The sequence below is a fragment of the Macrotis lagotis genome, chromosome 8 (genome assembly GCF_037893015.1).
Source record: "Macrotis lagotis isolate mMagLag1 chromosome 8, bilby.v1.9.chrom.fasta, whole genome shotgun sequence".
In the NCBI taxonomy this organism is placed as follows: Eukaryota; Metazoa; Chordata; class Mammalia; order Peramelemorphia; family Peramelidae; genus Macrotis; species Macrotis lagotis.
This window is the reverse complement of record NC_133665.1, coordinates 54,131,962-54,276,140: the sequence shown is the minus strand read 5'-3', so window position 1 is coordinate 54,276,140 and position 144,179 is coordinate 54,131,962. Positions and strand designations below refer to the sequence as shown.

The 144,179-nt window shown below is 36.4% G+C and overlaps 1 protein-coding gene, 1 long non-coding RNA gene and 1 pseudogene across 8 annotated transcripts; 2 read left to right on the top strand and 1 right to left on the bottom strand.

Annotated features, from left to right (window-relative positions):
* The first annotated feature begins 10,264 nt into the window (after positions 1-10,264).
* Positions 10,265-39,272, top strand: LOC141496459 (actin, cytoplasmic 2-like; annotated as a pseudogene).
* A 44,146-nt stretch (positions 39,273-83,418) lies between these two features.
* On the top strand, positions 83,419-141,979 carry LOC141495596 (uncharacterized). 7 transcript variants are annotated; one of them, XM_074197118.1, is made up of 21 exons: positions 83,419-83,509; positions 86,035-86,120; positions 101,526-101,639; positions 102,437-102,566; positions 104,825-104,918; positions 107,489-107,639; positions 107,787-107,946; positions 109,926-110,051; positions 114,222-114,284; positions 115,889-116,011; positions 117,825-117,980; positions 123,106-123,159; positions 123,367-123,587; positions 124,481-124,557; positions 125,360-125,470; positions 129,105-129,191; positions 130,410-130,517; positions 135,712-135,833; positions 137,867-137,989; positions 139,454-139,493; positions 140,841-141,979. In XM_074197118.1, exons 3-21 carry the CDS (start codon positions 101,531-101,533, stop codon positions 140,916-140,918), a joined length of 2,133 nt encoding a protein of 710 aa, XP_074053219.1. In that variant the 5' UTR covers positions 83,419-83,509; positions 86,035-86,120; positions 101,526-101,530; the 3' UTR covers positions 140,919-141,979. The 7 variants fall into 7 exon arrangements, with proteins under 7 accessions (XP_074053219.1, XP_074053222.1, XP_074053220.1 ...); XM_074197119.1 differs by lacking the exons at positions 83,419-83,509; positions 86,035-86,120 and adding exons at positions 97,646-97,884; positions 100,609-100,679; XM_074197122.1 differs by lacking the exons at positions 83,419-83,509; positions 86,035-86,120 and adding exons at positions 97,646-97,884; positions 98,524-98,699.
* LOC141495597 (uncharacterized) lies at positions 127,273-143,826 on the bottom strand. Its single transcript, XR_012470813.1, has 3 exons — positions 143,459-143,826; positions 137,657-137,784; positions 127,273-128,792 (listed from the first exon to the last, which is right to left on the bottom strand). It is a non-coding gene; the product is annotated as an uncharacterized LOC141495597 (long non-coding RNA).
* Between the last annotated feature and the right edge of the window lie 353 nt (positions 143,827-144,179).

Genomic DNA, 144,179 nt, shown 5'->3' with positions numbered 1-144,179 from the left:
GATTCCAAAGAGCTAGCATGGCTTCATCAAGAACAGCTCATGCCAGACAAATGTTTATTTGTTGCAGTTGTTGTTTTAACAGAGTGACTATACTAGTAGATCAGGATACTGGAACTATACTGTTAGCAAAAAATATATATAAAGTCTCATACTTTTTGTGGGCAAAATGAAAATAGAGATGTGACAAAGCAACTCATTATCCTTCCCACCAAATTCTTACCCTCTTCTGAAGTTCCCTAGTACTGATCAGTACTTCACTGTCTTCTCTTCTCAGTCACCCAGACTTCAAACCTTACTATCAGTCTGACTACTCGCACACAGCCAGCCCACATAGCCAATCAGCTGCCACATCTTACCATTTTTACTTTCCACCTTCTCCATTTACACAACTGCTACCTTGATGTCCATCATCACTTTATGCTGGGAGCATTGCAGGAATGTGCTAGCTGGTCTCCTTGACTTGTCTTTCCCATTCTAGTCTATCTTCTACCAAACCACCATAATGATCTTCCTCAAGCACAGGTCTGACCATGTTACCAGTGGTTCCTTATTTCTTCCATGAGCAAATATAAATTCATCTGTTTGACATTTAATCCCCATCAATCCACATTTTACTCCCCTTTTACAATCCAGGGACATTGTACTTTGTGATGTTCCTCTGTATGTTCACTGACTGTTGCATGGAATACATAGCCTACTTATGCCTTCTCTGAAATTTCTTCCCATGAATACTATATTTTACACACACACACACACACACACACACACACACACACACACCATTGTTTGCGTGTTGTGAGCCCTATGAGAGCCAGCACCTTACTTTTGGCCTTCCTTTATATCCCAAGAATTTAGCACGGTCCCTGGCAAGTAAGCAGTTAGTGTTTTTTTTACTGACTAAACTATACTACAAATTAGATGGATTTGGAAATACCTAAATGGTTTTCTCCAAGAGCATTCTTAAGGTTCAGTGTCAATATGGCAAAATTTCTCTAAGGGAATGCCTCAGGGATATGTGCCAAGGCTCAGTTTTAGCATTCTTATCACTTTCTGAGGCACTAAAAAAGGGAGAATTAATTACTCTCTTTCTGGTCTTTCCCCCTCAGTTGAGTAGTGCCACTGTTTTCTAATTTCTTCTTTCAGACTTGACTTTCTCTCTCTAGTTGATGCTCTCTGGGGAGAAGGTTTTCTTTTCAAACTTGACTTAGAAATAACAATAGGAAGAAACTTGAGGTGACTGCTTTAGCTCAGTTCATAGTAGATGCCCTCCACCATAAACTGCCACCTCACCCAGGATACCTAATTGTTCCCTGTCTTGACGAGACTATAAAACTATGAATCAATACTTCAATTTTGTTTGGTTTAGATCTCCTACCTCGGAAGATTACAATAATAAAAAAGACAATTTCCTTGCAGATTTTATTACCTGTTATTCTTTTTTCCTGAAGTTTTCCACATGACATCTCTAAATGACAATAATCTCAACAATTGTATTTGATTAATGGAACAGTATAATAGTCAATCATAAATCTTAGAAATGGTTTAAAAGAATAGATGAACATGAATTAAAAAAAAACACTAGGGACAGTTAGGTTGTACAGCAGATAGAGCACCAGCCCTGAAGTCAGGAGTACCTGAGTTGAAATTGGCCTCAGACACTTAATAATTGCTTAGCTGTGTGACCTTGGGCAAGCCACTTAACCCCATTGCCTTAAATAAATTTTTTTTAAAAACAAAAAAAAACACTAAATAGAGATTTGTTTTGCAATAAACACATGCTCTCCCAAAAAAGTAGGAGGGGAAAAAGATTTGGGATGAATCCAGCAATGCTAAGACTGCCCTGCCATCTTTCTACCCCCCACCTCCATCTGAAGTTGGCAACCTCATTACTATAACTCTACTGCATCTTCCATGATAATTAATTTCCATGGTTTTAGCTCTACCAGTCTCCTTTCTCAGTACCTTGTTGGGACTGTTTCCTTGGATACCTTTTGTTCCCCTATTCACTTCTCATGTTTACCAGCATCCAGGTCAAAGGGTGATAGTATCTTCACTTTCCTCCTGCTCAGGCAATGCCTATTTGCATTCCTGAGAACCCAGCAAAGCAGTCAATGCCAATAGTGGCCATAGCAACATGGAAATAGCAACCTGGTGGCTTCACTTTTAAGAACACTAGTGTTGGCCCCAGGTTTCCCTAAACCCCAGAATTCTTGAACCCATTCCCTATGCTTGCTCCAGCTCTAGGATTCCAGTTCTTACTACATTCAAAAGGCTTTTTTTCCTGTTTTTTTCTCCCCCCCACCAGGATTTCAGAAGAACTGTCCTTTCAGTCATGGTCTCCACGGCTACCTAGATTAAAAATGGGGCAATTTGTGTCCACCAGTGGTATGACCTCCAGGTCCTTTTCACTTCTGTAAGGACATAGGTATCATGTTCCTCAAATCTGCATATGACACAATGTTGGAAGGGATAGCTAACACACTGTCTAATAAAGTCAAGAATCCAAAACATCTGCATAAACTACATTATGGTGAATCTAGTAAGATAAAATTCTCTGGGGATAAATAGAATCTTAACTTGGATTTAAAAATATTAATTTCAACTAATTTTCTTTTTTTGACCATTCTCTCTTGGATAGATTCCATTGATGGCATCCAATAAGAAACAGTACTGAAAGGGGGAGAGGTTTTAGACTTCTCTTCTTTTTTAGCCCTTCATGTGACACTGAAAAAATATCTTGGTCCTGTTGCCTAGAAGCTTGTGCTTTTCTATTTTATTTGAAGAAAAAGACCAATCTATTAGCTTTGATCTTATGCGTTTTGAAAGGTAAGGAAAGCCAGCCTCTGGGAGTTCTAATATGTCTGAGATTTGCAGACAACCCAGCACTGATGCCCCAAGGAGCAAGGAGTAAGTCCCCTTAAAGACAGATATTCAGGACAGAAACTAGTAATAACTGAGCCAAGGATTCATCCAACAGCTCTCCCACATTTGGATTTAATGGGATCAATGCTATATAAGAATTAAGCTAAATCTGAGTACATGTTCCCCAAAGACTGAGTTAGCATAGAAGAGAGTACATCCCTAAACTGTTGGGAAAAATGTTTATCCTTATTGTTATCCCTGGAGGAAGTAAAGTAGATAGAGTGCTAGAACTGGAATTGGGAAGCTCATTTTCCTGAGAACAAATCTGGTCTCAGATAAACTTACTAGTTCTATGACCCTGGGCAAGTCACGTAACCATATATATCTCAGTTTTCTCTTCTGTAAAATGAGCTAGAGAAGGAAAGAACAAACCACTCCAGTGTCTTTGTCAAGCAAAACCCATAACTGAAATGAATAAAAACATTGTTATCACTATATCTTCAAATAAATATCCCTTAAATGCCCATCAATTAAGGAATGGCTTAACAAATTGTGATATATGTATGTGATGTAACACTATTGTTCTATAAGAAATCATGAGGGATGGGATTTCAGAGAAGCCTGGAAAGACTTGCCTGAGTCGATGATGAGTGAGATGAGCAGAATAGAAGAACATTATACAACTTAACAAAACCTTGAGATGATGATCAACCATGATGGGCTTGCTCATTCCAACATCCAATAATCAGGGATACTTTTAGGGGTTCTATGATAAAGAATACCATCTGTATCCATAGAAGGAACTGTTAAGTTTAAATGAAAACCAAAGCTAATTATCTTCAATTTTTAAAAGTTGTCTTATGAATTACATAATTTTGCTATCTCTACTGTTTTCTTTCTTCTCTTTGGATCTGATTCTTCTCTCACAACACATTCAATTTGGAGCTATGCTTATCATGGATACAAATGCAAAGCCCCTATTAGATTACCTTCTGTTGGGGGGGAGGAGGGAGGAGGCAGGGAGAAAAATTGTAAAACTCAAAACCTTGAAAAAAAAGATTGGTAGAAACTACCATTGTATGTAATTGGAAAACAAATAAAATATTTATATAATAGGGGAGACATTGTTAAACTATAGTATGCCTGAAAAAGTAATGGAGTTTTTAGAACACTATTTACTCAATATAAGTTAGCAAAGTGATGTGATAGCAAAAGAAAAACCTAAGACAATATTGGGTTGCATTTAGGAAAACAGTCTTCTGTTCTGATCAGACAATATCTAAAGGACTGTCTTTAGTTTTGTGTACCATATTCAGAAAAGACATGACAAGCAGGAGAATATACAAAAAGTAACTAGAATAGGAAGGACCCTGAAGATAGGTGAAAGAAACTGGAAATTTTTGGCCTGAAGAAAAGAACATTCAGAGGAAGATGTTCTACCTGGATTCAAATACCAAAAGGACTATCATTAGAAACTTATTCTCTTTTTCCCCAGGCAGAACCAAGAACAATGGGTAGAAAGAAGTATGCTATGAAGATAAATTTCCTAATATTCCAATTCCAATTTTACCTTTGTAAAATAAGCTACCTTTAGAATTAATGGACTTCCCCCATTTTAATCAGAAGAGAGCTGACCACTTGTCAGGTATGTTATAGTGGGAATTTATCTTTGGACCTGAATTGAACTAGACAGTTGCTGAGGCCTCTATCAACTCTAAAATTCCTTATTTCTTTGGCATTTCAAAATATCTGTTGTCAAAAGTAGATTTTGTGGAGAAGATTAACTCCATTTTGTGCTTTATTAGCTATTATTATATTTCTTTCTTTTTCTGTATGACACTGAATATATGCATTGTCTCTCTCAGTGTCTCCCTTTCCCCAGTTTCTCTGCAATTACACAAGAAAACTCATTGGACTATAAGTAATTCTAAGAACTCATCCATTTCTCTTTATTCTATCTAAGAAAGCATATGAGGTATATGAGGTATTCAGGAAGAACTAGTATGTCTGGTATGAAGGCTTGTTGATCCTTTTTAAGGGTTGTTCATCCACCTTTGATGTCCATCTTCATCCAACTCTTCCAAGAAGCTACTGAACTTACAGTGGCCATATCTTGGTAAAAACAAACTGGCAGATGGACTATGATACTATTACTGTTCATGTTATTTAAAAACTAATATAAACTTGTTTGGAATTTCCTGGTTGACTAATTCAATTTTTGTTTGAATTTCAAATTTAGTTTGAAGTTTTTGAAAATTAAATTTACTTTTCACTTTATCTATAGACTATGAGGGCTTTGGTGTTGTTTTGTTTTTAAAATTATGAGAAGGCAAATCACTATCATGGGCATCAGGCCATGCTAACTAATAGATGAGCAGTGGAATTGAATTAAAATTTAAGAGTTGTTTTAAGAGTTAGCAGTTTTCCGATCCTTCCCAGTAAGTAGTGTGTGTGTGTGTGTGTGTATGTGTTTACATGCACATATAATCTATAGAATATGATGTCCATCACCTACTGATGGGTCAGGTCACAGTCATGAGTGGGTGAGCAAGCTGCAATATACCTGCCAATCTGTAATCTGTGCTGATTTATTCATATAGTGACTAACAAGGACCCTCAACATTCTTGCACCATAGTCATAGTACTAGCAAATTTCCAGTTCATATATAATTCTATAGATATGTCAAATGTAAATAAGCTTCCTTTTCATAATTTCATTTTTACAATGAAAATTACAACATCTATCCTCCATTGAAAGGAACAGAATATTTTCATTTATTTACTTAGGCCCCATCTCTACTAAGTAACCTGTTTAATGTAATCCAATATTTTCTCCTTCTCTTTCTGTGTGTTGTTTCTGTAACTCTATCCATGCTCTTTTCCGCATCCTCTTTGGAAGAAAAAATCCAAAAACAAATCTTTAAAGACCATCTCAAAAAACCACAGAACGGTTGGTATCAAATGAAAATAAAGCTTGTGGTTTTCTCTCAGGGAACTTCCTGTCTCTCTTAAAATACTCTGAATAATTAGCAGCAGCTTGAAACCCAAGTCTGTTGACATGGTTTACCCTCTGAACCTGGAACAAGGGAGGTCAGGTCTAAAGGTCTATAATAAACTTCAGTTGGAAGTCATCTGTCATTTTTCCCTGTATATATGATATGCTGTATGTGTAAAATTAGGTTATTAATTAGGTACAGTTAATTTTATTTTCTGGTTTAATACTGCTATATATTGAAGGTTCTTTCTCTTTTTTAAATTTTTGTTGTTTAGTGGATCACATAGAATATCTGAAAAAAGATAAATAGTAACATCTTTCAATAGATTTCAAAATGTATAACTTAAGGCTAATGAATATTCAAGTATTTAAACATCATTGGACTCTAATAACTTAAACTATGATCTATGTCATTTCATGGGAAGGCTCTTTTAGGGGTAAATTTGCTTTTGGCAATTGTCCCAATTTCCTTCCCTCTATATAGCCAAGATGGCCATGAAAATTAGCATTAACTCTTGATCTCATGCACATTACCTTTCATTGTGACTTTAGACTGAAGGGTTTTTTTAATTAAACAAAAAGGCAGTTCATTAAGATGGGCATTAGACCATGTTGACTAATGGGACTGAGCAGTAGAAGTAGATTGACATTTAAGAGCTTGTTTTTTGTTTAACCCATGAAAATGTCTAAAGTTCTGCCAAGTTAGTTACTCAAATGGTCAGACAAATGATATCTGGGACCTCATGCAGTAAAACATAATTTTCATTCACTCTCACAAATTTTTACTTAATGAAAATATCTCTGGAGTATATTTCTCCACCTGAGCCAAAAGAAATAAACCCTATGAGAAGTTGAACAAGATAACTGGGGAGAAGAATTCCACACCTAATATTCTAAATATTGCTAGCCATCCAGGTTTATATTTCTCCCTTTTTAAATTTATTTGAAATATATCACAAAGTTTAGAATGAAACTGGTGTTGCTTCCCACATATTTTCACTTACTGATAGGAACTCAATTGTCTTAAACTATCATATGATTGGGAGAAAAATAGTATTGAATTTTGGTGATGCTCAAAAGAAGACTTTATTGCATTATTTTTGTTGTTGTTGATTAAAAAGAAATACCATGGGGCAGCTAGGTGGCACAGTGGATAGAGCACCAGCCCTGGAGTCAGGAGTACTTGAGTTCAAATCTGGCCTCAGACACTTAATAATTACCTAACAGTGTGGCCTTGGACAAGCCACTTAACCCCATTTGCCTTGGAAAGAAAGGAAGAAAAAGAAAGAAAGAAAGAAAGAAAGAAAGAAAGAAAGAAAGAAAGAAAGAAAGAAAGAAAGAAAGAAAGAAAGAAAGAAAGAAAGAAAGAAAGAAAGAAAGAAAGACAGACAGACAGACCACAATGAAGAGTTCAAAGATCAATCCTGGTTTAATTTGAAATCTTGTTATATAATCTTTGAGGGAAATCTAATTATTTTAACCTAAGTGACTCAAACTATAAGACAACATCTCAGCATCTTCTATGGCATGTCTTATTGAGACTCAGCTCTATTCTTAATCTATAGAAGTGTGCCTGACTATTATTCATGGTATTAACAGATTTCTATATTTATAGTCTGAATCAAAATGTCACATACTATTGTATGTAGTCATATTATTTCATTTTAAAGCATCATAACAATATAAATACTAATTCAGAAAAGTAAAATAATTATTGGGATGAAAATTTCCTACTAAAATGATATATCCTGTATAACCTTCTGAATAATTCCAAGTCTTGTACGTTACTAACCAGTAGAGATTAGTACAACTCACATTTTTATAGCACCTTAAAGTTTATAAAGTATTTTCCTCACTATAACAAAGGATTTTGAACTTGATAAGGTCAGAAAAATTATTTTGACCAATCCCATATCTTATGTAGAAGGACAATGAGGCTCAAAGAGATTAAGGACCAATTACTGATGGTTATGAAGCTAATTGGAAAAAATGATAGAAAAAAATGGTCAAAGAATGTGATGGCAGGTTGGGGGGGGGTTCCAAGGCAATGGGGTTAAGTGACTTGCCCAAGGTCACACAACTAGGTGATTATTAAGTGTCTGAGTCGGATTTGAACTCAGGTTCTTCTGAATCTGGGGCCGGTGCTCTATCCAATATGCCACCTAGCTGCCCTGAACAGGCAGTTCTTAAAAGAAATAATAAAATTTCAATAAAATTTGGGAAGAACCAAAAGACAAGGGAACTCACATCTCAAAATATTCCAAGATTCATCATAGTCATCTAAGCAATCCTAAAGAGTTACTAGACAAGGTGACATTCTGGATTCATAAGGTTTCTAATTAGATTTAAACAGTACAATAATTAATATGTTTTCTGAACAACATAATATAACATTTTCTATAATGTCAAAGTCTTGGTAAGGAAATCCAAGGGAAAATTAAAGTGAGTCTTTTTTTCCTAGTCCAGGCCAGAATATGGAAATGAGGGTCTTAGATTCTCACCAGGAATGAGGGAATGGGTAGCTGGTGTGGAATGGGTAGCTGGTGTTTAGAAGAGGAGTTTGTTCTCTGGCGATATGGCATTCACTATCATAGAGATTTGGAAAACAAAAGGGGGGACCAATGAATATGAGAAGAATAAAAATGAAGTTCATCTCTGAAGGTGGGTAATTTAAGATTCTAGGCTGACCCTGTAGTTTCTAACATGTATTTCAACTTTATATGCCACTTAGTTATGTCCTAGGAAGCATCCAGAAATTCCAATTATAACAGGCCAGAAGGAGATGCAAGAGCTGATACATTCAGAGGCAGGTAGGTGGTACAGTGGATAGAGCACTGGGCTTGGAGTCAGGAGGATCTGAGTTCAAATCCCACATCAGACAAACAATAATTGCTTAACCATGTAACCTTGGGCAAGTCACTTAAGCTCATTGCTATAAAATAAATTTAAAAAAATGTTAAGAAATATTGTATTCGCAAACAGAAATCTGCTGTCCCAGAATCTGATTTGGAGCAAGCCTAGCAGGGGTTTTTGTCCTGAGTCTTAAAATGTAGAACAATAAAACAGGAGGTGTTATGTTCACCCCTCTTCATACCCAGCCCCCAGTAGGGTTGCCTTGTGGTCCTCAAGAAGCCCAGTAAGGAGAGGAATTTATATAAGCCCTACCACATGATTGCTTGTTCAGCGTCTTGAGAAAAACTTCTCCTGGTAGATAAATTACATATTATATTCTTTCACTAGATAATTAATAAAATGAAACCTTGCTTTTCCATATACTTAAGAAAGAAAGCTTTTGAAAACAAAAGGGATGTTTGTACTATTACAGTATAGTAGATATCATATGGAATACTTATGAAGTACAGTACCTCTGTCTCTTGGCTTCCTTCAAGTCCCAGTTAAAGTCCCATCTTCTACAAGAAGCCTTTTCTCATTCCCCTGTAATGCCAATGCCTTCCCTCTATTGGTTATTTCCAATTTATCCTGTAAAGACCGTGTTTATACAAAGTTGTTTGTATTGTGTCTCTCCCATTTGACCATAAGTTCTTTGAGGGATTATCATATTCCCTTTCTTTGTATCACCAGTGCCTGGCAAGTAGTATTAGTGAATGATTGGCACCATCTATATTTATGCCACAAGTGTAATGTCTTTGGAGACAAAGATTATTCTGTCTTTCTGTCTATATCCCTACAATCAGAAATATAGAGATAGGAGATGGGGAGCTTCTGGTGAGGAACCACCTCTACTGATATAGATCAGCAATGCATATAAAAGGCACTTAATATAAGCTTATTAAATAAATGATATTTATAATAGCTTTTTACTCAAGGAAAGCTCTATATTAATATGCTCCAGTTCCATCAAATAATAGAATATTTGGTAGGTTGGTTAAGATTTATTGGTATCTTAGACTAGCCCTATTCCAATTTAGCTTTTATCTTTTTTATAGTCCCTTCCTTATTTCCTCAGCCTAGAAGCAATGGGCTCTTTCCCTAATCATGACTCTTGGGACCAAGAAGCACTGAAAGCATTTGGCCATCTCCAAACAATGAATGTTTGACAAGTTGAGCCATGCATTTGCTCTCAAATCATCCCTATCTTCCCATAAACTGAGTGGTACCTCCCACACATCATCTTTGTCCACAACTGACTCAAGTACATCGTAAAGGATGATAAGATTAAGAAGACCAGCATGCAGCAGTTTATCAAGATTTATGACGAAGTCCACCCAGAACATGACCTACCCTACTGGTATCTTGACTTTCATCAGCATTAAGAAGGCCAGCAAGTATTTCCATCTGGTGGATGACACCAAGTCCATTTTGCTATTCACTGTATTACAACTGAGGAGGCAAAGACATACTGCAAAGAGAAAAAGACCTTTGTGGAAGCTAAGGTCATGACTCATAATGCTATCCAAACCTGTTCAAGAAGTGAATGACACCATTCAGATAGATCTAGAGACTGATAAGAATATGGATTTCATGAAGTTGGATACTGGTAACCTGTATACGATGATTGGTGGATCCAGCTTGGGTCAAATTAGTGGGATCACCAACAGGGAGACACATCCAACCTCCTTTGATGTAGTCCACATGAAAGATGCCAATGGCATTAGTTTTGTCACCATGCTTTCCAATGCTTTTATTATCAGCACAGGGAACAAGTCTTGTATTTCTCTGCACACTATATGAATCATATGACTATTTTCCTCAAGATTTGGGCGGGGGGGGTGCTGAGACAAGTTGGTGGAAAGAAGACAGAAAAAGACTACTCTAAATGCCTTTAAATAATAACTCTAGACAAATTCTAGAGAGGCTGAACCCACCCACAGAAAGACAGAATGAAACTATTTTCCAGGTCAAGAAAACTTGGAAGATCCTCAGGGTCTGTTAAATCTGGATTAGAAACAGTCCCAGCAGGGATCCTCCTCACAGTTCCAGGGTAGGGGGGAGTGCTTGTGGTTATCCACAGACTAGAGCACAGGCCCAGGAGAGCAGTCAGAGCCTCTCATAAGACCTTGAAGGAATTGAGGCTCAGGGCAGGGGTTAGCCCTGAAAACAACTGCAGAAACTCTCAAGAGCTTAGGATAGTGCATCCTCTATCCTAGAAGCAGACTCCACTTTAACAAAGAGTTAAAATCAAGTCATAGGTTGGGGAAATGAGCAAACAGAAGGAAAAGAAATTCAATCATAGATATTAGTTTGGTCCTATGGAGGATCAAAATGCACACTTAGATAATAAAGTCAATGTTTCTGTATCCAAAGCCTCCAAGAAAAATATGAATTGGTCTAAGGCTATGGAAGAGTTCAAAAAAGATTTTGAAAATCAAGTAAGGGAAGTAGAAGAAAAATTGGGGAAATGAGGTGGGGGCAGAGCCAAGATGGCAAGAAGAATGATTGTGTCTTAGGACCTCTCTCATAAATCTTCCAAACTAAGGACTCTAACTAAATTTTCAAGAGACAGAACCCAGTGAGGTAACCTGTAAAAGAGCAAAAAGGCTCTGCTCCCTGGGGTTGGAGGGGCGGCCCGCCAGAGAGGTGGCCTGCCAGAGCAAAGAACTTCAGCCTCCTGGAGGCAACCCCAGGGCACTGGGACCCTTAGCTCACAGCAGTGGGGGAGTTCCCTGAGCTAAGCCCCAGGGAGCACTGAGCACAAATTGGGGGAAGAGTGGGGGACCTCTGCCAGAGTGAGCACATGAAGCCCAGCCCTCAGGGCACACAGAGAGCCAAGTGGCCAGCTCAGCCAAGTCCCAGGAAACAGAAGCAGGAGGATCCAGAGCCATAAGAAGGAGCCCCCAGGGCATGAGCCCATTGAACCTAGGGAAGGGAGTGAAGAGAGACTGCCAAGCTCTGTCCTCTGCCCCTGGAACAGGACTCTGGGGCTCTGACCACATTCAGATTCTGATCACAATCTAGGCCCCCCCATAGAACAGCAGGGCCCCCCACCTCAGCCCTGTGGCAGAGCGGGGCACATATGGTCATTCACAGATCAGGAGGGAGGACAGAGCCTCACACATTGAGACCCTTATGGGAGTGTCCCTAAAGCTCAGGAAGCACCCCAAAAGCAGGCTTAGGCTGGGAAAATGAGCAAGCAGAGAAAAAAGAGGAACACCATTGAGAAATATTTTGCATAAGAGCCCAAGAAGGATCAAAACACTCAGTCTGAAGATGAAGAAGCACAAGCTACTGCATCTAAAGACTCCAAGAAAGACAGAAATTGGGCTCAGGCTATGACAGAGCTCAAAAAAGACTTTGAAAATCAAATGAGGGTGTTAGAAGAAAAACTGGGGAAAGAAATGAGAGAGATGCAGGAAAAGCATGAAAATGAAGTCAGCAGCTTAGTCAAGGAAATCCGAAAAAAATGCTGAAGAAAATAGCATGCTAAAAACCAGCTTAGGTCAAATGGATAAAACAGTTCAAAAAGTTATTGAGGAGGGGGCGGCTAGGTGGCATAGTGGATAAAGCACTGGCCTTGGAGTCAGGAGTACTTGGGTTCAAATCTGGTCTCAGACACTTAATAATTACCTAGCTGTGTGACCTTGGGCAAGCCAGTTAACCCCATTGCCTTGAAAAACTTAAAAAAAAAGTTATTGAGGAGAAGAATGCTTTAAAAAGCAAAATTGGCCAGATGGAAAAACAGATAAGAAAACTCTCTGAGGAAAATAAATCCTTCAAACAAAGAATAGAACTCGGGGAGATTGCTAAATTTACGAGAAATCAGGACTCATTACTTCAAAACCAAAAGAATGAAAAATTAGAAGAAAATGTGAAACATCTCATTGGAAAAACAACTGATATGGAAAACAGACTTAGGAAAGATAATTTTAAAAATTACTGGAATACCTGAAAGTCATGATCAGGAAAAGAGCCTTGACATCATTTTCAAATAATTACTACAGAAAAATTTCCCTGATATCCTAGAAGCAGAGGGCAAAATAGAAATGGAGAGAATCCACTGATCCCCCTGAGAAAGAGATCCCAAAAAACCAACCCCCAGGAATATTATAGCCAAGTTCCAGAACTCCCAAGTCAAAGAGAAAATATTACAAGCAACCAGAAGGACACGGTTCAAATATCGTGGAGCTGCAGTCAGGATCACACAGGACTTAGCAGCAACTACATTAAAAGCTCGTAGGGCTTGGAATATAATATACTAGAAGGCAAAAGAGCTTAGAATGCAACTGAGAATCAACTACCCAGCCAAACTGAATGTCCTCTTCCAGGGAAAAAGATGGACTTTCAATGAATTAGGGGAATTTCAAATGTTCCTGTTGGAATGGCCAGAGCTGAACAGAAGATATGATCTTCAAATACCGGACTCACGTGAAGCATAGAGATTGGGAAGGGGAAAATATGAGGGACTTAATGATGAACTGCATGTATTCCTGCATAGAAAAATGACACTGATAATACTCATATGAACCTTCTCAGTTAATAGAGCAGGTAGAGGGAGCTTTTATAATTGAAGTACAGGAGAAATCTGAATTTGAAGATAAATATGGTGTAAAAATTGAGTCAATAGAAAAAAGGGAAATATAAAGGGAGAAAGAAAAAGGAGAGGAGGAATAGGCCAAGATATTTCATATAATAAGATTTTTCTTTATTACAATGAGCTATTGCAATGACATGGAAGGGGGGAAGGCAAGGGGGAATGAGGAAATCTTTGCTCTCATCAGAAGTGTCTAGGAGAGGAAACAGCATATATACTCAATGGGGTATAGACATTGGAGTAAGAAGGAGGGGGGGACAGGGGGAAGGGGTGTGTGTGATGTGAGTGGTGGAGGAAAGGATGGACCATGGGGGGAAAGTGGTCAGATATAACACATTTTCTTTTTTTACTTCTTGCAAGGGGCTGGGATTAGAAGGCCTGTCTGGGACCATAGGGCCAGGTGGATGCTGGACCTAAGGAGTGGTATGTGGGCTCAGGGCCTCTTGGCCCCAGGGCCAGGGATCTGTCTGCTGCACCACTCAGCTACCCTACAGCAGAGTCAAAGGAGAGAGAAAATATAGTACATGGTAGTGCAGAAATACGAAAGGAGGGAGTTGTGATCAGCAATGGCAACAGTGGAAAAATATGGAAGTAACTTTTGTGATGGACTAATAATAAAGAATGTGATCCACCTGCGACAGAGTTGTTGGTGTTGAAACAAAGACTAAAGCACATTTTTTATTGTTATTATTCTTGGGGGGGTGCAGGGCAAATGGGGCTGGGTGGCCTGCCTGGGGCCACATAGCAGGGTGATCGTTGGGTGTCTGAGGCCGGATTTGGACCTGGGTGCTTCTGGTTCAAGGGCCAATGCTCTGTCTGCCACCCAGCCACCCCTACTATTATTATTATTTTATTTTATTTTGGGTCTTTTTTTCCTTTTTTTGGTTTTTGCAGGGCAGTGGGGTTGGGGTGGCTTGTATGTCACACGGCTGGGTGATTATTGGGTGTATGGGGCCAGATGTGGGCTTGGGTGCTCATGGCTCCAGGGCTGGTGCTCCATCCATTGCGCCACCTGGCCATACCTACAATTATTACTATTATTTTTTTAATTTTAATTTTTTTCTCTCCCTTTTACTTTATTGCTCAAGCGAGTCTATATTTTTTGGGGGAGGGGGTATTTTGTTTACTCTTAAACAAGAATATTTTATTAATGTATAAAAACATTGTACAAAACGAGAATAAATAAATATTAAATATAAAATTTAAAAAAAAAAAGAAGAAAAATTGGGAAGAGAAAAGAGATTAGTTTGGGGAATATCATGAAAACCAAGTCAGCAGCTTGATGAAGGAGATACAAAAAATACTGGAGAAAATACGTCTTAAAAACCAATTTAGGCTAAATGGAAAAAGTGGTCTAAAAGTCCAATGAGGAGAAGAAAGCCTTAAAAGTCAGAACTGGCCAGATGGAAAAGGAGATACAAAAGCTCTTTGAAGAAAATAATTTCTTCACAGGTAGAATGGAGCTAAGGGAAGCTGATGCTTTTGTGAGAAATCAAGAAATAATAAAACAGAACCAAAAGAATGAAAAATTAGAAGAAAATGTGAAATATCTCATTGGAAAAACAACTGACCTTGAACAGGTCTAGGAGAGATGATTTAAAAATTATTGGGCTTTGGGGGTAGCTAGGTGGGTCAGTGGATAGAGCACTGGCCCTGGAGTCAGGAGTACCTGAGTTCAAATCCAGCCTCAGACACTTAATAATTACCTAGCTGTATGGCCTTGTGCAAGCCACTTAACTCCAATGCTTTGCAAAAACAAAAACAAAAACAAAATTAGTGGGCTACCTGAACATTATGACCAGGAAAAGTACCTAGACTTAATTTTTCAAGAAATAATTCAAGAAAAAATTGCCCTGATATCCTAGAAACAGAGGGCAAAATAGAAATTGAGGGAATCCACCGATTACCTCCTAAAAGCGATCCCTAAATGAAAACTCCCAAGAATATTATACTCAAATTCCAGAACTCCCAGGTCAAGGAGAAAATATTACAAGCCAGAAAAAAATTCAAATGTCGTGGAACTATAGTCAGGATAACACAGGACTTGGCAGCATCTATGTTAAAGGCTCATAGGGCTTGAAATATGATATTGTGGAAGGCAAAAGAACTTGAATTACAATTGAGAATCAACTACCCAGAAAAACTGAACTTCCTCTTTCAGGGAAAAAGATGAGCATTCAGTGAAATAGAGGACTTTTAAACTTTCCTGATGAAATGACCAGAGCTGAACAGAAAGCAAAATCTTCAAGTACAGGATTCAGCATAGAGAGAGTATATGGGGAAGGGCAAATTATGAGGGATTTAATGATGTTGAACTGCTTGAATTCTTGCATGAGAAGATGATACTGAAAACTCATATGAACTTTCTCACTTACTGGGGCATTTAGAGGGAGTATATATAGACGAGGCACAGGAGGGAGTTGAATTTGAAGGTACAATATATTATAAAGATGGTGTTAATGGACAAGAAAGATATGATGGGAGAAAGGGAAAGGAAAGACAGAATGGGCTAAGTTATCTCACATAAAAGAGGCAAGAAAAAGGTTTTTTGCAATGGAGTGGAAGGTGGGAAGGCGAGGGGGAGTGAGTGAGTCTTCACTTTCATCATAAGTGGCTCAGAAAAGAAGTAACATACACACTCAGTTGGGTATAGAAATCTATCTTACCCTAGAGGAAAATAGGAGAGGAAAGGAATGGGAGAAAGGAGATGGGAAGGTGAGTGTAGGTGATAGAAGAGAGGGAAGATCATGGGATACAACACACTTTTAAGAAGGCACAGGGGAAAGGAGAGAGAACAGAATAAATGGAGGCAGAGGGAATAGAATGGAGGGAAATACAGCTAGCAATAGCAATTGTGGGAAAAAATATTTAAGTAATTTCCATGATGGACTTATGATAAAGAATGCTATCCATCCCAAAGACAGAGCTAATGGTATCTGAATACAGAGAAGAACTTTTAATTGTTTTTCTCTCTCACTTTATTTTTCTTGAGGTTTCTCTATCTTTGTGGGGGATATTATGTTTTTTTTATAATATGTCTATTGTAGTAATGTAAAAAAGTGAAAAAATTTAGAATTAAAGAGTATGAGGAGGGACAAGAAGGCAGAGAAAAGGCGGGGACTCATCTCAGTTCCCTCTAATTCCTTTCAAACAATTTTAAATAATGTTTCAAAACAAATATAAAGAGACAGAAGTCACAAAAGGACAAAATGAAACAATTTTTCAGGCTAAAGCAACTTAAAAGTCAGGTAGAGAAAGATCTGTCACACTAAGGGACAATGGAACCCAGTTCAGTACAGGCCTCCCCCCAGCAGCAAGCATCAGTGGGCCTTAGCTCTGGCTCAATCAGCAGCAGCAGCATCCTTTGGAGCTCTCAGCTCACAGATGCTTCAGGGGATTGGATAACTGGAAGAAAAAGATGACAGTGGTCCCTTTGCTAGCACTGGGTGTGGGACTTTGTGGATGCAATCCCAGGACTGGGAGAAGCAATAGCATACCAGATCTTGTGGCCATCCTGGTCAGGGCTCTAGGACAAAAAAAATACTCTCTCATAGACCAGAACATAGGCCAGGAAAGTAGTAAACACATCTCTCCTTAGATCAGAGATGGGGAAGCTTTTTTCTGCCAAGGATCATACAGAATTATCAACTTAAAATTTAGCCTGCTATATTTGGGCAACATTTAATTAATTCACTCCTAAAAAGCTCCTGGATTTATTTTTTTCCTTATTATCTTTTTTTAGGTTTGTATTTTTTTGCAAGACAATGAGGTTAAGTGGCTTGCCCAAGGCCACACAGCTAAATAATTATTAAATGTCTGAGGCCGGATTTAAACTCAGGTACTCCTGACTCCAGGGCTGGGGCTCTATCCACGGCACCACCTAGCTGCCCCCACTAGATTTATTGAAATTCAAGTCCTGCAGCTGCTCAAACAATGCAACCAAAAGATATTGCAGGACCTATATGGCTTGTGGGCTGGATGTTCCCCAACTCTGCCTTAAATCATACCACCTTGGAAGAACTGAAAACTTATGAATTCAAAGAACTAGCTTTGGGGAAAAAAAATTACACAAAAACCTGAAGCTTGGGCAGGTATAGTGCCCAGCTTTAACATAAAATCAAAGTTCAGAAACAGACGGCAAAATGAGCAAATAACAAAAAAGAACCTGATCACAAGAAGTTACTATGGTGACAGAAAAAAAACACAAACTCAAGACAACAAAATCAAAATTACTACATGTAAAGACTCAAAGAAAAATGTGATTTGTTCTTTGGACCAAAAAAAGAATTCCTGGAAGAACTCCAAAAGGATTTGAAAAACCAAATGAGAAAAAAATAAGGGAAAAAATAAGAGTGTTGCAAGAAATCATGGGAGGGAGAGTCAATAACTTGGTAAAGGATTCACACAAAAAAGAAATGAAGAAAATAACAACTTAAAAATAATAAAATAAGCCAAAATGATAAAGGAGTTGCAAAAATCTGCTGAAGAAAACACCTGCTTAAAAAGCAGGACTGGACAAAGGAAAAAATGTAAAAATTTCACTTAAGAAAAGAACCCCTGGTGTCGCTAGGTGGTGCAGTGGATAGAGAGCACTGACCTTGGAATCAGGAGGACCTGAGTTCAAATGCAACTTCAGACACTTAATAATTACTTGGCTGTGTGACCTTGGACAAGTCACTTAACCCCATTGCCTTAGGGGAAAACTGATAAAAGGAAAAAGCAAATTGGGGAAGCAAAATACTTTTGCCAGTAGAGTGAAAGAAGAGAAAAAGTGAGAGAGGAGAATAAATGAGGAAAACAGGATGAAGGGAAATACTCAGTAATCATAACTGGAACAAATTTTTACAGCAAATTTCTTTGATAATTTCTCAAATATATAAAATACAGCATCAACTTTATAAAAATAAGACCCATTCCCCAACTAAAGAATGATCAAAGAATATGAACAGGAAGATTTCTGACAAGTAATCAAAGATACTTATAATCATATGAAAAATGCTTTAAATCACTATTGATTGGAGAAGTGCAAATAAAAACAACTCCAAGGTACTACCCCACAGCTAGGAGATTGACTACTAACACAGAAAAGGCAAATGACAAATGGTGGAAAGGATGTGCAAAAATTGAGACACTAATGTATGGCAGTAGAGTTACAGAAAGACTAATTCTGGAGAGTAATTTGGAACTTTGTTCCAAGGATTGTAGAACCATGCATACTCTTTGACCCAGCAATACCACCACTAGTTCTGTAGCCAAAAGAGAGAAAAAATAAAGAGGAAAAGATCTATATGTACAAAAATATTTATAGCAGCTCTTTATTGAAGGGATGCCCATTAATTGGGGAATGGTTGAACAAGTTGTGGTATATGATTGTGATAGAATATTAATCTACTATAAGACATAATGAGCAGGATACTCTTAGAACTTGGCTTACATGAACTGATGCAAATTGAAATGAGCATAACACATTGAATGATGAACAAGTGTTTGGGGTTTTCTTGGCAAAGACACTGGGGTGATTTGCCATTTCCTTTCTCAGCACATTTTACAGATGAGGAAACTGAGGCAAAGTTAAGTGACTTGCCTAGGGTCACACAGCAAGTAGGTGTCTGAGGCCAGATTTGAATTAAAAAGATGTCTTTGGCCAATATGACCAGAAAGGATAATGATCATTGTTGGAAGGGTTGTGGGAAATCTGGGACACTATTACACTGCTGGTGGAGCTGTGAACTCATCCAACCTTCCTGGAGAGGAATTTGGATCTACACCCAAAGGGCAACAAAAATGTGCATACCCTTTGATCCAGCTACTTTGATCCACTACTGGGTCTATACCCCAAAGAGGTGATGAAAAAGGGTAAAAACATCACTTGTATAAAAATATTCATAGCAGCCCTGTTTGTGGTGACAAAGAATTAGAAATCAAATAAATGTCCTTCATTTGGGGGATGGCTTAGCAAACTGTGGTATATGTATGTCATGGAACACTATTGTCTATTAGAAACCAGGATGGACGGGAATTCAGGGAAGGCTGGAGGGATTTGCATGAACTGATGCTGAGTGAGATGAGCAGAACCAGAAAAACATTGTACGCCTTAACAGCAGCATGGGGGCAATGATCAACCTTGATGGATTTGCTCATTCCATCAGTGCAACAATCAGGAACAATTTGGAGCTGTCTGCAATGGAGAATACCATCTGTATCCAGGTAAAGAACCGTGGAGTTTGAACAAAGTTCAAGGACTATTCCCTTTAATTTAGGGGAAAAAACTGATATCTTATTGTCTGATCTTGTTACCTCTTAGACTTCTCTTCTCTTTAAGGATATGATTTCTCTCTCATCACACTCAATTTGGATCAATGTACAACATGGAAACAATGTAAAGGCTGGTAAATTGCTTTCTTTGGGGGGTGGGGGAGGGAAGTAAGATTGGGAGAAAAATTGTAAAACTCAAAATAAATAAAATCTTTTAATTTAAAAAAAATAAAAAAGATAAGTCTTCCTGACTCCAAGTCTGGTGCCCTATCCACTGTGCCACTTATCTGCCCATTAACACAATCTAATCTGAATCAAAAAGTATTTATTAAGTATTTACTGTGGGATGGTACTATACTATGTGGTGGAATGCTCTTGCCATCAAGAAACTTACATTCTACCAGTATGATAAAAGATATAAATTGTTAAGAACTTACAGAAAATCATGAATATGGAGAAAGCACTTATAACTAGGGGAATCAGACAGCACATAAGCTGAACCTCAAAGTAAACTAGGGATTCTAAGGTTAAAGTATGAATTCCATATATGGAGGAAAGCCTGTGCAAGGCACTTAGATGAAAGATCCAATATGGAGTCAGAAAATTAACAAATAGGCCAATTTGTTGGACCACTGAATAGCTTAAGGAAAATAAAAGTAAATAAGCCTGGGAAGTCAGACTGGAAAGAGGTAGTGAAGGCTTTTAAACACTAAGCACTTTAGCCTAGAGTCTACAAGCTCAGGGAGATTTCTTATAGCTGTGATAACAGCATGACTAGAAGTCAGAAGTTCAATTAAGAGGCTACTATAAGGGGTGGCTAGGATAGAGTATACCAGCCCTGGAGTCAGGAATATCTGAGTTCAAATCCAACCTCAGACACTTAATAATTATCTATCAGTGTAGCCTTGGGCAAGCCACTTAACCCCATTACTTTGCAAAAACCTAAAATAAAGAGGCTACTGAAATAGTCCACAAAGAGGAAAAAAAACTTTTGATAAAAAAAGCTTTTCTTTAAAAAAACAAAACCAAACAGATGAGAAAATCAAAGCAATCCATAGTCATATGAAAACTTGCTCTAAATCACTTATTATTAGGGAAATGTAAATTAAAGTATCTCTGAGGTACCACCTCACACCTCTCAGACTGGCCAGTATGACCAGAAAGGACAATGATCAATGCTGGAAGGGATGTGGGAAATCTGGGCCACTAATACATTGTTGGTGGAGCTATGAATTCATCCAAATTTTCTAGAGAGCAATTTGGAATTACACCCAAATGGCAACAAAAATGGGCATACCCTTTGATCCAGCAATACCACTACTGGGTCTGTATGCTGAAGTGATCATGAAAAAGTAAAAACATCACTTATGAACCTGAATACCTGGAAGTACAATGATACCCTCACAACAGAAATAGAGCAGTTTTTAACAATATCAGAGAAAACTTCAGTCAATATTCCTTTGATAATTAATGTCAAATGAGGCATAAAATGGGCCAAAGATGTTTGCTACCATGATGGAAAATGTCCCATGTAGAGTCCAAATAAAAGAGGGATCTCCTAAAGATGGTGAGTTCCTCCAGATATTCCTGTCCATAAATGGCTCCTGGTGGCAAAGAACTCGAAATCAAGTAAATGTCCTTCAATTGGGGAATGGCTTAACAAACTGTGGGATATGTATGTCATGGAACACTATTGTCTATTAGAAACCAGGAGGGATGGGAATTCAGGGAAGCCTGGAAGGATTTGCATGAACTGATGCTGAGTGAGATGAGCAGAACCAGAAGAATATTGTACACCCTAACAGCAACATGGGGGTGATGGTCAACCTTAATGGATTTACTAATTCCATCAGTGCAACAATCAGGCACAATTTGGGGGTATCTGCGAAAAAATTTTGGAGTTTGGACAAAGACCAAAGACTATTACCTTTAATTTAAAAAAAAACTGTTATTATGTAATTTTGCTGTCTCTTATGCTTTATGTTTCTTCCTTAAGGATATGGTTTCTCTCTCATTACATTTGACTTAGAATCAATATAAAACTTAACAGACTGCCTTCTGGGGGTGGGGGTGAGGGAAGCAAGATTAGGGGGAAAATTGTAAAATTCAAATTAAATAAACTCTTTAAAAAAAAAAACCAAGCTGGAATAAATGGACCTTTCCTCGATATGTTAAATAGTACCTATCTAAAACCAAAAGCTAATATATGTAATGGGGATAAACTAGAGGACATTCCAGTGAGATCAAGAGTAAAGGGTAAAGGAGATTTTTCCATTATTACAACTATTTAATTTAGTGCAAGGGATGTTAGCATTATATTTAGACAAGAAAAAGAAATTGGAAGAATAAGCATTGATTAACAAAAAGGAAACAAAAGTAACACTTTTTACAGAGTATATATTGGTTTGCTTAGAGAAGTCAATTATATAGTCAATTTATTGGGGGGGGAGTTGCAAGGCAGTGGAGTTAAGTGATTTGCCCAAGGTCACACATCTAGGTAATTATTAAGTGTCTGAATTCACATTTAAACTCAGGTCCTCCTGACTCTAGGCCCAGTGCTCTATCCACTGCGCCACCTAGCTACCCCAGAGACTCAATTTAAAAACTAACTGAAACAGTAATAGTAAAACTAACTAAAAACAACTGAACAAAAAATTATAGAATATAAATAAAACACATAAATCAACATCATTTCTATATATTACCAACAAAACCCAATAGAAAGAAATAAAAAAAAATTAAAAAGAAATTCCAAGGGGCAGCTAGGTGGCACAGTGAATAGAGCACTGACCCTGGAGTCAGGAGGAACTGAGTTCAAATTTGACCTCAGACACTTAATAATTACCTAGCTGTGTGGCCTTGGGCCAGCCACTTAAACCCATTGCCTTGAAAAAAAAAAAAAAGAAAAAAGAAAAGAAATTCCATTCCATTCAAAATAACTACAGAATGTAGAAATTTCTTGGCAAAGGAACCATATGAACAGAGCTACAAATAAACAGAAATAAAGATGCACCTAAATAATTAGATATTAATTACTCATGGAAAATGGACAACTAGGTAGCTCAGTGGATAGAACCCAGGGTCTGGAGTCAGGAAATAGCTGAGTTCAAATCTGGTCCCAGACAATTACTAGGTATGGGACTCTGGTCAAGCCACTTCACCTTGTTTGACTTATTTTCCTCAATTGTAAAATGAACTGGAGAAGGAAATGGCAAAATACTCCAGTATCTTAATCAAGAAAATCCCAAATCATGATACAAATAGTTGAATATGACAAACGACTGAACAATAACTTGTAAAATGATTCCTTCTCTCAAAAAAATTTTAAAAGGGTAGGAAAATATGGAAAAATATAATATTTTGGTGGAAAAAACTATAAACTAAGGAGGTATATAAATGCAATGGAATACTTTTCTGTTATTAGAAATTATAAAATAGACAATATCAGAGAATCTTGGAAAGACTTGTTTGAACTGATGCAGAAGGAAGTGAGTAAGTCTAAAAGAACAATTTATATAATAATAACAATTCTATAAAGGAATACAATTCTGAAAGATGTTAGGACTCTGATAAATTTAATCACCAACCCTAGTTTCACAGAATTGAGGAAGAAACATGATATCCACTTGCTGAGATGATGGTCTCATAATATAGAAATAGACATACATTTTTGGACTTTGGCTATGTGGGGATTTGTTTTGTCTGACTATATATATTTATCATAAGAGTTTACTTTTTAAAAAGGAATGAAAGAAGTGGGAGGGAAAGAAAATAAGCACTTGCTAATCAAAAAAACTAACTAAAAGAAAAGTTTAAAAAAGAGTCCATGCAAAAGATAAAAGTCTGAAATAGATCTGATATGAGTAAACTACTTTAGTAGTTTAGTAAGTACAGAGAAGGGGGTAGATATGGGATGTTTGCTACAGGTAGAATTGACAGAATTTGAAAACTAGTTGAATATTGGGTGAGACAAAGAAGAGGAAAGACTCAAGAAGTTATGAACCTGGAAGTACAATGATACACTCACAACAGAAATAAAGCAGTTTTTAACAATATCAGAGAAAACTTCAGTCAATATTCCTTTGATAATCAATGTCAAATGAAGCATAAAATGGGCCAAAGATGTTTGCTACCATGATGGAAAAATGTCCCATGTAGAGTCCAAATAAAAGAGGGATCTTCCAAAGATGGTGAGTTCCTCCAGATATTCCTGTCCATAAATGGCTCCTGACATGAATGATGACTCCAGCAAGCCACAGAATACAAGTATGTCTCCTAAATGTGATCCATAATCACCTAAAAGTGATTTAATCAGTTGTCAGATAGCAACCAGTTGCTGTATTTATCTCCACAGCAGTTCTGATATGTCTCTCTAATACACTTTCGCAACCACCAACCTTATTCAGGTCCTCTTTCCCTTTCACCTGGGACAATTTGGAAACTTATAATTGAATAATAATCAAGTAGATGACTAAAATCAACTAGCCATGTTCAGTCTCCCAATTAAGCTTACATCAGATCTGCTGGGTTTTGACTTTGAGAATTTGATGTTCCTGACTGAATAGTTCCCATCATGAATAGTAATTGTACCAAACACCAAGAAATAGAAATGTCTCCTAAATGAGAACCATAATCACTCAAAAGTATTCTGCTCAACTAACCCCACAGGAAAAATCAAATAATGAAGAATACCTTTTGTCTTGATAATGATTCACAGGAAAATGAACATGCCATAGAATTGATCCATCAATGCATATATCTTGTACTAACACTGCAGAGAGACAGTGATAGCTCATATTTTCCACTGGCATCCATGATATATCAGAAGAAGAAGAAGGCCCCTAATATGACTCCTTATGGAAGATGATATACTTTAGTTGCCCAAGATGTATGGATGAGTGATAATTTGCATCAGTGGAGGGAGAATTGATATCAGTGAGATCATAGATTCATTCAAGCATGCAGTGACTGATTATTTCTATCAAGATAATCAAATTGATTCTATATCATCCCTAATGTTTAATCATATGTGTTTTGAGGGCTGGATTGATTTCATTTTAAATCTTATATTTCCAGGGAAAAGTAATAATGTACGTAAAAAGATAGTCTCAGGGTCAGAATGACCTGGTTCCTGCCTCTAAAACATTCAGCCTAAAACAATCTAGAGAAGTTGCTTGATTTCTCAGGGCCACTGATAACTCATGAAAACATTAAGTACAGTACCAATCTACAATGGTAGAGGGAATTTCCTATGCCTGTGAAATCATAGGTCCACACCAAAAAGAATCTCCAGTGACTAACATAGAACACGATAAACTTAAAAGTGCTTGTAGAGGGGCAGCTAGATGGCACAGTCATTAGTACACCGGCCCTAGAGTCAGAAGGACCTGAGTTCAAATCTGACCTCAGATATCTAATAATTACCTAGTTGTGTGACCATGGGCAAGTCACTTAACCCCATTGCCTTGTAAAAATAATAAAGTGCTTATAGAGTTCAAATGTGGAAATATTTCAGTCCTCCAAAGATCTTTTAATATTTCCAGTTATAGGGGCAGCTAGGTGGCATAATGGATAGAGTACCAGCCCTGGAGTCAGGAGGACCTGAGTTCAGATTTGACCTCAGACCTAATAATTACCTAGCTGTGTGACCTGGGGCAAGTCACTCAACCCCATTGCCTTAAATTTTAAAATATTAAAATATTTCCAGTTATATCAGTCCCAAAATATTCTACTGGTTTAACCTAATTCAACAAGCATTAAAATCCTACTTTATGCAAGGCCCTGCATATACTGAAAGTAAAGCAATCCTTCCCTCAAGACATTTATTTTCTGATGGGGACTACAACATGGAAATAGATAAGCACATATATAATAATTTGAGGAGGAAAGAAGAAACACTATCAGCTAAGGAGATCAGGAAAGTCTTTCCACAAGAGATGGAGCATGAGTTGAGCCTTTAAGAAAGCTAAAAATTCTCAGAGGTAGAACTAAGGAATAAGTGTTCTCCAGGTGAGGGCTAGAATATGTATAGTAACTGCTGAATGATAACCAGTAGGTTAATCTGTCTGAAAAAAAGAACGTGTGAAAGAGAAAAACAAAAATTGCCCTTCCTCAGAGCTTTACATTTCATGAGCCTCTGCAGGCACAATTCTTCAATCTATGGCAAATAACATTCTGATGATTACCTTCTTCAAATCCAAGATGGTCCACAGATGACAGAAACACAATCCATCATAAGAGGCCTAATGAAATCTTTCCATATTCTAGGATCTGCCAGAGATTTTGCTCCACTTGAATATGCTTCAAGAACTAAATATTGCTTCCATGCCAAAATGAGATATTATAGATAGGACTTTGGTGTGGCCTGACATCTTGTAAATTTTAGGAAATATGACATTTGTAAACAGTAAAAGAACTCTCCACAATGTTTTTAAGACAACTTCTTAACTGCAACATCTTAAAAGATTACTCTTCTAGATCCTTTTATGGATATTTGTAGCAAAAAGCTTTGTCCTTCAGTTCCCTTATGCCTTTTATAAAACTGAACAAAATCTAACTGACTGAACCTCAAACCGTGAAAAACTGAAAAAGTTGTTGATAAGAGGTGGAGGGGAAGAATTTGAACAAAGGCCTATGTTGTGTAACTCTGTCTCCACTTGAGATGGCCAACCGGATGTCTGTTAACTGGAATGTTGCTTTGGGGTGATATTGGGCCCATATTGTCCCTGGACTTGTACAGAGCTAGAGTGGCCAGAATGGTTTTTCCACTGCCAATTGTAGCCTTTCTTCCTGGATAAAAACATAGCCAATGTGATTCATATATGAGTTTACATCTAGGTCAGATTATTCCAATATGTTCTGTCTCTTAAACAGGAAAGCACATGAGAATTATAGCTGGCAAAAAGGAAAGCTACTTGCTTTCTGAACAGAAAAACCCATCATGTTCTCTTGACTCTTCTCCAGAGCTTCCCACCCTTGTTACTCATCCAGTTCAAAACTGAAATACTTCTCTTAAAAAAAACCCTGAACCTGGCAAGAAGTGAAACTCTTTAATTTATCCTAAAAATAATCCTCCTGAGGAACTCAGTTTGAGTTAATTGTGTTTCAAATCAAGGTAGGGACGAATTCACTAGGCTTCCATATTCCTGAATGTCATCTTCAGAAATTCTGCTGATCACATTTATTTTGAGAAAGATTCTTCAACTAACTCTTCCTCTAGTTTGGACATAGGAGGCCCAAGCATCACTTACTGGACATATTTCAATAGTGATGAAAATAAGTACAGTCCCAACTGCCCAAAATTTTAAAGAAATTAGGGAAAACCTACTGAATATCAAGCAGTCAATCAATTATAAATATATTCCAGTCTGTCTGTCCTTTAACAAAGAGAAAGAGATGCTACCAGAAAATTTAGGTGAAGCCTATAAAAATTTTTCAAATCAAACTAAGCAGCTAACTGATTTTGGAAAATTAAATTTGAAATGGTCAATACCAGCCCCTCATAATTTAGTCACTAAAGTTCTCTGGCCTAGAAGTAGCTGAGGAGATGAACTAAACAGTATTTTGCCTTTGTCTTAGAAAGATTATAGCTCTGAGTTGTTCAGGTCACTTGCCCAGATGTTCATTTAATGGAAAATTTATCTGCTGGAAAATTAATTCTCTTAATGCTCCAAATCTCCTTGACTCATTAATAAAGGGAGGTTGGATTCAGTGAATAGAGTGCTGGACCTGTAGTCAGGAAGATCCAAATTCAAATCTAGATTCAAACATTTACCAGCCGTGTGATACTTAAACAAGGGCAAGTCATTTAACCTCTTTGTTTCTGTTCCTCAACTATGAAATGAGGATAATACCAATTGGTGTTGAGTATCAAATGAGACCGTATTTGTAGCGTGCTTTACATAGGCCTTGCATACTGTAGATATTATATAAATACTAGATATTAAGAAACAATAAATCTTAACAGTTCAGAGAAACCTGAAAAGACTTAGCTGAATGATGCTGAACTGAATAAGCAGAACCAGGAGAACAACATACAACTTCCAGAGCAAAACAAAAACAGCATTAAAAGCAATGAAATTAGTTAACTGTCATGCACAAGTTTCACCCCACAAAACTTGTAATGAAATAGACTTCTTTATGTACAGAAATGGAGGAATATGACTATGGAATGTCACATTATGCTGTCAGAACCAACAGATTTAGTAGTCACTTGTTTCCCTTTGAATGTGGGGCTTGTCAAGGCAAAACTATAAGGCCTATGATGTAACAACAAGATAAAAATAAAACAAAGTTAAAAATAATAAAACTTTTTTAAACATTAACAAACAGAAATAGCCCAGGTTCTTATATTCTCTATGCTTGTTAATATTATATTTAAGGGAGAAAAAAAACAAGTAGAAACTGAAGCAGCCTACACATTTAGTTTAAGAGCTATTTCTTTCCAAATTTAACAGAGAAAAAAATTTGTAGTATGTTAAATGGACAGACAAATGATTTCTGCTACATCAGAAATCATTGCACTTGCCCTTTATAAAAGTTATGTTTCTAAGATGGGAGGGAAGGAGTTCATAGATACTCTGTTTTGGAAGGTAATTAACTGATGAGCTGGCATTACTAGTTATAGAATTTTATATTGTGTAACACCTTCTCCTCTGGGATACTCTTTCTTCTAGGGGACTTGGTGACCATTCTCCAAAGTATTTTTTTGCAAGGCAATGGGGTTAAGTGGCTTGCCCAAGGCCACACGGCTAAGCAATTATTAAGTGTCTGAGGCCAGATTTGAACTCAGGTACTCCTGACTCTAGGACCGGTGCTCTATCCACTGCGCCACCTAGCCGCCCCATTGGTGACCATCTCTTGGATTTCCTCCAATCCTTCTCACTCTCCTTTGCTGGATAATCAGCTAACCGTAATATGTCCCCTACAAGGGATATACCCCAAGATTTCATCCTACCACCTCATTCCTTTTCTTTATACATTTAAGTGGGTGACATCATAATGTCCTGTGGATTTAATTATCATCTCTATGAAGATGATTCTCAGCTCTATATTTCCAATGCACCATCACTAATTTAACATTTCAAACTAGTTGTCCCTCAGGAAATTTGAACTCAACATGTCCAAAACATAACTCATTACCTTTCTCCTCAAATCCAACCTTCTTCCAAATTTCCCTGTTTTTGTTGAGGATCACATCATCTTTTCTTATTGTTTGCAACCTTAATACCAACTGTGACTACACAATCTCCCTCATTCCCATACATATAATCAGTTGCCATTTCTATAGACATATGTCATATGTATCTCCAATCTATAGACATATGTCATATGTATCTCCAATCTATCCATACAACTACCAACCCCCATTCCCTATCACCAGAGAAAATTTTGAAACTTGATAACAGCCAAGTAGATGACTAAAATCAACTGTGTTGAAGTAACCCAGTTAGGTTTGGAACTGTTGTATTTTGACTTTCAGTATTTTGTTGGTATTGATATAGATGAAAAAACTCAATAGTTTTGACCAATTTCATGTCCTTTTCTTCCTCCATCCTTTCTCCTTCTTCCACCTACCATCTTTTACTAACATCAAAGACTGAGGGTACAAATATGCTTTTCACAAGATGTACGAGCCTTCAAGAACTGATGTCATAAACTGTTGCAAAAATGATGTAATAAGATTTGTGGCTTGGCATTCTTTGACATCAACTCAGAGTTCTGGGAGTATATCTCCACATCACACAAAGAACATACAATTCATCACTAATAAAAATACAGCAAAGAAGAATACTAAATGAATGTTAAAGAATTGAAAGAAACAAGTAACCCTTGTACCAGAAGGTAATTAGTGGGTTTTTGCTTTGTTTTAGCTTCCATTAGTAATCTTTCACTCAAGTCATATACATCTTTTTTTTTTTAAGTTTTTGCAAAGCAGTGGGGTTAAGTGGCTTGCCCAAGGCCACACAGCTAGGTAATTATTAAGTGTTTGAGGCCGAATTTGAACTCAGGTACTCCTGACTCCAGGGCCGGTGCTCTATTCACTGCGCCACCTAGCCGCCCCAAGTCATATACATCTTGTTCTTCTCTTTCTTACCTCTCTATTTCTTTTTTTTTAAATCTTATTTTTATTGATAAGAGGCAGCATGGTTTAGTATTAGAAAGCTCTAAGTCAAGAAGATCCTGAGTTCAAATGCCATTTCTGACATTAACATTATCTGACTCTGGACAACTCATTTTTCCATTCAGGGCTTGAAGTAACTATATTACAAGTAAGGTAACTGAATAGGGAAAGAGGGCTGGATATATTTAAAAATAAGGTGACACCAAAACAAAAGTATCTATGACTGTTTTAAAGTTGGACCTGTGATTTCATCAAAATAGGGATCTTTTAATGAGGAATTTCTATTCATGCAGATCAGTATAATTTAAGATTTAAAAAAAGATGCAAAAGCTTCATGGAGTCAACATTACTGTACATTAATGCTGTCAAAATCAATTTGACCCTCAATCATATTCATGCTGAATAGCTCAAAGCAAATTGGAATGTATAACCACTGAGAAGATTTGGCAGGAAGTTTTCCCATTACTGGAAGTCTGTTCTGAGAAGACTTAACCTGCTGAGATGAAAAAACTTTGACTGTTTTCCTTCTTTCTCTCAGGCAGACAGAGACGATTCTATTCTTCCAGTAGACATACATATTGCAATGTTGAATTTCATGTCCCTTTGTTTTATCTGAGTCCATGAACCTTTTGCATCTTTTTTTAATCTTTAATTATACTTGTATGCAAGTTTTTTGACTTAGTTTTTCTCTTTCAGATCTAATACCCTGCTTTGTACCACCACAAACACAATTCAGTCTCTTGCTGCACCTTCCCCACAAAAAAAGGCACATTCTCTCCTTATGAAAAATTATCAATTGTAATCTAAAGGAAAGTTAATAGAATGATAGACTTTCAGCTCTTGCCCAGATTACCTCTTCAGACAATACCTCTATTGGTTTCAGTCGAACTTTTACCTAGGTAGCTAGAATATGGGCCTCATAACCTTCCTATGCAGGTAAGTAACACAGAAAATGATCTCAAAGATCATTTAGATATAACCCATACCAGAACTAGAATCCCTTTTATAAAAAATCTGAAAAGGGGCCATCCAGTTTGGGCTTAAGAGAACATATCCTACAACTCATTGCCTGTTTGAGATAGATAAAATTATTTGTAAATGTTTTCTTACGTCAAACCTAAAATTACATCTTTGCAGCTCAAAAAAAATTGCTACCATGAGCATGTCAACTATTCAAATACTTTAAAAATGTTTTCTAAGGTATGTTCCCTGATATCTTCTCTTCTCCAAACTAAATATTCCCTATCCTTTCAACTAATATAGATCATGATCTTATTATTTTTCAACATCCTTTGTCTTGTGGAAAATTTCTAATTTATCAATCTCCTTCCTAAAAGCAGTATTCAGAACTGAATATAGTACTCTAAATGTGATGTGATCAGGGCAAAGAGCAACAAAACTCTTACCTTCCTAGTCCTGAAAACTATCACTTTCAATAATTATAATAGTAATAATAATTATAATTTATATAGTACTTAAAGGTTTTTACAAGTATTATTTCATTTTATCCTCTAATAATCCTTGTACTCCTTCAGTATATAAAAATAACTGAGCATATCCCCTAATTATTTATATATAATTAGCCATGATACTTACTTAGCTCCTTCCTAGTTTTGCCCCATCATCCTTTCTTCCCCAGAGATAGCCTGACCAGAAGTCACTGAATTTAGGATTTCTGACTACACATGTTCACACATACATCTTTTCATACCACCATTTCCAATTCTGTCCCAGAGGAGTGCCTTGGGTCCAGAGGTCAGAGGTCTTGGTCTCTCCTTTAGGTCATTCTCATTCCCACTGAATTTGTTTCTGCCCTTTGTGATTTAAAGAGCTGTTATTGTTCTTTGTGTAAATATAATTCTCTCTGTTATTTTCTATCTGTTCATCCCTCTGCAGTATCACTTCATCACAGTCAGGTAAGAGTCACAAAGTTTGAACTAAAATAATACACGACTTACTCAGTCACCCTAAGACATCTCAGGTCTCTTTGTCAATGATTGTATCCACATCTGGAAATCTCACTAGTTACTCCCCTAGATTTGCTGCATGATGAATGAACAGGTATACCAAAGCTACAATAGTTCAAGTGGGTTACTATCCTGAAAAATCACTTTTGCTGAAGATTAGTATCTTTCCTCTATATATTGTAAAACAGTATGATAATAATTGCTAAATGAGTGGAATTTTCTTGAACCAAATTTGATTTTTACTTGAATCTTTGGGATTGTTTGTGACCATTTAGGGACAGGGGTATAGAAGAAGATAAGAAAGGAAAGCATGGCAAGAGAGATGTTCATCTGAAAAAGTTCCACTAGATTGGGTGTATTGCAAAGGCATTGTAAGTTAGGAAAATACATTTCTATTGATAGCTTTTGTTTTAATAACACTGAAATTTCTCCCTGAATCTCCTCTCACTCTTAGTGAGCCATAGTTTCCAACAAATTTTTTTTTTAAGTTTTTGCAAGGCAGTGGAGTTAAGTGGCTTGCCCAAGGCCATACAGCTAGGTAATTATTAAGTGTCTGAGGCCGGGTTTGAACTCAGGTACTCCTGACTCCAGGTCAGGTGCTCTATCCACTGCACCATGTAGCCACCCCAAACAAATAATTTTTAAAAAGACAAAAAGGGGGGAAGAGAAAATAAATTTAGTAAAACAAAAATGTGAAAATATCTGATATTATATGCCTTACTCTACACTCGGGAATTCCTGTCTGTGCATAGGAGTAAAGGGAGATGTCTTTACATATCTTCTTCTGTGAGGATCAGGCTTGTTCTTTATAATTTTGTTTTGTGGTGTTTATTATTTCCATTTACATGGTTGAGGTAGTTGTATTATTTTCCTTGCTCTACACATCACTTTGCATCAGTTCAAGTCTTTCCATGTTCAATATATTAATTTCTTACAACAGACAAATACTCTCCAATCAATGGACATCTATTTTGTTTCTAATTCTAAGCTACAACAAAAAGCAACAACAATATTTTTGTGTGTATGGAGGCTTTCTTTTGGTCAATGGCACAAAAATTAAAACAATCTTATATCCAGAACTATAAATATACTAGTCCCACTGTCCTAGTCAGCCCATATTTAAAATATTATGCTCAGTTCTGACACTTTGAGAAAGAATATGGGACACTAAAAAAGATGATGAAGACATTATCTTATGCTATATGATGATGATCAGTTGAAGGAACTTGGAATGTTTCTCCTAGCTATTAAAAAAAATGTTTGGGGGGGGGAATGGAAAATGGCTGTTCTCTCAAGTATTTGAAGGACTGTCATGGGAATGAAGGCTTAGACTTGAGTTGATTGATCCTAGGAGCTGCAAGCAATTCAGTGGCAGAATGGATAGAATATTGGACCTGGAATTAGGAAAACCTGAGTTTAAATCCAGTATCTAACATTTACTCGCTTGGTAAGTCATTTAATCTCTGTTTGCCCCAGTTTCCTCATCTATTAAAATGGAAAGAATAATAGCATCTATTTCAAAGGGTTATTTGGGGGATCAAATGAAATACTATTTGTAAAACACTTAATACAGTGCTATATAAATGCTAACTATGTATTACTACTGCTGTTGCTGCTACAACTGCTACTGCTGCTACTGCTGCCACTACCACCACTACCATTACTACGGCCATTACTACTACTACCACCACCACCACTACTACTACTACTACTATTACTACTACTTCCACTAGTACTACTACTGCTATAACTACTATTACTTATTACTACCACTACCACCATTGCTACCACTAGTACTACTATAAAACAGAAATAAGTTAGAAGCTATATAGAAGAAAATTGGACTTAATTTAAAGGAGAAATGTCATAGCAACTAAAATTATCTTAAGGTAGAATAAATTATTCTTAGTCCCTGAATCCTTTTCTGTAAAATGAAGTGTTGGACCTACATGTCTTCTGAAGTCCCTTCCTGATTAAATCTGTGATCCTTTGAGTGGAGTAGTTCCTCCACACTTGAGGTCTTCAAACAAGGACTGGATAATCATTTCCTGTAGATGTTTTAGGGGGATTTCTTGTTCAGATACAAGTTGTACTAGATGGCAACAAGGCTCTTTCATCTCTGAAATTCTGTGATTCTATGAAATTTGAGGAAAGTGCAATTTTCTGAAATTTCCAATAATGTCTCTTATGTAAGAACAGGACCCTATTGATTATCTCATCCACTTAAAAGTAATTATTTTTGTTAGATAAGGATACTTCTTGACTGAATCAATCAAAACTCAATATGAACAGGGTCTTTACACCTCCTTGAATAAATCAAAGCCATTGTGTTAGAGGTTTGGTCATTACCTAAGGATTGAACAAAAAAGGAAGGATCCATCTCAGAAGAAAAAGATTCTCAGGGTCCAGATTTTGAGAAGTTGGAGCAAGGGAAGTCTTCTAGCACACCTCTGAGGAGTAGAGGTAAAACTGAATTGTTGCAGAGAAGGGAGCTCCTTCGAGATTTTGTTGATTCTAAAAGTCCCTAAGGGTACAAAAGAGCCTCCCCTAAGCCTTCTCCCTGAACCTGGCTGCTGACAGACATTAAAATGTTATCTGCTTTTTCCTTGTGTAAACAAGGAAACTGAATTTTTCTTTAACCACAAACAGGCCTGGGTTAACAAGAGAAAGATTTAACTGTAAAGTTAGGAATTTTCCTAATTTGAATCTCAGAACAATTGTGACTGAAATAATTACTCTTATCTTAAACTTCCAAAAGCTGAAGAGGAACCTATTGACATTAGAGGCCAATATATCTTCCCCTGTAGTCTCTAAATGAGACTAAATGTTAGAACTAGAAGACCAATGAGGCATATCTATCAGTTGTCTCAATAAGAAACTGGAAATGCAAAAGCTATGGATTTCTAATGTTTCCTATTGGTGATGTTTGTGACTGAAAAATAACTTGAACTCAATTTTCTAATCTGCAAAATGGAATAGTATTCATCAGCATACAATTTCGCTTCATTTCCTCCATCTCCTCCCCCTCCCCTCCCAACCCTGAACTTATTAGCAGAACATTCCCAGTATTCAGTAAAAAAAATTTCCCTGGATTGAATTAGGGCAGTGTTATGGGCTTTCCCCCGTAATGTCCATCAAGTTTTTCAGCACCTTAAGTTGGTGACTGTTAGAGCAGAATCACAGAACAGATGTGTGTGATCCTACAGATCAACCTTTCCAAAACTGTGCTCCAAACAATGCAAACAGGATTGCTATAAGAATTTCAATGTTGGCATATTTTCCTTTCTAAAATATTAACTATAAAATTATGTACATATTAAAATACTAATTATGCATGGCAACTTTTCAATATGTGCATTTAATTCCTCTATTTTGTTCCCAAATTACCCTAGCTCTAACTTTATTCTTGGTATATACAAAGATAAGCATTTATCAGTTCCACCAAAATATTTCTAATCTGAACAGATTCCATGACAAATTAATATGGGAAATACCACTAAAGAGTAATCTCTAATTTTAGCATCATTGTTGCCTTCATTTAGTCCTAATAAAAAAAGATCCCAGTTCATCTAAATCTAGAATTTGCATTTTTATAAGCTAAAACCAAATTGAACCCTCTGCTATACACAGAGCAATTAAAATTCTTTCACAGTATGTAAATAACAATTCCATCCTGGACCTCAGGTTACAAACTGAATCAAGGGTCTCTGCTAGAATTTTGCTGAGAGGTAAATAAAACAGTGAGTACTGTACTTGTTTCAGCATGTAATTCTCATATTTTGATTCAAATTATGAATATTTTATAAGTTTTTAGGTCCAGATATCATTACTATTACTTTGAATTTAGTTATATCTTACTTTCCCAACACCCACTGTCTGATTAGAACAAAAACTCTACATTAGAAATGTATGTAGAAGGGAATAAGAGGATACAAGTGCTATGATGCTATGATGGTCCCTGGAAAATAGCCTATCTATACTGAATGAGATAATCTCATAAACTTTATAGATAAGGCAAATTTTATTAATTCTCTGGTAGATTAAAAAATCATTTCCTGTCATAAAAAGCACATTCTATTTTTTTAATGTTTAAAAACAAATCAGGTCAAATTCATATGAAATAAGTACACATCCAGGTCCCATCTTCCTTTTCTCTCTTTTTCAAAAATCCAATAAAACCAAAGTCATTCCTCCTACAAATATTCCCAAATTTAGTCTCATGGGATTGGGGAAACTATCAAATGAAATCACTAGGAAAGTGCAAACTATGCTCTTTGCCTGCATGTGGCTTTTTAACATGTCACTGATAAAAAATTGGAGGCAGGAAGCATTTCCTCTATCCAATGTCAGTACTCAGGAGAGAGAGGTACTCACAACATGGGTCAAAAGTTGAAGGGAAAAAAGTGAAAATGTACTTTTCCTTGTAAAATTCTCAAGAGTCAAAATATTTTAAAGTCATTTTTCTTGGTTCAGGGGTTCTATGTTGCCCATACACTAAATAGTATATCATACATAATGCTCTGGATAAATTCAACACAGAAGTGTGAATCAACATCACTTATTGAATGCCCATCTTGTGAAAAACCCATTATGAAATATTTTAAAATAAAATAAATAAATAGTCCTTGTTCTTAAACAGCTTGTAATCTATATACACATACATAAATTTAATAATATCATATAAAGAAATATGCAACTTTTAAATTAATGTCCTTTCCTGATTTTAAAATAATAAATAGTCCTTGCTCTCAAACAGCTTGTAATCTATATACATATATACATAAATTTAATAATATCATATAAAGAAATATGCAAAATTTAAATTAATGTCCTTTCCTGATCCTCTGAAATAAGTGATCTTCTCCACTCCACCACCACCACCTCTGTCAAACCCCTATAAAATTTTATTGATACCTAACTTTCTTTCTAACTTGTATTTGGGTTATTATATTATTTCTCTTATCAAAGCCATGACTAATAATTTTTTCACATGGATAAAAATACTCTGCAGGAGTAGAGGATTGGTAGCCCAGAAAACAATTTGATCATGGGCACAATGATATTAAGAAACTGAATAGTCAATCCCCCAAATCCTTTACACTGAGAGGGTTAGAAGGGAAGATGAATTCTGGGAGAGGGGCACCATACAGACAAGATCCTTGGAATGGCAATAGTTGTAATCACATTGTGGCATGGGTCAGTGGGGAACCATGAGAGAGAGAGAGAGCACCATCCCAAGATGTCAGCAACCTGGGAAAAAGCCTTGTTCACTATGTCCTAGTTACAACCCTATGTCTTATTACCTGTACTAGAACCTAAGTTCTTAAGAGCATGACCCCTGTCTTATTCATCTTCCTTGTATCAGTCCCATGGTTTAGTACATGATCTTTATAATGAATAACAGAAGTTCAAAGAAAATTTGTTGAATAGAATAACAACAACAGCCAAAAATATATATTGAGAATAAGAGATAGGTGGTAGAGTTGTACTCTCAATATTGGAAAGAACTTCTATGAAAAGTTTTTAGAAAAACATAGACAAGAGTGAGATGGATAAGGGTTGTAATCCACAATGATAGAGGAAAATGTACCCACCTTGGTTAATGTTCTAAGTAAGTACAAAAAGGAGTGGCCATGGTAGTATGAAATTAAATGGGGAAAACTGGAAGGAGGAGAGTTTCTGAAGAAATACATTGTGTTTCTCTTGTATTTATTGAGTAGAATGGGAATTATGGGGGGAGAATTTGAGAGTCAAGGAGATAGAAGGCCATCTAACTTGAAAACAGCTGTTTGCTATCATTGTCATCCACCTTATCCCCTTGTTATAAAAGAGTAGGTCAAAACTTCTCTTGACTGTTTATTATTATGTGACGGAATGTGCATATGAGGGTGGAAGTACAGTTGAGTTATTATTGTTATTGAGAGAATGGTGTGGTTAATAAGTAATTAATGAGACCTGGAGAGTGTGAACCACACAAGAATGAGACTATTACAGTTCATTGGTTGTTTTTGTCTAAACCATGTGAAGATGTGTAAAAGGAATTGCTTCTGGGTATGAACAGCCCTCCCCTAAACACTATGTCTTAGCATAGTTGAGACAACCTTGAATACAGATCTTGTAGCTAATTCTGTCTTGGGCACATGAGGAGTAGTTTCCAGGCCTACTTATGACAGGTACTTCCTGCCTCTAGTACAGAAAAAAATAGGTGGTAAAAATCCTGGGTCCTATTGCAATACCTATGGCATAGTCCCAATGGAAGACCTTTGAAAAGTAGCAGAAGGGGGTTCCTGGGACTCTAGGGCAGTGGTCTTCAAATTACAGTGGAAGGGCAAGCACTAATGGTCCTAAAATAAGCTGCCCTTGGACAAGAATTCCCAAGTTCCACCAGGTTCAATTTTCATAGTCAAATGTGCCTTGGTTCATCATAAGCTCTCTGCCAAGGAATTTTGAAGAAGCTAGGAAGAATATGAATTTGATAGGGAAGAAGGTAGACTCTTATTGCAACACCCTTGATGAATTTCCTAGCTCTCATGTACAGGATAGGGAGGTTCAAGGGATTGACTGGCAAGACTCTATATAATCAAAGAGTATGGAATTTTTCCATAAAAAAAGAAAAGGAAAAAGAGAAGATGGTGGCATGAAGGCAGGAATTCCTGGAAACTAGTTCCCCAAAAAACTCCAAAAGTCATCCAAATTATGACTCTAGCCAAAATTTAGAGGGGCAGAACCCACAGAAAGACCAAGTGATACAATTTCCCAGCCCAAGACAACTTAGAAATTTCATGGGAAGTCTGTTTCACTGGGATCAAAGGTTCGAAAAAGCTGCTGTAGGCACAGCCAGTGGAGTGCCTAGATCCCTGGGGATGCCTGAGTCCATGGCAGAGGGGGTAGTTTCCAGACCTCCTGGCCCAGAGATCACCAGGAACAGCTTGAGACCTTCAACACCCCAGCTATGTATGTTGCCATCCAGGCTATGCTGTCCCTATATGCCTCTGGTTTTACCACTGGTATTGTGAGGGACTCAGGTAGTGGTGATGTGACCCACACTGTGCCCATCTATGAAGGTTATGCCCTTCCTCATGCCATCCTCCATCTGGATCTGGCTGGCCATGATCTGATGGGCTACCTCATGAAGATTCTGACTGAGAGAAGGTACAGTTTCACTACCACAGCTGAGAGGGAAATCATGCATGACATCAAGGAGAAACTGTGCTATGTCTCCCCAGACTTCAAGCAGGAGATGGCCACTGCTGCCTCCAGCTCCTTTCTAGAAAAGAGCTATGAGCTCCCTGATGGGCAGGTTATCACTATTGGCAACGAGAGGTTCTGATATCCAGAAGCTCTCTTCCAACCTTCTCTCTTAGGAAAGGAATCGTGTGGAATTCATGAAACTACCTTCAACTGCATCATGAAATGTGATGTTGACATCTGTAAGGATCTGTATGCCAATACCATATTGTCTGGTGGCACCACCATGTACCTAGGCATTGCTGACAGGATGCAAAAGAGATTACAGCCCTAGCCCCCAACACAATGAAAATCAAGATCATTGCCCCACCTGAGTGTAAATACTCTGTCTGAATTGGAGGCTCTATTCTGGCAGCCTCTTCCTTCTACCTTCCAGCAGATGTGGATTAGCAAGTAGGAGTATGATGAATCTGGGCCTTCCATTGTCCACCACAAATGGTTCTATTTGTTTTGGGTTTTTTTGTCAAAAGGGTATGATAATGGCCCAAAAGAGAGATGAGATTGGCATGGCTTTATTTGGGGTTTGGGTTTTTTTTTTTTTGGCGCCTGACTCAGGATTCAAAAACTGGAATTGTGAAGGTGACAAGCAGTCTAAGTATGTGGGAGGTAAACATCTCCAAAGTTCTACAGTGCATCTTCAGGACACTGTATATTTGTTTTTTTTTTAAGTCATTCCGAATAATTGTATAATGCATTGTTACAGAGTTACTTGCCTCTGTGAAGGTGGCTATCCTGCTCTTAGAGCAAAGGAGCTACTTAACAAAACATCCAGAAGGGGAAGGGGGAAGGTATTAGTATTGCTTTTCATGTAAATTAATGTAATCCTTTAAAAAAAGCTTTTCATATCTTCCGCCTTAATACTTGTTACTTTTTTAAAAAATTGTCAACCATAATGGACAGCCCCCTAAAATCCCACCCTGCCCCCAACATAGATGTGAAGGAAGACTTTTTGTAGTCTCCCTGGGCATTTAATAAGATTGGTGCCAGTACTTGGGGGAAGGGAGGAGCTTTACCTGTATACTGACTTTAAGACCAATTCAAATAAAAGTATACATGTTAAAGGAAAAAAAAACAGAATTGACCAGCTGGAAAAGAAGATAACTCCTTCAAATGCAGAATGGAACTAAAGGAAGCTAATGACTTAGTGAGAAATCAAGAAGAAATAAAACTATTCCCAAAAAAACTCCCAAAATTAGAAAAAATATGAAATATCTTATTGGAAAAACAGCCAACCTTGAAAACAGATCCAGAAGAGATCATTTAAAATTATTGGGCTACCTGAAAGTCATGACCAGGAAAAGAGCTAGACTTCATTTTTCAAGGAATAATACAGCAAAATTGTCCTAAGATCCTAGAGGCAAAGGATAAAATAGAAATTGAGTAAATTCATCAATCACCTCCTGAAAGAGATCCCAAAAGAAAAACTTCCAGAAATATTATAGCCAAATTCCAATGGAAAATACTAAAAGCTTCCAGAAACAAACAATTCAACTACTGTGGCTCTACAGTCAAGATTATACAGGATCTGGCAGCATCTACTTTAAAGGATCATAGGGCTTGGAATATGATATTCTGGAAGACAAAAGATCTTGGTTTACAACCGAGAATCAACTACCCAGCAAAACTGAACATCCTCTTTCAGGGGAAAAGATGAACTTTCAATGAAACAGGGGACTTTCAAACTTTCCTATCAAGATGACTAGAGATGAACGAAAAGTTTGATCTCCAAGTACAGGACACTGGTGAACCATAGAGGGAGTGGAAGAGAGGGACTAACTATGAGGAACTTGATGATGTTGAACTGTTTGTATTCCTGCATGGAAAGAAGATATTGTTACTCATATGAACTTTCTCATTTATAAGAGCTGTTAGAAGGAATATATATATATATATATATATATATATATATATATATATATATATACACACAGGACATAGGAAGGAGCAGAATATAATGGTATAATATAGTAAAAAGATGGAGTCAATGGGTGATAAAGGAAAGTACTGGGAGGAAGGGAAAGGAAAGGAAGAAGGGGCTAAGATATTTCACATAAGACTGAAGAAAAAAGCTTTTTCAATGGAGTGGAATGCGGGGGCGGGGAGGCAAGAAGGAATGAGTGAGCCTTCATTCTCATCAGAAATGGCTCAGAGAGTAAATAACATTCACACTTAATAGGGTATAGAAATCTATCTTACCCTAGAGAAAAATGAGAGGAAAGGGATGGGATAAGGGGGAGTGGAGGGAGGGAAGGGGGGGATAGGTCATAGAAGAAAGGGAAGATGGTGGGAAAGGGTACTCAGATACAACACACTTTTGAACAGGAACAAGGTGAAAGGAGAGAGAGAGAGAGAGAGAGAGAGAGAGAGAGAGAGAGAGAGAGAGAGAAGAATAAATGAGAGTGGGGAAGAATAGAGTGGAGGGAAATACAACTAGTAATAGCAATGGTGGGGAAAATATTGAAGCAACTTCTTTGTTGGACTCATGATAAAGAAGGCAATTCATCCCAGAGACAGAGCCATTGTGATCTGAACACAGACTGAAGTACATTTTTTCTCTCTCACTATTCTTAAGGTTTCTCATCTTTTTTGGGGGGGAGGGGGTCATGTTTACTTTCACAATAAGATTATTGTAATAATATAAAATAAACAAACAAAAAACTCAAATATATGTATACACACATACACACACACACACACACACACACACACACACACACACACAGTGAAGGATGTGCTACAGAAAATATAACCTGCTTAGATGTCAGTATTGTTTCATACTGCTCAAGGACATATACTGAGTTTTTTCTCAATTGTTTTGAAGGCTAAGTTGGGGAAGAGTAGAATGGGGAGGATTGATCAGAAGAGTCCCCTAATAATTACAAGCAATAAACCTTTTTCTGAGGTCATCTTAAAAGCAAGATCCCAAAAATCTAGCTTTCTATCAAGAGAAGAGAGATTTCCTGAGCAGTATCAGCCTCATGGGCAAGAAAGAATTCCCAAGTTGAAAATGCAGGAGACCTGACCTTCTAGATCAAAAGATGGGAATTTCAGGGCAGGTAGGTGGTGCAGTGGACAGAGCACCATCCCTGGAGTCAGGAGGACCTGAGTTCAAATCCAGCATCAGATACATAATAATAATTACCTACCTTTGTGACCCTAGGAAAGTCACTTAACGCCCCCATTGCCTTGCAAAAACCAAAAACCAAAAAAAATGGGGATTTCTCTAAGTGTAGTTTCTCCTGAAGAAAGAAAAGGGTCAAGTGCCCAGCCCTGAGACTGAGAGTTTCTTTACTATTCTGACTGGCCTCTGACAAGATCCTTTTATGTTCTCACTTCCTAGGTAGACAAATCTCCAACATCAGGGAGTGATGCCATGACAAGTACGTGAATTGGATTTGAGTGAAGGGGTGCTGTGTTAAATCACTAGCCTCACTTTCTCCTCCAGAGTCATCTGCATCCAAAGATCAGATGTGAATCAGGACAACTGGATGTGTGGCAATCAGAGTTAAGTAACTTATCCAAGATCACACAGCTAGTAAGTGCCAAGTGCCTGAAGTTGAATTCGAACTCCTATCCTCCTGACTCCCAGGTCAGTGCTCTATCCACTGCACAACCTAGCTAAGACAAGAGGATTTCAATCCCCAGCAGAATTCTTCTCACAGAGGGCCATTTGTTAGTCTCTGGATCTTTGAGTTAGTCCAGTGTGGTTCTATTGTTCTTTTTTTAAAATTTATTTATAATTTATTTCTTTTTCATCCATATGAACTTGTATATTTTTAAATTACAAAATTTCCTTCCACCCTCCCTTCCCACCCCACTCCCCTCAGCAGTAAACAGTCAGATTAGCATTGTACATATTTTTGATAAATATGTTTACAGATTAGTAATTTTTCAGTATAATGAATTCAGATGAAAGGAAAAAGATACATGAGAGATAATTTTTATAAAGTGTTCATCAGACTCTGAAGGACTGGTTTTTGTTTTGTTTTATTTTTCTTCCTCTGGATGGGGATAACATTGTCCAAACCGCTGAGAGGAGTTGCTTCTATCAAGATTGATCATCTCACAATGTTGCTGTTAATGTGTACATTGTTCTCTTGATTCTGCTCCCTTTACTTGCTCAGCTTCAAATCCTATAAGTCATTCCAAACTTCTCCCACCATAGTATTCATGTACCATAACTTGTTTAGCCATTCCCCAATTAATGGCCATCCCCTCAAATTCCAATTCTTTGCCACTACAAAAGAGCTATGAATATTTTGGAACATGTGGGACTTTTCTCATTTTTATAATTTCTTCTGGATATAGACCTAGAATTGGAATTTCTGGGTCAAAGAGTATGAACAATTTTATTACTCTTTGGGCATAGTTCCATATTGCTCTCCAGAATGGTTGGATCAGTTCATAGTTCCGCTAGCAATGCAACAATGTCCCTATCCTCCCACAAGCTCTCCAACATTGGTCATTTTCCCATTTTCTCATCTTGGCCAATCTGATAAGTGTGAAGTGATACCTCATTGTTTTAATTTACATTTCTCTAATCAATAATGCTTTGGAGTATTTTTTTCATATGATTATATATAGCTTTAATTTCTTCATTTGAAAACTGTCTATTCATATCCTTTGACCATTTATCAACTGGGGAATGACTTGTGACCTTATAAATTTGATTCAATTCTTTATATATTTTAAAAATGAAGCCTTTATCAGAACTCCTAGTTGTGAAGATTGTTTTCCAGATTACTGCTTTCCTTCTAATTTTGGCAGCATTGATTTAATTAGTGCAAAACCTTGTTTAATTTAATATAGTCAAAAATCATTCATTTTGCAGTTTAAAATTTACTCTAATCCTCATTTAGTCATCAATTTATCCCCTTTCCATAGATCTGACAAACAGAATATTTCTTGGTCTATTAATTTATCTATGGTGTTCATGGGTATTTTGACCTTATTTTAGTATATAGAGTGGGGGATGTGGGACTATGCCTAGCTTTTGCCATACCGTTTTCCAGTTTTCCCGACAATTTTTGTCAAATGATAAGTTCTTATTCTAGAATCTGATGTCTTTGGGTTTGTTAAATAGCAGATTGCTGTAGTCATTCACTGCTTCTTCTTTTGAACCTATTCTAATCTACTGATGACTACTACTTCATAGTATAGTTTTAGATCTGGTAGAGCTAGGCTACCTTCCTTTATTTTTCTTTTCATCAGTTCTCTTGCTATTCTTTTTTTTTTTTTTTTGTTAGTTTTTTAGTTTTTAGTTTTTGCAAGGCAATGGGGTTAAGTGGCTTGCCCAAGGCCACACAGCTAGACAATTTTTAAGTGTCTGAGGCTGGATTTGAACTCAGGTACACCTGACTCCAGGGCTGGTGCTCTATCCACTGTGCCACCTGGCCACCCCTTTCTCTTGCTATTCTTGACATTTTGTTGCTCCAGATGAATTTTGTTACTATTTTTTCTAGCTTGTTAAAGTAGTTATTGGTAGTTTGATTGGTATGGCACTGAATAAATAATTTAACTTGAGTAGAGTTGTCATTTATATTATATTAGCTCAACCTAACCCTGAGTAATTGCTATTTTTCCAATTATTTAGAGCTGACTTTATTTAGGTGAGAAGTGTTTTATAATTAGGCTCATACAGTTTCTGGGTTTTTCTTGGGAGGTAGATTCCCAAGTATTTATTGTTGTCTATAGTTATTTTAAATGGAATTTCTCTTTCTATCTCTTGCCTTTGGGCTTTGATGTTCATATATAGAAATGCTGATAATTTGTGTGCATTTATTTTATATCCTGCTACTTTGCTGAACTTTTGGATTGTTTCAAGGAGTTATTTAGATGACTTTCTCTGGTTCTCTTGGTATACCATCATATCATCTATAAATAGTGAAAGCTTTACTTCTTCATTGCCAATTCTGATTCCTTCAATTTCTTTTTCTTCTCTTATTGCTACAGCTAGCATTTCTAATATTTTATAGAATAGTAATGGTAATAATGGTATCCTGTCTTCACTCCTAATTTTACTGAAAATGCTCCAAGTTCATTCCCCTCACATATAATATTTTTGATGGTTTTAGCTAGATGCTATTTATTATTTTAAGGAAAACTCTGATTTATTCCTAAACTTTCTAATGTTTTTAATAGGAATGGATTGTTGAGTCCCTTTTCTGGACTCCCTCAATCTTTCCCAGGCAAACGTTGGAGGGGCAGGAGACAAGGAAGACAAGTTTCTCCTATACACCAAGGTCTCCAAGGTCTCCAAATTCTCCATTTATTGAATCAAATACCTCCCCAGTCTCTAATCCACTCCTACTCCCATGGCACTTAGTAAGATAAGGCTCTGGTGCTCAAGGATAGCAGGTAAAGATAATTTACGCTGCTCCCATACAGTCTCTAACATATCTCCCTTGTCTTTTTTTTGAAACAAAATTATTACATAATGAATGCCACATAAATTGTAAACAAAAACTAAACAAATATCAATGGTAAAAACCAATATTCTTAAATTCCTTGAAAAACATTTTGTCCCCAGCTTACAAAGATTACAAAGTTTTTTTCTTTTTCCAACAAAAAAACCTTTCAAAGCAATCAACTTCAAAACACAAATTAAAAGGAGTAACTTTTAACTTTACCTAACTATTTCAGACACTAACACAAACACAGAAAACAATTCTCTTGAATCACATTTACCAAACTGAGACTACTACCCTGGCCAGTACCAGATCTCAGACTATAGAAACATTCTCCCACCTCTCCAGGCCAGTAGAGAGCTGTAAAAATGCCCTATAGATATTCAAATACACACATACACACATATCCAATCAATATCAATCAAAAGAAATATAAGCACAGACTTCATTTAAAAGACAAAATCCAAATTTCCTAATCCCAGAAAAAAATCTTCTTCCCCTTTTTTCTTAACTATTTAACCACGAAGCTTCCCAATCAATAACCTATTGAAAAATATAGTTATTGCCAAACCCCCCCTTCCTCCCCAAACCAGAAGGTATGGAGGTCCCTTGATTTCTAAAATAAGTTTTTTTGAGACATGGGTTTGAGTTTCGAAGTTCAAAAAATAAAGCTTTCTCTTCTCCCTCTCCTTTCCCTCTGCAGAGGGTGGGAATGGTAGAGAATGAGAGAGAGCATTTGAAATTACTTAAGATGTTGACAGTACAATCTGGAATTGTTGCACTCCATGAATGGTAGCCATCACCATAACAAACTGTCCAATAGCTAGTGTTCCATTCACAGCCCTCCGCTACAAGAGCAAGGGCTGAGGTGAAAGCAATGACTGAGGTCCACCGGGCTGCGGGTTGGAAAGTGAAACTTGTTGCGGATTGTGAAGTGAAATTTGTCATTGGTGTCAGGGTCTGCATCAGGGTCTTCAGCAACAATGAGAAGTCTCTAAAGTTTCCCATAGGCTTAGGGGTTTGTATCCTGCTTAATGTGCATTGCAGTCAGGCTAGCAGCCTCTGCCAAAAGGAGCAGCAAGCAAGTCCTCCACATGCGTTCATGGTGATGGTACAGACTCCTGCTGAGGAAGAAGCTCCGTCCCCTGCAGCACTGCCTCAGAGGCTCTACTTCCCATGACTCCTCGATGTTAAATATTTAATAATTTTCTCACTTTTGCTGGTTCTTTAATTCTGAATGCTTATTTGTCTTCTCACTTTCGCTTTACACCTCTTTGTTTAAAATCAGCCCCCTAGTAACAAATCAACCTGTTACTTCTCCAGAGTCCTCTTCTCTGGGATGTCGCCTGGTTCTCTTGCTTGTATCTGCTGTGTCTTTATTCCAGACTTCACTCAGATGACTCTGCCTTCTTGTCTCTATACAGGTGCCATATGTTCAGTCCCTTTCTGGACTCACTCAGTCTTTCCCCAGGCAAGCATTGGAGGGGCAGGAGACAAGGAAGACAAGGATGACAAGTTTTCCAAGATCCCCAAGTACTCCATTTATATCTCCCCAGTCTCTAATCCACTCCCGCTCCCATGGCACTTAGTAAGATAAGGCTCTGGTACTCAAGGACACCAGGTGAAGATATTTACAGTGCTCCCATACACAACAGTCCCTAACAATGGATGTCATATTTTGTCAAAGGCTTTTTCAATATCTATTGAGATAATCATATGATTTCTGTTGGTTTTGCTATTGATATATTCAATTATGTTTAATGTTTTCCTAATGTCGAACCATCCCTGCCTATCTGGTATAAATCCTACCTGATCATGATGTATTATCCTAGTAATAACTTGATGTAGTCTCATTGCTAAAATTTTATTTAAGATTTTTTGCATTGAGGCAGCTAGGTGGCACAGTGGATAGAGCACCTGCCCTGGAGTCAGGAGTACCTGAGTTCAAATCCGGCCTCAGAAGCTTAATAATTGTGTGGCGTTGGGCAAGTAACATTCCCATTTGCCTTGCCAAAAAAACCTAAAAAAAAGATTTTTGCATCAATATTCGTTAGGGAGATTGTCCACAATTTTGTCTGTTTTGGTTCTTCCTGGTTTAGGTATCAGCAACCATACTGGTGTCTTAAAAGGAGTTTAGCAGAACTCCTTCTTCTCCTATTTTTTAAAAAAAGTTTATGTAGAATAGGAATTAATTGTTCCTTAAATGTTTGATAGAATTCACTTGGTAGAATTCATTTGGACCTAAAGATTTTTTCTTTGGCAGTTTATTAATGGTTTCTCCAATTTCTTTTTCTGAAATGGGGTTATTTAAGCAATTTATTGCTTCTTCTGTTATTCTGGGCAGCTTATATTTTTTGTAAATATTCATCCATTCTGTTCAACTTATCCAATTTATTGGCATATAGTTTGACAAATTAGCTCCAAATTATCTCTTTAATTTCTTCCTCATTGGTGGGTAGTTCACACTTTTCATTTTTGATGCTGGTAATTTGGTTATCTTCTTTCTTTTTTAAATCAGATTAATCAAGGTTTGTCTATTTTATTGGCTTTTTTCATAAAACTAACTCTTAGATTTATTTAGGAGATCAAAGGTTCTCTTTCTTTCAGTTTTATTAATCTCTCCCTTGATTTTCAGAATTTCTAATTTGGTATTTAATTGGGGATCTTTAATTTGCTCTTTTTCTAGCTTTTTTAGTTGTATATCCAATTCATTGATCTCCTCTTTCTCATTTTATTCATATAGGCATTTAGAGATATAGTTTCCCCTCAAAACTGCCTTGGCTGCATCCCATAAATTCTTGTATGAGGTCTCAATAGTTTCATTTTCTTGGATATACTTATTATTTCTATTATTTGCTGTTTGACCTATCCATTGTTTAAGATAAAGTTATTTAATTTCCAGTTAGTTTTTGGTTTATCTTTCCATGACCCTTCATTGCATGTAATTTTTATTACATTATGATCTGAGTAGTGTACATTTTCTACTTCTGCCTTTCTGCATTTGATTATAAGGTTATTGTGCTGTAGTACATGGTCAATTTTGGTAAAGGTGCCATGTGCTGTCAAGAAAATGGTATATTCTTTTCTATCCCCATTAAGTTTTCTCCAGAGATCTATCATATCTAAGTTTTCTAAGATTTCATTCACCTTCTTGACTTCCTTCTTGTTTATTTTGTGGTTAGTTTTATCTAGTCGTGAGAGAGGGAGATTGAGGTCCCTCATTACTAAAGTTTTGTTGTTTATGTCTCATAATTCACTAAATTTTTTTCCTCTAGGAGTTTGGATGCTATAATACTAGGTGCATACATATTTAGTAATGATACAGCTTCAATACAAATAGTGCCTTTTAAGAAGAAGTTTTCTTCCTTATCCCTTTTAATGAGATCTGTTTTTTGCTTTTATTTTATCTGAGATCAGGTTCACTACCCCTGATTTTTTTTTTTACTTCAGAGGCATAATAAATTTTGCTCCAACCTTTTACCTTCACCCTGCTATCCTCTTTCATTTTATAGGACTGTTCATACCATTCACATCTACAGTCAAGATAACTAATTCTGTATTTCCCTCCATGGTATCTTTCTTCATTTATATTTTTCTCTTTCCTTTCCTCAACAAAATTTTACTACCTTTCCCCTTTGACTTATCTTTTAAAATTTTAACTTTTTTCACTTATTAACTATTTTATTATTAACTATTTTCATATATTCCTTCACCTTCTCTTTTATCAGTTCCTTCTTCCCTTATCTTTCCCTTTCCCCATCCCCCCTTCCCTGTAGATTAGGGTATATTTTTAAACCCAATTGGGAATATATCTTATTCCCTCTCTGGGCTAAATCTATTGATTAGAATTTGCTCAGCATTCACATTCTCCCTTCTTTCCCTCTAAAATTATAAATCTTTGTGCCTCTTCCCCTGGTGTTATCTTTCTAGTACTATTAATCAGGTATCATCATTACAATTTGATAATTTGACTGCTTAATAAGCTTATATTTTTATCAAGGCATCATCATAGATTTATTATTTGATAAGCAATATTATCTCTAATTAGATCAAATTATAATTATAATCATTTTTCCTTACCCCCTTTTTAAGTACCCTCCAAGTATACACAATGTTCCTCATGAGCCAAAGTATCATCCAAAGCCATATCATTTCTTGAACTATTTGTGCCCCTCACCCCCAGACCTATTTTCTCTTACTATTTTCTCCCCACCAAGGGTACTTAACCTCTTGTTAAGTGAAGCACCCTGATCTACAAATATCTTGACTACAAGTATTTTAAAAGTCTCTAAGCACTGGGAGGATCTGAGAACATTACAACTGATTCTAAGTTATGGGAGACACTGACTCAGGACCACCCAGGTTATGATGCTCTCATTAGACAAAGTGTTAAGTTTTTGTCAGCACAGCAGAATTAAAGTGGTTCAAAGGATAATGAGACACTTAAGTTTAAAGTTAACACCCTTGATTTTCATCAGGGCTTTTTGTCTCAAACACAGTGATGTCATCTTGGACCTCTTCAATGGAGAGACAAGACATAACTATATCCATACCCTTCAAGTCCATTCCATTCAATTATATTCGACTCTTTAATTATCCTAAGAGAAGTAAAGTTCTAAAGAATTAGAAGTGTTATATCTTCCCTTTTAGGAGTAACATTTGTTTTGTTTTGTTTTTTCCTTCCCCCTTTTTTATTTTATTTTTTTAATTTTTGCAAGGCAATAGGGTTAAGTGGTTCACCCAAGGCCACACAGCTAGGTGATTATTAAATTTCTGAGGCTGGATTTGAACTCATGTACCCCTGACTCCAGGGTTGGTGCTCTATCCACTGTGCTAGCTAGCTGCCCCTTCCTTCTCCTTTTCATTTACCTTTTTTATGCAACTCTGGAGTCATGTATTTGATGATTGAATTCTCAGTTCAGTTCATGTCTGTGTCAGGAAATTCTGGAAGTCCTATTTTTCATTGAACATACATCTTTTCCCTGACAACATATTCTAAATTTTGCAAGGTAGTACATTCTGGGTTGTAATCTTAGGTCCTTTGATCTCTGATATATGGTATTCTGATCCTTCGGTGTTGAGGCTGATAGGGCCTATGTGAGTCTGATTGTGTTTCCTTTGTATTTGAATTGTTTCCTTTTTACTGCTTGCAATATTCTCTCCCTTATTTGAAAGTTCTGGAATTTAGCTATAACAGCCCTTGGAGTTTTTATCCTGGAGTCTCTTTCTGGAGTGGTTCTGTGTATTCTTTCAGTGGTCATATTGTGTTCTTGTTCTAGCAGATATGGACAGTTTTCCTTTATGATGTTTTGCTGATCAAGGCTTTCTGGTAGTTCTGTGATTTGTAGATTGTCTCTTCTGGATCTATTTTCCAGATCATTTATTTTCCCTAAAATGTACTTTACATTTTCTTCAATTTTTTTCAACCTTTTTGTTTTGTTTGATGGAATCTTGAAGTCTCATACATTCATTGGTTTCTATTTGTTCAATCATAATTTTTAAGGTTTTATTTCCTTCAATTACCTTTTATGTTTCCTTTTTAAAGGTGTTGAATTCTCTGGTATGTTTTTCATAATTTTCCTGCATGACTTTCATTTCTTTTTTCCATTTTTCTTCTTGTTTTTAAATTCTTTTTTAAGCTATTCCATGAGTCCTATTTATAGACTATTTTGATACTTTCCCTGTGAGTGATTTTTTACTAGTTTCTTCTTCAGTTATGGCATTCTTATCATCTTTGTCTGTAAAGTAGTTTTCTATAATGAGAACTCTTAGCTTTTTTGCTCATCTTTGTTGCTTTAGCTCTGCTCCTGGGGTATTTTTTGCTGGGACTGGGGTCTGATCCCTGGCTTGTCATTAACCAAGAAGTTGTCTATGCAGACCAGGCCTTGCCTTTGCAGACATTTATTTCCTCCTTCATGTCCAGGTTCTGACTTAGTAGTGGTTTGTTCCTGACCCAGTCCTGTCTTTTGCCCTGGTGTTCCAAGGGTTTAGGGTTGGAATCCTCCCTGCTAGCTTGTTATCCAGCTGCTGGGATCTCTGCAGTTGTCAAGCTGCCAGGACTTGGATTGCTCTGTGGCTAAGAGTCTCCTGCTGGCTTTACTACTTTCCCACCTCCTGGGCTTTACTTCCTCTTTTCCTCCTAAGAGACAGACCTTCACTGAAGATCCTCCACAATGTCTACCATTGAAAACCTCTTTGAATCTTCTCCTTTTCTTGGTGGGATCTGTAGCTTGATTGTCAAACTAGAGGCTTCATTTATGTTTGGTGGGGAAAAGCTCTGGGAGTGTATTAGCATCATGCTGCCAATTTGGCTCCACCCAAGAAGTGGATTCTATTGTTCTTGATGGTCTCACAGCAGTTCAATATATTGTTGTTGTTGTTCTGTTGCTCTGTGGTTCTTCCTTCATTCTTATAAAGGACCAATGGCATCACAGGACTGAGACCCAAAAGACTGGTTCTAGCCCTAACCTGAAGACATTAAATTAGACATTACATAATCCTTAACCTGAAGTTGATAGCTGTTAGCGAAACTCATCTTTGGGACTAGTTCTCTTAATTGCTTTCAGTTATCCTCAACCTCCAGTGAAATGAATTCATGGTAGAGGATTGTAAAACTAGGATAGAACATTTAAAAGCTATTTTTGGTCCAGTAGCTATAACATAATATATCCTGGGTAAGGAGTTTTACAGTATACCACTAAAGTTGCTATTCATCCCTTTTGCAGAGCTGGTGATAACTGTATAGTTTTTTAACTGGGATTTCCCACATTTTCAGATTGAATATATTTGGAAAATTTTTTGTTTTCTAAAACTTAAATCAACAAAGACTCTTTGGCTAATAGACTCACCAGTGTCTTCTTATCTTAACAACTTATATTTTCATATAGTATATTAAAGTCTACAAAGCACTTCCCCCTATAGCAACCCTGTGAAATGAGGTTATATAACCCTATTTCCCGGATAAGAAAGACTGAGGTTCAGACAAGCCAACTTGCCTGAAATCACTTTGCTAAGTGTTAGAACCAAGATTTTAAATCCAGCTCACCTGACTCCAAGTTATACTCTACCACTTTGCTTCTCTGATTTACTCGCAGGAATGTCTTTCTATGGTCCATAGGCTTTCTCTATGTTCAAGAAAAATAGAACTGATATTACCAATATTACTAAAACCTGACCATTATGGATTGTGCCTTATTAAAAATTTTATTTATCCTCTTTTAAAAAAGAAAAAAGAAAAAACAGTATTGGCTAAGAATTGATAATGGTTTCAGAAAGAAATGGAACTTGTTAGTTATATGAGGATGGCACTGGAAAAGAGGGCATGACTTCTATTTTTTTTTACTATAGATAGGTCTCCAAATGTCATGGACATAAAATCTGCCCTGCCCAGTCCCATTCTGGGATCTTTCAGTCACGCCCTTTCCATCTGTTCAAGGATCAAAAAAAAATTGGGTCTCCATTCAGTTGAGATTCAGCCTGATTTTACTCTTCCTTTGGGAACTATTCTACTTAAGTATCCAAAATCCTTTCAATAAAAAAGACAATATTTCCATCACCACTTATTACTGTTGAACATCATGAGTCAAATAAAATTTTCCAAATTCAACTTTTTGGCATTTTACTTAAGTCTTTAAGTGATTTAGGTTCATTTTCCAATTCTCTTATAATAAAAGAGAATTATTTTTATCTAGCCCTTGATTCCCTCATTTGCTCTTCTATTTAATTTGTAATCCATATCATTAGGCATTTTGATCAGTCTTTCTCTAAAATGAAACAGCACCATGGAATTCCTCAGAAGAACTAGAACTCTGCCCTACAATTAGTGGATAAAAACACCTGTGCTCTCCTAGCTAACTCTAGTATTATGGAACTAGGATTCAAATTCTATACAGTGTTGCCTCTTGCAATTAAGTGGTACTGTGGATAGGGTGGTCAGGATCTGAAATTCAACCTCAGACACATTCTACCTCTGTGACCTTGGGCAAGTCACAATCTCTGAAGGCCTCAGTTTCTTCATCTGTAAAATGGGAATCATAATAACACCCACTCCTAGAATTGTTGTCTGAGTATCAAATGGGATGATATTTGTGAAGTGTTTAGCATAGTGCTTAACTTATAATAGGAGCTATTTAAATGTTAGATATCATCATCATCATCAATAATCTGTTTATAATAAGAATAATTTTTGCCATCAAAGAACCCAAAACAGTCCATCCTAGGACATTAAGTAGATTCCAAACAGTGATGCTGTGTGGGCATGTCTCCTTTCTCCTTGACCTCAAGATCTCCTGTGTCCATTTGTTTTCTCATGCCTGATTTGAACTCTGTTTGACCAGCCACCCCACCCCCAAAAATAATCTGCCAGGAGTTCTGCCCTTCCCCTCAGTCTGAACCTTTGACAACTGTCCCAGTCCCTTTTACACCCACTCTAACTTTGTTTTTTCCTCTGGAGTCATAGTATTTAACCTCTTTTTGTATATTAGCTGATACCCCATCTCTGTGGATCCTTCACTATGAGCTCAGTGTACTACTGTACGTTGTATTCCAGCTCCTAGACCCTTTGAGTCTCTTCTATCTCGCTACTACCCTTAACCTAGCACTGACAACAAAGGAAGAGGCAAAAAAAATCTTTCTTTGAAGCTCCTTTGAGACTTCTATTAGAGAAATCTTTATGTTTTAAAAGACTGTCCAAATTTGGTGATCATTTCTTAGGGAGTATTTTGCCATATTCTTTTTTTGTTTGTTTATTTGTTTTTTGGCAAGGGAATGGTTAAGTGACTTGCCCAAAGTCCATTGCCCAAGTCACACAGCTAAGTGTCTGAGGTCACATTTGAACTCAGGTCCTCCTGACTCCAGGGCCAGTGCTCTACCCACTGTGCTCCCTAACTGCCCCTTATTTTGCTGTATTCTAAATGAAATGCAACCAAAGCTGGGCAGGCTTGGAGGGCAAGAGGGAAGAAATATTGTTTGACTCTTGCATAGCTCACCTAATGCTTGTCACTGGCTCCATAAAAACATGATACTTGGCCAAAAAAAGATGTTTCAAGATGCAGTGAGTTCTAGAATAAATGTTATTCATGATGTATAATGCTAGTCTTTCTGACCTGTCTAAGGAATTTTTCTTTGCTCAAAGTACAATCTAGTCTTCCTCCTAGCAAAGAAGGTGCAGATGCTTGAAGGCTTCTCTGCTTTCCAGGTAATTAAGAAAAATGATATGCTCCTTATGTAGCATCCCAAGAGATTAGTCCCCTGCATTCATATAGTTTCCAGAGGGAAAACTGCTACTGTTTTCAGATTTCTAGGAGTAACCTCAAAATGCTGGATTTTCATTATTCATCAATTTAATCTACTTTTACAAAAGATATTTAATAAGCAGGTATAATAAGAACAGTTGGTACAAAGTATTTCCCACCTTTCAAAACCTGGAGCACACCCTTCCACAAATACACACAAGGTTCATGATGAAAGTAGGTTCAAAATGAAATACAAGAGTAGTGAGGAATACATGCAGGGAACACATGTGGCAAAAAAAACACCTTTCTCTCCTGATCCTGGAAGCCCTCTTCTACCTTTGTGGTTTCCATATGGAGTTCTAAGGTATAGCTCTGCTGAGCTTCACGAAATAATGTTTTCTAGAGTTCATAGTTAAGTACTTCTCTCTGTCATAAGGGACTCACCCTTCTGCAAGCTGCTACTGTCTTTAGTGACTTTCTTTTGTATCTGACTAAAGCCACTTCTGCTGCTTTAGGTCACCATTCAACTCAAACCCATAAATGAGACCTCTGGATATTCTAAACTCACAAAGTGGTATATACTCTTTCATCTCAGAAAACTCATCTCCCTAAGATCAGGAGGCAGAAGCAACCATGTACTCATAAGAAGCCAAAGCCATGTGGGAGGCAGGATTACTGCCTCTTTCCCACCTGACTTTTAGGCCCCAATTTTAGGCCTCCTTTTAGTCCTGCTTACTCTTAGCCTCAAAAGAAAACATGAAGGAGCAAGTTGCCTTTTTGTATGTTCACTAAGTTCCAGTTCAATATGTCCTGAATCATCATTTCTTCCAGCTTCTTACAACCAAGTCAAAGAGCTCATTTGGACAGGATCCTAAAAGAAAATATCTTTGCATGTACCATGGTACTCCCAAGGACAGTTGATATCTATGATACTTTTTTTTATAGAAGAAGGACTTCATTGTAAAAACAAAGAATAATGAAAAATCAATAAGTAGTGATTAAGTCCCTATTATGTGACAGGCACTATGAGAAACATGGATGATACAAAGAGAAAAATAAAATAGCTCCTTAACTCAAAGTACTTATATTCTATCAGGTGAGGCAATATGTCCATAAGTAAGTATATGCATAAGAAAAATGAGAGGAATAAAAGAAAAATAGGGGAAAATAAATGAGAGCAATAGGAGAAATATTGGAAAAATAATTAACTACTTGACACAAGAGGTACAAAATTTTGTCCAAGCAACAGATTCCTTTAAAGTTAGAATAACCCAAATAGAAGTTAATGATTCCATAAGGCAACAAGAAATATTGAGATATTGTGAAAAGACTAAAAAATAGAAATATAAGGAATACATATCTTATAAAAATTCCTCAATTGAAAAACAGAACAAGTAGAAATAGTTTAAGATTCATTAGGTTACCTAAAAGGCATGCCTTCCTGCCTCCTGCCAAAAAAACAAAACAAAACAACTTAAACATTGTGAAAGAAAACTACCCAAATCTCTTAGAAACAGAAAGCAGAATGAAAATACAAAGAATCCATTTACCATCTCCTGAAAATAACCTCCCAGATACATTATAGCTAAATTTAGAACTTTTGGACCAAAGAAAAAAGTACAGCAAGCAGTCAGAAGGGGAAAAAATCCAGTTCCAAGGAGCCACAAACAGAATGACTTAAGATCTGTTAGTCACAACTACAAAGTAGAGTCTTTGGAATACAACACTCCAAAAACCAAAGGCTTACAACCAAGAAAAAACTTCATCTAGCAAAACCAAGTATATAGTTCTATGGTGAGTGCGGGGTGGAAGGGGGGGGTGGAAATGCGGGGGGGGGGTGGAAATGCGGGACGGGAAGGAATGGATCTTTAATGAGATAGAGTTCTTCCAAGCATTCATGTTGAAAAGACCAAATCTTCATAGAATCTTTGAAATATAAACCTGAGTCACAAGAAACAAAAAATAGGAAGATATGAGTGAGTAAACATAAAAAACTAAAAAAAGGATGAATTGTTTATATTCTAATCTGGTATGTTAAAATTGTATCTTTTATTGGTCCCCCTGACCATTCCCACTCCCTTCTATTTAGTAGAATAAATAAGTTTATAAATAGCCAGGAAGTTAAGATTATAAAGGGGAACCTAAAAGTTACCTACAGACTGCCCCACAGAGCAAAGGACTGTAACTTGCAAACCGTATCACAAGTTAACTAAAACTCCCATCTTGAGACTATATGCTAAAGCAGGGGAAGTCATCTCTGACTTACATTCAAAGTAAGAACAACTGAACATAAAATGTTCCCAATAACTGAGCTGATGAGGATAAATTAATGAACTAACCCTAAGGCAATCTGGATGAGAGATAGTTTGCCCCTCATAAAAAAGAGATCCTAAAATCTTGTCCCTTGAACATTTTTTTCATTTCCTAAAGGTCCTTACTGCTCTAGTGCTCCCAAATCCTATCTGTGATTATATAATTCTGTTCCTTCATGCTATCTCCATCATTCCATCCCATCCCACTCCCCATGCCTTCTGCCTCTGTACCCTAACCTTTGTACCATTTGTCTCTGTGCCCTTTGCCCCTGCACTCTACATGCTTTATTAAAGTGTGATTGAAGCATTGCTCCCTGCTGCCATCATGGTCTTTCCTGGTGGGTACTCAAATGAATTGAGTATACAGGTATCCATTTCATAATTCCATAAATTAATTAGTAATTCATGTGAAGAAATGTTACATGTGTCTCCCTAGAATCCTATCATCATCATCAGGGTGTAATAGAAAGAATCTAATGAAACAGAGGCCCTAGGAGTAGGTTTTATTATGTTTTTGTGATCTTAAAGGATAGGAAAGGGAGGAGGGAGAAATATGCTGAGAAGAAAAGGATCAGAAAAAGGAAGAAAGTTATCTCATAATAGAGGAACACAAGTAGAAGACTACACAATGGGGAAAGATTGTAGGGAAGCAGGTAACACTTGAGCCTCACTTTCATCTGAACTTTCTTCAAAAGAGGAAAGAAAAATGCATACAGAGTTGGGTGCAGAAATTTGCTCAACAGGAAAAAAAAAGAAAAAGAAAAAGTGGAGAAAGCAGGGAATAAGAAAGAGAGAGTAGATTAAGGGAGGGATTAGTCCTAAATAAAACAAGCTCTAACCATGGAAGGTAAAAAGCAAAGAGATGTTTAAAAGGAAAAAGAAAGCATAAAAACCTGTGACTGGGCTCTAATGTGAGGAAAATAAAAGAGTGACAGGAAAGAGAAATAGTAAAGTAACTTATCTCTCAGAGGAAAGTTAGTCTATAGGAAAATGGTTGAGGTGGCAAAGGGAAAAATGGAAATAATAGTAGAAAGACAACAATTTATTAAGTTGTGAGAGGTTGTTCCAATGAAGACTATTCCCAGGGAGGCAGAAAAATCAACTATTATGGGAGGCAGGTACTTAGAATGGATCTGTTTTGATTGTTATTCAGTCATTTTCAATCACACTCATCTCTTTGTGACCCTATTTGAAATTTTCTTGGCAAAGATACTGAAGTGGTTTGCCATTTCCTTCTCTACCTCACTTTGCAGATGAGGAAGCTGAGACATTTACCTATTTAGGGTCAAGTGATTTGCCCAGAGTCACATAGCTAGTAAGTGTCTGAGATCAGATTGTAATTCAGAAAGATATATCTTCCTAACTCCAGACCTGGCATTTTATCCCCCATTCCACCTAACTGACCTTATAATGTAGTGATTCCTTGCTTAGAAAGACCACCTCTAAAGGTGTGTTGTGCCTCCCTCAACACCGTCTTCCTAAAGGAGAAGGAAAATAACTATTAGGACCAATTAATGCCCAAAAGAGTGGAGTGTTCATAACAAATAGGAAAAATGAACAGGAGAGGAAAAGGGGTTAGTAGTGTTAAAAATACAATCAGGTCACAGTATAATTTCTATGATGGAGCAATATTTATTTATGTCTTCTCTGTCTCTTATGATAAATTATATTCCTAAAAATGAGGGGAAAGGGCAGGATAGGAGACAAGATCTACAAAGTAATTACATAGAAAATGTTTAGAAGAAAGAACTTACAATGGGTATTTTAGAAAATTTAAATCTGGGGTGGCTAGGTGGCGTAGTGGGTAAAGCACCAGCCTTGGAGTCAGGAGTACCTGGGTTCAAATCCGGTCTCAGACACTTAATAATTATTTAGCTGTGTGGCCTTGGGCAAGCCACTTAACCCCATTTGCCTGGCAAAAAAACTAAAAAAGGAAAAAAAGAAAATTTAAATCTAAGAAGGAAATAGAGATTAAAGAAGGAATAAATATTATAAACCAATAGTCATAATGGATATCAATTCAAAAATTTTAAATCCTGTCAAAAAAATTCCATTCAAAAAATCATCCATTATGGCCACATTAGATTTATACTATGGATCCAAGAATAGTTCAACATTAGAAAAACAGTCATAACTTAAGGATCAATCCACCAAAATACAGATTCTATCACAGAGTATTCCTCTAAGAAATAAAGTAACGGGGTGGCTAGGTGGCGTAGTGGATAGAGCACCAGCCCTGGAGTCAGGAGTACCTGAGTTCAAATCCGGCCTCAGACACTTAATAATTACCTAGCTGTGTGACTTTGGGAAAGCCACTTAACCCCATTTGCCTGGCAAAAAATAAAAATCGATTAGAAACAGAGGTCAAAAGTGAACAAGCATTTTTAAGAGGCACATTGTGGATGGAGTCAGGCTTAATTTCAGGAAAACTCATCTTTCTGAGTTCAATTCCATTCTCAAATACTTACTACCTGTGTGACCCTAACAAGTCATTTAACCCATTTGCCTTAGCTTACTCATCTATAAAAAGAGCTAAAAAGGAAATGGCAAATCACTCCAATATCTCTTCTAAGAAAATCCCAAATGGAGTCATGAAGAGTCTGACACAACTCAAAAACGACTGAATAACAACAAATTCTGGGAATACAAAGAAAAACAAAAACACTCCCTGCCTCTCAAGAACTACAGGAGATACCACGCAAACAACTATGTACAAATGATATAATCAAAATAAATTGGACGTGATCTCAGAATGTAGGCACTAGTATTAAGAAGGATAGGAAAAGGCTATTTTAATTTTTTAACTGAGCTGAAGGAAGTCAGGAAAACCAGGAAGCAGAGATGAGAAGAGAATTCTAGACATGGAGGACAGCCAATGAAAATGAACAAGTGGGAGATAGAGTTTTCTGTGTCAGGAACAGCAAGGAGTCCAATGTTACTTGATCATTGAATAGATGGAGGGTAGGGGAGAGAAGTGCAAGAAGACAGGAAAAGTGGAGGGAATTAGTTAGAAAATTCTTTAAAAGACAAACACAGGATGTCATATTTGATCTTAGAGGTAATAAGGAACCCCAGGAATTTATTGACAGGGGACAGGGGAGGAGAGATATGATCAAATATACACTTTAAAAAGATCATTTGGATAGCTGATTGGAGGATGAACTGGAATGAGGAAAAATTTTTGGCAGGGAGATCATTGCAATAACCATAGGATTATCATAATAGTCAAGACTTAAGGGGGCAGCTAGGTGGTGCAGTGGATAAAGCACTGGCCCTGGAGTCAGGAGTGCCTGAGTTCAAATCCAGTCTCAGACACTTAATAATTTCCTAGCTGTGTGGCCTTGGGCAAGCCACTTAACCCCACTGTCTTGCCAAAAAAAAAAAAAAAGCAAACCCAAAAGCTAAAGAGAAAAAGAATAAAGATAAAAATGACTGAGAGCATCAATAGCTATTCAGAAATTAAGGAGAATGAAGATTAAGGAAAAGATTATTAGATTTTAAAGTTAAGGGGAAGTTAGGTGGCACAGTGTATAGAGCAACAACCCTGGAGTCAGGAGGAGCTAAGTGCAAATGCTGCCTCAGACACCTAAAACTTACTAGCTGTGAGATATTGGGCAAGTCACTTTACCCCCACTGTCTCACAAAAAGAAAGTAATATGTGAGCTTTGTTATACTCTTTTTTAATAAAAAACACACTTGAAATAAAGATTTATGGTTTCATATGCAATCATCGTGTGTTCTGTTGTCTAAATTGAAGTGCTCTTTTGGGCCTTAAGTTTATAATAAAAATATAAAGTTAAATATTTAAAAATCCAACTGAACAAAGAGGTTTGTGGCAGCTAATAACTGCTTGAGCCATAAGTGATACAAATTTTGGAACTTGCTGACTGAAGAAAAAAGTAATAACTGCTTGAGCCATAAATGATACAAATTTTGGAACTTGCTGATTGAAGAAAAAATTTGTACAAAGAGACTCAAATACCTAAAGAGAGAGAGTGTATTCCCTTTGAGATGAGCAAAATAGAGACCTTGTCCCTATTGCAGGTAAATTATAACAGAATATTTGAGCTAGAAAGTGTCTTAGGTTTCTTAGACACTAACATTCCATAGAATCACTGTGTTGTTTTAGGCAAATAATTTCCCAATAGCAGGATTATTGTTGTTTGTCTCTTCTCCATTTGAGTTAAGTTTTACTCTTCCAACAGGCACAGGTTTGTGCTTAATTGAGTAATGGAAACCTGGGGATGATTGAAGATGAAGGAAGAATTGACTGATAGAGCAAGAAGCCAAAAGAAGGAGAGATAATGAGATCAAAAGCATATAGAGCATAAAGCAAATCATCTTTGGGTCTGGGTGTGAATTTCCCTTAATCACTATTATAATTTGTTTTTAACCTTTGATACTCATGTAACTCAAAATTGGCTTGATGCCAACTTTGTTTTGCGTGGATTGACTTCAGGATGTGCAAACTTGAGATTATGGACCTCCAGATTTGTGGGCTTATCAGTGGATTTGTATACCGATTTACAGTCCTGTGCCCACTGTAGCTTCCTGTCAATACTGCTATACAATAAATGGGTATAAATCTCCTACCCTGCTCCCCTCTTGCCAGCATAGTTTTGGTCTGTCTGAATCCCAGAACCTGCACTCAGAAGGAAAAATTCCTAATTTACATAGAGGGATTAATTTTAGCTAGCAGGAATGCTAACTCTTCATTTAAAATCAGAAAGACAGGAAGATTGGAGCAACTAAAAACACAAATGCCTGAATGATTAAATTAAGTGTATGTAAAAAAAAATCAGAACACATTCAACCACAAAGAGGAATGGGAGGAAAACTTAAAATACATGAGAACAAAGACAGACTAAATTATCAAGCACGGCATGGGGGAAAAAAAGAAGCTTCAGTTATTCAATCCCAGGAGTTTTGTCTAGAAGAATCTAAAGTATTCTCATAAAAACTGATATTTCTCCCTCCTTATCAAGGCAGTATCTGATGAAGACAACCAACAATTTCATCCTGGCCAGGCTCATTAATAATAACACTAACTAAAAATCAGTTTGCCTTATAGAGCTAGGATTCCTCCCCTAATTACCCATTCATGTGAGTTAATGTATTACCTGGAGTTCAGAAAGCAAAGTATGATACGTTGTTTTCCAAGAAAGCAGAGATGCCTATTAGGTAACTTTTGACTATGCCTATCTGTGGACAATCAAAGGAAACCCAGCACTAATCCAATTACAAAGAATATCTCCTGGGTTTGTGAAACTTGCTTCCAGACTAGGTTGTAGAGGTTTTTATCTGAGACTTGCTTTTTTAGGGTGCCCCTATTCACAACTTTGGGAGTTGTGAACTTCCAAATGACTTCCAACATCTCATTAAAGCTGAATGCAAAATCTTTTGCTGAGAGTGAAAGGAGAAAGAAATGATGGGAGAAGAATCTGAAAATATATTCAATATACCCTCAGTAGCCTCTGCCTGTCAGATTGAAGGGTTAGATGATAAAGAAGAAAAACGTGCCCCCCCACAGCCTCCATTTAAAGATGGTTCAGAAGCACAATCAACTCTTCATTTCTCATCAGTTGTGCTCCTTGAATTCAACCAGCACCTTCTCTCTCTTCTGTTCCACTTCCCAATTTCATTTTATGTGTTGTCTTCCCCCATTAGATTGTAAACTCCTTGAGGTTAAAGACTGTTTTTTTTCTTATTAGTATCCCCAGCATTCAGTTTCTGGATAGTGTCCAGTGAAAGGATGAATTGCAGAAAAAAAGTAGAGATATTTTAAGGGCAATAAGGGAGAGGTTAATCCAAATTTGGTTGGAGAACCTTATTAAAAGATTTAAAAAGTTGTTTAACATCCTTTTATTAGCCATTTTTGAAATGAGGAAAACTAAGACACAAACCAGGAAAGGCAAAAATTTGAATAATCTTACATAGGCATTAAGAATCTAGCACTAGAATACTACATACTTCCTAAACGTCTATTCTATGATGGGTATGCTGACTGTTCTATCCTTCTAGTACTTTGCTTTTTTGAGTATTCCTCAAAAACCCTATCCAAATCAGGATCAGACAGCTTGAACTTCCCTCAGTACAATCAATGGTGTTTTTTCACTGAATCAATTATTTGGGGGCCAACTGAGTCTGAGAGTGGTTTGTGGTAAAGAAATCAACAGTAAGCTTTAAGTAGACTCTCAAGGGTATTCAGTCATGTTGGACTTATGTACTTGTTTACTTTTAAAGAATTTACTACCAGGTTAATCCATTAAAGCATATAGATGGCCTCCACCTCCTCTTTGGGAATAAAAACTGATTTTCAGAGATGATTCAAGACTTGTAATTGACTGAATTCCAGGAACTTGGCTTATGGGAATCATTGCTCCCCATTAATGATCTCATTACATAAGAAATCTGACTGGATAGAAATCTGGCTTAAGTCATTCAAATGAAAATGAATTTTGTGGTTTTTATCTATCACTCCTTGAAACACATGAAATAAATCCACCTGTGTTATGCCTTAGAACAAGATTAGGTAATGACCATTCATTGTACCAGGACAGTTGAAGAGCAAGTGTACACTTAATTTAGACCCAAACCTGCTCTCCAGCAGCAACAGAGAACTAAAAGGCAAACCTGAGGACCACAGACAAGCCTGTAGGACTTGGGTGGGGGGCAGGAGAGGAAACATAGCAGAAACCTGATATACCTCTGGGAGAGTCCACATTGGCCCAGGAGAGCTTTAGCTAGATGACCCTGTAGCTCAGGACAAAACTGGATTCTCCTAAGGAGGAGACTGTTTGCTAGTCACTGTTTTAAAATGCTGTAGAACTTTTGTTAAATACTTAAAATATGATTTGATAATGTGATTGAATGGTATGATTATTGTATGACATTCATTAAATGTTTTCTAATTTTATACATGGGTCCTGAAACAACTCCTGTGAAAAATGTGAACATGACCATAATATAGTCAGTGAATAAGCCAAGTAGAAAGGCAAAAGGTAAAAGTTTGTAAAGCAATTTAGTTTGTTAAGTTTGGCTTCTGCCAGAACAATCACATTCTCACTGATAGCTGGCATTGTTTCATTAATCAAATCCTTCCCAGAAATCCAACTAGTCTTCTAGTTTGCTGGGAAAGGGGATGAGGGGTGGGGGCAGGGAGGAAAGAGGAAAGATAGAAGAGAGTCAGAAAGAGAATGAGAGAGAGGGAGACAATGAGCAAGCACTAATTGTCTTTTCGAGAAATTGGCTTTTAGAGAATAAAATTTGCACATCTTCAGTTCCTTCCTGGTTTCACATTGAACCTCTAGCAGCTGTCAGGTAAAGATGACATTTTCTTTAGTCAACCAAAAACAAAAAAAAAAGTTGCATCTCCACAAGTCCATCAGACCCAAACAGAGATGGCAGAAATTGAATAGACAACTGGCCACTTGTTCCCATCTCAGGATTAAAAAACACAACTGGCAAAGAGTCCCCTGTCTTTTCCACTCTTCTTTCCATTGTATACATCTCCATCATTCAAAGAGCTTTTGAGGCACAGTTTGAAAAATGAACTTTGTATCCATTTTTATCAAAAAAGATCTCAGGTTTTTTAAACCCTGCATTATGAACAGTGTTGAAAGGTCCTGTGACGGGCAAGAGGTCTGCTTTTGAAATTGAACAAATTGTCGGTTTATAGTTCCCGGAGGTATAGGGTGCTGTAAATCTTACAGCATTTAACCCATCTGTTCTTTTCCAGCTATGCTACCAACTTCTCAAGGAAGAGAAGGAGGAGGAGGAGGAGAAATGCCTGACATTTCCTGATGTCGGTTGGAATCTAGGCTCTAGGGAGTCTCTCCAAAAAGTTTTTAAAGTAATATTTATGGATGATCGCCATGAATCAGGATTCTAAAAGGTACAGGGAAAGGGACTGGTGTTCATTAGTGTTTGGAAACTGTGCATTGAGGATTTCCCTGTGGAGGGACAAAAGAAGTGGAAGGAAAGTGAAACAGTTTTAGATTTAAGCCAGATCCTTTCTTTCTTAAAATATGTCTACACACACACACACACACACACACACACACACACACACACACAAACACACACACACACACACAAACACAGAGTAAAATCAGATTCCAGTATGGAAAAAACAAAAGCAGCAGAGTAATTAAAGGTGGGGACAGAGGAAGATGGGAAAGTTACAGAGAACTTAAATTCTTAAAGATAGGGGAGATTGTTTTGTCTCAAGTTATCCTAATTATCATTGACCAAAGATGTGTTTTCCTGTTGATTCTGAGATGAACTTTTATCTATGGGCTCTGGGTTTAATAAATAAAATATACCAAAAGCTAGATATTAACTAAAGTCCAGCTCCTAGCTAAATCTCATAACTTTAAAAATAATGACAGTGACTTGGTGATTATGCACATCAGTGGTTATTAACATACACATAATAACAGAACTGTACCCTGATAATTCATTTGCTAAGAGCTTACCACAGGTAAAGGCACAAATGTGAACCATAATTCACCTCCACACCAAGATGTGCTACAAATCATGTTGCCACCCCATTTAGAAACCTCTGTATATGGAGAGTAGCCTTGGAGTAGTAATATTAATAAAAAAAAATATAACTGTTTTGGCTGTCTAGAGAAATAGCTCTAATGAGTTTTTAATCTACACTACTAGCTAATATTTTTAAGGCTGTGAATGAAGACAAAGAAGATGAATATCACCCAGTGAGTCAAAGATGCAGATAGAAATCTTTCAGTAGCATATAGGACAGTCTGCATAATGAGAAAACAAGACACACTGGAAAAAGACTCTGATATTGGGAAAGATTGATAGAAAAGGACAGAATCAGTAGAAGACAAGAGAGATAGATAATATCACAAAAATATTAACTTGGACAGATTTTGAGAAATAGTGAAAAGATGGGTTCATGAAGAGACAGATATGACTGAATGATTGAACAACAACAAAATAGCATTTATTTACTTAACAGAGGACCCACAGTCATAAATATCTTCTTTATTTGTGCTGTTGATGCTGCCTTCTTACTTCCAAGTCCTTGAGCAGGTCTTTATCTATGGAGTGCATAAAAGATTAGGTCATGGCCAACCTAATCACTTTACCCTTCATCACTGATGCCAATACTTGGGGCCAGTCTATTTATGTATCAGTCTGCACTAAACATTACAATAGTTGAGATGAATATCCCTGCCGTACTTCATCAATATGGGAAAATTATAAAGCTGTGGGCAAGTGAATGTAGGTAATTCAAAACCAGTTGTTATTACTACAAGCAACGTTAAGTTTAGCTCAGTTTACTAAAGAATGTCAGTTATCCTTGGGTGATCATTAAAAATGAAGAATAATTATAGATTATCTCTTAAAGTCCCTTGCAATTCAAATACTACTAGATTATAAACTCCATTAGTGTAAGGAATATCTTTTCATCACTCCTGTCCAAGTATCCTGACTTGTCTCAATATCTCAAAAATCCACAATTTGATTTTTGTGGATGTTCCCTCAATCAATGCAGATGCAACTCTTCTATGCTGTAGTAAATAATTTATTGAGTTCATGTAGCCAAAAAATAAAAACAATTGGTAATCAAGTCTTATGAGAAGGTTCTATGTGCTTTGGATGTAGTATCTGAAGTAATTTTTGAATTATGTAATTTATAATCCCTTTCCCCATATTGCTTCTTCAGCCTGCATCTCTGAATTGCTACAATAGTGTGTTTTAATTTTATCCCAAAAATGTCCTGCTTCTAATCAAAATTTTACTTTTTCTGATTTGTTCCTTCCATATTTATTCAGAAAAGTGAAAGTCCTAACTTGAAAATATATCTATAACTTTTTAGGACTTGACTGGATAAATACACATTCTGTCCTAAAAATGCCCTCTAAGTTGATGGTCAGTTATGAAACATAAAATATTATTAAACTGACCTTCTTAGAGAAAGTCAATAAAAAACCCAACATTCAATAATCTTCCACAAAGCACAGTTCTTTGCATATAAAAATATTTAACAAATATTTTTCATTCATTCATTCATCATTTAGAAGTGAGAAAACCAATGGTCTATGCATATAGGACCTTCCATAATGAAGAAGAGTGGTTCATTAGGTTACAGTTTTGAAGCAATATAAATTTTCATTTTGATGTCTATTCAGACACAACAGCTACAAATACAGATTCTGTACATTTGTACATAGACGTCAAAGGAAGAATGATCTGTCTTTTTCTCTTAAACAACCAGCTACTTCATCTGGAGCACCATCCTCTCCCATGGGATTGATAGAACCAGCAGTGAAGAGGTTAACTTAAAATCTCATGGCCATTAAGATGGCAGCTTCTTAAAGAACTGAACAGCCTAATCCACATCATAGACTGATGGTCTGCAATGTTTCATTAATAATAAAAAGTGGGGGTGGGGAAAAGAAAACCACAAGAAAGCAAGACTCCAGCTGGCCAACCAAAAAAAAAGTGCCCACAAAAAACCAGATGTGGCCCTTTATAATATGGTGTTATCCCCAAGCTTTGGAAAGCTCCTGAGTAAAGAAGATAAAGTGAGGAAGGTGTGGGGTGTTTTGTGACATACAGTGGAGATGACTGCTGTTAGAACTGTTCATACAGTGAAGAAAGGAAAGCATTTCTCAAGAAGATATACAGGGCACAATCAAATCTTACTCATCAATCCTATGATCCTACTTTCCCCACTAAGAGTAGCAGCATCAAAAAGGGGCATAGTACAAAAAAAAAGATGCCATTTGATGTATTTTACTTTGTTAATTTTATTGGCAAAGGACTGGATCTCCTAATTATGGTCTTTGGATAACATTAAAATTAGTTTCCATTCCTTGATGAGCCAAGGAAAAGCAATCTAGAAGAATTCTGTAAAGGAACAAAAGACACAACAGTGGCATTAGTAGAAAGACTAATAAATTAAGACTTCTGGCTATTTCAGCAAGTAAATGGGATTTCTCCACCTAAAATGAGTTGTTTAAGGGCAGCTAGGTGGCACAGTGGATAGAGAGCTGGCCCTGGAGTCAGGAGTACCTGAGTTTGGATCCAGCATCAGACACTTAATAATGACCTAGCTATGTGGCCTTGGGCAAGCCACTTAACCCCATTTGCCTCGCAAAAAAAAAGAGTTGTTTAGTTTTTCATAATTCCTTATCTATAAAATAGGAATAATAATACTTACCCTATCACTGAGTATTGAATAAAGGAATATGTGTGTAAAGGAATATGTGTGTATACATATATGTATATGTATACATATATATCCTATGTTTTATATATATATATATATACTCTGTTTTAGATAAATATATCCATATATAAATATAAATATATATGATAATAGAGTGTGTATGATAGTAGTAAGTAATCGGTTGAATCGAAAAATCTGAAAATCCATCTTTGATACATAGCACAGCTGAATGGCTATTGTGTAATCACTTAACTTCTCTTTACTCCAAGTAGTTCTCTCATATCATGCTTTATAGGAGAGTTACTATTCTCCATTCAGAGGTTAAGTGACTTGTCCAAGCTAGTATCTCTGGTTGGATTTGAATTAAAACTACCTTATACCAGGCCCAGTACTCTATTTATTGAGTCACCTAACAGGGGTTCTCCAACAATTAGCACCATACCATCCATATAGGAATTATTAGTTACAGTAAATGAAGAAATTTTAAATGCTGTGAACAAGGTCACTTACTTTGGCAGCATACTTTCCAGCCATGTCCACATAGATGACAAGAATGATACAGTATTACCAGAACTAAATGCAAAAACTAGAAGGCTACAAAAGAAATATCTCAGAAGAGGTATTAGACTGCATACCAAACTGAAGGTCTACAGAGTCATTTTGCTGACTTCACTATTGCCTGCTTGTGAAACCTGAATAAGTCTACCAATGCTATGCCAGAAAATTTTTTTTTGTTTTTTTATGAGGCAATGGGATTAAGATACTTGCCCAAGGTCATACAGATAGTAAATATTAAGTTTCTGATGCTGGATTTGAACTCAGGTCCTCCTGGCTCCAGGACTCATACTCTATTGACTGCATGCCCTGCCATGCCAGAAAACTGAACCACTTTCATTTGAACATAGGAAGATTTTGAAGATCATGTGACAAAATAAGGTACAGACACTGAGGTCCTCTTTCAAATTCTCCTATCAAACATTCAAACTCTACTGACAAGAGTGCAATTCTGATTGAATGGTCACATAGTCGAAATGTCAAACTTACATTTACCTAAAAGACTATTTGACAGAGATTCACACAAGATAAGCACTCACTTAGAAGTCAGAATAAGTGGTACAAGAACAATCTCAAGGTCTCTCTGAAGAGAGAGTATTGATAATAAGACAGAAGATAGTGACACAGGATCATTCAGCATAGCATCACTACATCAAAGAAGTTGCTACACTCTATGAGCAAAGCAAAATCCAATAGCACAAAGGAAATGTGAGATGAAAAAATCTAGAGACATCTTTGTCCCAAATGTTGAAAGGGACTATTTCTGCCCAGTCTATGATATAGTCTTCCAAGGTCATGTTGGACTAATCAGTCACAGTCAAACACATTTTATTTTGACCCAACATTGTGATATCATTGGTTCTCTTCCATTATGAAAGATGAATAACCCCTAATACCACTACCAGAAAGGCATTATCAAACATATAAAATGCTATGTAAATGTAAGATCTTATTACTGATATTGAAATACTTAAAAAACAAAGTATAGATAATAAGTAAAAGAAAAATAATTTACATTTTAACTAAAGAAACAGTGAGCAATAATGGCATAGCAGAATGTGGAAGAAAAGGAGATAAATTTGTAAAGTGAGTTCATGTAGCCAAAATCTAGAACACAGAGCAGGTCAACTGACTGCAAAAAAAAAATCAGTTTTGCCATAGAACAATCAGTCTGGAATGAGGGTCTCAAAGACCTTGGGAAGTATAACTTTAGTGGGATAGCAGGTTTAGAACCCCACTAAGAAAAAAGAGCTTTCCAAAGTGAGCACTAAAAAAGAGCAAAGCTTACTCATTTCTTTAAGTGGACTGCTTTGAACCTGTGAACACGTACATAATGAAAGAGGTACTTAAATCTCCATAGGACTCCATTATGTCTGACTTCTTTGGAGTGACCCCTGGAAACTGAGTATACATTTGATGGTTCCCATGTTCCCAGGTTTGGTTCTTCTGAATCCTAAAGAAATCTCAATAGTATTCCAAATGGAAAATTTGGAAATTTCACAAATCATGGTAAATTCAAAGTGATGTTCCTGGTTAGGAGGAGGAGGAGGAGGCAGAATATTAGAATTTTTATGTGTAGTTACGAGAGGTGGGGAGGAGAATAAATCTCACTTTACTCTGGAATGTGAAGTTTACCTCTCTTACCAAATGGGTACAATACCAGGGGCAGAATCCTGGAAGACTACTTCATAGACATGTGGGTTTTAAACATGAAAAACAGTTCACAATCTCCACCCCTAAACATAAAAGATAATTCCCTATAGAGTATTTTTCTCTACTATGTTTAATGTAGTTTGAAATGGTTTTTACATTTATTTAAAAGACAGATATTTTCCCTAGCCCCATATACACACATTCTTTTGCTCTGGCCCATCCACACACAGGTGTTCAAGGATGACTGGTGAGGGATGCTACAGGGTGGGCTTTCTTCACCTTCATAGATTAAACATATGTAGTTCATCCCTGAGCATGGGATTAGCTCTGTGATGTAGTTCACTGTTTAAAGGATGGAGGATGTCTGTGTGTGTCTGTTTGTGTGTGTGTAAGAAACAGAGACAGAGAGAGGTAAGGAGAGAGAGAGAGGGAGGAAAAAGAGATTGGGGAGGGAGAGAGAGAGAGAGAGAGAGAGAGAGAGAGAGAGAGAGAGAGAGAGAGAGAGAGAGAGAGAGAGAGAGAGAAATGGGAGAGGGAAAGAGAAGGGAAGAGAGAGGCAGAGACAGAAACAAAGAGAGACACGGGGTGGGGTGGGGAGATGCCAGGGAGAAACAAATTCTGCAATCATTCAGAATACAATCAAGTCGTCACAACAGAGCTCTCCTCTTTTACTGGAGGAAATGGGACTCTAAGCTAGCTCAGTTTAGTGGGGATAGGAAGAGTGGAAGAGTCATATAAAGTGGACAGGAGTTTTAATTTGTTACAACACATTGTGGACTTTGTTGGTATAAAGTGATCTGTTTTATTCATGGAAGCCACTTGGATTTATTTAAGGCCACCTCTTACCTAAATTTGGAATTATTAAGAGGATCCAGACTCACCCTTAATTTCTTCTGGGAGTTTACTAATGTCCTCTAACTCTTTAGTCTCAAAAAAGTTCCAATGGTTTTTCTGGCACCATCATTCTGAAAATGTGATACCAAAAAAACCAATAAAAGTATCCATTAAACTTTATTTTTATTTTCAGCTGCCAAGACAGCATCTCTTCCTTTGGGACAATATTAAAATTCAAGGGAAAAGCCTGAAAGACTGGGAAGGAAGGTATTTTTAGTGGAATCATTTTTCTATGGGTGTAAACCTTACTGTGGCATTTGGGGAGGAAGGGGGGGGGTCCCTATGGGGGGGGGGGGATGTGAGAAGAGCTTTAGGGATCAGGCCAAAAAGAGTTCCTATTTTAGCAAAATTAATTCATTTAAAACTTTAATTCTGATCATGATCTTGACTTTGACCTTGCTTTCTAGCGCCTAATAGCATTGTTTTCATTTGCAAATCTTACATGGTTGTCATATCATCCAATGGCTGAATATAAAAGAATATCAGAGCTCTGTTTGCTATTTAAATAAAGCAGAGAAATCTCACTTTCTGCAAACCCAGAACAGCAGCTACTGGCTGCCTGAGTAATGCTGATCTTTCTGCACAATATTAATTTAAGATGCTGTGAAGTGAGAGGTGTGGGGGTGGGGGCTGTCTAAAATTTGTTCAAAGTCTTTGCTGACTAAATCCACATGGAATTTAATTTAAAGAAACTGACACTCACATGAATAATGCCAACATTATTAGCTTTTGAATACTTCATACCCATTGCCTGTACTTTAACAATTCTTTACTTATGCTTTTAAAACGATGAGCTAAAAGCATCTCAAAATGCGTTTAAGCCCCAGTTTTAGGGGAGTGTGATCTTTTCTTTCTTTCTTTACTGTAAGTAAGAAGTAACATCTGTTTTTAAAATGTACCATCCGAGAATGGTAAGGATGGACAGCAACTTATCAAAATGTGACCATTCCAAACAGTGGCTGATTTTGAAACAAACATTCAGTTCAAATTTTGTGGTTTGGGTTTGTAATCTATTTAGGCGATTAAGTGTATTAAATTGGAGAAATAGTTAAAGAATTTGTAGGAGAGAAAACAGAAAAAAACAAAGAAAGAGAGAAAGGTAATGAAATGTGATCAATATTTTTAGTACAAGTTTACAAAGTTATATAAATTCGAACAAGCTTTACTGAAGGAAAAAAAAAGCTCAATACAGAGTGGTGCTGTCTAGACTAGTCCGAGACTCTTAGAAGACTATAGTAAAAAGAAAGCAAATGAAGTTAAAAGTAAGCATGGCACTTGCATAATTGTTTTTAATTTCAAAAGAATAAACATTACTCGATACCTATTTGTAAAGAAAAATGGAAGGGGAGACTAAAGGTTTCAAAAAAGGGAAAAAAAGACGAAGGGAATGAAAGAAGCACTCTAATTTTATTTGGAGTTTTTCCAACAATAAAATCTAATCCATCATTCTCTCTGTGTGACGGCTCTTAATGAAAATTTAGAGACTGTGACTGAAATTTAGAATTCATAGGGGATACTATTAGGAAGATGTCTAGCAGCTATGCAAAACCTGTTATATCAAAACCTGCCAAAGGAAAAAAAAAAGTTGAGTGTGAAATGGACACATTTTAATTTGGCTTCTGGACTGCCTCCCTACCTCCACCCCCCAAGAACAAGAAACTTCCCTCCCAGGATGAAGACTTTGTAATGTTTGCATTCCTCCTGACATCATTTCTTAGAGTTTGGTAGGTGTTCTTTTTGTTTATGCATACCTCAATCAATGTTCTAACAGTATCTATGTGGAGAAGAAAACAATATAATTCAATGAAGTAGAACTACAGTTAAATCAACCTCTTATCAGCAATTGAAGTGCAAATTCAGAAGGAAATGATTATCCATCTATATATGTACTTCCTACAGTAAATGTAGCTGTGAGGGATAAAATCTGTGATCTCAAGATTTAGAAGAGTATAGTTACCCTTCAGGCTGAGGGGGTGGGGGTGGGAATAGGAAAAGGTAGTGTTTCAGTTGAAGGATAATAGAAAGTACATCTACTATTGTTCCACAAAGAATATTTCAGATTAATATTTAAGTCATGGGTTCGATGATGTTAGCCAAGGATCCTTAGCCAAATCCCCAATTAGCTCTCTTTTGTTGGCAGGTTCTGATGATAAGACATCCAAAAATGTCAAGACATATCTAAAACTCTTGAGGCTGCTAGGTAGCATTGTAAACAGAGTGCTAGATCTAAAGTCAGGAAGACCTGAATTCAAACCACCACCACCACCACCACCACACCTCCAGATGTGAACCTGAGCAAGGTTACCTCTCAAGGCTGTTGTGAGGATCCAGCGAGATAATATTTGTAAAGTGCTTTGCAAACCTTAAAAGACTATATAAATGCAAACTCTTTTTAATATCTCCAGAAGTTGAAATAAGATAGGAATCTTAGACAGCTCTTGGTGTAATCTGCATTCTAAACTTCTGAGTGGTAAAAAAAATCAATTTTCTTTTTTTTTATTTTGACAAAATTCCCTATGAAATGAATACCCTTATGAAAATGTGATAATTTATGATAAGCATATTTTTATATAAAAACTATTATATAGAGAAGCAGTGAAATGTAGTGGAAAAACATTAAATTTTGAGTAAGGAGAAATCTAGGTTCAAATCCTGCCTAGGTAAAACAAGACAATGTATGAATTGTTTTATAAACCTGAAAAGAACTATATAAATATTAGGTATGATGATTCATAGAAATGACTAGTTTATATAGCACTTTAGCAAACACTTTCTTCATAATAACCTTACTAGCACAAATGCTGTTAACCCTGTTTTAAAGATAAGATCAGTGAGAGAGTGGCAGCTAGGTGGCGAAGTGGATAGAACACTGACCCTGGAGTCAGGAGGACCTGAGCTCAAATTCAGCCTCAGACATCTAGCTGTTTGACCTTGGCCAAGTCAATTAACCCCACTGCCTTGCAAACCAAAAAAAAAAAATCAATGAGAGAAGCAGAATTATATAGTACAAGGTGGTGGGAGATCTCAACAGAGGGAGAGGGAGAGGTAGGAAAACAGGGAACACATTAAAGACAAGAGCATTTATGATCTAGATCTAACACTACTATATGGCCCTGAGCAAGTGTTTTCACCTTTGTAAGACTCCATTTCTTCATCTATAAAATAAAAAAGTAGACTAGATGATTGCTAAGGTCTCTTTTGTGAAATGGTGGCTCAGACTCCCAGTGAACTAACTGCTCAGAGCAAAATGGCAGGTACATGTCAGAGTCAGGACTCAAAACCAGTTCTTCTAGCACAAGACCAGTAAACTTTCTACTTTACCAGAATGCCAAGCTATGCTACTTACTACCTAATCTGTGTTACTTGGACAAGTCACATCACCTCTCTGTGCCTCAGTTTCCTAATTTATAAAATGAGATTTAGAGGGGTTCTTAAATTTCCTTTTAGTTGTAATGACTATTCCTTTAGTTGTAATTTTCAAGTATACAACTTATTCCTCAGTCATTTGAAGTGTATTCTTATTATCTTATTGCACCCTGATTAGAAATGTATTTGGAAGAAAGTTTTATTTAATTTTAATTAAATTTAATTTGTTAAATGTTCCAGTTTGATCTGCTGAGGAATTTGATAAATAGACTGACAGCCAATTATCAAGGTTTTTTTTTTTACTTTATCTAGTAAAAAATTATATATCCTTAGCTGTAAACAAGTTAATTTTCCTTAATGTGTCTCAAAAGTTATGGTGAAAGTGGGAAATTTAGTGTAATGTTAGTGCTGGATCAGAAAGCATTAAATGTTAGGTAAGGATTTTCAAATGAACAGTTAGCTATATACTAGGAAATGGATAAAGGACTTAGAGGTCAGCCATAGGCAATGGCCTAAAATGCTAAGTAGGAATGGGGTGGTAATGATTTTTGGTCACTTAAATCTAGAGTTGAACCAACAAGAAGGAAGATTTTGAATTCAATTATCATTTCCCTGTGCTTTTCAGATCTTAATTTTTTAATCCAAGAAGAGACTACTTTCCTAAATATTTCATTTTTCTAGTGGAAGAAAAAATCTCAAGGATCAAAAGACATAATACAATAATAAATTACTTAAGGGCCAGGTTGACAGCATGAGCCAGTTCAATATAAAATTGTTGCCATTTCTTAAAATGAATCAAAATGCAGCCCTACCACCAATTTTAAATTCCTATCTAAAGTCTTCTTGGGAAGGGCTTTAATAATTAAGGTTCCACTAATGCAAAAGAAGGGAAAGTAGTTAATGCTTAAACCAGACTATATAGTGATAGCAGATGTTACTCTTAAGCATAAAGAATTGGCAAATATCAAATTCAAACTATTAGTACTACTGGTTTCAAAGTTATGTCACCAAGTTTGTAATCTGCACAGTAGGCTTAAGCTATCCTTTAATTTTCTGCCTATGAATAACAGACAACTTGGATTAGTTCCCACAATAATAATACCAATCTAATTCTCCACAGATGAGCTTCTAAGTATCTGAAATGCCCCCCAAAAAGGCCTTTTAAAATACTTTGCATTTTGAATATCTTATGTTCTCAAATTATATATCTTTGCTGGATTCTTGTAACTTAAAATTAACTGTCTGAAACTAAAAGAATACTATATTTTAAGAAAAGATGTTTTTTCACATTCATGGAAAGAGGGGTGGCAAATATGAATGACTGCTTAGATTTACAACTAAAACATAAAATGATAAAGTTACTGAGTTATTTCAAAGTTTCTTTGTTCAGATGATATCTGAATTTTGTAAACCTCTAGCAATACAAAATACAACATTTAAAGTGAATTTAATGGATGACTGTGTTGAGAATTTGACTCTAATCTAAAACCATCAAGATTCTGAAGTCCAGTTCCAAAGATAGAAAATGGACCAGAGGGCAGCTAGGTAGCGCAGTGGATAGAGCACCGACCCTGGAGTCAGGAGTACCTGAGTTCAGATCCAGCCTCAGACACTTAATAATTACTTAGCTGTGTGGCCTTGGGCAAGCCACTTAACCCCATTGCCTTGCAAAAAAAAAAAAAACTTAAAAAAAAAAGAAAATGGACCAGGAATGTCAAATATTCCATCTTTTCAATGATAAATCTTGTTTGGACACATTGTACAAATACCAACAAAGACACAATTTAATGTATAAGGGCCTTCAATGGACAAACCTCAAAACAGCACAAAAGAGTGATTATGACAGATAGTACATGCAATATTACTATTTGGTTATATATCATTTGTCAATAAAAAGGAAGAACATTTGCTTCCACTTGGAAAATTTTATTCTGTTCATTTTTAGGGAGGTGAGTTGTTTAAGGGTAAAGCCATCTTCATCTACATCATTTTGTGTGTGTGTGTGTGTGTGTGTGTGTGTGTGTGTGTGTATACAGTGATTTTTATTTTGCTTTCCTTACTTTTTATTTTGTTTTATTTACTGCTTTACTGCTTTTATTAAGTATCTATTATATGCTAGACATTGTGTCTTCCTGTATTTGTTTGAATCTTTCATATTCATAATTCCTTAAGGAATACTCTAAAATATTTATGTGCCACAATTTTTCTAGTCTCCAGCAGCAAGGTGGCATAGTGGTGTGACCATCCAGATCAGGAAAACTAAGTTCAAATCCAACCCCAGATACTTCCTGTGTGACCCTGAGTAAGTCACTTAACTTCTGATTGCCTCAGTTTCCCATTCTTATAAAATGAAAATAATAATAGCACTACTTCCCAGATGTCTTGTGAGAAACAAATGAGAATATATTTAAAGTACCTAGTCTAGTCCCTGGAATAATAGGCATTTAATAAATACTTGTTTTCTTACTTTCTTCCTTCATTAAGAATAATAGCTTGTATCCAACTTTTTGCAGTTAAAAATAGTGTTACAAATATTTTCCTACAGAAAAATCTTTTCCTGCTATTTACCTGCTCCTTAAGATATAAAACTCAAATGGGATCACAGGATCGAATCGTATGAATAACAATAAAGAGGTATGAACATTTCCCCAGGTTTTCTTACATAATTCCTATTGTTTTCTAAAACTATTGGCCCAAATCAAAGCTCCACGGGGACTAAGTTAGAGGAGCTGTTCTACCAACAATGATATTTTTCTTTCTTTTATTGTCTGCCAATTTAGTGGGTGTGAAATGATAAGTTAAAATTGTTTTAATTTCTGATTATTAGAAACTTCAGTCATTTTTTCAGATCCTATGGACATTTTACATTCCTTTGAATGTGTACTTTCTTATGAACAGCAATAAATCCAGTAGTCTAAAAGACACAGAATTGCAATAGTTCATAGTGCAATAGTGAGAGGCACAAATTTAGATACATCTCCACACCAGATGGACTTTATGTGCCCAACCTATGGTAGAGCCTTCCAAACTCATACTGGTCTGATCAGTCACAGTTGGACACAACTATGCCTACACTGATCCTAGTTTAATGATATCATTTTGGTCCTTTTTGAGAACAAAGGACAAAAATCACTTTCTTGTCACATTATCAGCATTTCGATTAAAACAATCACACAATTCACTGACATATTAGGAAAGAGAAGTTTTCTCCTACTATGACTACTATAACAAAGAATCAGGGGATAGGAGTAAGAAATATTGAATTCAGGGCAGCTAGGTGGCACAGTGGATAGAGCACCGGCCCTGGAGTCAGGAGTACTTGAGTTCAAATCCAGCCTCAGACACTTAATAATTACCTAGCTGTGTGGCCTTGGGCAAGCCATTTAACCCCATTTGCCTTGCAAAAACCTAAAAAAAAAAGAAAAAGAAAAAGAAAGAAATATTGACTTCACAGTAGGGAGAAAAGAGTGAAAAGAGAGGATATGAGCCTGGAAGAACTGGAGCTAGAGTGGCTCCAGATAATTATGGGCCTAGCAAGAAAGTAGCAAAACTGACCATCCTTACCTCTAGGTTGGGAAAAAAGTAGGACTGATTTGGATATGAAAACAGAGTGGGAGGTCTTGCCAAACTTTTTTTTAGATTGCTCATCCACCTTTGGTGTCTACTTTTCATTCAACCCTCACCTGTGACTCCAAAAAAAACTGTAGCCTCTGGTAAAATCATCTGGGCAGATGGGATAAACCAGTTTGAAGGTAATTGTCAGTCCTCAAATCTATCAGAGGATTAAGGGATGTCTACCCTAAGCAATTAAAGATTTCCCCAGCAGAATGGATAGATGAGAACAATGCAGGCAGCAGAAACAGATGCCGTGGAGCATTTAGAGCTTGGTCAGATGTGGAAGATGCCAAAGTTATCCACTGCATCCTGTACCATCATCAATCATCTCAACTCTTGTCTTATTAGACTTTGATGACATTAGAGGAGAGAATGTGGTTGACAAATTTGTGCTACTCTTCCTCACTTCACCCACAAGACCCCTCTGCTGTCCCCTTCTAGAAAAAAAAATGGACAAACTCATATGATATTTATCTGTTTATAGTTTTATTTTCCAGTGTGTTTCACCATACTTGGCTAAAAATATTTCATTTAGACTAGTTTACCTGTCAGATCTATGGAAAGGGAAGCAGTATATGACTAAGGAAGAGATGGAGAACATCACTAAAATCAAACTAGATGATTTCGATTACATTAAATTAAAAAGGTTTTGCACAGATAAAACCACTGTAACCAAGATCAAAAGAAATGTAGTAAACTGGGAAACAATCTTTACAACTAATGTTTCAGATAAAAGACTCATTTCTAAAATATACAGAGAACTGAGTCATATTTAAAAAAAAAAAAAGCCATTCCCCAGTTGACAAATCGTCAAAGGATATGCCAGATGAGGAGATCAAAGCAATCCATAGTCATATGAAAAATTGCTCTAAATCATTACTTATTAGAGAAATGCAAATTAAAGCTTCTCTGAGGTACCACTTCACACCTCTTAGAAAGGATAATGATCATTGTTGGAAGGGTTGTAGGAAATCTGGGACACTATTACACTGTAGTCAAGTATGGAGCTCTGAACTCACCCAACCTTTCTAGAGAGAAATTTGGATCTATGCCCAGAGGGCAACAAAAATGTGCATACCCTTTGATCCAGCAAAACCACTACTGGGTCTGTACCCTGAAGAAATGATGAAAAAGGGTAAAAACATCACTTGTACAAAAATATTCATAGCAGCCCTGTTTGTGGTGGCAAAGAATTAGAAATCAAGTAAATGTCCTTCAATTGGGGAATGGCTTAGCAAACTGTGGTATATGTATGTCATGGAACACTACTGTTCTATTAGAAACCAGGAGGGATGAGAATTCAGGGAAGGCTGGAGGGATTTGCATGAACTGATGCTGAGCAAGATGAGCAGAACCAGAAAAACACTGTACACCTAACAGCAACATGGGATGATGATCAACCTTGATGGACTTGCTCATTCCATAATTGCAACAATTAGGGACAATTTGGGGCTGTCTGCAATTGGAGAATACCATCTGTACCCAGATAAAGAATTGTGGAGTTTGAACAGAGTTCAAGGACTATTCCCTTTAATTTAGAAAAAACCATATCTTATTGTCTGATCTTGTTATCTCTAATACTTTATGTTTCTTCCTTAAGGATATGATTTCTCTCTCAACACACTCAATTTGGATCAATGCACAACATGGAACCAATATAAAGACTGACAAATTGCTTTCTGTGAGGGGGTGGGGGGAGGGAAGTAAGATTGGGGAAAATTGTAAAACTCAAAATAAAATCTTTAATAAAAAAATATTTTTATCTAGTTTTCCTGTAGCAGAGATAAGTTATCATAATTTTACATATATAACATAGAATACATTCCTTTTTATTAATAAGTGGCCTTCCTATGTTGTGTACTGTGGAATCAAGTTAAAGAAACAGTATATGTCTGTAATATAGGTGTTAAATATACACACATGGATATATATACTAAATATACATTCTGAACACTTAAACTCTTCTCAAAACTTTTTCTTCCACTCTCTATATAAAGATCACATCAGTCACCATTTGAAATGAACAAAGTGAGTCACCAGGATAAAAGAAAACAACTTGAAGCCACTGTTCTAAGAGGAAACACACTGAACACAATGAAAAATGAAGATAGTAATATCAATAGTGCTAAATTTACTGGGTTAAATGTTTTAAATGTTGGAGGGGAGGGAAATGCATAAAGATAAGTAAATTATGACCCCAAGTCTCAAGGGGCTTATAATTAGCAAGGTGATTAGAGTTGATTTCTAAAAATTAAAAAAACAAAACTATTGATCCAATGGATTAATCAGATGCTGCCACTAATGGGAGCTTCACAATAGAATTAGATAGGCCAGTAAAAAAAAAAAAAGGATATTTTAGGAAAGACCTCATGACTAACTGGAGACAATCAAGTTTGGAAACATGGCAAGAGAGGCAGGAATAGTAAGGGGAAAACATCAACTTTTATGAATTCAACTACCATCTCTATCCAGGACTTCTCCCAGATCTCTCTCCAGCTCTACTTTCTTTCTCGTAAACTCCAGTTCACATTAGCAATTGCCTACCAGACATTCTCTCTGAATGTCAAATACAATGGTGAGATTAAATCAGTTCACACCAGGTCGGCAGAACCAATACCTAATTTTATATTGAGTTCAGTAAACCGGATGTTAAAAATGGCACTTGTAATCAGAGTTCTCTCTAAGGTGGGCATCTGGGCAGCCACCCAATATGGAAATCACAAATTTATATTTTTTTTATTCTTTTTAAACATTCATCTGCACAACAGCATTTTCTAAATGCCCATCATAAAGTTCATTCCATCCAGAGGTGAAAAAAATTGATGGAACTATGCTCATAATATTTATTTATTCATTTCTTAAAACTCTTCATACCTTTGATGAAATACTACATTTTAATTCCCTCATTTTTGTTACTTCAGTAAACAAACATTTAAAAGTCCCAAGCAATCAGAGGGTGAAAAGCTGTCATTTGTTGCTGCTTTGTGTTACTCCTAAAATTCCCCTGAGATATTATGAGTGCTCAGGGTGCTCTCTGAATGGTAAAACCAATAGTAAGTTGAGTCACAATGAAACCAATAGAAATAAAGATTTAAGGGTTATCTTATTTCAGAAGTCATGGAAGTAGAAGAAAAAAAAGTTAGAAGAGGTAGAATGATTTTTGGTTCTGCATGTGTTCCAACATTGGCTGCTGTGGTCACATGGAAGCTTTTGCTCCATAAGGATATGTTTACTTACTGTGAGTAATATAATTTAATCTAGTTTTATGTACCTCTTTTATTGTTTTTGAGTATTAAATGCATAAAATATTAAATTACCTCTCAGTATATCTTTTTGTATATGTAAATTGGTCATTAGGGCAGAGAACCAGTTGTTAAATTTATTTGAATCCCACCACTGGTCAGAAAGATATAACAAATTCCAAGTTTCACAAAAGAACTCATTACTTTTTTCCCCAAAACCCACTCCTCTTCCAAACCTCTCCATTTGTGTTAAGTGCATCACAATCCTGCCTTTTTCTCCCCCACTCTAATTCATACTTCAGGTAACAGTCAAAGTGATACACCTGAAGTACACAAGTCTGGCCAGGTTATTCCCATACTCAAGATGTTCTAGTGACTCCCTGTTGTAACAAGAATCAAATACAAACTCCTCTGTTTACATTTAAAGCTTTTGATAAACTGATTCCAAACTTTCCATCTAATAGTACATATTACCTGCCTTGATACACTGCAAGATTAGGCATTCTGGTCTACTTGCTTTCCCATGCATATAACATTTCATCTCCTATCTCCAGGCCAGGAATGCTCTCAACTCTTAAAGTCTTATGGCATCTTGTTCTTTCTAATCAAATGTCTTACTTTTTGCAAGGCAATGGGGTTAAGTGACTTGCCTAAGATCACACAGCAGGCACCACCTCCTACCCAAGGCCTTTGCTGATGCCTTTAGTTCAGAAGGTTCCCTGTAGAATCCAGAAAAAAAGGGGGGGGGGCAAGTAGGGAAGATGAAGAAGTGGAAGTCAGGCAAAGAGAGCATATCTATAGCAAAGACAATCAATTTTTAATACAGACTAGACCCCAAGAATCTGCAAGGTTTTTTCCCCTAGATTTCTATATTCATAATATTTTTCCCTATGATCAAAAAAATCATTCAAAATGCATATTATGAACCATAGCCTTTCCCATGCTATGCGAAAGGACAAAAAGACAAAAGTAGATAGTCCTTTTCCATGTGAACTGGTCTTTTATAGCGATGTTTATAATATGATGATTTCATTTATTAACAAAAACAGTAATTCATACTTTATAATTTGCCCTAATTGATTCTAACAAATATTGAGGGTAGGGGACATGAGGAAAGTGGAAATGGTTGGGAAAGGTGCCTTTTGTGCCCCCACTGAAATAATTTCTTGACTTTAAAGTTTGAGTCATTGTATTATAGAATTAAGTTGATAGTAAAAAATACTTATATATCATCATTCAGAATTTTAACACAATCTTACTAGTGACAAAAATATTTTTAAAATTTTTCTATTACACCCATTTAGCTCCTTTTTTTTTTTTAGATTTTTCAAGGCAATGGGGTTAAGTGGCTTGCCCAAGGCCACACGGCTAGGTAATTATTAAGTGTCTGAGGTTGGATTTGAACCCAGGTACTCCTGACGCCAAGGCCAGTGCTCTATTCACTCAGCCACCTAGCTTCCCCTAGCTCCTTTTTTTCAAAGATCTGCCATCTATGATTATTTTAAACCATCCAAATAGGAATAATAGGAATATTTAGCATAATACTAGGAATAATAGAAAAATAATTAGTTGAATAAAGAAACAAAATATTTTTAAAAGTAAAATTTTGCATTTTAAAGTCACTGATGATGTCACAAAAGGTAGAGGAAGACCAATATTCTGATTTTTCTCCCCAAGACTAACCCAAGGATTCACGTTCAAGACTACACTGTATAAATAAAAGTCAAACAAACATCCTCAAAAGGAAATTATTTAGTGATTAATGTTTGGTGGTTATAATGGAAATACTGGTTATTAGATAAGCACTTTCACTTATATCTAGTAGTTCTTCTTAAGACTTCTTAAGCCCTAGGCTTTTCCTTTTCACTAGGAAAGATTCCAATTTCTCCTTTACCTAATTGTACAATAACATCACAGTTCTGAGCTTATTACATCATAAGATGTCACAGAGCTGAAAAAAATAGAATTTTTGTATTCCTATAGCAAAATAGATTAAGCAATAGAGAAGATTATGTTTCTTGGATGAAAGAAAGATGGTCAAATAGAAGCCAAAGTAAAGATAAAGGTCAGGAATGAAGGATGCACAGGTTAGTATTGATTTGTATAGGTTAGACAGACAGTTTATATATGAAACAGGAAAACAATAAGGCAATAATGTGCATATATATTTTTACATATGTATGTGTGTAAAGGTAACAATATTATCATCCCTAAAACATGTTTGTTTAATGGTTAAATAACTATACTTTAGTGCTTAGCAACCTTATTTTTTTACTTCCATTAAAAATTCACAGTATAACATGAATCACAAAAATAATTTTGATAGACAAAATGTTGACTGTCATTCATCTCAAATCACTCATATCTCTTTCACTTGGAGTAAAAGTAGTAGATTTTTTTCCCCTCCATTTTAGGGAAACATTTTTAGATTACTCCTGTGCTTCAAGGATCTGTGATTTGTCACTGGGCCCTTGCAAAGGAAATACATAGTCTGTCACAGAGTCTGTCCCCAAAACCTTTATATAACTGACACAACCTAGGGTCCATTATTATAGCCTTTACAACCCCAAGGTCACCTCTATCTCAATTTGAGGCACTGGAGTGGAACATTGTTGGAAGATATTTTATGTTATTTAGTATAAATGTATAGAAGAGTACTTGCTTTATTTAAAAGACATGTCCTAAAAAATTGGGTATAATGCAATTTTTATAAAACTTAATTATATTTTAAATATACTAGGAGAGTTTATATGTAAATGAACAGTGACCCAAATTCTTCTGTAACGTAAAATATAACTTCATTTATTTCATAAATTTAGGGTTTTTTGTGTCAGGTTTTCTTAAAGTAGAAAATCTGTATGACACCTTATTGCCTGCCATATATTTTTAAATAAAAGATGAAATAACAGTGCATTTGAGCCCTAAATGTATCTAATCCCCAAATTCAAAACCATTTCTGTGGGATTAAAAATCCACTTAAAAAATATAGAGACTCCTCTGAGCAAAAAGAAAGTTTATTTTGGCTTTTGTAGAGAAAAAGGCACACTCCAAGTTTCACAAAGGTAGGGAAGATCAAGGAACTGCCCTGAGGTAACAGTCAAGCAAGAATATATGGCCTAGCACGATTCCCCCCATCCCTAGGCTGCTCTCTTCCAACCTGATTGGTTAAGGTTTTTAGAGTTACAATCTTTACGGGAAAAATCTACCTGGTAACAAAGAGAAGAATAAAAATTACCTCACCATTCAGATGGTGAGGGTATCAGAAGATTTCTAATGACCTTTGGTTGTCTAGTTAAATGAATTAATGTCTGAGTATGAGGTCTTCTTAGTACTTATCAAATAAGAGAAGGCAGACTACTGTTCTCTCAGTCTATCATCAAATAGGTGGCTAACTAAAAATGCAAGTTCTCTTCTCTGGAAGTATTCCACTATTTCCCTCCCTAACAGAATCAGGAAGCATGTCTGGTTTGGAATGCAAGGTCTCTCTCCCTCTTTCTTCCAAGAATAGTCTAAGAGTAATAGTCTTTCTTTGTTTTAATGATTTTTAACCCTGAGAGGACTTCACTAGGAATATTTACTCTTAAGAGGGAATATTCCATTCACGTTTTAAAAAAAAAAAAGACAAGACTCCAAAGCAGTCTTTAGGACAATATCCTTGATAATATTTCTTGTCAATGGAACATCAGGGACACCCTGCAGATAGATAAAAGGGTAGAAACCAAAGTTGGGGGTTAACTACAGAAAACAAGATCATTAAGTGATGTGTACCTACAAAGGAGAACTAATTCCAGTACTCTTTTATTTTCATCTTATACAGTCCCTAGGATAATAATTCAAATTTAGGTTAAATTAAATGACCTCTGATATTTTAATGCTTGGCTGTCACTCCCTGAGGTAGGTAAATGGATCCAACTTTTCAGTCAAGTGCATATATAAGCTTCTCAAATCCTCTACTTAAAAAGAAGAGAGGGCAGACATGACCATTAAAAAGCAAAGTCTGTATATTCATTTGCTGTTGAAGAAATCCAGATGAGCCAATCTCCACATTTGGTTTGCTTTTCAGAAGGGTAACCACAAGAGTTCAATTCCTGGAGAGTAGGACTGGTTTTGTTCCTGCTTTAATGCTAAAGGAAACCTCAGCCCTTGAAGGCTAGAGCAAGAGAGTACAGACAGCATAAGATTCTCAAGGAAGTTACGAATCAGTGCTATGAAGGGGTCAAAAGACATCCTCTCAGCTAAAGGCAAAAAAAAGTGCTAGCAGCCAAATCATGCCACAGGAATACAAGTTGTCTCAGCTAGTCAAATTATTCCACAAGGGGTGAATAAAACTGACAGTCAGACTGAAGTGTCTGATAGACAAAGGGGGGGGAGAACTCATTAACAAGTCTCTACTAAGCATCAAGTATAAAATCCAAGAGATCACTGTTTCACTAAAGTGTGGGAGCAGTTGAAACAATGGGCATAGATTTTTATATCTTATACTATTTTCTTCTTATTTAATAAAACATGGCTTGTATATTGGACTACCAAGCCCTCTAAAAGCAATAATAAACAATATCATGAACTAAAGAAGTGTGGGAGCATGAAAGAACTAAAAACACTTTTTTCCTAGGAAAGGGAAAGCAAAAACAGTTGGAACCCAGGGCAAAAACGGAGCCAACGATCAGGCCACTGATAGAAGTATTTCATGTATCTGAGGTACGTGTGGTTGTGATCCTGACTGGATGTTAATATATTTTTTAATTTATATTTAACTCCGTATTTTAGTTTGCTCCATTCTGTAAAAATCTACCCAAAACTTGTAGCCCTCCTTCCACTCTCACTTGTTTTCTGAACTTGGCTATGTACTTTTGGTATTGGATTGGTATGGATTGATAACCATATTATAGGTGAGAGGGACCAATCAGAGGCAAAAATTAAGAAATGATGACCTTAAGGGATTATATTTTAATGTAAAAACTACCTTAGAATGATAATTTTATGACAACAATCAATCCATTAATATTTAACCTCCCTGGATTTTAATTTTCTTAACTAAAAGGTTAAGGATGCTGGATTAAATGATCTCTCAGGTTCTTTCCAGCCCAGGACAAGGAAGACAATTATCCCATTGAATTCAGAACTTCTTTGGTCAATTAGGAAGCCATTTAATAATCAAAGGATTATCTAGAATCTAGATAGACCACCAGGATGGGGAAGATCCTTGAGATTATACTGTGTGAGGCCTAGCCAAAGAAAATGAGGATGTCTATACTAGAGAAAAGAAAACTTCAGAGGGACATGTTGAAGAGGAGGGATTAGATTTGTTTGCTCAGGTTCCTCTGGGGAAAACCAAAAGCAGTTGGTAAAAGTTGCAAGGGGACAAATTTAAAGTTAAAGTATGTGTAATGGGGGCTCAATACATAGATGACCTAAAATGGATCTGGCTGTGTGAGGATGCTATTGGGCTGCTTTTGGAAGACTTTTCTGCTCTGGTCTACCACATAGCTAGGAGTAACATTTTCCCATATACTGTATAGCTGGAGATACACTTGAAATAGTCTGACTCAACACCTGACAAGGTCATTTTACATTTGAAGGTGAAGAACCCCTTCACTCACACCATGCTCTGGGGGTGGGGGGGAGACTTGACAGCTGCTTCCTTCCTCCTAGGACTTTGGACTTTTTGTTCATTCTTTTCGTTCTAGACATAGGAAGTAAGGTCTGCAATCCAGCCTGAGTGTGAGCCATGGTAATCTGAAAGGCCATTAATCCCAGTCAAGTTTAGCAGGCAGCCCAATGGTGACAACACACAGATCAAGACTCCAGCTGGGCAGAAGCTGGTAATGCAGGCATTAGTCTTGAATTTGATGTGGGACTAATGCTTTGTAGGACACCTCTCCCCAAATGCTGAGTTGTAAAGGGAACATCATATGCTTATTATTGCTGTATCTTTGAACAGCAATGAGACAGCTAGGTGGTTCAATGGAAAGAGCACAGAAAGAAACAGTCTTGGAGTCAGGAGGACATGAAATGTTTGACACTTACTAGTAGAGTGGTCTTGGGCAAGTCACTTTACCCTGATTGACTCCAATCCAGGGTCATCTCCAGTCGTTCTGACCACTGGACTCAGATGGCTCTGGAGAAGAAAATGAGACTGATGGTTTTGTACAAATCCTCACTCCAATCCAATTCACTTGCAAATCATGGTGACACCTCCCTGAAGTCATGGTCTTCTTCAAGAACAAAGAGCAAACATCATTGTCATCTTTGAAGTAAATATTCCTTTGTAGAAATTAATCCAACATAAAGAAGTTATGAAACTGAAGTAATAATCACTGGCCCCTAAGAATGGGAAGAACACAATTGGTAGGGACTCCTCAAACCTTTCAGTGAATAAGAGAGCCCTAAGGAAGATAAAAAGAACTGCCACTCAGAGAGTGGGACCCTCTTACTTTAATACAAATCTTCCTAACCATTAGAGATATTTAAAGATGGAAAAGATTCCCACATTCCTGCTCACTGTAGATCTTCAAAAACCGGATAACCATTTGTTTAGGATGGCATAGGAGTTGGACTAGGTGGTCACTGAGTTCTTTTACAATATCAGATTCTGGAAGTCTCTGATCACAAACTTCCAGTCAGAGCTTCTGGCTTCCTTTGCTGACAAAATGTTAACTATTCAGAGAAATCTTCATTTCCTATAACTGCTCTTCTATTATTCTTAATCCGTGGCCCTAATAACATATAGATGCCCAGATCCCTCACTATTTTTACCCCTTTCTCCAAAATAGAAGGCTTTTCCAAGAACTATATGATACAGATAAGAAAACACATGATATAACCCCTTTCCCACAGCCTTAAATCTTCCCACTTTGCCAGCCAGGACAAAGCAAATGATTTTATGAAGCAATATGCCACTAAAATGGAAAAACAAAATAGTACATCAACAAATATCTTTTGAGTAAAAGTTTCAGAAAACATACTTTACATAATATTGTGTCATATCTATCCACTCATAGTATAATAATATTGAATAAAGGGATTTCTCTTCCTCTTTCCCCTTACTGTCCCCCATTTTCTGAGTCATTGAAACTTAACTTAGTGCTGCAGCCTTGCCTTTACCTGAAATAATGGAGAGAAAATAAGATTCCTTGCTTTCTTTGCTATATGAGTTTCAGTGAAGGAAAATAGAAAATATTGTATGGAGTAAATTAATGCATGAAAAACTTAAGGAGACTTAGGAATTTAAAATATTTAGTTACTGCACAGTTATTATAATTATCAATTTTAGTGAGTCAGATTGGATACAGGTCAAGACCAATTCAAAATCTGAATATCTACATTTTAAAGATGTCGATTTCATAGGAAGAAATATTTTCATTCAGTTTTAAGGATTTTCCTGCTTCTAACAAATTTGAAAATGAATTGAGAGGAACAGCTAGGTGACACAGTGGATAGAGTACCAGCCCTAGAGCCAGGAGGACCTGAGTTCAAATCCAACCTTAGACACTTAATAATTGCCTAAGTATGTGACCAAGGGCAAGTTATTCAAACCCCATTGCCTTAAATAAATATAATTTTTTAAAAAAAAAGGAAAATAAATTGAGAATAATTCCTTCTCATAATGTTATTGTATTTCAGTTTCTCCATCCTAACCACATCATCCTAAGGAAACTGAATATCTGAATATCTGTCTGTTAAAAAAAAATTTCCCTTCTAAACACTGACAATAAATGTAATTTGCAAACCAAAATGTAGTAGGAAACACAAACTGAAAAGGAAGGCAGTAACCAAAAAAAAAAAAAAGTAAACAAAGGGGCAGCTAAGCGACAGTGGATAGAACACTGGTCCTGGAGTCAGGAAGAAGTGAGTTCAATTCCAGGATCAGACATTTAATAATTACCTAGCTGAGTGACTTTGGGCAAGTCACTTAATCCCATTGCCTTGCAAAAACTAAAAAGAAAAAAAGGAAGGCAGCAGAGATATAAATACTATAACTGTGCCCAAACCCCAGCCAACTGCTTTCAGTTAGTTCCCATGACTCTGCTTTAGAGAGAGAGATCTACAATGCCTTGTTTAGGTTCAGTGGACTGGCGGATTAACACTTGCCCACATGGAATTGTATGTTTCAATTCACAGAGTTCTTTCCAGTCAATTGACCTACCTTCAGCTTTTCATCGGCCACAAAGAGGCCTTCGACTTGTAATGGAGCACAGCAGCAGTAAATATAAATGGAACATGTGAACATTTTTTCAAATGGACATTTTAATGGTCTGATTACTTTAAGGCATTGCTATTGCGGTTGGAGGAACATTTCATATTGACTTCATACGTCAGTGGATTGAAACCATACAATCCTCAAATTTAGGTTCAATTCTTTCTCACAAATCAAACATCTTTATTGGAATTACTATATTCAATTTGGGCTGCATGAAGTTTCTCCAATACAGATGTATGATTCAGAATTAGCAGACTAGCATGTCAGTTTCTTCTTGAGATACAACTAATATCTATGTATAGAAAAAGCTAAAACTGAAAGAAATTTCAAGAGATTATTTCATTCATCACCCTGCCTCCAGAAACCTAAATCAAGATAGCAATATAGCTACTAAATCCATTCTTTAAAACATCCAGATTCTACAAATTCTCTAGAGAGTGTTTTTGCCTTTTACAATCTTGATAAAATGTTTTTCTTAGTTCCTATATTAAATCCCCCTTAATAAGATGTTTCATTCCCTCAGAATACAGGCAACCTCCCTGATTTATTCATGCTTTATAGGTATGTAGCATTTGTTTATTGGGAAAGCTAAGCAAGGTGATAAGGATATTTCTAACTTTAAAACAAATAAATTAATAGTAAACTGTGAAAGGTGATTTTAAATTGTATTAAATACAATAAATTATTGATGATAAAATGTTTTTTAAAACTTATTTTACACCCCACTTTTTTAATCTAAATATGTATTTGTTTACATACACAGAAAAATCTTTTTCCATATGAATAGTGGCTTTTCAGAGATTTGATCTTAGAGATTGACCCCACGCATTTTTATACTTGTTTAAATTGCTTACTGGTGATTTTTGTGTCAGCCATTTCACAAAAAGCTATAATTTAAAATAACAAAACCCAATTCCATAAACATGATTCTAAACTGAACCTTAGTGATATTTGCTTTCTATACTTGAAATATCTGGTCTTGCCTCAGTTTCTACTGTTTATTGTCATGACCTTCGTCATATGTGAAAGTATAATTGCATATTTTTCCAGAGACCAAATATAATTAAATGGTTCACAAAGTCAGTGTTCATTCCTTTGATCACTGAGAAGGGTTAGATTACTTAGTTGATATTGTCTCCGTAGAATATGTAACATGATTCTGAATTAGAAAAATAGGGACAGAGAGGATTGTGTTGTTTTCTTGGTTTAAGGGGAAATGTTTAATTTTCAAATATGCATCTATTTGTATTTTCTGTTAAAATGCATGACTGCAAAACCATTATTGGGTGTGGTGTTCCTAATGGAAAGTTTTGTTGTATTTTTAAAGTTTGCACTCAAATCTTGAGAAATAAATCCATCCATAGTACCAAAAAACACCCAAACTTATTTTAGGGGGTGGCTAGGTGGAGCAGTGGATAGAGCACTAGCCCTGGAGTCAGGAGTATCTGAGTTCAAATCCGACCTCAGACACTTAATAATTACCTAGCTGTATGGCCTTGGGCAAGCCACTTAACCCCTTGCCTTGCAAAAACTAAAAAAAAAAACAAAAACAAAACACAACTTTATTTTAACTGAGGGCATTAAAATGTATTTTCTGAAATAAATTTTTTGAAACATGCATATTTTATGAAATATATTAATAAACACATTCTATATAAATACATTTAGTAATATATTGTACAAAATATACATTTCTCAAAAAACATATAAATAAATCATTTTTATAGCTACTAATTTTTTTAAATCCCTCAAACTATTTTCTGCTACTTTTTACATTACTGTATTTTTAAAAAATAGATCAACTTCATATTAGGTCAATTGTTTACTTTGGGTTATCTATACTATCATAAATTAGGTCCTTTTGTCCCCAAATTTTGGAAATTCGTATCTTAGATGCTTTTTTTTTCAAAAGCCTTTTAAGCAATCTAATTCAAGAAAGGAGGACATGAGGCAAGAGAATTCTAAGAAAACTAAGGAAAATTAGATTAATATTTGAAACTACACAAACTACCTATTTGGCCAAATAAAGAAACGTCAATCCTTAACATTCCTGTTTAACTTTTGAGTCTTCGAGCATTCACATGATTTTATTAGTAACCTCATTTTCATTCTCTGCATTACTTGCACATTACTGGCAGACTATGCCCAGCCACCCCAGGTTAGAATTCTGAGCTCAAACAAAGACAGAGGACTCAGCCTTAAATATATGTTTTTCATGGGGGAACAGGTCAACTGTAGAGCAAAAAGATTAGAGATAGCAGGTGTTATGCCTTACCCTTTTTTTTAAGCTGGAGTTCTTCTGACATCACTTTCTCATACAGAGTTGTCTTTTCTCTCCCCTGCATTTTATGGATTATTTCATGGTTATTGTATTAGGAAAAGTGCATATTATCAAAATCAATGCTGTGTTATACAGAATTGTATGGAGAAAATTGTATTTTCAGCACTCTCTAACAAAAGATTACAGTTTTTGGTGGTCTTGGGAACCTAACCCCCTAATTCCCAAAAGTTCAACATATTAACATTCATGTTTTTTACATTCTGCACTGTTTTCTAGGAAAATTATCCCCATGAAAATTGAGTATTGATTCATACTTAGAATATTCAATTTCCCCTAAGATTTAGGAGACAACTGGAAAAATTCATGGATATTCAGCGCCATCTAATGCTAAATAGAGGAATAAGAGAAGAGGGAGAAAAAAAGGTGTAAATCTTATTTTTATCTACCATTTATTTAAATTAGGACTATAAACCTTAGGGAACCACAGGGAACAGATAATGCCTGGAATTCTCTCCTTCATCTTTACGTCCTGGATTCCCCGGTTTCATTCCTTCATGTCTCAGCTAAAATTCTACCTACTGAAAGTAGTCTTTCCTGAATCCTGGTAATATAATAGCCTTCCCTCTGAAATTTACCTCCAATTTATCCTGAATTGGACATAGGTGTTTATATGCTGTCTCCGCGCCCCCCCCCCCCATTAGATTGATAGCTCCTTTGGGCTGTTTTTACTTTTCTTTGTATCTCCAGGGCTTACTTAGAAGTCCTGGTGTGAAGGACTTAATTGATTTGTACTTAAGTACTTGTTGACTTATGTGACTTTTTCTTTTAGATTTTTGCAAGGCAAATGGAGTTAAGTGGCTTGCCCAAGGCCACACAGCTAGGTAATTATTAAGTGTCTGAGGTTGGATTTTGAACTCAGATACTCCTGACTCCAGGGCTGGTGTTCTATACACTACACCAACTAGTCCCCGACTTATGTGACTTTTAGATTTTGCAATTAAGAAATCACTGGTTATGATTTTTCTCAATTTAGATCAATGTATAGCATTGGAAACAATATAAAAAAACTAACCAACTGCCTTCTATGGGGGGGGGGGCACGATTAGGGGAAAAAATGTAAAATTCAAAAATAAATGTTTTTTTTTTTAAAAAAAGAAATCGGGGCATATAGGTGGCACAGTGGATAGAGCACTGGCCCTGGAATCAGGAGTACCTCAGTTCAAATCCAACCTCAGACACTTAATAATTACCTAGCTGTGTGACCTTGGGCAAACTACTTAACCCCATTTGCCTTGCAAAATCCTAAAAAAAAAAAAATCACTGGTAAATTTGAAGAGAGCAGTTTCAGGTGAATTCATGTACCTTCCCTGAGAAAACACAAAATGGGTGGACACTGAAAATAAGGGACATCTTGGGATCTTTGAAAGAGTACTATATTGCTAACCCATTTTCTCCAGTTGAATTCTGGGCCCAAATCATTGTCTATAGTGCCTATCAAGACACTGATGGGCTACCTCCCTCAATAGGTTTTCCGTAAACTATATAATTCAGAGAAATAAAGGGCATTACAGGTTAGTTCAGTTACCTCATTTTATAGATGAGGAACCTGAGGTCTAGAGTCATGAAGTCACTTGACCACAGTCTTACAAGGGAGTAAGTAACATAGTAAAAATTTGAACCCAGATCCTCTGGTTACAAATCCAGTTTCTTTTTTCATTTCTTCTTTGCCTGCACAATGTCTTTATCCATTTTTTTCTGAGCAGACTACATACTCTTTTTGTATGACAATGGAATTTTGAAGAATCTTTAAAATATTCCAGTACTCAAATCAAGCAGCACAATAACCTCAAACAATAGTTGGAGGATCTCATCATATATAAAAATCCCTCTCCCATTTGTACTTGGTGCTCACCACAATAGTACCATTGTAAGCTATATCTCCAAGACTGTCATAGCAATGTTGAACAAAACTATCATTCTATTTGTATGTATCAAGTAATCTTGACATATACATGGGCTCAACTTCACTGGAACAGTTTTTAGAGCTATATTTTGCTCTCCTGGATCAAATATTTCTGCAGTAATCAAAAAAACATTTATTAAGCACCTTGAAACAAATATAAGGAAGCTATCTTTGCAGCATATTTTATTGTGATTATGTGGTCTATTTGTGAGCTTATAACATGTATTATTTAATTTTGTACTTAAAATATATGATGGTTTCCAACTAGCTAGTAACTTAATGCTTAATGCTTTATTTAAGAAGCTATGTTGTATGTATCTTATTTTGATTTTGGTAATTATAAACATATTCCATTAGGTAACTTTTGGGGGCAAGGGAGGCCTAGATTTAAGTTATATCTTTCACATATAGTAATTGTGTAATTTTGAGTAAGAGTTACTTAGCCACCCAGTACTCCACAAGATTTTTGTAGCCTATGGAATTGGTGAATCCTGAATTCCCAATAGGGATGAAGTCATGCAATTCCCTAGGCCTATGATGTCCCAGGCTCAGATTTTTCTTAACATTCCACTCACTGTGCATTTCCACTGGCCGCCTCTTACACTTGTGATTTTCTCCCCCTTTATCTCTTCTCCACAGCTACCTTCCAGACTCAATCAAAATCCTACTTTCTCCAATCATCCTTTGTCCAAGAGTCTTCCTTTTGCTATTAACCTAATGTATTCTGTCTGTATCTTATTTGCATATAACAGCTTATATACAGTCTCCCTCATAAGACAGGAGCTCCTTGAAAGAGGAATTCTCTATTTTGGGGGGTTAATTTCTTTTGGTTTTCAGTTTTTTTTTTTATATCCCCAGAATTTAACATGGGATTCACTTAATACTTGTTGACTTGACTAAACTCTAAGGTCTATTATATGTGTTTCCCAGAATCATTTAACCCTGTAACATGGCAAACCACTCCAGTATCTCTGTCAAGAAAACCCCAAATAGCATCATTTGAACATAGAGTTCTTGAGTACACGGTAGACCCTTGATGTTTGTTAGATAGAATGGTTCATTAGGCTGGCCCACCTCAAGATCCAAGGTTGTGTGCCCAGGCCTGAGGCCTCCCCCTAACAAAATAGGGAGCAAGACAGAGATTCAAGTCTCTCTAGTGATGAAGGACAATGGTGAGAAAGTAAGAACAGGGAAGAAAAACCACATGGGGCCTAACGAAAATTGCCTTCCAGTGTCAGTTCTTCCCCCAAATACTACCCTCTGGCCTTGCCAGTATCTTTTCAGTCCCTCTCTCTGAGAGGATCACAGATGCCATTGCCCAGTTCCCTTCAGAGAAGGTCAGCTAGGTGGTGTGGTGGACACGACGCTAGCCTTAGAATCAGGAGGACAGAAGTTCGAATCCGGCCTCAGACACTTGACTCTTACTAGTTGTATGACCTTGGGCAAGTCACTTAACCCTGATTGCCTCTCATCCAGAGCCATCTCCAGTTATCCTGATCCATATCTGACCACTGGACCCAGATGGCCCTGGAGAAGAAAGTAAGGCTGTGACTTAGCACAGCTCCCCTCACTCATATCCAACTCTTGTGCTTGTCATGGCATCACCTCCCTGATGTCATGGTCTTCTTTGAGAATGAAGGAAAAAAACATCATCAATGATAAAGGAAAAATGTTGCAAGTGTAGTAATCTAGTCTTGAGTTTTAGAATGCATGATTGTATTCAGAAAAAACAGCTCTTGACCCAGAAGTATTTGAGATTAAAAAAAAGTATGTATTAGAGGGATTAGTAGAAGTTGAAAGAGAGAAAATAAAGGCTGATCCCAGGAAATAAAGTCAGGGGCATGGGAGGAAAGTAAAGGGCAATTACAAGGAATTATAATGTAGCTGATCCTAGGGGATCCAAAGTTTTTGAGAGTTTATATGCTCCCCAAGAATGAGCTGGCTTCCCAAAAGGAGACTGTACCTTAAAGATGACTTAACTACAAATTTAAAAAAAAAGCCATTCCCCAATTGACAAATGGTCAAAGGATATGCAAAGGCAATTTACAGATGAGAAGATCAAAGCAATCCATAGTCATATGAAAAATTGTTCTAAATCATTACTTATTAGAGAAATGCAAACTAAAGCATCTCCGGGGTACCACCTCACACCTCTCAGACTGGCCAATATGACCAGAAAGGATAATGATCATTGTTGGAACGGTTGTGGGAAATCTGGGACACTATTACATTGTTGGTGGAGCTGTGAACTCATCCAACCTTTCTGGAAAGCAATTTGGAACTACACCTAAAGGGCAACAATAATGTGCATACCCTTTGATCCAGCAATACCACTACTGGGTCTATACCCTGAAGAGATGATGAAAAAGAGTAAAAACATCACTTGTACAGAATATATTTCTAGCAGCCCTGTTTGTAGTGGCAAAGAATTGTAAATCAAGTGAATGTGCTTCAACTAGAGAATGGCTTAGCAAACTGTGGTATATGTATGTCATGGAACACTGTTCTATTAGAAACCAAGAGGGACAGGAATTCAGGGAAGCCTGGAGGGATTTGCATGAGCTGATGCTGAGTGAGATGAGCAGAACCAGAAAAACACTGTACACCCTAACAGCAACATGGGAGTGATGATCAACCTTGAAGGACTCCCTCATTCCATCAGTGCAAGAATCAGGCACAATCTGGGGCTGTCTGCAATGAAGAAGACCATCTGTATCCAGAGAAAGAACTGTGGAGTTTGAACAAAGACCAAAGATTATTACCTTTAATTTAGAAAAAAAAAAACTTATTGTCTAATCTCGCTATCTCTTACACTTAATGTTTCTTCCTTGAGGATAGGATTTCTCTCTCATCACACTCAATTTGGATCAGTGTATACTATGGAAACCATGTAAAGACTGGCAAATTGGTTTCTGTGGTGGGGGAGGGAAGGAAGATTAGGGGAAAAATTGTAAAACTCAAAATAAATAAAATGTTTGAAAAAAAAGATGACTTAACTAGGGATATGTCAATGGGAGCAGTTAAAAGGGGCTTGCAAGGGGAGTTTGTGATATCTATAAGATAGTCAGTAGCCTCTAAGTATGGGGAGGTTTCAAGTGGCTTCCATAACTTTTGAGACTATAATGGGGGAATATGGACCCCAAGAACAATGAGATGGAAGTGGGGGGGCAGTGGGAGGGAGGTTAGTGTGAAAATAAGGCTAGTTCAAAAAGAATGGATTAGGGCAGCTAGGTGGTGCAGTGGACGGAGCACCAGCCCTGGAGTTCAAATTCGGCCTCCCATTGCCTTGCAAAAAAAAAAAAGAGAGAGTGAGAGAATAGATTAATTATGAAGCATTAATTGCATTAATGGGATAACCAAGGGCTCCGCTGGGGGCCTGGGGGAGGGGAAGGGTGTTTCCCCGCCCCGTTGGCCACGTGCCCGGCCCTCTCCTCCGTAAAGGCCACACCCTCGTGGGCCCGCCCACCCAGGCCGGCGCGGTCCGGTCCCTCCCCGCCGATCCCATCCCTCGGGGCCGACTTCGCGGAGCACGCTGGGAGCCGAAGGGAAGGAGGAAGCCCTCCCTACCCAAATGTAAAATGGCCGCCCCGGAGACAAGACGCCCGCCGCCTCGGAGCCCATCCCGTCCGCCTACGCCAGGATCCGAAATAGCCCCAGGGAGCCTCGAGCCGGGGAGAGTGAGTAACTCTCCGGGCCCCACCTACCTCGCGAGTGGGCGGAGTCCCGAGCGCGCGCCCTGACCCCGGGCAGGCCACGCCCCTGACCCCCGTCAGGTCGCGCCCCTGACCCCGGGCAGGCCACGCCCCTCCCGGAAGTGACGGTTATGGCGGAAGTCCGCCGGTGCCGCGGGAATTGAAAGTTTCGGAGTGTTGTGGCAAAGCTATTTGGAAGGTGCTAGCAGCGCGGAAAGAGGGGTCCCCGCCGGGGCCGGAGAAGAAGCAACAGTGGAGGAGGCAGTGGCTAGGCCAGGACAGGGGCGCCCGACATCCGGCGGCGATCGGAGAAGCCGGGCCAAGGGGTGAGGAGCGCCCTGGCACCGGGCCGGCGTGGGGGTGGGGGTGGGGAAGCGGCCCGAGGCGCCCCCCCACCGGGGCCGCCCCTTTAACTGCGAAGGGTGCCCACCTCGCCCCCTACCCCGAGTCCTCGCAAACTGTGGTGTCAGCCTTCCGTAATAATGGGATGCCCGAGGATGCAAGGGCGTCGTGGGGGGATACGGAGACAAAAGGGGGAAAAACTCACCCAAACGGGCCTGCCCTTCCGGGGTGGGGGAGGGGAGGGCCTGCTGGCAAAGGCAGCCCTTGGAGCCGGACAGGAGAAGCCCCTTCCGGAGGAGGCACCCGTAAGTGCCCGGGCATCCTGCCCCCTGGGAAGCCACCTGTGCAGAATGTCGTGTCGGGAACTTGTGGTCCAGGTTCCTTCTTGGTCGGGCACTTGTCAGGCGTCTCGTGCATGCCAGGCGCATACGTGGTTGAACCTGGGGAAGGAAGGGATTTCATCATGAAGAAGCCCCCCCCCCCCCCCCCCCCCCCGTGCCTAAGCCTTTTACATATAAATAGTCCCAAGCCGGGAGTCAAACTGAGCCCATTGAGTCTTGGTTTGCCTCAATTTCTGCATCTATCGAATGTGAATAATAATAATAATAACAACTTCTTCCCAGAGTTGCTGTGAGGATCACGTAGAGTCTGGAACAGGCCTTATTCATTCTTCTGGGGACTGGTTCTGTCTGAGGCAGACCCAAGATCTGATTGGTGGGTTAGTTCTTCCAACTACAGTGTGTCCAACTGGTTGAACAGATATCGTCTCTACCACAGATAATCCTTGTGAACACCTGGGGTGGGTACTCTAAACTTAGGGATGTCACCTTTCCTTGGAGCTGCTTCCCTTGCCTTGCTCTTAGCAGAGCTCTCAGATGAAGGCATTCAATGCGGAACTGCACAATCTCTAAAAAAAAAATTTTTTTTAGGATTTTGCAAGGCAAATGCAGTTAAGTGGCTTGCCCAAGGCCACACAGCTAGGTAATTATTAAGTGTCTGAGATCGAATTTGAACTCAGGTACACCTGACTCCAGGGCCGGTGCTCTATCCATTCATTGCCTTGCAAAGACCTAAAGAAATAAAACAAAATACAAATTCATAACTAAATACATATCCTTTTTTCACTGTGTTTTCAATGACCTGTTTATTAAATGTATGATAATTTTTTAAAAATTTAACAAAATGGGGATGGCTAGGTGGTGCAGTGTATAGAGCAAGGGCCTTGGAGTCAGGAGGACCTGAGTTCAAATTTGACCTCAGACACTTAATAATAACCTAGCCGTTTGACTTTAGGCAATTCACTTATCTCCATTGTCTTGGAAAAACAAAAAAAATTAACAAAAAGATACAAATTATGGCTTGAGGCAAAAGCAGGGTCAGCTGTTGAGTTCTCCTTAGGCTGTGGAGTGAGTGAGTTTTTAAGCTGGTAGTGGGGCCTGGAAGTGGGAATGGGGCAGTAACAGATAATGTGGTAATGAGAGTTAGGTAAAGGGCTGCTAGGTGGCATAGTGAATAAAGCACCGGCCCTGGAGTCAGGTGTACCTGAGTTCAAATCCGGCCTCAGACACTTAATAATTACCTACCTGTGTGGCCTTGGGCAAGCCACTTAACCTCTTTGCCTTGCAAAATCTTAAAAAAAAATGAGTTAGGTAAGTAGGTCAGAGTTAAGCCTTTCTGGTTTATTTAGGAGTCCATTGTTTTTTGTTGATAGGGGCTTCTTTAGTGCCTGAGTCCTTGCAGAGGAGAAAGGTACTTTACTAGTTCTTTGACCTCATCTCAAAACTTGGACAGTGGGATGATGGGGGAGGGGGAAATAGGGGGCATAAGAAGAAATATATGATCAGTACAGAGTACAGTTTAATGACTATAAAACATTTCTCTGTCCAGTATTTCCCCTACTTCATAACTCCCTAACTTCTCTGTTTGTGCTGATGATACATTGCCTTCTAGTCACTCTGATTGTTTTTTTAAATAGACTCAAATATGAGTCATTCTAATAAGTCACTCTTTAATTTAAAAATTTTCAGTAGTGTCCCATGGCCTACCAAATCAAATACAATCTGATCCTAATATTTAATCTACCTTTCTAACCTCTGCTTCTATTTTTTTCAAGTTCTAGCCAAACTAAGTTATTTTTAGTCTTCCTTTCTGTCCTCCTCCATTTTCTTATTCATTCCCATCCATTTCTTTGACTTTGTACTGTCTTCTGTCTTTGTATTGGATTCATTCTTTCCCCACCTATTCCCCCAAAAGTCTTGAATGGTTGTTTGATCTCCTTCCCTTTTCTCTAGGGCCAATCCTAGTGCTTCAGTAATTTGAAACCAGTAAGGGATCTAGACTATATTTCTTCTTTTACACTTGACCAAACTGAACAGCTCCCTCACTGGACATGTTCCACAGTTTCCCAACTCCTGCACCTTTGTTCATGTTCTTCACAGTCCTGAAATACCTCCATAAATTATAAAGCTATATATCCTTTCCCAACTTGAACTTAGCAAAAGGTATGGAAGAACAGCAGCCAAGTTTTATCTTTGAATACCTTACACACTTTATTGCACATGGTAAGCATTTAATAAATGTTTGTTTTAATGACTAAACATTGCATATAGCTTCCTTATGTAATTCTTAACAGAAAATTCACACTAATACAGCCTGTTGTCTTTTGGAGGTGGGTGTAGGTTGTCATGTTTCCTTCCTGCTCACCCTAGGGCTCTTGGCCAATAGGAAGTGATTTTCTGAATGGAGATTGAAGCTGTCTTTGAGGACTGAGTCTCAAAAGGTGAAAATGAAAACTTGGAATCATTTGTTTCTCTTTTCCCTAAAATAGTATTGCTTATGAAGATTTTCACAGAAAAGTAGTGGTTCTGAACAAGTAATATTTAAAAGGTTCTTTGTTTTCTAAACATAATTTATGGTTCTTCATTTGCTCTTCCATTGTCATTAACAACTAGTTTTGGGGGGGGGGGGATTGGGTTTTTTTGCAAGGCAAATGGGGTTAAGTGGCTTGCCCAAGGCCACACAGCTAGGTATTTATTAAGTGTCTGAGATCGGATTTGAACCCAGGTACTCCTGACTCCAGGGCTGGTGTTTTATCCACTGCGCCACCTAGCCGCCCCTGGCTAGTTTTATACCTTTCAGTTCAAAAAATATGTTTAACCCTGTTCTTTATGATATCCTGTGCTAGGTGATGGTTGAGTGTTCAAAGATCAGTAAAACATAGTCTATGAGGCTTTCAAGCTTTTACGATCTAGAATGGGGTAGGGGGTAGTTAACCTATAAAAAAGATCAGAATGAGACCAATACCCAGGGAAGGTATGAACACATTGGCATAGGGGATCCCTTGATAAAAGGAGCATTTAGGTGGGAAAGGGTCAGGGCAGGTTTTGTGGAAGTAGTATTTGAACTAGGTCTTGAAGAAATTAAACATGTCAAATGGAGGAGGTGCTTCCAAGTGTTGTGCATGGTATGATCAAAAGGCAGAGAAGTAGGAAAGCATGTGTTGTATAGAGGAGACAAATGAGAAGCCCCATTTGAGACCCTAATGCCTTCTTTGTTGGGAGTTCTTTGAGTCTCTGTTTTTCCTTTTGAGCTAAACTTTAATCAGATATGCTTATTCTGGAATTAGATACCATGGGACCTGAAAAAGAAGCCAATGAAGAGATTGTGATTTTGATTAGTGATGATGAAACAGACTCTGAAACTACCTTAGGGAATTCCGTGGTGGTGATTGACCCATCTGGTATGTACTGTATTTTATAAGGTTTTTTGTTGTTGTTGTTATTTTTGTTACTTGTTTTTCAAAATTAAATGTATACTGGGGCTTCAAACATGGGGTATCAAATGGAGCAGTAAACTGCCATAGTCAGTTATTTCCTGTAGGGACTCAGTTACTGAAGGAGTGGAAAAGATATTAATTGTATAGAAAAAGTAGGGAAAGAATACAGATGAATATAGTAGAGGTGCTAACATGTAAAGCATTTTGCAAATCTTAGAGTCCTATATAAATGGTAGCTATTATCATAGCATAAACAGAAGCAGATAATATTGCAGATAAGGAAACAAGTCTAGTGAAGTAACTTTACTCAGTCATATTAACTAGCTAACTAGGATAATGACTTCAAATGTGTTCGTCTGATTTCTCTGTTTCATACTATGTTGACTTGGGGTTTTGGTTGTGATGGAGAAGTAGCAAAACAGAATTGTAGAGAGTTCCCTTTTATCTTGAATTAATTACAAAAATATTCTTTTGCTAACTGTCCCATTAGAAACCCACTTCTATAAACCATAAGGTATAACCAGAGCAATTTCTTAACCTATGGGCAGGAAAAAATTATTACAGATTTTAAGAGCAGAACTCAATTTCTATTTATTTAGTTTTAAGTGTTTGAGATATTTTTCTTAACCCCATATTTGGAATATTTCTCCAAATAAACTGTCTAGTAGACTTTTATTTAAAGAAAAATAGAGTTTTGTCCTTTCCTTTAATAAAAAAAAAAGTTATGTTTACTTTCTTCTCCCTCCTCCCACCTTTTTCAGAAAACTCTGCTCTTGGAGAAAAGAAATCTGAAGAAATCGTGGATGAGGAATCTGGACTAGTAGTTATTTTCTGTAAAAAGGGGCCAGTGATGCCACATGCAAGATATGACTGTATGACACACCCCTTTGAGTATGTTTTTTGTCATGGCAACAATAGAGACTAACTATGAGAATCTTGTCTTCAAGTTAACTGTGGCATCCTACAAAGTAGTATAAAATCTATTTGCATTCTTGCCTATATGTTAGTAGAGTATTTCAATATGAAATGAACTGGCATTCTCAAATGAACCATTCAAGCCTTGACAAACAAAAGTAAAATTTAATTTCCTTTCACTTCTGGGTAAAATTTATTTTTTGAGATATAAATCAAAATAATTTAGCTTATGTGTTTAACTTGAAGCTACCTTTTTTTTGTGGTCTTATGTTGATTTGGTTTTAAACTATTGGGAATTATCTAACTACATGAAAAAAGTAAAACTTCTTATTGAATTTTTTCCTATTACATTTAACTCCAAGGATCTATCCAAATTCAATCATTTTTATTATGTAGCTTGAAATGAGTGAGCCATCAACTTTGTCCTAGGAATTTTTTTATTATTTAGAAATTGTCATGATGAAATTTGTCTGCATGAATTCAAACCTTTTTTTAAATGCTTTTCTCCAAAAGTGATCTCAAGAAAATCACAGTTTTTGAAATGGAAGAGAGCTTAGTAGGCTTCTCTAACTTTTGGACAGCCCTGTTCTGTAATGTGCCAGACAAGTAAACTAACCCTTGATGGGGACTGCTACTATCTCCCAAGGAAGCCTGTTTTACTTTGTTATGGCTCTAATTCCTAGGAGGCTTTTCCTAACGTCAAAACTAAATTTCTTTGCATTTTTCATTCATTGTTCCTTGTTCTACTCACTAGAGTTGACTATAACAAATCTTAATTCCTCTGTCACATGACAGCCTTCAAAGTGCTTGAAGAGATGAGATCTCCCAGTCTTCTTGCTAGACTACAAGTAGTCCTCATCTGGCATGGAGTTAAGGGCTATCACCAATTCTGGTTGGCTGCCCTGGTCATTCTCCGTCCTAGTGTATCTTTTTAAACTATGTTATCCAGGATTGAACAAAAGTATTCCAGAGGCGGTCTGACTGTAAAAGACTATAGAACATGTCTGTTCTGTCACAAATATCACTATCGGGGATGGCTAGGTGGCACAGTGGATAGAACACCGGCCCTGGAGTCAGGAGTATCTGAGTTCAAATCTGGCCTCAGATGCTTAATAATTACCTAGCTGTGTGGCATTGGGCAAGCCATTTAACCCCATTTTACCTGGCAAAAACCTAAAAATAAATAAAAAAACAAATTAAAAAACAAAAAATTTTTTAAAAATTTTAAAAAAATAAATAAAATCACTATCTGTCCTTACTGCTAGAAGCCATGCTTCTCAATGAAATGAAAGATGTCACCATTTTTAAGGTTGGCGTATTTCATTGAAACTCTCAAATTTTTTTCAGACAAACTGCTGTCTTGTGCTTGATGGTTATCCCTATTCAGTTGTATCTTATTAGATTCAACCCAGTGTGCTAGCTTATCAAGATTTTTAGTGAATTGTTCTCAATCTCTCTCTCTCTTTCCCTGCCCCCTCCCCCTTTTCCCCTTCCCTCTCCCTCCCCTTTCACAATTGAGAAAAAGAAGGTTGTCTATACCTTGGTCCAAGTCATTGGGGAAAATGTTAAATGCTGCCAGGCAGGGGTTCAAGCAAAGACCCCTAAGGCACTCCACTGGAAAATATTAATGCCTACTTTGAGTCCAGCTTTCTAATTACTTCCGGATTCACCTAATTATTCATTCTCACCTACATCTTAAATATGAGATATTTTGCTAAATTTGAGATAAACTGTTTATAGCATTCCACTGACTGTCCCATCTTAATAACCCTCTCAAAAAAAATTATGTTAAGTCTTTATGATCTATTCTTACTTGGGGCTTTCCTAGCTCTTTGTGATCATTACTTTCATTTCTGAATATTAATTAATGATCTCTTTAATATTGTGTTCCATAGTTTTGCTGGGAATCCAATTGTCTATTCATTTTTTGCCCTCTTTTGAAAACAGGATGTTTGTTCTTATTTTTTTAAAAGAAAAAAATATGTAATTATCCCCTGGAAAAATTCTACATAGGATTTTTATCTACATATTAGCATTTTTATATTTCAGTTCCAAGTGAAGATGTTGAAGTTGTATTATCGTTTTTCTCTTTGTTTTGATAATTCTATAATAAGCATTATTATAGATCATGGTTAGTCAAATTTAGTATGAGTGGAGAATAGCACTTATTCAATCAATATGGTATATTTCTTCTAAAACTTTTATCACTAACTCTGATTTTGTATTGATTTCAGACGAACAGAGAGTGAGACATGTATTCCTGTTAAGCAAAATTCAGATATGTGTGGTCAGTGCTACTGCTATGTTTGTGATAAACTAGCATCAGAGGTAAGATGAGATTAAATCAAATCAGGATTAAAGTTCTAAAAAGATAATTTTTGTATTTTAAATAATTACCTTATTTAGTCATTTACACACTTTTAATAATTTTTGTCTTGACAATTAGAGTTTGTCAAGTGCATATAAAATTTCTGAAATTTGGAGTAAATTCTCTGAAAAAAATTAGCTTAAAATTAGCATTATTTATGAAGGAGATTTAAAAGTAACTGCTTATAGCATAATTCATTTTCCCCTTCTCAAATTGTTTCTAAACTCAGTTTGTTTTTTTGAGTTCATCAGAGACTTAAATCTGTAATAAAAAAGTATTCCTATATCTAGCAGAATTATTACATAAGTCTAATTTTTAAAATTTGTTTACCCATTGCTATTTTCTTTTTTGGGGGGGTTCATTAGTATAAAGTTTGCATATTTAGAAAATTCACAAATTACTAAATAAACATCTAGACTTTTTAAAGAGTAATCTTAGTTGACTTTTCTGCTGACTTAAGCAGAATTTTTTGCTTGATTTTGAATTACTGTAATATAGTTATCCCCTACATATCTCAACTTTTCCCTGTCACAGTTCCAGTATATCACAGGTTAGCATAAGAAATTAAATGGGAATTTTGTGGACACTACAGATGATACACAAAGGTCAGCAGATGGCACAGAAAGTTTGGAAACTCAGAAATGCATAAAACCTATGTGTAGTATTGTATATTATCAACTTGAATATTATAATGATACCATAAATACTCCTGGTATGAAAGGGTGAGCCAAAAAAATTTATGCAAATTTTCCAAATTGCAGGGACTCCTCCGCCCTTAACTCCCATGATATGGAAGGGATAACTATATCTTTTGTCTTTAGTAGTGTATCTGCTACTAGGTGAAATTGGTGAAATCAATTATCTTAATGAAGCCAAGATTATAAGTTAGAACCTTCTTTGGGTCATTTAATGTCCCTCTTTTTCATAGCCAGACTCTATATCCTTTCCCCCTTCCTGCCTTGATGAATCTATTTTTTGATCAATTTTTTTTTTGATGAATCAAATTGAATGAATTTCAGGGCTAGTCTTCAGAATAATAACTTTTTAAAAACAAAAGTACATGTATTGAATGGAAATAGTGAAAATGGAAGCACTTTTCCAATGATCTTAGAAAATTCCCCAGGTTAAAACAATATGGCATCTGGAACATGATTAACCTTAGATTGAGATTCAGTTTCTGGCCGGCAAAAATATACTCAGCATACTTTACAGTAGCAGTGTGAAAATAAATTATAGGGAACACCTAAGTGGCACAATGGATAGACTATGACCCTGGAGTCAGGAGGAACTGCGCTCAAATCTGGCCTCATACACTTAATAATTACCTAGTTGTGTGACCTTGGTAAGTCACTTAACTCCATTGCCTTGCAAACCCCCCCCCAAAAAAAAAGAAAAGAAAGAAATTATAAAATATTTATATAAATACTTCAGGTAATAATATAGCCTGTAAGAAAGTTGTCCCATATATATATATACATATATATGTGTGTGTGTGTGTGTGTGTGTGTTTATATTTATATACATATATAAATACATGCATTTATATATGTAGATACACATATTTAGTAGGCATTGTCACATGCTAAGACCATACATCTACTTAATAACTAATTTCACATTTGAATCCTCCTCCCATGATAAAATGTAAATGGGACTTTTATCAAAACACTTTCCCTATTGACTTGAGAGGCAAGGACATGGGGAATAGACAGATCTCCATATTTGTTCCTTCGTAACTCAGTCCTTTGGTTGAGAACATGATGTGCACCATGGAAAATGGGCTGTTTTTGTCAGGTTTAGTTCTGTATTGTAGATTTGTAACAACCAATCATCATGTATGTCATACTAAAATTTGTCAGCCTAGTGTTAAATGAGGTGTCTGCACTGTAGTCCCTGATCATTGTAAATGTGTATAATTGTTTTTATCACTTTTGATTTGTGGAACAGTTTGCTAGTGGAAACACCAGTCAACAACTTTTCTATTATTAAAAAGTGGTCTTTCCCCCCTAAAAAAAAAAAATGGTTCCAAATATACAGGGGAAAAGTTATGACATTTGGAGAGTTTTTTGCTTTTTGGGAGAGCTAAACTTTCCAAACTATACAGTGCTTCAGCACATTTGATAAATGTTCTTTGGAAACCTGTTAATATAATAATAATAAGATAATATCATTGGAAATGACTATCTGGCAAATGCCTGTATCCCTGTTGACACAAGATTGCTATCATCCCACTAACCTCAAAGTGCTAATAGTTCTAGGACAGTCACCTATTCCTGGCAAGAAAGAATAAATCAAGCAACATACTTCAATTATTGAACTGGAAAAACTGTTCAGTATACTTGCCCTATCAGTGATGAATTGATATTGTTATTTTTATTCTTTTTAAAAAAGGCATGTTATTGACTTTTGGAGCTAAGGTTTACCTTGCCTATACCACCTTAGAAGAAATAGTTGGTCACCTGTCAAACTACGTAACATACAAGAAATTCTTTGTTTTGGGAAACTGAAGATTTTGTTTTTTTAAAAACAGTGTCAGTATTGGACAACTTCTTCTTCTTGTCATTGCAATGCCCATAACAAAAGTAAATTTTGGAAGGATCAGCGAAATTTTACTTTGACTGGTGTTCTTGTAATTTTTAACCTGGAACCCACAGAGATAGACACAGATCTACGTCATGGGGGTAAGCAATTCATATTTTTAATGTTCCTTTAAAGTCATTACAGTTTGTTCCTCTGTTATCTGATGTAAATTAATTTTCTTTTTTTTCCTCCTGAATAAAAAAAAAATTTTCTCTCATGCTCTTCTCCATACCTTTATTTTATTTTAGGAGAGCTTCTGTTTAAATTTCTTCGAGAACTTTCTATACAATATAACAACTATCTTTCTGGAGAGATTGTTCTTAGTCTTCAGGACTGTGTTTGTACTTCAAAACAGATACCTAGCCAATGCCAAGTTTGCAGCCAGTTTCAAAATGAGGTTATACATAGGTGAGTAAAGTATTAGTGTTAGGACTGTAGTAAAATTTGAGGACCAAATGTCTCTTGTTAGCAATGTGTGTACTGCTTCCAAAGCAGAGATTGGGACATGCTATGAAAATTTTTTTTCCTCTTATGATTTTAAATGATATTTTTTATCCCAAGTATATTCTCTTCTATCCTAAGTATGTTTAATTCCTTTCAGAGTTTTCCTTAACAATATTTTGTAGACATTTAGAAACTTAAGAAAATGCAATGAATATTAATATCCATATATTACCAAACATAATGACTTCTGGTCTCTTTTTGCATGACATTTCTAACTATCATATTTTAACGTCCACCTGAAAGATAAATAAGATAGAGTATCAATAACTGTTAAGCTTGTTGAGAACATGTTTTTATATTTTCATATATATATATATTATATATATATTTCTTTTCTTTTTTTTTTGGTAGGGCAATAGGGTTAAGTGGCTTGCCCAAGGCCACACGGCTAGGTAATTATTAAATGTCTGAGGTCGGATTTGAACCCAGGTACTCCTAATGTCAGGGCCTGTTGCTCTATTCACTGCGCCACCTAGCTTTAGATTTTTAAATTATATATTTTAGATTTTATATAGTAATTTTTGGGGAAGTAAAAACATCTTTCATGCTAATTTTGTTGGCAATGCACCAAGACCTTTTATTAATCTAGCACCTAGGGGTGACTAGGTGGTGCAGTGGATAAAGCACTGGCACTGGAGTCAGGAGTACCTGGGTTCAAATCTGGTCTCAGACACTTGATAATTCCCTAGCCGTGTGGCCTTGGGTAAGCCACTTAACCCCATTTGCCTTGCAAAAACCTTAAAAAAAAATCTAGCACCTGTAAGTACAATCTGAATAATGCCATGTTGAATTGTTTTTTCCTGAGGATTTTTGCTGTCTGCTTTTGAAAATTGTTTACATTTAGAGTTAATTAGGGGGGCAGCTAGGTGGTGCAGTGAATAGAGCAACGACCTTAGAGTCAGGAGTACCTGGGTTCAAATCTGACCTCAGACACTTAATAATTACCTAGCCATGTGGCTTTGGGCAAGCCACTTAACCCCATTGCCTTGAAAAAAAAACTAGAGTTAATTAGCTACTTTTATGGTGTTCCCCCCCCTCCCCAGCAATTGACTCCTATGGGAGGTTCTAGATATGAAATCAAGAATCCAATTTTGATGTATGATTATGGTCAAAGGAAAAACATTATAGTTTTTACCATTTAAGATAAGATAGGCATTATCTTTGGGTGTTGGCCTTCTTAAAGTGAGATAATTTAGTAAAGGACTCTTTCCAGTTTTGATCACTGTTGATTTACTGCCCAATCTCTTAACTTTAAATTTTATAGGAGAAACTGAGAGAAGAAAATAGCTTCTTACTTTGTTGTCCAGATTTTATTAGCAGTAATACTCTGTCATTTTAAAAGCATTGTCTCAAAAAAAAAAAGCATTGTCTCTTTAATCCTCAAAACTTGACAAGTTAGGATGGTGTTAATCCCATTTTAGAAGAGAGCATTGATGCTCAGAAGCTAAGATATTGACCTGGGATCATATAGCTATTGACTAGTAGTACTGTGAATGGGACCTGGCTCTTCTGTCTTCTAGTTCAGCCAACATTTTTACCTGCTATTTCTTACGCCTTTCTAAACTCTGCATAGAAAGACATGTTTAATGTAGGATACTTTTTAAGACATGAGCAGGTGGAAAGGACAAGAACTTAACTGTTTATCACAATAAATTTTGGAAGACTATACCAGTATATACCTATTCATATGAATTACTAGATTTACACATAAGCAAACCAACTTGGCTCTCCTCAATCTTCAGGTTTATTTTGATCTATTTTAATAGCTGTTGCTAAGGATCCTTAAGATAGTCATCTACTGTTCCTGTATCATCTTATAAAGAGCATAATTTTAAAATAAAAATAATATAAAAATGCAATCAATTATGTTCTTTTTTTATTAGGTATACAGATGTTTTCAATTTGGTGTCTTCATTTATAAATAAAGCAGAAAAGGAGAAACCTAAAACTGCCGCTGTTATGTTGTTGGGAGCAGCCAGGGAAATAGCACTTCACAAGGACCCCGCTCAGTATGTAACTAATTTTGCATGTTGGAATCCCTTCGCTTGAATACAGTATGAGTGACTGTCACTCCCTACAAATTTATAATACTTGACCTCAAACTAGGCCTCAAGTACTACATAATTTTTTATTCTTCCTTTTTTTAACTATCTCATTTCCCATGTTGTTTTCAGGCTTTTTCTTTTCTTCCAAACTACATCTTTCCCTCCTTCTCACTACTCTGCTAAAAGAACTGAGAACATCTAAAACTTCCTTTGTTCCTCAGAATTTCTCAGCACATTCCATTCTTTTCTTCCCCCAGTCATAAAAGAAGCAATAAACCTATTCCTGATTGTGGTTGTTAACCTCTGTTTCTCTACTTCTAGACTTTCCACTTATTTTTCAACCCCCCTTTCTCCATTCTACTTAAACTATTCTTTCAGGGATTGATGACATCCACAGCTCTGTACATTAGACTCTCTTGACTATTCTAAATGTTTATTCTCTGCCTTTGTAATCAATTTTATGCTCCTAAGTCTAACAACCAGCTCTCTAAGAAATGATAGTTTAAAAATACTTTCATGTTAAATGTGCATTAACATTTTTTCATTTCTTAAGTCCAGACAATCATCAAAAAAAAATAAATCAAGACAAGATTTCTAGTGTTTTCCAATTTTCAAAGTATAAATGCTCTCATTGAAAATAATAACAATTTTGAGCTTATGAGCTGATATAAACTGACTCCAGCACTCTCCTGATTGTAACTGTCTACTCTATTTACATTGAAGTCTTTGTGGCTCTTATATTCTTAGTGCTCTTACTTGATTTTTGTATAAATTTATAAAATGCTTCTATATGTTTACCATATTCATTATTTCTTACAGCACAGAAATAACTGTTTCATTCACATACTACAGTTAATTTAGCCATTCCCTCAATAGATAGACATCTACATTATTTCTGATTTTTCTACTATAAAAAGTGCTGCTGATTTAGTGATTATGGTACTTTTCTATCTTTGACTTTGGAGGGGGGATGGGTAGGAATATGCCTTTAATTTCTTTTATGCTCTCAAATGCATTCTTAGAACTATATAAAATAGTTGTGGGGGGAGAGAGAGGATCCTTACCTTAGTGTGAAAGCTTCTAGTATTTCCCCATTTGACATAATGCTGGCTTTGGTTTTAATGTATATCACTTTTCTCATTAAAAGTGAACCTATGCTTTTAAAGGTTTTTTCGGGGTTTCATTTTTTTTTAGCATAAATGACTAGTTTATCACTTGTTTTTAATGTGATTAATAAGAACTTTCTCTTGAAAGAACTAGCTTTTAGTTTTCTTGATCATTTGTTTTTCTCCTGTAGTTATCAAGATTTCCTCTTTTGTGTTTATTTTGAGTTTATTTCAGTCAGTCAGTAAGGATTTATTAAGTATCTGGTATGTGCCTGCCACTGTAGCTAAAGTAGAAAAAGTGAACCAATTCTGCTGTCAAGGAACTTATATCATAATGGGGAAGACCATGTGCAAATAGGTATTGTGGCAAGAGAATTAACCGAGGCAAAGTAATTATGCATAGTGATTTATATACAATAAACCTTACAAATATTCACATCTTTTAAAATTTGCAGTGTCCTTTTGCAGCAGTCATTTTTTTAAATGTGATTTGCCATTGAATTCATAAGATTTTGAAACATTATAATTCATTATCAAGCTACACTTACATAAATAAGCCTACCTTTAGCAAAATTAGTTTTTGCAGATCTGGCCCTAATCATATTTTCAGTTGGGTTTAAGTGTAGTGAGTTTCCAGTGAAGAATGTTTTATCTCCTTCTCTTGGGTAATTTCTCCAATATTTAGTGTTTCTGTCTTTATATTGACTTGCCTGTGACAAGCAATTTTTTTTTCCTTTATTGCAGTGGCTAATAGCTGCTTTTTTATGATCTCGCTGATATTCCAACTTTTTTTTTTTTTTTTTTTGCTAGGCAATGGGGTTAAGGCCACACAGCTAGGTAATTATTAAGTGCCTGAGGCCAGATTTGAACTCCTTACTCCAGGGCCCAGTGCTCTATTCAGTGCGCCACCTAGCCTCCCCAGATATTCTAACTCTTAAGAAAGCTTCACTATGTTGTAGAGGAATCAGTTGCAACCCCCAATTGCCAAGTTCCTCTGAAAGTCATTGCTTTTGATTTCCAAAAATTAATTAGGCTGTTTGCAAACAGAAGTTTGACATTATTCATTTTCAACCACACTTTACACTTGAGAACAACCAATCTGTTTTTCATTGTGAGTCTGAATGACTTTTGAAATGCTTGATTTCTCTACAACTAAAGTGTTTTTGTTTTTGTTTTGCAAGGCAGTGAAGTTAAGTGACTTACCCAGGGTCATACAGCTAGGTAATTATTAAGTGTCTGAGGCCAGATTTGAACCCAGGCCCTCCTGACTCCAAGGCTGGTGCTCTATCCACTGCACCACCTAGCTGCCCCACAAGTGTTTTTTAAAAGCTACAGCTTTTATGTAATTCCTTAGAATAATGTCAAACACATGATCACATGCATTTATAGCCCATGATAAAGCAATATTTTATTGTTCTTTTTACATTTGGTTACAACTTTTTGGTGTAGGTAACCTTGTTACTATTTTCCCCCAAAAAATGAGTCATCAAAATTTTGGGTTTTTTTAAATGCACAGAATGAAACAAAGAAGGCCAGAAGGAAAGACAAACAAGATAGTTTTTAAAATTACATGTTAATTTTTTCTTATAATCTTAAGAGGAAAAAAACATGCATTTCATAATAAAGATTGACAGTTTGACATGCAGTCCTCTTTAAGTACTTGCCAAATCATAATTTTTCTTTGCCCTAAGTTATTCACATAAAACTGTAAATATACAGAGTAGATATACAAGAACTTTATCGGGGTAGGCACTAGTGGCTGGGGTGTTGGGGGTGGCAGGGAAGAGATGACCAGTAAGAAGACTTCATTCAGAAATTGGCACATTTTTTAAATTGCATAATTGGTTCATTAAACTTTTTCTATTTTCCTTTCTGTCTTCCAACTTTATTATTCAACTGAAACTCTCCTCTCCTAAATTACTTATGATTTCTTCATTGTCAATTGGCCTTTTCTCTCCTCTACATGCTTTGTGGCTTTTCTCTCTAGGTTTCTGTGACACTGCTCTTTGTATGTGTCCTTTGCTGGATCTTCATTTGTTATACCTGCTAACTGTGGACCCTTATTTCACTCTGTATTGTTTAGTTTGATGACTTTATCAGCACCCATGGGTTCAGTTACTTTCTCACAGGCACAGATCTCAAACTTCCTCTTTGAACTCTTAAACTGGATGCCCTTTGGGTGTTTCAAACTCATCATGTCTAAAACAACTCATTATTAAATGCTTGTTTAATTGAATTTGAAGATCTAGGAAATTTAAAATGAAAAATTACATTAAAATAGTAAACCCAGGGTCATTGAGAATTTTCTCATAGAACTGTTCCCTTCTGCAATATTCATTGTAAAGATTTGAATGGCAGAGTGAACTTAATTGGGGCAGCTCTGAATTAAGTTTGGCTCTCTAGTTTTGTCAGAGCTCAGAGCCTATTGTCCACTTCAGCCATTAGAGAGAAGTTCATTTTCACTGCAAATTTATGTGTCACATGCTTTTATTGAGATATAGAAGGAGAAAAATTGACCTTGACAAAGAAATGGATCAACACACTGCCTTACATTGCATAACCCCAAACAACCATCTCACCTCTGAATCTCTTTCCTCATTTGTAATATGAGAATAATTGACCTATTTAACATGTTTTTGGAAGAATACTTTGTAAGGTCCTGTATCAATATGAACTGCTAGTGTCTTCATCCTAATCATGATCAAATATTCAGATTTGTGCATGACATTGAGCATTGTTTAAAAGAAATTAGACTTATTTGCTGTGCTTCAGTGTATATAGACTGTCGATATGGTCCATATTTCTATCATTACAAACAATTAGACAAATACACGGTTATGTTGACAATAAGCAGAAGTGAGAGTACTTGGAGGGGTTGTGGGATGATAGGTTTCTGGTAGAATTCAGAAAATTCTACCTGTACTGGGCACTTCAATTTTCTGATATTCAGTAAAATCCTTTCATTGCAATATTGCTTTTTAAGTCAGCATGATTAATCAACAAGATGGTTTTTTAACATTTGTTTTAGGTCTTGGCAAAATCTTGGACCATCTGAGTCTTTGAAATTGGCTGTACCTTTTCTCATGTCAAAGTAAGTTGGTTATTCTGATATAGAAATGAAAGACAGAATCTCTTGTTTCTACAATTCTTTGTTTTAAACTAAGTTCCAACATTCCTTCTGATGCTTGAATTAATTTTAAGACCTGAGAAATAGTTCACTTTTGGCTTGGTTTGAAGATATTATTCCTGAGTACAAATGATTATTTATAAAGTAATTAGGGATTGTTGCAACTAAAATTTTCATTTTAATTATTCAATTGAAATTCTATTTACTTCAAAATTTCAAAAAAATTTTTATCTGATAGCTGCTAAGATATAAAGTACTTTGTTATTCATTTACCTATGTAAGCAGCATACTCTTGATAATTACATTAAAAGCAAGACTATAGAAACGTATTCCAATTATAAGAGACATTTGTTAATTTTAAGTTTAAAAAAAAAGAGACAAAGCTTTGGCCATAGTCAACTTTTCCCTTATTTTCCCCTTTATAGCTAATTGTTCCCCATATGTGCATGTATTTTTCATATTCAGCTACCCTAGTCTTTAGCTTCATTTATTCCTGTCTTAATCACTTATTGTCCTGAACTAAGCAATTCTTTCTAATCTTGTCTTATCAAATTACTTGCCATTTCCCTTTCCATTTCTCATGTTTTCCTTGCCAATAGAATTAAGAGCTTATTTTAGACAAAATTATATATTACATAATTTTTCTAAAAGAATATTGAAATGGTGATTTGTTATCAAAGACATTCATTTCAAATAAGATTAATGAAATTTATGTCCATATGCATCCCTATGTGAAAACTATAATAAAGAATTTTTAAAATTTGATACATTTCCAGATATATATCTCCTTCGCCTTCTCAGAAGGCAACCCTTTGAACAAAGAACGGAAGAAAAGGGGTGGGGTGCAGTATGCAGTTCAAGAAGACAAAACAACTTACTAACTGAGGCTAACCATTTTTGCAGTGTTTGCACATTTTGTAGCCTCCCATCTCTGCAAAGAAAGGAGATGCAATTTAGCATTTGTTTATAGAAATCTTTCCATGCTTCTCTGTATTCTTTATCATCTATGACTAAGAAATTCTCTTACAGTCTTTTGCAATTATTGATATCTCATTAGCAATAGTTATTAGCTCTATTTTTATAATTTATATATTACATGTTCACGTAAAGGAAACCTTGTTTTTTTCTTCACACCTTTTCACTTTTAGATAAGAGATCAGGATATGATAACTATAGGAAACCCTCTTTAATTTGTGGTTTTGATGAGCATTTTCAAGGTTTATTAAGTGGGCTGCTGCCAACTCATGTAATCATATTATAGATCCAAAATCATCTCTCCTTAATGCTTTGTATTTTGATCTAATTCAGTCAAGTAATTCAAGTAGCACTTAGGCAGTAGGCAATAATCTCTCATTAACATCTTGTAATCTAGGGGTTATTTCTATTTGTCAGCTGTCATTACTTCTAGGGAGGGGGAGTCCCCTGTTCAGTTAAAAATGCTTGCTCATTCCTCCTTTCCAAACAGCTTTCTTTTTTTATATTTAAATGCTAACATTTTACATATGCTTAGAAAAGTAGCCATATTTTCTGCTTCTTTCTAGCTTCATAAAATAATTTCTTTCATCTAGGATTACCAAAACCCTCCAGAGAATACTTGTGCTCAATGACTTTTCCAAACAACTTTATGAAAAATTCATCAGCTTTTTCCAAGCTATTCCTCTTCCCCCTTACTGTTTTAACTTCACAAATTGGTAAGTATTTCATTTCAATTATAAATGTTTATATTTGTTAATTCAAGAATACTGAAAAAATGATTCAGTGGAGATTGGTGTACAGAAGATTTGAGTTCAGATCTTGCCTTGAACACTTCCTATCTATATGACCCTGGACAAGTCACCATGCCACTCTCAGCCTGTTTTCTCATCTGTAAAATGGTTTCAGTATTAGCACCTGTATGACAAAGTTGTTGTGAAAATTATATGAGCTTATATAAAGTACATTTCAAATATTAACGTATTTAATGAGTCATGTTACAACAGATACAAGATGTGACCTAATAGATAAAACCAGAATTTATCCAAAACACAGAGGTTAAATGTAATACATACTAAAAAATAACATCTGTGTTCTTCACCTGTTTTAGTGCTGTCTACACCCTGAATCTGGCCAGTGAAATATTTTAAGTAGTATATGGTCTTATCCTTCATTCTGTGTGTATTCTCTATGAGGACAATTCATCTTTTTATCTCTGATCTCCAGAGGATGTTGGAATCTTCCAGATTCCCCCCCCCCCCAATCTGTCGTTCCTTATTCAGATAACTGCTGTGACCCCTGGTGGTTCCAAATACTTAAGGGTTTCCTCTGGTAAAGCAATGACTTCTGCTATTCATTGAACTGGAAATCAAATGACACTAGCTAGAAGGGGAACAGGAGTGGTTGAAAATATGTATAAATGCAGGAAATGAACAAGAGAAATACACATGAAGTTGCTAGTTTTTACCTTTTTTCTTTATAAATTTCATTTACCCTACCATGTATATTTGATGTTTTTAAATTTTTATTTTATCCTGCTTGAAAATTTAACTATCTATGTATAGTTGATAAAGGAATGATACTGGTAATTCAACATTTTTTTAAGCATTTATTATCTACACTATGTAAGTCTCTGGGAATGCAAAAACAAACCAAAAGAAAGATGTAACCCACCCTCAGGAGCTTATGGTCAAATGTGTACATATTCACCCATAAGCATATAGTGGGATTGGGATGTGAGAGAACATGTTCAGCAGGAACGCATCTTGGTAGGGCTAGAAGTAACAGCAGACGTGGGTCTGTGATCCCATCAGAAGAAATAGAGAAGTTCACAGGAGAGGGTAGATTTCATTTTTTAGCATGCTGCTTTTGAGAAGCATCCAGGTGAAGCATACAGATACATGTTTCAACGGTAAGGTCTAATTGGTATGAGACTGGAGCTCAAGGGAAACAAGGGGCTAAAGACAAATTTAGGGGTCATTTGCAAAGAGGTCATTATTAAAACAATGGGACTGATTGAATTCACCAAGAAAGAGTAGGGAAAGAAAAGAGTCTTAGAAACTTGCATATTTCAGAGGCAAGAAGAGGATAACTGAGGCTACAAAGGTTCAAGGGGTAATAATTATTGGTAGCATTTATAGCACATTATTCCCTAGCCATTCTTTAAAAACAGGATATTTTCTAGAATAGCAGTTCTAGAAAATGTATTTACTTCGTATGCGTATATGTATATATTTGAGAAGAGTTGTTAAATTTCTCCTGCTTTTTAGTACACAGCTCAAAAAAAGGTGAAGTTGAAAGGGAAAGCACAGAAAATGACTCCACTTAAAACAGGAATCTAAATCCAGTAAAATCATACTTTGGAGATTTTTTCCAAAGCCATAGAATTTAAGAGGAAGAAAATGAAATGTTTAACTCTATGTGATCCTTATCAAGTGAGCTTGCTTCTATAGCCACATCAATATTTGTCTATAAACATATTCTCTGAAATAATGAATCATTCAGTTTGTATCATTTTAAACCAACTTTCAGCCTGAACGTTGTATCATGGGATCACAGATTACTAACCACGGTTTTAAAAGGCCAGAATATTACTGGTGAACAAAAGAAGAATGGGAAGAAGGAAGTCCTCTGGGAAGTTCTTACTGTGATAAAAGCTAGAACTGAAAAAATGGAGAACATGGGACAGTAAGTACCTAACCGCTCTTATCTGTATTTATAGGGATTAACAGTTCTACATCATTGAGAAATTTAGAATATAGAATTTTCAAATGTAAGAAATAAAATAGATGCTTTTTAATAAAAAAAATCTATTTTTATTGTTGTTTCTCTTGTTTTCTATTGCTTCTGTCTTTGTCTTCTTCCCAAGCTCTCTGTGTTCTACAATTAAAATATATTTGTGTTCTGGTGAGATTTTAATCTTGCTGAGAGAGCCATTGATTTCTTGATGTATTTGATCCTATCCTATTCTAAAAGCAGTATGTGCAAACTCCATCATATGCTTTGTCATAAAATGCTGCTTTGCTACATAGTACTCTGTGTACAAATTGTCAAGAGATCTGACAGTAGTGATACTAATAGCAAAGCCAACCAAATTTAAGATTAATTGGGTCTACATAAGAATTAGTTCAATTTGAAGGAAGAAGAAAACAATATTCAGAGAAAAGTAGTGGGAATTTTTGATGTCATAGGAAATTCAAATTCTGAAAGAACTGGTTACAATACATTGAGAAATTTTTTTGCAGGGCAAATGGGGTTAAGTGGCTTGCCCAAGGCCACACAGCTGGGTAATTATTAAATGTTTGAGGCCAGATTTGAACTCAGGTACTCCTGACCCCAGGGCTGGTGCTCTATCCACTGCACCACCTAGCTGACCTCCCATTGAGAATTCTTAATGTTTTTTCATGGACCCCTTTGTCACTATAGCAAAACTATTAGCTCTTCTAAGAATAAGGTTTTTAAATAATTGAAGGAAATTATTTAAATAATTTAAAGAGTTTCAGTTGGAGGTTAATGAAAATAAGATGTAGTTTTGTTTTGTTTATTTAACCATCCAAATTAATGGACCCTAGAAATCTATCCTTGGATTCCAAGTTAAGAATCCCTGGACTAGTGGGAATTTGTGTTGAAATAAGAGGCAGTCTGTTTAAAGGGGCTGCTCTAAACTTAGTAAAGACCTAATAAGCTAGTTTCCACATTCTGCCAATGATCTCTATTGTTATCATTTAAGAAGAAAAATCTCAAATATAGTCCCTTTCCCCATTTTTTTTTAAAAATTTTCTTCATTGGGGTCCCTAACATACTCCTTTTTTCCACTTACCCACTCACCCCAGCTTCCAACCCTCCCAGTCTTTGGTAGTTTTAGCAATTTGTCCCAAGTGTACAATCAGACTTCACTACAGTGTGATGGAATGTTAAGTTACCCAGTTGAAATGAGTCACTGGATCAATATTATTTCTTTGGAGTTATAAGAGATTCTCTTTTTCAAATTTTAAAATGTTGAACTTAATAAACCTAATAAAATGAATATTTCCATTTATGGAATAGTACAGAAGAAAAAGGATTGTATAAGAAACTGTGAATCTCTTATTTATCTTTGCATTAAGAATATAACTGATTCAGTATTGATACTCTCAATTTGCTTTATCATCTGTCTTGTGGAATTTTGATGTGTATGGGTCATTGCATTTCAAAGTTGTTTGCTTCACAATGTTATTATGCAAATTTTTCACTAATAGAAAGAGCTGCTATAAATATTTTTTGTGTGTTCAGATACTTTTTTTGATTTCTTTAAAGTGTAGGCCTAGTAGTGGGCGAGATTTTCATCTTTTTGAAAAGAATTGATCTGACTCTCCCACCAATTTTATTTCTTATTTTTAGCAGCAAAAGCAACTCAGAAAAATGACTTTGAAGCTTTCCTCTTTGGGACAGGAAAACCTTCATTTCTAATGTGTATTAATATTACCCAGAGGAACTTGGGCAAGGAGTGATGAGGAAACAAAAGTGTTTTGGGTTACCTTCTCTCACTACTACCCTTTTCCCCATCTGTGCAATATGACCCTTTAAGGGATGAACAAGAGAAAATTGAAAGCGTGGAAAATCTTGAATCACTCCCATGGCTGACTTTAGGCCCATTCTCATAGATAAGAACCTACTCACAACTTTGACACAACTTGAGAATATGCCTAAGTGGCCATGAGGTCATAAGGAACTACATAGCAAAACAGGATGGAGGTACAATCACAGTAATATACTTATATTCCTTAGGCTTAGACCTATAAAGGAACCCTTATATTCCTTAGGCTTCTAAAGGGACCCTCTCCTATACCTAAATTCTTGAGGATTACAATTTGTCTTTATAACTTCTAGACTAAGGTATGGCTATTTTCTTTGCTTCCTTTTTCATCTCTGGAGTAGGAGAATCCAAGATTATATGGGTCCTGGGCCAATACTTTATAGGCCTCTGGTTGAAACTACACTATAGGCAACCATCTGCCTCATTAAGTGGATCCTTATTCACTAGAATTCTAGTATAGAAAATCTGATTACATCCTTAGTATAAAATCCTATGAGTTATTTGCATACCAACCATATGTGGTGAAACATGGGGTCCTTTGCAGTCTCTTTCAGAACTCTCATGTGTCTGCCCAGCTCTCTAGCACCAAGAAGAATTAACTTAATACTGGCAGTTCTTTGGCCTCCTTTCTTCCACCCTTTTAAAGACACCATTTTAAAAACAAAAAAGGAACCTTTCATTGCTTTATAAATGCATGATTCCTTTAAAAAGGATTATATTCTCAAAATACTGGACTACTACTATAATACTAAGGTACAATGTAGGGTGCAAAATGGTCCTTGCATTTTGAGAACATAGAATCTAATTAGAATAATAATGTATATGAATAAAATAGACTGCCAGTGCAAATAAATTCTTCAGAGTGGAACAGGCTTACTGAGGAGAGCCAGTGGAGATCTTCAAATAGGGGCTTGTTGGCCACTTCTCAAACATATTCTAGATGAAATAAATATTTGAAGTAGAGATTGAACAAGAAGTTGCCTGCAGTAATGAGATTCTCTTGGTAATACAGAGAATAAAGGTAGTAAGAGTTCTAAGGAGGGAAGAAAAGAGAATAAGTATATGAGCCATCAACAGTGGTGATGTTTAAAAAGTTCAGCCATAGAGAATAAAATATGAGCTGATCAAAAGTTGTTTATAAGATTTTGATAGTGGAGAGGAGAGCGTTATTTGGCAGAGATGTTTCATTAATAAGCTTAAAATATATTTAGGAAACTTAGAAAGATCAGTTTGATTGGAACTGGGGTTCATGGAATAAAGTTTGAAGAGTAAGTCATATTATCACCTAAATTAGATTAGAGGTGTACAACGTTTTAGTTCTGGAAAAATTTGTCAAGGACTACATAAAGAATTTAAGGCTTAAAATATGAAGCCCTTGAAAGTTTTTGTTGGATATGGTAGCCCAGAATAACTAAAAGGTTGGACACTTCTGATCTAGACTTTACAGATTATTTTGACCTAACCACCATGCTTTAAAAAGGATATAGACTCAAAGAAGAAAAAATAGCTTATTCTTAGTCACACAGTGGTAAATGGCAAAGATAGAATTTGAAGTCAAACCTTCTCACTCCAGATCTAATGTTCTTGCCACACGATCTACCATTCTGATCAAGAATAGACTAAAGAGACCTTTGGATACCTTGTTAAGGAATTGAGACTTGATCCTCTTAGCAGTGGGGATCCACTGAATATAATCAAGAAGAAGAATGACCTAATAACAGCAAGTTTTAGGAAAAATTAATGTGGTGAATTTGTATACAAGCTAAATTGAGAAAATTGAGCTGCAAGAATCTCAGCTTCTGTAGTTTGGAGAAGGAGATAAAATAACTGATTCTCCCATATAATCCCACAATCCAAAGATGACTAAATAAAAAACCCCAGACTTATATTTTAGCACAGTTTTAGAGAGGGGTATATTTTTGCCCTAGTACTAATAAGCATTTCCATTTTGGTTGAACCCATTTAATATCATTTCAACTCACTTTCACCTGAGTCCTTTTATCTTCCCTTCTAGTCATCCCAAAATTGTTATCTTGAAGGCAGAGACTTTTTCATTTTATGCTTCGTACTTTATTAATTGGATTGATTCTAAATCTTTTAGAAAGAATCTGAAACTTCAGTATGAAAAATGTAGCCTATGAAACTGGAGAACTTTTAAATGGGCAGATGATTTAAGTGTATTGCCTGTGCCATAAGAGACCTCTTCAGAACAATTCATCAAAAGTACTTTTTTTTTATTTTAGGTTTTTGCAAGGTAATGGGGCTAAGTGGCTTGCCCAAGGCCACACAGCTGGGCAATTATTAAGTGTCTGATACCGGATTTGAAGCCAGGTACTCCTGACTCCAGGGCCTGTGCTTCATCCACTGCGCCACCTAGCCGCCCCTAAAAGTACAATTTTCTAAAGATTTTTAAGTGTTATTGTATAGCTGTTATCCTTGAGAATAGGTAGGGAGGCTTTTTTAAAAAAAAAAAATACAATGTCATTTGGATTCATAGAATTTCCTGAAGTTTTCCTTTGGGAGTGCTGAGAGGAAGAGAATTTTAATTTGACATGCTTTCACAAAAGTGGTTGCAGTTTATAAGCAGTGATAGGTGGTTGAGGAAATAAGGTGATTCAGTGGTCAATGGACTAGAATTCAGGAGAGTTGAGTTTTTAACCTTGGAAATCTTCCTTTCATTTGCTTAGATAGGGCAGTTTTGTTAGTATTTTGTTAAATTTAATAAACCTAACAGAATTTCAAGATTTCTTATGCAGTCCTTTGTTTGATTGTCTTTTCTGTTTTGGAATATTTCTGTCGGATGATTTAAGAACATAATAAAAAAGAAAACTAAAACTAAAGTGAATATGCTCTTTTTTTTAATGGTTCCCTTTCCTTTCATCTATAAAGTGAGTTTGATTATATGATTTTAAAGTTTCCCTTCCAGTTATAAAATTCCCTGATACTCTTAATAGATTATAAGGTTCTTGATAGATTAATGGATTAATTTTAACCATTGACCATTTAAGTTTCTTATTACAGTTTTTCAAGATTGGCATTAAGTACAACCATTCTTAGTTTGGATGAGCTTTTTTTTCCCCATGAATATATTGAAATGCCTATAGAGATATAAAATTGAAAGGAAATTACTGGATACAAAATTGAAATTCTTTTTCTGTCAATTTATACTATTGAAAACAGGATATAAGAAAGTTTTTATTTTATTTGTTTTTTCTTCCCTCCCCCCCCCCCATTTAGGTACAAAGAACTAGTTCGATATTTGAGAGCAGTAAAGTGTAACGAAGGCATTGGGTAAGAAAGAAGCCATATGTCCCTTCGGATAAACTGTAGTCCTTTTTCTTATGCATTCTCATTCAAAATTAAATTATAAGTTGCCCAAATACTTTAAAATGAAGAGATCCTGCCTGGTGATATTTTAAACAATTAACAGATTTCCATTTATTAATCTCTTTTATACCTTTGAGAGGTTTAATTTTAAAGGAAGCAATTTTTACACAGGTTAAGAGATCTTAGAGACAAGATTCCTTTCTACTTATGCAAAAGTGGTGATTTCACCAGTGCTGCGTATGCTCTACTACTTCCCATCAGCAACTTGGCATGCTGCACAGCCTGCCGGCTTGCACCCTTGCAGTTTGAGAACTACCTGAAGATGTTCTGGACCGGAAGTGTCCCTATGGGAAAGGACTTCCAGGACTCTGACCAGTGGAATGTGAGCATAGGTGAGCACTGATATCTTCCCACCTAGTTTTGCATAGGCTTTTTATGTGATACTCAGTTTGGGTTTTGGTGCATTGGGATGTTTCTCCTTTAATGATGCATATTGAAATAGTATTACAGAGTGTGAACTATATTGTTCAGGGCATGGGACAGCAATCTAAATTGAACATCTATACATAAATATACATAATGGTGTGCATATAATCTATATTTTATATGTGTGTTTTGTATGCATATCAAAGGTGATGCAAAGAGATAAGATGAAGCCTTCATCAAAATTGTGAAATTGGCCGCATCATCCCATGTCTGTCACTTATTAGTTGCATATCCTTGAGCAAATTATTCCCTTTTCTGGACCTCAGCTTCCTCCAATAGAATTAGAGCCTTGAACCATAGAAGGTGATTCTTAATGTTCCTTCCACTCTGACATTCTATGTTAGACATTTCTTTGGCATCTTCAAGCCTTTCTTTTTAAATCACTTTTCCTTTGTAGCAAATTACTACCCTAAAAGCCCTTGTCTTACGTTCCCAACTCTCAACTAGTTGCAGTTTCTCTGGCCAAAGACATTTATGTTTTTAAAAAATACATTATTATGCTTCAGAGTATTAGGGGGAGGGGAGAAGGGAACTTGTGATTGTCTTTTTGTTTATTGTCAGCTTCACCTGAACCTCTTCATGCCATATCATCTCCTTAAACAACTGCAGTTGAGACAAACTGTAACAATTACAGTCTTCTAATTAAAATGACTATTTGTTCCTTAAATAAGTTATGAAGGAGCTGGAATTTTGCTAAGTAGATTACTTGTGTGGATTTTTTTTTTTTGTTAGTGGGAAGAGTGTATTATCTTTTTTTTAAGGCCAGTTCTTTGATTTGTTTTCAACTCTTTTCCTCCAGGTTCTCCTGTAAAATGTTGTACTCTAATTAAGCAAGCCCTCCGAATCCTCTACAGTAATCAGTCCTTGTACAGAAATGTAAGAATTCTATTCATATTTATTCATATTTCATTCATATTACATTCATAGTTAATGTGAACCGTTCATTACTATTTTTTTAAAAAATGAAATCTAGTTTCCATCTTTAATGCTGTGGAATACTTTATATTTATTTTAATTGAATCTCATACGTAGCCAAAACCTGGATTTTATGATAACGCTGCAAAACCTGAATTTCATGATAACTCTTATTTGTCACAGCCACAGAAATAGATTGCTACAGAACCAAGCAGTTTGAATTTAAAGTTCACTTCCTCATTCCTTATTATAATTCAGAGGTTGCTACTGACAAAACTTTATTTTTTTTTCCTCTTTGCTGAAAAGTAACCCTAAATGAAAAGAAAAATCAAGATGGCTAGCTCTTTCTTTCTGTCCTCATGACTGATCAGTTGAGTTCTGGACAAGGTAGTCCATGAACTTATCTGAACTTATTTCCTCCTCTTTAAGTAGGCATGGTACTACTTGAAGTACAGCCTTCTCCCTAAGAAGAGAATAGATAAAAATCATTTTCTTTCTTTAAACAAAAACATGTTGCAGTAGTCTGACTTATAAAAAGCTTTCTCCATTGTTTTCCCCCTACTTAACACCCAACTACCTAAATTTTAATGTATTTGGGAAGAGATGAGGGAAACTTGGTGAGAAGTCTAATGCTTATTTTTGTATTCAATATATTCTGTGAACAAGAGCATTAGCAGCCCCAATCCCATTCATTCTTCCACATTTTAGTTTTGAAAATCCCTTGTAAGGTTTTTGATGTCAATTAAACCCCCTTGTTTTTCAGTCAAGATGCTGGAGTGCACTCATCACAATTTTGGGCAGTAGTCCTATTTTGGAACACAATGGCCTCCTAACTACTATTACACTGAAAGAACCACCACCTTCCTTCAGACAGGTAATTTGTAATCTTCAGAGATACAAGCTAGTATCCTGGAGTGGCCTAAATTAATACTTCAAATTTGAAAACAACATAGACATTCCTAAGATTTCTCTGAAAAATGTTCAAGCTAATTTGTTTTTATTTTAAGCACAGAGACTGAATATCTAGCTACCGATTTCTCTAAAGGTAATCCAGATGTGCAGAGGTGGCCTAATTTAATAAGATTAGAATATCTAACTTGTAGAAAATAGACTAGAGTATGTTCTTTTCAGGAAGATGGTTCCCTTAAATTTCTTGAGCTAACTTGGTATATTCAAGTGCTTTTTTTATACTTTTGTACCCATTCTTCACTCTCAATCCCAGCCTTCCAGTTTGGGTGAGACCTTGACTGTGATGCAGACCTGGGTGCATTATGGGATATCAAGAGCAAGAATCAGAATCTGAAATTAATACAGTCTGAAATAATACTGCAAGTCAACAGAAACATATGACTATTAATATATGATACCTAATATATAACATTTTAATATGTGATATATAATATAACTTAATATATAATATGTATATCTATATATAATATAACATTTTAAAATATATGTTACTTAATATAACATTTTTTAAAGGGGATCTTGAATCAAGAAGATCATGGGTCCCATTCTTAGCTCCAACATTTTCTGGTTGTATTATCTTGGGCAAGCCATTTACTGCTCTGAGTCTCAGTTTCCTTATCTGTAAAATGGGGAGAATAACAACTGCCCTTTATAACACAGGTTTGATTTACAGAAAGCATTTTATAAATTAGGAAATAAGTTATAGAAATGTTAACACTTTGCCAGAGTTCAACAAATGAATCAGCTCCAGAATTCTAGAATATTTTTGCATTTGAACAAAATAAGTAGATTTGACTCTGCCAGTAATGACCATTGGAACTGGGTCAGAGAATCGGGATACTTTCGGAAACAGGAACAAGTCACTTAGCATCTTTAGATCTCACATTCCTCATCTAAAAAAATGATAGATAATTAAAAATAAAGAAGAAGGCTTTTATTTTTCTGAAAGGCAACTTTGACAATGAAGTTATATCAATATTAATACTAAACTATATGTACCAAATGGTGTAGTATCTAAATTTTTGAAGGAGTTGAATAAGTTACAGGAGAAATAGATAATATAACCATCCTAGTGGAGGACCTCAATTTTCCCCTCTCAGAACAAGATAAATGTAAGCCAAAAATAAGTAAGAAGGGTGTTAAAGAAAAATAAAATTCTGGAAATAGATGTGATAAATCTCGGGAGAAAATTGAATGGGAATGAAAAGGTATATACTTTTTTCTCAGCATTATATGGCACCAACACAAAAATGGACCATGTATTAGGATATAAAAAACCTTACACCAAATGACAAGCAGAAATAGTAAATGGATCCTTTTCAGATCATAACACAATAATTTATTCAATAATAGGCAATGGAAAGATTAAAAATTAGTTGAAAACAAAATAATTTTAAAATGTAAGTGGATCAAAGAACAAATTACAGAAACGATCCATAATTTCACTTTAAAAAATGATGAGACATAAAAATTTAAGATATACAGCCAAAATTTATCATTTAATTGCTTCCCTCAAAAATATAAAGAAAAAGCAGATGAGGGAATTGGGCATACAATGAAAAAACTAGGAAAAAGAACAAATTAAAATTCCCCAATTTAACATTGTATTGGAAATCCTCCAAATCAAAGAAGAGATTGATAAAAATTGAAAGTAATTGAACTAATAAAACAAACTACTTTCATGAAAAAATTAGTATGAAAAATGAAAGGGGTGAATGAATTCATCACCAATGAAGAGGAAATTAAGACAATTGTCTGGAACTATTTTGCCCATAATATATAATAAATTTGATGATTTAAATGAAATAAATAAATATCTGTAAAAATACTAATTATCCAGATTATCAGAAGAAGAAATAAAATACTTAAATAATCCAGACTTAAGAAAAAGAAATTGAGCAAGCCATCAATGAACTTTATAAGAAAAATTCTTCCTGGGCAGGGTCTCCCAAAGTAAAGAAACTTTCTAGCCAGACTCATACATACTTTTTTTTCAGGGGTCTTTAAAGACTTAGAATTAAATTTTATTTGAGGTACTGACACATAAGATTAAGGTTATTTAAAATGTAAATTAAAATTATTTTTTTTAAAGGGGGGGCGGGCAAATGAGATGATGCCCTAACTAGTCTCTCTCCTCTGCCTAGTGTAGGTGTTGTCCATTGATTGTAGATAAAACAAGACTAATACAGATCTGGGCCAGGATGGGCCTCCAGCACCAACCCCAAGAAACGTTACAACCCGGTGCCTGAGCAATTAGTTTGGCAAGACATTTTAGCATACTTTGCCACCAGTTAGAGCAGAGGCAATAGCATTTAAAATTGGCACTTAGGAGTTTTTTGTTTGTTTGTTTCTCTTTTGATAGACGAGGTCTTAGGTTACCTTACTTTTCACTATTTTAAAAGAATTATCTTCATGCAGACTTGATGTACTTTTGTTATTCCCTGGGCTGAAAGAGCTTTGGACTTAGGAACTGAGGACTTATACCACTGGTATTGACCTCTTCCTCTCTCACAGTCTCTCTGTCTCCACCTTTTCTCCCCCCACCCCCAATCCCCCAATGGCTCCATTTCTTACTGTGAACTGTGTTCACATCCATATAGACAGAATCAGGCCATAAACCTCTAATCATTTTTTTTTCTCATATGTATTCTAAAGAGCAGGGGCCTACAAATTGTCCAGCATGATGTCTATATGGTATGCCCAGAGGGATAATTTTTTTTCTCATTTTGTTTTGCTTTTTGTTTTTGCAAGGCAATGGGGGTTAAGTGACTTGCTCAAGGCCACACAGCTTGGTAATTATTAAGTGTCTGCAGTCAGATTTGAACTCAGGTCCTCCTGACTCCAGGCCCGGCGTTCTATCCCCTGCACCACCTAGCTGTCCTGGGATAATTTTTTTTAAACTTGGAAGTGAAAATGATTTCAAAATAGATTTGATCCTGTTAGTATTAGTTTCCAGGTTTAGGACATTATTAAATAGTCACACAAAAATAAAAACAAATTTGTTTATCTAAGTCATCACTTCCAGCAGCCCTCCAAAACATGGTTCATTGTTTGGAGCCTCCATAGGTTTTTTCAGTTATTCAGAGTGCTGTACTGCTTCTTCTTTGAGAAGGGACTGAAATACACTTCTCATTTTCTGCTCCTTCATTCAGCCTCTTCAATCTTGCTTGTGTTTGTGTGGATCCCCTGTCCCTGGAATCAGGCTATTCAGTGGATATAGTATTCTGCTATAAGAAATGACAAGCAGAATGATTTCAGAAAAACCTGGGAAATCTTACATGAACTGATAACATAGTGAAGTGAATAGAACCAAGTGTTGTATATAGTAACAAAACTGTTCAATGAGGAACTTTGAATGATTTAGCTATTCTCAGCAATATAATGATCTAAGACAACTCCAAAATATTAAAAAAAAATTGTCTCCGCAAGTAATTGGGGGGGAGGGATAAAATACATTTTTTAAAAAAATTATAGGATCGAATTAGATGAGAACCATTGTCTTTTCCAACCCTAAATCCAACAACATGTGACTGTTTCAGATGGTGTGGGACGTGTCCTTTGGCATTTTAGAAGAACTGAGGTTGAAAGTCAATGTTTCTTTGCCTTCAAATGTATTTTATGGTTCTGTAAGTTTATAATTTTTCCACATGTATATTTGTTTCTCTATGAAGTTGCAGTGTTTGTTAAACTGAATATTTAATACTATAGACTTCAGTCTGAGTATTTAAACTATACATGAGTTGGAAATTGCTCCCATCTTTCTCCTGACCTTCAGTCTCACATCTCTCTCTAGCTCCCTTTCAGACATCTTAAACTGTGTGTCCTATAAACATCTTAAGGTCACTATATCTTCTATAAACATCTTAAGCTCAAGCTCAATATATCCAAAACAGAACACATTATCTTTCCCCCAAACCCATCTACCTACCTCCTTCCTACCTTTTCTGTAACCTCATGATCCATCTGGCTGGCAACCTAGAAGTTATCCTGTGTTGCTCACAGTGATCCCCATTATCCAAACTATTGCCTAGGCCTGTGTGTTTCAGCTTTACCTTTCCTGAATACACCCTTTTTTCTCTTCTGATACTGTTACCACTCTAGTTTAGGACCTCATCTCCTCCCACCTAAACTATACAATAACCTGTTGGTGGGTCTCCCTGCCCCTGAATATTTTTCCCCAGAAACAAGTAAAAAGTGCTCTGTTTGGTATTCACAGCTCTTCATGATCTAATCCCCTCCTGCCTTTCCAATCTTGTACCTTAATCTTATATATTCCATGATCCCTGTCTCATGTCTGATACCCCATTCCCTTCCTCTTCTCCACCTCATAGGCTCTCTCACCCCTGCAAGTTCTAAGTGTTTCCTCTTTTGAAATTATTTTGTATTTTATTGTATAGGTTTAATTGTGTATGTTTACCCCTCTACGGGAATCATGGACTCTTTATAGGTGAAGACTGTTTTTGTCTTTGTTCCCTAGTCTAATCCCTGTCACATAATATAAAGTGTTTGTTGAATTCAACTGAGTCCTGACTCTTGTACTTAAAATTAGTTTTGAGCCTTGGTTATTCTATCATTGTCAACTGGGCCTAAAAAATTATACTGCCTAACTTTCAGACTTGTTAGGGAGGTCAAATGAGATAACAAACAGGAAACCCTTTGTCAGGCTTAATGTATTCTATAAATGACAGCTGTTGAAGGGTGTATTTCATGCTTCTGTAATTAAATGAGTCCTATCTATCCAATTTGCACATAAGGACCTAGGTGCTTTTATGTGTACAATATTGCTTAAGAGCAATGAATGTACTTCGGTCTTTGTCCTCATTGTTGTTTGTTTTTCTAATTAGCTAAACCTTGAGGCTTGCTTTCTTCTCGCCATTCAAGCTGTGCTTCAGATGCTCCTAACTGATTTGCCATGGTTGTCTTCCTTTCTTGAAATACTATTATCTTTTGGGGTAAGTTCTAAATATTTTGAATCCAAGTAATTTTTTCCCTTTTTCTAAAGACTTCCTAGTATAGTGGCACATGTTTGCAATTGATACCATACAGATGGTGATGGGATATTTCTTGAGCTTGGGAAGTCTGAGTTGCAATAGCTTAAGCCATTTCAGGGTCTGCATTAAGAGGAACATTAATACTATGAGCCCCTGGGAATGAGGGACCATTATATTGCATTGAGAGGGCATGAACCAGCCTAGGTGCCATCAAAACAACTGTGGATCAGAGCAGTTATCAGATAATGAGACACTATACTTCTAGCCTTATGTGTTTGCTTTATGTGTCACTTCACTAAACCTTCAGGGAAAGAGCCCAGCATTCAGCTGTGGCCAAAGATCCCAGGAGAAAGAATCAACAGGACCAGATAACAATAGCAGAAGGGAATGAGACTTTTCAGATCAGATTAGAGAATTCAGGTTTCTATGAACAAGTTTTCTAAGACAAAGGAAAATTATTCCAACATCTGGTGAAGAAGATCTTGTGAGAATATAACTGACTGGTTCAAAAGGAAATAAGAATTGTGAAAGCAAGATATATCATCTACCCAGCAGAAATAATTGGCAGGATTAAAAAAAAGTATCCACTGTGACTAATTTCACTAAAAAAAAAGAATAACTAATGTAAGTATACAGAAATGAAAAGCAGTCTAGAATAAGAGAAACAAAATGCAATAACCTTAAAAAAATTCATCTTGAACACAAGATGAATACAGATTTATTTAAGAATTAAAGGACTTCTGGGGTGGCTAGATGGCATAGTGGATAAAACACCGGCCTTGGAGTCAGGAGTACCTGGGTTCAAATCCGGGCTCAGACACTTAATAATTACCTAGCTGTGTGGCCTTGGGCAAGCCACTTAACCGTGTTTGCCTTGCAAAAACTTAAAAAAATATATATGACAAGTCAAAATACCTGAACACCAGTATGTAAAAAATATAATATAAGAAAACTTCCGGACCATCCAAAATGAAGTACTAATTCAAAGAATCCACAGATCACCTCCAAAGCAAATCCTAAGCTGCAAGCTTTAAAACAACTAGTGGGGGGAAAAAAAGACAACTAGTGGTTAAATTTAACCTTTCCACTGAAGTAATATTCTGTAATCAACTAGAAGAAAATCTTTGAAATATTAAAAAGAAGAATTTTAATTTTTATTGTTTTTCAGTCATTTCAATAATGTCTGGCTCTTTGTGACCTCCATTTGAGATTTCCTTGGCAAAGATACTGGAGTAGCTTGCTGTTTCCTTCTCCAGCTCATTTTACAGATGAGGAAACTCAGGGTGAAGTGACTTGCCCAGGGTCACAAAGCTAATAAATGAGGCTAGATTTGAACTCAAGAAGTAACTTAACTGAGCCTGGCACTCTGTCCACTGTACCCACTGAGCTATAATTTTGAAATTTGAATACACAAGAGTGTTCTGAACCAACCCCCCCCCCCAAAAAAAAAAAGCAGAGTAAGGAGTGAAATAATGTCTTCTGAAAAGTAAAGAAATTCAAGATGCAACCCAAAGTGACAACCCACAAATCTGAGCCAATTATAAATGGGGGAAAAAAGATAAACATTCAGTAAAAAAAAAGACATTTGAAATATTTCTCATAAGAAAACCAGATCCTCCCAAAAATTATTTGCTTCTCGTATATACAAGGCAATAGAAATATGAAGACAGATTCTGAAGAGATTTCTTTCTAAATTTACACACAAGAGATGAGCAAAAGCAGAAGTCAGAGGTGCTGGTAGAGAAACAGATCTGAAACTTAATGGACAAAACCTCATAATACCTTACATGTAAGAAAATCAATTATTTTTTGTGGGACTAAATTACAGAATGGGTGAGAAGAAGGTAGAAAGGAATATATGATGTAACATAGGTCAAAAACTAGCAACAAGGAGAAAATAATCCCTCTCACCTCTCAGGAAAAAGAGAGCCTACAGGTGAATGATTGAGGTGACAAAGGGAAGGATTGAAAAAGAAAATCAAGGGATCCAAGCCAAGATGGTGGAGTGAAGGCAGGAACTTCCAGGAGCTCTGCCCCAGATCACTCCAAATAACCTTTAAATAATGTCTCTAACTCAAATTCTAGAGTAGCAGAACCCACAAAAAGACTTTTCCAATCCAAGTCAACTTGGAAGATTCCCCGGGAAGGGTCTGTTACACCAGGGTTAGAAAGAGCTACAGCACAGTCCAAGCTGCACCAGAACAAACTAACTGCAGTCATCCAGGACTAGCCCAAGGAGTGCCTGGGTCCGTGGCATCAGTGGCAGTTTCCAGACCTCTCAGCCCAGGGATTGTTAAGGACAATTTGGAAGGTTAGCAGGGAAACTCTTTAACACATCAGAGTGAGCATAGAGCCCAGTGTAGGCCTCAGTACAAATCTGGCCCTGGGGACCCAGTAACCAACCAACTGCTACTTCCAGAGCACTCAATCCACAGACAGGGGAAGAGAGTAGGGGAGATTGCAGAAGTCTCTTTGCTATCTCTGAGGCAAAACTTGCTTTGCCCATAACGCAGATCCAGGTTGCAGGCTGGGGCCAGTCACAGGAAAGGAGATTTTCATTCATGGTGGATCAGGGACTCTCTTCATGGATCCAGTGCAGAGGGGGGTGCTCATGGTCATTCACAGAGCAGAGCACAGGCCAGGAGAGCAGTCAGAGCCTCCCAAAGACCTTGAAGGAATCAAGGTCCCTAAGGGTTGTCTCTGAAAACAGTTGCAAAAACCCTCAAAAATAGGGAATTGTGTGTTCTTTACCCTGGAAGCAAGGTCTCACCTAAACAAAGAATTAAAATCAAGTCCCTAGGCTAGGGAAATGAGCAGACAACAGAAGAAAAAAAATCCAGCCATAGACAATTACTTCGATCCCTTGGAGTATCAAAATATACACTCTGGAGATAACAAAGTCAAAGATTATATATATATCCAAAGCCTCCAAGAAAAATATGAATTGGTCTCAGGCCATGGAAGAGGTTGAAAAAGATGTTGAAAAACCAAGTAAGGAAGGTAGAGGGAAAATTGGGAAGAAAAATGAGAAAGATGTACAAAAATCATGAAAACCAAATTAGCAGCTTGCTGAAGGAAATACCAAAAAAATACTGAAGAAAATAACATCTTAAAAACCAGTTTGGGTCAAATAGAAAAAGCAGACCAAAAAGGCCAATGAGAAGAATGTCTTAAAAATCAGAATTAGCCAGATGGAAAAGGAGAGACAGAAGCTCTCTGAAGAAAATAATTCCTTCAAATGTAGAATGGAACTCAGGGAAGCTGATGACTTTGTGAGAAATCAAGAAACAAAACAGAACCAAAAGAATGAAAAACTAGAAGAAAATGTGAACTATCTCATTGGAAAAACAACTGACCTGGAAAACAGTTCCAGGAGAGAGAATTTAAAAATTATTGGACTACTTGAAAGTCATGATGGATTTGTGATTAACGAAGCTGTCCATCCCAAAGATGCTGATGGTGTCAGAATAATGAAGCACATTTTTTCCCCCTCATTTTACTTTTCTTGAAGTTTCCCTTTCTTTGTGTGTATGGGGGAGGGGATTATATTTACTTTCACATGATCATTGTGGTAATGTGTTTCATGGCTACACATTTTTAATCTACACCAAGTAACTTGATTTCTCAGTAGTGGGGGAGTGGGATGAGAGGAAGGGAGAGAATTTGGAACTCAAGGTTTTGGAAATAAATATTGAAACTTGCTTTTGCATGTGGGAGGAGGGTAAAGATTTTTTTTTTTTTTAAAGAAAGGAATCTTATTTCATTGGTGGTATATTGGCTACTGAATGTTCCTGTGGTTAAAGAGAGAATTTAATAGTGAATATGATATTCAAGAATTTGGTAGGGGGCAGCTAGGTGGCGTAGTGGATAAAGCACTGGCCCTGGAGTCAGGAGTACCTGGGTTCAAATCTGGTGTCAGACACTTAATAATTACCTAGCTGTGTGGCCTTAGGGAAGCCACTTAACCCCATTTGCCTTGCAAAAATCCTAAAAAAAAAAAAAAAAAAGAATTTGGTGCTAGAACAACTTAACCACCTTCAGGAGAAGGGAAATCAGGGCTCCTGGGGTACCTGACACCTAGAAGAATGAAAGGGCGTATATCATTTTTGAAGCAAATAGAGAAAAAATAATCAAGGGGCAGGCAGAAGTCGGTAATAAACTGATCAGGGACATAGGAAGAATCCTATGGGGCAGTGTCATCTCACCTACAAAAGTGAGGCATAACAGAAAAAGTGGGGAAAAGATTTATGGAGCAGTATCTACAAGGCAATAATATAGAAACTAGAAGAAAGAACCTAAAATAGGTACAATTCCGTGGAGAATACAGACACTAAAGAAGTGCTAACAATAAGGACTCTGAAATAAAAAATAAAAATCTAGAGAAGGCAAAATGAGAACTAAGTAATGAAGAGAATGAAGGAAAGACATCTTTGGGGGGCGGTAAGGCAGTGGGGTTAAGTGACTTGCCCAAGGTCACACAGCTAGGTAATTATTAAGCCTCTGAGGCTGGATTTGAACTTAGGTACTCCTGACTCCAGGGCCGGTGCTCTATCCACTGCACCAAGCTTTTTTGTTTTTGTTTTTGTTTTTTGTTTTTTTTTTTTAGAAAAAGGCATAGAAAATGATATTTTAAAAAAACTAGCAAACAAAAGGAAGTAAGAAGAAGAGGTCATTACTTAAGTGAGGATGAAAAAGGGAAGAATCAAATTAACTAGCAAAGAGGTTCCAAGTGGAGGAAGTGGGACTTACTTGAGGGTGAAAGAAAGGGGTGGGAATAGGATTGCCTTAAAATTAAGTGAAAATAACTGAAGAGATATAGTTCTTTGTTTTCAGAGGAAGGGGGGGGGATATCCAATCAAAGAAAAAGCACTAAAAAACCATTTAGTGTGTCTGGTATCTCCAAAATCTTAGTTTGGTTTAAGCGCTAAGGCTTTTTGGGACATTGTAAATGAAATGTTTAAAGTTAACCAAGGTGGGCATGTAATGTTGGCTGAATATTATGAATGTTCTTATCTTACATGTGATTTACTGTTGGGACCTCAATATATATTTCAGTTACTCGTGTGGATATTAAGTTGAGGAGAAGGGTGAGAAAAGAGAATAACTATGTTTGGTATGGCATTAAATTAGAATCTTTCTTTTTTAACTTTTCTAGAAAAACTTTTGGGCACTAAAACTATTTTTGGAAGGCCTCTTGTACCGAATGCCTGTTCTTCATGATGTTGTGAGTATGATAGCCAGAGATCTGAGTTACCAGAAACACACTCTGCTAAAATTGTAAGTCTGTCTTTTCTTTTTGAACTACTAATTTTACAAATGCCATAAAGCAAACCTGAAAGCTGTTAGTAGTTATTAGAAAATGATTGACACTAATCTGTTGTAAAGATAGAGTTAATAAATGCAATTGCCCTGGGTACTTATTTCAGGATGGGGGTCTTATGATACATGGAAAGTAAAGTCTTTCCCTCTATTCTTCATCCCAAATTGGAAAAAATGCAATCTTCAATATTTTGTGTAGAGAAAATTGACTTTGTGAATTTTTTATATTCCACAGTTATGAGTGAGTCATTATTCTGCTAATAGGCCTTAGAAGGCACAACTACTCTGCTAAAAGTAATATCTGCTTCACAAGTCACTGTCCTCTGTTACTTATAAGGAGGTCATAGAAATAAGAGATGTAATTTTTATATTGCTTTTTACCTGAAAAAGTACTCATGTCTCATAATGCAAACCCAATATGCATTAACTCCATTTTCTTATACTGGTGTTTGTTTGACATTTGTTTGACTTTCTTAGCCAGGATTTTTGGATAAGATTTCAATTATTTAAATAATATAATTTTAGTAAAACTATATGTTTCATATTTATACATTCAAAATATGTAGGAGCAGCTAGGTGGTGCAGTGGATAGAGCACCGGCCCTGGAGTCAGGAGTACCTGAGTTCAAATGCAGCCTTAGACACTTAATAATTATCTACCTGTGTGGCCCTGGGCAAGCCTTGCAAAAGAAAAAAGAAATATGTGTATGATATATATAATGTTTATAATTTCAGTAAATATATAGTTTACCTATATATATATATATATATATATATATATATACATATATATAGTTTACCTAAAATAGGTACAGATTTCTTTATAGAAAATTGTATAATCAGCACTTCATTCTTCTATGTTGTTTCTAAAACTGGTTTTCTAGCTAAAAATTTAAGCAGTATTCCAGTGCTGTGGGGAGAGCAATAATAACATTATATTAGCCTTTTAATTATGAGAGTCTTCTTTCTTTAGCCTTTCCTTGTCTTTGTAAATAAAATGATAATAAGATGAACTTTTATGTTCTTTCTGCTCTGAGCAAGTAGTTGATTACTAAAAGGTCAAGGTATTGTATTTTTTGAAGTATATGTGCTAATCACCAGTTCTAAATTATTTATCCTTAATGGAAAGGCATCATAAGAAATATGCACTTGGGTGGTTTGATTATATTTATACTAAATGCCACTGATTATTTTTCTTGCATTTATTTTATACAAGTTTTTTTTAATCTGGGGAAAGGGGGAAAGCAGAATCCTTATGTTTTAGTAGTGTCTAAAACAAAGGGCTATTACTAGATCCAACCTTCTTTCAATCACTATCACAAGTGACAAGTGCTGGTGATGAGGCTATGAGCTATTAGAAAGATGATTGCTTTACTGCGTTAAATAAATTGAATTCTCCTTGTAATTATTTGCTCCTCAAATAACTATGGTTAGAGAACTCCAGGACTTCTCATATTAAATGTCTTGTGGAACCATAAGTTTAGAAAGAAGATTGTCTGTCTCTCTTAGATAAAAGATGTGACTTCCTCATTTATATCTGTGGAATATAATAAAATATTCCTCCCCCACCATTATGGGGAGGAGGAGAGGGAGATGGAGGCTGTATCATCCATCAATAACCAAAGATCATCTGATCTGAAAAAATAAGAATTTAATGAGATAGAATCCCAATATTGGGGGGAAAAAAACCATTAATCTTTAAAAAGGCCCTTGAGATATATGGAGCAAGAAATATGAGAAACACAAGAACACCCATTTATGTTTTTACCCATTCCCCCTCACCTTTTCTGAGAAGGTCCCATTTATAGACTTTGAAGTTACTTGCTGTCATCATTGATAGATGAGCATCAAAGTTGATGGTGCTGGAGAAAAGGAAAGTATGGCTCTTGATGCTGGTTTTCACCTATGTTCTGAGAGAAAATTGATGCTTAAAATTATCAAATAGGGTTAATTTAAAGCTAATACTAAATGCTAAGATGTTTTTTTGAATAGCTGGCAAACCCTGGGTCCAGACTATGTTGGGGAGCTACTCTGTCTTTTCCTGAGCTTCAGGAATTCACAGTTGCAGTCTGTTGGTGTCTTTTTATCGCATGTGGTAATAGAAAATTTAAATCAGTGAGTATTATGAACATTCATTCTAACATAAAATGATTTCAAGAAAAATAATTGATTTGTGCCAATAGTGTTCTGCTGGTAATTTCTTTCTGATTTAGTATCAACATACATGGTCTAGCTTGTGTGTATAGAAAGATGTTTTTTTAAATGTGCTTTTAATTCTGTTAGAAGGTGGGACAAGAAAAATATTTATTACACACAGATGTGTTTATTTAACAGTAATTGAAGAATTATGCTTGATATGTTTGTGTCTTTACATAGAGGTCTGTGTCCATTAAATTATGTGAAATTCATTCTTCTAGGTAACAAAAGTTTACTTTTTTCATTTGTTTGCCCTTCTCTAGGCTAGATAATCCCTCATTCACAAAAGACTTTTCAAAATGCAAAGCTAGGTAGCTAATATTGATTTCAGGACTCAAAAATAACTGTCGAGTTGCAGTCCTCTGCATCCAATGAAACTCTAAATGTGCAATTCCTGAAACTTATTTGTTGGGAGGAAGGTTTGTGGGCCTTGATCTAAAATGTGGCTGACAATCAGCATCCCTAAGCACATTGGAACCAATCCAGCTGCTTATTACTTCTTTCAGATCAGACCAAGGCAGGGTGAGGGTAGCCTAAGTCTTTCAATAAGATGCATGTGTTTAGGGAAAGTTTTTAAAACATTGCGTAGAGTAAATCACCTTTCCTAAATTGGCCTAGTTATCTTTGCCAAATTGTTACCTTGAGTTCTCAGGGAAATTTCTGCAGGTGTATGTTGATATGTGCTTTATCTCTTAGCAAGTTTTGCAATAGAGCAACTTTGGGTGACTAAATATTGCCAAGATGCCCTACCTCAGTAAATTTTCCCTGAGGTTCTTCAGCATCCACACACAGATGCTCTTAACAAAAACCAATTTATTGTTTTTAAATTTAAAATAAGACTTTGAAAATACACATCATTTACCATTATACATCAATCACCAATTTAAGACAACCTGTTCGTTTCTTTTTGTCTCTTTCCTCCCTGACATAACTATGGCAGTAAGCTTAGGCAATAATATTTTTGACTCTTATCACTTGTGTTGGGGGGGTTTTGAGGGTTGACTCTGGGAATCTCCCATTTAGAATATTATTTTTATGGAGAAAAGATTTCAGGTTCCACATTACCAACTTCTAAGCAAACTTTTATAACACAACCCATTAATAAGTTAAGAACTTGGGGTGGCTAGGTGGCACAGTGGATAGAGTACCTTACTGGCCTTGGAGTCAGGAGTACCTGGGTTCAAATTCAACCTCAGACACTTAATAATTACCTAGCCATGTGGCCTTGGGCAAGCTACTTAACCCCATTGCCTTGAAAAATCTTAAAAAAAAAAAAAGTGAAGAACTTATTCTTGTGAATCCTAATCCTGAAACTTGCACGTTTTATATGGGAAATTGGCATAGTCAATGAAGATATAAAAAAATTGTCTTACCTCTTTTTAGGTGTCCTTGGGCAAAGTCACTTGATGTTTTTCGTTTCAAAGTAAGTCTGTGTTCATTCATAAGATAAACTTTTTTAAAAGTATAGGATCTTCTCTTACATTATAGATGTTGAAGTGATTTACAAAAATATGACATTTTCCCATTTTGCCTTGTTTTGTGACTTTTTTCCTCTCGGAGTCTGGTTGCCTTTTCATATATAACCCTATGTTTCATAGCTTTCTGTATTGGTGTCTTGTTCTTATTAGACTGTAAACCCATTGAAAGAAACATGACTCTCCCAGCATAGTTCTTTTGGGCACAAATGCACTCGATAAATGTTGCTTATTGTGATTTAAGAGGAACAGATGTATGCCAATAGGTCTAAGTATTTAAATAAGACATCAGGCAGTATTACCTGGATTCAAATGGATGAGATTATTAGTTACCTTCCAGAAGTGAGGAAGGTGACAGAAAATGTGAGCAGAGAGAGACTGTGGCATTCCCACTTTTTATAGATGAGCCATCCCTGTATTACCACCCACATAAGTTATCAGGAAAAGTGGGATTTTGGGTCTCATTTTTGCCCAAATTAGTTTTGCCAGTAGAATAAAATTTATCACCTGTTTGTTCACCTTGCTGTACTTTGCTCTCACTGTGTGATAGAGATAAAGAATTAAGTTCTGGGTGGCTAGGTGGCGCAGTGGATAAAGCACTGGCCCTGGAGTCAGGAGTACCTGGGTTCAAATTCGCTCTCAGACACTTACTAATTACCTACCTGTGTGGCCTTGGGCAAGCCACTTAACCCCCTTTGCCTTGCAAAAAAAAAAAAACCCTAAAGAATTAAATTCTACATTTTGACTTGAAGTGACCTAGGAAGCTCAGAGGACTGAAAATGAATGTCAAAGCATATTTAAAATGCAAAGCAGGCTATATAAAGAAACCTTACTATGAACCTCTTTGTAAAAATAAGAACTCTTCTCTAATGTGGCTATTCACCCTCCTCATCCCCCACATTTGTTTCTCATTTTTAGATTTGAGGATATTGTGTATTCTCAAAAACAGTATGTACCAGTACTTCATTTTCAGTGATTATTCACTCCTCTGCATTTCTGTTAATTCCCCAGAAGGATACTAAATAATGGAATATTGTATTGGAAAGATGACTAGCTATGGAAAGAGGTCCTGGGTTCCAGGGAAAGCTCTGATCCTGGGTGACTTGAAGCAAGTCTTTTCCTCTCTTTACCCATCTGTAAAATGAGAAGTTGGGTGATCTCTAATGTCTGTTCTAAATCCTATGATCCTATCAATGTTTTGCATTTGTTGTTAGTTTTAGCACTTTTTAGGTGCTTGACTAGGATTTACAATAATTCCTTCAGCAAATATGTATTTTATCTTCTTGTCTTTGCAGGCTTTCAAAAGACCTCATCTTGAGACTGCAAATCATCTTCAGTTGAGCAAATTTGTAACTATTTTGGAGAATTTGTAACTATTTCATAAATCAGTTCTCTTAGGAATTACAAATTTGTTAAAGTTCACTGCCAGACCATGACTGTTCAAGCCCACCATGACTGCTTCATGTTCAGAATTTCCTCTTAAAGCCTGGTTTTTGATGTCTTGGTAGTAAGATTGCCAATTTCAGATTGCCAAATTTAGTGGCCTGTTTTCATTCCACTGAGATTACATTCTGAATTGAGGGTAATGGGGAAAGAGAACCCTGTAGAAAACAAGTCAATTGAGATGTCTCAGTTATGTGGGTAGCATTTTTTTTTTACCTTCAGCCTACAGGGTTTCATCCTTTACAGGGTTTAGACAATTAAAATATGTCAAAGAGTTTCTTTCAATGTATAGGTAGAGTTATCATCTGACAAAGTAGGCATTCCATGCCTTACAGATAACTCTTCTTGTGAATGTTGAGTTAGCAGGTTTTCAGGGCAGGGAGGGAGTGGTTTTCCCTTCTTGGTCAATTTTTCTTTAAATCTTCAATCAAAATCACAGCTGTGGCCTTTGACCTGGTATTTAAAGATCCATGTATTCCCCTTTATATATTTAAACAAAAACTGTAGTACCATATGTTTTGTAAAGGTAGATCTGAGTAAATACTCTAGATTTTCAAAACAGGTTTGTGGGGTTTTTTTTTTTTAGTTCTAGTTTCCCAGAAGGAGGGAGTTCAGAATTTCTCATTTTGCTGCTATCATAAGTAAAATTATCAATAAAAAGGTTTTTGATTGCATTAAACGTTTACCATTTATGTTTAATTCATAATAATGGCAATAGAAGTATAACTTGATTTCTGTCATTTGTACTGCCTCTGATATTCATTTCAAGCTCCCAAAACCTGCTGAAGTAGTGTTCCCAAATTCCTCCTTTCAGTTTTCTTTTGAAATGGTTTCCTGATGTATTTTTGCACATGTGGGTCTTACCAATAATTTAATTTGTCCAAATCTAAATTATTTTTGAAAATCCTATTAAAACGTTCAGAGATTTTGTAAGAAAAGTATCAGAATTTTTATTTGCTCTGCTTAACCTTGTGAAATAAAATTTTGTTTTTATTATTTTTCTTTCTCTATGTCTTTCTTTCACTACCAGATATTTGTTTAAAATGCTGAGGGGGGTAAAGTTAGTTATTCTTCAGTGTTCTATGGAAAGGCCAGGATTGAGCCAACTTGAACTTATAATTTTTGTGAAGTTTATAGTTTCCTGCACTTGACTGATTTCAATTAGTTTTTCAAAAGTTTAAAAATGAATTAGAAGGGACGGCTAGGTGGCACCGGCCCTGGAGTCAGGAGTACCTGAGTTCAAATCTGACCTCAGGCACTTAATAATTACCTAGCTGTGTGGCCTTGGACAAGCCACTTAACCCCATTGCCTTGCAAAAACTAAAAATGAATTAGAGATGCTCTCCCCAAAAAACACTCTATTGTCATTTTGTCCTTCCCAGTTGGAAAAAAAATTGGACAAAACCATATCATATGTACTTGTGCCTTTTATTAACCAGAAGAGAGAGAGAGGTTGTTCTGATCTCTAACTAAATGTGACTCTGAGAGGCCTCAGTTATGAAAACTCATTCTTTCTGGAAATATACAGGACTTAGATAAGTCAGAAGACTGGGATCCCAATAGTTGATGCTTTTTGTTATACATTGGAGTTACATAAAAAGTTCCAATGAGCATCTGGCCCCACAAGGTTGCTGTGGAGAAAAGCATTTTACAAACAAGAGAATAATGGGTTAATAGGATCTACTTTTTACTTCCCTGATTGTTAAAAGTAAGGGGGCATTACTTCTTTCTCAGCATAACTAATATGGAAATACATAAAACCTATAACAGATTACATACTATCTTAGTGAAGGGAATGGTGGGAGGGAGAAAATTTTATAAAAATGAATGTTTAAAAATTATCTCTACATGTAATTGGAAAATTAAATTGGAAAAAAACAAGGAAGGAGGGGCTTAAATGATACAGGTTTGCTTTGTTGACTTTCAGGAAAAATGTATATACTGTTTGCAAAAATGAATTTTTTTGATCTTAGAAAATAGAAATTGCCTTTAACAAGATTCTTGAAATGGGATATGCCTGAGCAAGTTTCCTTTCCTGCCTGATCAACCATAAAATGGAACGATTAGACCCGGTGATTTTTAAGCTTCCCATAGGAAAGTGTGATTATGCTCAATTTACAGAACAGGATATTGTGGGTAAACAGGTCCAGAGCATGTGGGGTTCTAGCTGAGTCTTCTATAAATGTTTGTCTCCATCCTCAAAAGGAGAAAATACATTAATTTTAATAATTCATTGGCAAGACTACATAGCATTATTTACCTTATGCAATTTTGGTGAATGGTTATTTTTCACAAAAATATATGAAGAAAACAATCACTGGCATTTAACACTTCCATAGGGTTTACTATGTTCCAAATACTTTTATATACTTTTTACCTCATTCAATCTATCAAGGAGGTAGGAACTATTACAATCCTCATTTTTCAAAGATGTTAAATGGAGGTTGGACAACTATTTGTCCAAACTTACCTTTATTTCTCAAGTATTGCTGATCCCTTTCTCCTTGGCCTTCACACACAAAAACAATAAAGGAGAAGGTAAAGCTGGACTCAGCAGAGCTGGGATTCGGGCCTGGATTCTTTGATTCTGAAGCCAATAGTGGCCTTTCCACTGCTTGTAGGTTACAGGTCACAAACTCAACTTTGGGTCATGATGGCTCTGACTTCCTAAGTCCCTAATAGGAGGTCCCAAAATACTACAGGTACTTGAGACCAAGTAGAAAGGCATGAAAGCCAAGGGTCAGGCCACTTCACATTCTGCTTTCTTGGCAGTTTCACTTCTGGGATTTAACTAGAAGCAAGAGACAAGTGGGACAAGAAGAGGAACTGGAGGTCGGTTTTGAGTGGGCAAGTGCTGATCCTGCATTGTTGTCACCTGCTTTTCAGCATCAATCATTATCAATTATTAATTGTGTGCAACAAACAGAGAAAATGGACTTAATAACTCCTGAAGTCTATTAGAGAGCATTAAGGATTATAAAGTGCCGTACACATAAAGAGGTCATAAGTCAGGTCTCTCCAACTGTTCCCAAGTTCACAGCTCTTGGATCCGAGCAGGATTTGCAACTACAATCCTTTTCAGTAAGAAGCCCTTGCCAAGAGCCCTGTCATCTATTTTCCCCTCCAGAAGTGCAAGAACCCTCAGGACCCTAGACCTTGCCTGCCCTCTCGGCAGCTCCATCCTCCCCAGT

What these genes read in the sequence shown, in the direction of transcription:
- LOC141495596 (XM_074197116.1), top strand. Translation starts at nt 98,046, where the DNA reads ATGCCCGAGGATGCAAGGGCGTCGTGGGGGGATACGGAGACAAAAGGG. An exon ending in CCCTTCCGGAGGAGGCACCC is followed by an intron (nt 98,206 to 101,525) that starts GTAAGTGCCCGG and finishes TTCTGGAATTAG; the next exon opens with ATACCATGGGACCTGAAAAA. An exon ending in AAGTGTAACGAAGGCATTGG is followed by an intron (nt 123,160 to 123,366) that starts GTAAGAAAGAAG and finishes ATTTTTACACAG; the next exon opens with GTTAAGAGATCTTAGAGACA.